Raw genomic sequence first — 144,179 nt, 5'->3', positions numbered from 1 at the left:
ATATTCCATTTGTGCATCAATGTTTTTAGTTAAGCAAAATGTACAAAAACATCAAGGCATGTCAGACAACTTAGAAAAGTCTAAAAGGCCTTGGACCTTAGAGTGTTAAGGTAACATAGCATGGCAGTTAGTGAGCACAATAGTCCCCTTGTTTCCTGTCACACTGTTCACTGTCATACATCATACAAACCAATCAATAAGGTCCTACCGGATAATAAACATTCAGTCGTCTTAAATACTTATACACTACAACATGCTGAGACTTTAGTAACTTTAGTGTTCATCCCTGTATGTTGAAACTTACAGCTTTTAATGACCAGTCTCCGTTCAGAGGTGTGATGGTGACGTTCCGATGGACCGCTTTTCATTCCACAGCTGTATTTCCCAGAATCCTCTGCTGTTAATTCCCGGATGGTGACAGTGAAGACACGCGCATTGGTGGCATCTTGGAGGGACACCCTCCCATTAACACCGCTTGTTTGGCCTTCTTCCGTTCTAATTAGGACACTTGTGGATACATCCTTTTTAAAAAAGTACTTGGCAACCGTCTGAAAACCCTGAGCGTACGTGCACCTGAACGCAACCTCTCCACCTTCATATCCAATATTCGACAATTCTTTAAAAAAAAAAAATAATAATAAATAGACTATGTACATAAAAGACAGGCAGGAATACAGAGAGATAAATAGAGGAGAGTGAGAGGTTTGTTCCCTACCTTTGAATAGTATTCATATTTACATTTGCAAAATGCAAAATACAAAAATGTTTAAACTTGTATACAAAATTTTAAATATCCCTTAAGTTTAAATATCCATGTTAGACTCACCCCAAAATTGTATTGTTTTGAAGGGGACTTGTTTTCCCTTCAGATGGCTTTCACATCTGTAAACTCCACTGTCTCCATCTGCTACATGTCTTATTGTCAGGGTAAGAAGCTTCTTATAATTGTCATATTCAATTCCAAATCGTTTACCAGGGCCCACATGGATGGCGTCACACATCTTACCACCGACGACTTTACAGAAGTGCTCGGTTCTCTTTGCATCAGGTGGGTATTGGCAGGAGATGTCTGTTCTCTCTCCAATGTAACCATATCTTACCATGTCCTGACAGGAGGAATCTATACACACACACACACACACACACACACACACACACACACACACACACACACACAATATGTACACATTAGCTATGTGTAACTAAAATAAAATATGACAAACTGCAAATGTTGTGAAATTCCATTACCATAATCAATCATACATACAGTACATGCATGCCATTATCTTTGAGGGGAAACAACCATAAAGCATTGTACAACCATTGGAAACATTCCGATTTTGCCACAAAAAAAATTGACATGTAGTTTAACAAATTTCAGTTTAAGTTGAAATACAGTTTAACACATTTAAGTTTAAGTTGAAATGCAGTTTAACATATTTAAGTTTAAGTTGAAATGCAGTTTAACACATTTAAGTTTTGTTGTTTTAGCTGGAAGCAGGTAGAGCAACACAGGCAGTAGATGCTTCATTCGAGAGAGAAGAAGGACAGAGAGAGAGGGAGAGAGAGGGGGAGAGAGAGAGAAGGAAGGAGAGGGAGAGAGAGATAAAGAAAGAGGGAGAGAGAGAGGGAGAGAGAGAAGGGAGAAGAGGGAGAAAGAGAGAGAGAGAGAGAGAAGCAGGGAGAGGGAGAAAAAGAGAGAGAGGGAGAGGGGTTTAACACATGTTTTCTGATAAGTAGTTTTTACCTGGGAGCAGGTGGAGCATAACAAGCAGTAGATGCTTCATTCGAAGCTGAAGATCACACTGCACGTGTGGCATGTGGCTGGAGAGTAGAAAGCAGCTCACTGAAAGAGGAGTGAGGACAGGAGAGTGAACTTGTTCTTCTGTTTGGAAAGACAGCATAGTCAGGCTTTTATTGACTTTAGCCCTCCTCTCCTCCTCAGCTCAAAACCAGATCAGACTTCTTACTCACACACACGCCCCCGTACACACACACACACACACACACACACACACACACACACACACACACACACACACACACACAGACACGTTAAAAATACATCCTCAAACCAACTTCTCCTCCAAAATCCCAAAAATGTGACCAGGACTTTTTGAACATTTGAAGCAGAACGGCACTTTTAGGAGGGGTTAAGGTTGTCAAGAGGTGAGTGTATGTGTGCGTTTATATAATAATAATAATAATAATAATAATAATAATAATAATAATACTTTGTTTATATAGCACCTTTCTGCTAGAATGCAGCTCAAAGTGCTTAAAATGACTGTTCTTGGAAACAAATAAATGTTGCAAAGTCAATTTATAGTTCAAGTTCATCCATTTGCTTTCCGTAAATGTTACTTTACTGCGATGTGTAACCAGGGATATGTATCCTCCCCCTCAATGTTTCGACCCGCTCTGCTATTTTGCTGACACCACAGAAGCTATGACCACATCTTGTCTGCTGTGTGTAACAAAGTAACCATGGCAACACAAGCACAAACTCTTTTCAGCAGAGGGTGACAGGTTTGACCTTTGACGTCTGGAGAGAAGAGGAGTTCAGGATGGTTAGGGCTATGTTTTGGAGGCACGTGCTAGAGCACCTGTTTGTTTCTATTGTTTGGCACTACACAACAGTGACATGTTTGTTTAATATACAGCCGCGGAAAAAATTAAGAGACCACTTCAAAATTATCAGTTTCTCTGGTTTTACTATTTATTGGTATGTGTTAAAGTAAAATGTACATTTTAGTTTTATTCTATAACCTACTGGCAACATTCCTACCAAATTTCAAATAAAAATATTGTCATTTAGATCATTTATTTGCAGAAAAATGACAATTGGTCAAAATAGCAAAAAAGATGCAGTGTCTTCAGATCTCGAATAATGCAAAGAAAACAAGCTCATATTCATTTTTAAACTACACAATACTAATGCTTTAACTTAGGAAGAGTTCAGAAATCAATATTTGGTGGAATAACCTTGATTTAAAATCACAACTTTCATGTGTCTTGGCATGCTCTCCACCAGTCTTTCACATTGCCGTTGGGTGACTTTATGCTACTCCTGGCGCAAGAATTCAAGCAGCTCGGCTTCTTTTCATGGCTTGTGACCATCCATCTTCCTCTTGATCACATTTCAGAGTTTTTTTATGGGATTCAGGTCTCGAAATTGGGCTGACCATGACAGGGCCCTGATCTGGTGATACTCCATCCACACCTTTACTGGCCTGGCTGTGTGGCATTGAGCATTGCCCTGCTGGAAAAAACACTTCTCAGAGTTGGGGAACATTGTCAGAGCAAAAGGAAGCAAGTTTTTCTTCCGGGACAACGTTGTACTTTGCCTGGCTGAGGTTTGTAAAAGACCATAAGGATTGAAAAAGCGGACTGGAGGGTCTTCTAAGTTCGTCTTCTCTGATGAGTCCAATTTCATAGTAGGTGCAAGACTCTGTGGCTTGTAGGCCTCTCCAGGTCTCCGTCTAACCATCAGACGACCATGTGTTGGGCAAAGCTGGAAATTGGACTCAGAGAAGATGAACTTAGAAGATGACCCTCCAGTCCGCTTTTTCAATCCTTATGGTCTTTTACAAACCTCAGCCAGGCAAAGTACAACGTTGTCCCGGAAGAAAAACTTGCTTCCTTTTGCTCTGACAATGTTCCCCAACTCTGAGAAGTGTTTTTTCCAGCAGGGCAATGCTCAATGCCACACAGCCAGGCCAGTAAAGGTGTGGATGGAGTATCACCAGATCAGGGCCCTGTCATGGTCAGCCCAATTTCGAGACCTGAATCCCATAAAAAAACTCTGAAATGTGATCAAGAGGAAGATGGATGGTCACAAGCCATGAAAAGAAGCCGAGCTGCTTGAATTCTTGCGCCAGGAGTAGCATAAAGTCACCCAACGGCAATGTGAAAGACTGGTGGAGAGCATGCCAAGACACATGAAAGTTGTGATTTTAAATCAAGGTTATTCCACCAAATATTGATTTCTGAACTCTTCCTAAGTTAAAGCATTAGTATTGTGTAGTTTAAAAATGAATATGAGCTTGTTTTCTTTGCATTATTCGAGATCTGAAGACACTGCATCTTTTTTGCTATTTTGACCAATTGTCATTTTTCTGCAAATAAATGATCTAAATGACAATATTTTTATTTGAAATTTGGTAGGAATGTTGCCAGTAGGTTATAGAATAAAACTAAAATGTACATTTTACTTTAACACATACCAATAAATAGTAAAACCAGAGAAACTGATAATTTTGAAGTGGTCTCTTAATTTTTTCCGCGGCTGTATATCAGGTCAAAGAAGGGATTCGGTGTGTGTGTTATGGAAAGCAGAACAACTTGTGTTTTTCCACCTCCCCAGTGGTTTCATATCCACCATTCTCTGTGCTCAGAAATAGAAGTAGACAGGGAGAGGGGGTAGAGAACCAGAGAGAGAGAGAGAGAGAGAGAGATAAGTGAGAGAGCCTCCACCCTTTCTCTACTCTCTTTGACTCTGGTTTGCATATCTGTGCTAGATGTAAACAATCTGACCAATGTTTGCTTTTCTTTCTTGCCATTTGACTGCATTGTTTAATTAAAAAACGAATTACAACACTAACAGTACGTTTTAGCCATTACAGTGACCATGTTTACCAGTCCATCACTCTGGCAATGGGGTCTTATGAGAGAGATCAGAAGAGAGATGCCGCTTCAGTTGGATGCTAAACTGAGGAGTGGTGCAGTGCTGGCTGAGAGCACCGGACACTGGTGTGTGGCGGGTCCTGTTTCTCAGACCACCTGGGCTGCATCATCTCTAGACTCTGGTTCCACCCCTGGGTCGTACCTGGTGTGCGGTGGGTCCTGATTCTCCCCTCAGACTACCCTGGCTGCATCGCCATTATTGAACACTAGCACTGAAAAGGCAGCGGGCGGAAGGGCTGCCACTGGACCTTGGTCTGTGCGTGTAGCAATGCATTTTGGGGAATGTAGGCTGGTAAGTATTTTACCTTTGTTACTTACACATGAAGTATTTTACCTTCGTTACTTACACATAAAGTACTCTACCTTCGGTCGATGACGATTTAAGAAGAAAAGAAAAAAAAGAAAAAAGATCCCCCCTCTTCAATGTCCTAGCTATCATTTACCCTGGATCTTCTCTGAATAGAACAAATCTGGTATGTCTAATGAGAGAGATGGTACATTGCTGAAATCTGCAGCAGCGGAGAACAAAGCACAAGTATGATCTTGTTGATAACCAGATCGGAGAACTTTTTCTGTCAGGCCTACACTTCCTATGTTTCTAAAGGAGTGACAAACCCCCGACTGACTGAAGTTATTCAGAGAGGATTAGACTGACTGTGATGCTGCTTTTGCACAGTGGTGAATGAACTTACCCAGATAAGATACTATCTCATCTCAATCTCTCATCTGTGCTCTCTCCCTCTCTCTCTCTCCCTCCCTCCCTCTCTTTCACTCTCTCTTCTCAATCTCTCATCTGTGCTGTCTCTCTTTCCCTCTCTCTCCCCTCCATCCCTCTCTCTCTCCCTATCTCCTCCCTCCTCTCTCTCCCTCTCTCCTCCCCAATCTCTCTCTCCCTCTCTCTCCCCCTCCCTCCCTCTCTCTATCTCCTTCTCTCTCTCCCTCCCTCCCCCTCTCTCTCCCTCCCTCTCTCTCTCCCTCCCTCTCTCTATCTCTCTCTCTCTCTCTCTCCCTCTCTCTCTCTCCTCTATCTCTCTGTCTCACAACTTCACCTTTTATCCTTTAGTTTACTTAGTGCATAAACTTATTTTTACTTTATTTTTAGCATTATCGTGACCGTAATTCTATATTGTGCAATTGTGCAAAGCCAGACTGCTAGTGGGTGGCCATCTGCGATTGCTAAAGTGAGTTGACGTATTATGCAAGGCCTCCTCAGTGGCGTAATCAGCTGGGCGGAGGATAGAGAGAATGTCATCATAATGACAGATCTGTACTTACACATAGGTCAACTGGCACAAACAGAGAAAAAGAGGTACATACATGGCACATGACTCAACTTAAGAAACCTTGGAGACAGTCTAAGAGCAGTGTGTCATATTTCTACATTTAAGAGAAAAATGTTAAAAATAACTTAAGCATGTATGCATCAGCATAGCCCCATTCCATAAAGATATTAATGGTGTGTCACATTTCTAAATTTAAGATAAAACTAAAATAGAAATAGAGCGTATGCATCATCATAACCATAACCCCATTCCAAAAAGATATTAGCAGCTTAGCAGCTTTATTTGCACAATTTTATAAACATTTTAACTTATTTTCAACATTCCTCACTTCACTCTTTAAACTGCTGCTAGCCCTTCTAATCTAATTGTTGAATGTTAATGTCATATTTTATATTTTATATGTTATATGTTATATTGTTAAAGTGTCATAGTGTTATAGTGTTACAGCGTTATATGTTATTTTCTAAACTGTTGTATGTTAATGTTACATGTTATATGTTTTATTGTCATAGTGTTATAGAGTTTTATGTTTTTTTGGTATATGTATGACGTCTACTGCGTAGATGATGATGGTTGCCAAGTCGCAAGAATTTTGCTGTGCTGAAGCAATTTGGTACATGCAATAATAAACAAACTTTGACTTTGACTTTGACTATTTATGGTGGGCCACACAGACAAAACCTTAAACATGTATGCATACTCATAACCATATCTCTAGACCACAAATATATGAATCTTGCACCACCTACCCAAAGATGATTCTTACACATTTAACTACAACAATTATTCAATGGGTGTCTGATTTCCTGTAAAATCGTGTTTTGGTATAGCTTTGATGCAATAGTAATGATAATTGTGAAAATTAGTCAATCCGACTGGTTGCTTTTGTGCTGAACTAGAGAAAAGTGCTGTACAAGTTGTATTACTCCTCTCATATTTCTCCCTCCCTCTCTTTCTCCCTCTCTCCTCGTATCTCCCTCTCACCTCTTATTTCTCTCTCCTTTTATCTCTCTTTCTTCCCTTGCCTCTCTTACTCCTCTTATCTCTCTCTATCTCTCTCCCCCACCCCCTCTCTCTCCCTTTATCTCTCTCCCTCCCTCTCTTTCTTCCCTCTTTCTCTCTCTTTCTCCCTCCCTCTCTTTCTCTCTCTTTCTTTCTCCCTCCCTCTCTTTCTCTCTCTTCTATTATCTCTCTTACTCCTAAGCAACACTTTCCCCATGGCACCTTCAGCAGGGAGGGAAAACCATTGAGCAGCTTAGTGCACCAAGGTCACGCGATCAATCAAAATGGCAGTTGAGAAGGAATATACCCTACAGTATGTGATTTTGTTTACACTGACGTGTTTTAGCATCAAACCTGACACATTTGCATTTACATAAGATTTACAAAGCAAAAATATGTACAACCCTGGAGTTGTATAGCCAGCCCATGTGATATCATCATATCATCAACCTTGGACACCATACAGATGCAGCCAGTCCATGTCATATCAGATCAGATGTAGCCAGTCCATGTCAAATCAGATCAGATGCAGCCAGTCCATGTCATATCAGATCAGATGCAGCCACTCCATGTCATATCAGATCAGATGCAGCCAGTCCATGTCAAATCAGATCAGATGCAGCCAGTCCATGTCATATCAGATCAGATGCAGCCAGTCCATGTCATATCAGATCAGATGCAGCCAGTCCATGTCATATCAGATCAGATGCAGCCAGTCCATGTCATATCAGATCAGAAGCAGCCAGTTCATATCATATCAGATCAGATGCAGCCAGTCCATGTCATATCAGATCAGATGCAGCCAGTCCATGTCATATCAGATCAGATGCAGCCAGTCCATGTCATATCAGATCAGATGCAGCCAGTCCATGTCATATCAGATCAGATGCAGCCAGTCCATGTCATATCAGATCAGAAGCAGCCAGTTCATATCATATCAGATCAGATGCAGCCAGTCCCTGTCATATCAGATCAGAAGCAGCCAGTTCATATCATATCAGATCAGATGCAGCCAGTCCATGTCATATCAGATCAGATGCAGCCAGTCCATGTCATATCAGATCAGATGCAGCCAGTCCATGTCATATCAGATCAGATGCAGCCACTCCATGTCATATCAGATCAGATGCAGCCAGTCCATGTCATATCAGATCAGATGCAGCCACTCCATGTCATATCAGATCAGATGCAGCCAGTCCATGTCATATCAGATCAGATGCAGCCAGTCCATGTCATATCAGATCAGATGCAGCCAGTCCATGTCATATCAGATCAGATGCAGCCAGTCCATGTCATATCAGATCAGATGCAGCCAGTCCATGTCATATCAGATCAGATGCAGCCAGTCCATGTCATATCAGATCAGAAGCAGCCAGTTCATATCATATCAGATCAGATGCAGCCAGTCCATGTCATATCAGATCAGAAGCAGCCAGTTCATATCATATCAGATCAGATGCAGCCAGTCCATGTCATATCAGATCAGATGCAGCCAGTCCATGTCATATCAGATCAGATGCAGCCAGTCCATGTCATATCAGATCAGATGCAGCCACTCCATGTCATATCAGATCAGATGCAGCCAGTCCATGTCATATCAGATCAGATGCAGCCACTCCATGTCATATCAGATCAGATGCAGCCAGTCCATGTCATATCAGATCAGATGCAGCCAGTCCATGTCATATCAGATCAGATGCAGCCAGTCCATGTCATATCAGATCAGATGCAGCCAGTCTATGTCATATCAGATCAGATGCAGCCAGTCCATGTCATATCAGATCAGATGCAGCCAGTTCATGTCATATCAGATCAGATGCAGCCAGTCCATGTCATATCAGATCAGAAGCAGCCAGTTCATGTCATATCAGATCAGATGCAGCCAGTCCATGTCATATCAGATCAGATGCAGCCAGTTCATGTCATATCAGATCAGATGCAGCCAGTCCATGTCATATCAGATCAGAAGCAGCCAGTTCATGTCATATCAGATCAGATGCAGCCAGTCCATGTCATATCAGATCAGATGCAGCCAGTCCATGTCATATCAGATCAGAAGCAGCCAGTCCATGTCATATCAGATCAGAAGCAGCCAGTTCATGTCATATCATCATATCATGAACAGCTGGCTTCTCCTTCATGATCACGCTGTCATACACCACCAAGGCCATTCCTATTCGACTGACTGGGTCCAGTGGAGCACCTTTAATTTACTTTGCTGATAGGCATTGTTTTAAGTTGCATTATTATATTTGGCCAGTAGAATAGGCCTCATGAGATCTGGGATCTATGAGTCGGAGTATCATCAGAGGGGATTATGGGTCAAGGAGTATTAGATTACATGGTGTCATCAGAGGGGGTTATGGGTCAAGGAGTATTAAAATACATGGTGTCATCAGAGGGGGTTATGGGTAATGGAGTATTAGAATACATGGTGTCATCAGAGGGGGTTATGGGTAATGGAGTATTAGAATACATGGTGTCATCAGAGGGGGTTATGGGAAATGGAGTATTAGAATATATGGTGTCACCAGATGGATTTATGGGTAATGGAGTATTACAATATACGGTGTCACCAGATGGATGTATGGGTATTGGAGTATTACAATACATGGTGTCACCAGATGGATTTATGGGTAATGGAGTATTAGAATATACGGTGTCATCAGAGGCGTTTGTTGGTAATGGAGTGTTGGAGTACTCTGGTAGATAGCTTTTGGGTAACTGAGCCATAGCATAAACAGTGTTCAGTGTGGGTTGGGGTGGCTGGCAGATGTCTGCAATGTCTTCATAGTTGGCATCGGGCATCTAAAACATTGAGTATAAATTCAAAGAGAATATTTTTACATATTTTTTTCATAGACAGAGAATATCCTTCTCATAGCATGGTAACTCATATATGCTTTAAAATTCAAATCCAATTTGGATGAAGCCAACATCCTGTCTGCTTTATCTCACCTGATTGTTGATTTCTGTGTCAGTGTTCCTCCAATCAGATCTGGAGTTGGGCCCTGTTCATCACAGATCAAAGACAGTTGGCTAATCAGAACAGGACAATTCATGTTAAACAATGGTTCTGTATGACTTAATCTAGCACTGCACCACACTGACTTAATGATTTAAGATTTAACGCAAAGCATGTTGTTTTGAAATGTTTTCTGACATCAACATGACATTAGAACCTCGGAGGCGAAAGCCATTTTGGAAGTCAGGCGCTGCAGCTGTTCTTAATCTGCTGCAAAAGCTAGAACAAGCTTTCATGACGTCAGAACATCACCCTCATTGGCTAGCACAAGCTCTCATTGCATCATAACCTCAAACTCATTGGCTAGCACAAGCTCTCATTATGTCAGAACATCACCCTCATTGCTAGCACAAGCTCTCATTACGTCAAAACCTCACCCTCATTGGCTAGCACAAGCTCTCATGATGTCAGAACATCATCCTCATTGGCTGGAACAAGCTTTCATGGTGCCAGAACTTCACCCTCATTGGTTAGAATCCCCCCCTGACAAACATGGCGTGTGGGTCTTATCCAAAAAGTTGTGAATAGTTTTGGAAATTAAGAAAAACATAGACCTCAAATGTGATTTCTGCAATGGTGGCACAGAAAACCTTTCATTATTTTATTTTAGGCTACAGTGTAGGCTGAAGATAAGGTGAAACAAACCGCACAAAAAATGTAAGTGATCTGCAATGCTGAACTGTCGGATCTCAGCAAAGAATTGTTAAATAAGTCGTCATATACATTTTAATTAAATGAAAAGGGGAATACATCCACTGCACACATGACTCCAGAATTGCAAAAAGAGCACAGTTTCACAATTTCAATAAGGAACACAATTCAGCGAGATCTCCCGTTAGACTACAACTCTCTTCCGAACAATTTCATACATTCATCCGAATATGTATTAAAATGCAGTACTACATAGTGTTATAAATGTTATATTAATCTTAACCACCGAAGCTGCTCGCTCGCATGTCATTGAGAGAGACACCCATATCAAATGGTATTATTGAACTATAGTAAACAAAAACAAAAACAATAACAAACTCTAAATGTTCTCTCTATCAATAATTGAACTCCATTTGGAGGCAAGAAGAAGGGACAACAGACCCACCTTGCCCTCTGTTGCCATGGCGTCTACGGAAGGTGAAGAACACCGTTCCAACCACAAACAGGGACGAGAGCAGAAACACAGACACAGGCATAATGACACCTATCAGTGACAAAAAACACATGCAATAAATATTAGCATTATATTGGCTCAAATACATGTATTACATGATCAAATAAGGTATTAGATTATCAAATAAGTTGTTTAATAATAACTAACCAGGTGAAGAGTGCTAAGCAGGTGGTGTAACTGATAGAGAGTGTATTCCCAAGGGCACACAGAATCTAAATCATGCTTGCATGCATGGGTGCAGACACACAAAAACACACACGCACACACAGAGAAACACACACCCAGAAACACAGGAGCACACACACACACAGAAATACACACACACACAGAAACACACACACACAGAAACACAGAATCACAGAAAACACACACACACACACACAGAAACACACACACACAGAATCACACACAGAATCACACACAGAAACACACACACACACAGAAACACACAGACAAACAGTGTCTTTTTCATGTAGTAACCCTAACAAATATTTGTCACTTCAAGGCTCATTTCTCAGAATCTTGCATTCTATTTTGAACTATGGAAATAACTGGATATATTCACCCATGTGAGGTGCAGATGTAGGAGGTGATGATGATAATGTTGCTGTTGATGTTGATGATGAAGGTGATGATGATGATGGCGTTGATGGTGTTGACGATGATGATGATGATGATGAGGATGATGATGATGTTGAAGTTAATTGGAAAGATGGTGGTGTTGATGATTCCTGTGTGGCCGCTGTTGATGGTGCCATTAGAGCTGGTTCTGATAATAATAAGAATGTTTTATATAGACGAGAATCTTTTCTTCTATTTTACAATTAAGAGGTGGGACTTCGGGTGGGTGATCAGCAAAGTTGACTGCAATATGACTTTGTTATTTTTTTTTGTTTTAACACATTTCTCTACGTTCGGCTTAGCTGAACACACACGCTTCACACACGCCCCTCATTGCTAAGCCATTTGTTTCACTTCACTATTCATTGCTTAAAGGTAGAGTCCATTAGAGTCCAAAAATTACTCCCCATCCATGTTTCTGATGACATGTTTTGATTAGCTACAATTTATTTTGTAATTATATCTTGGCCCGCCGAGCCAATATGTTTGTTATATAATTTCGAAAATAATTTGACAGAAAATGTAATGGATTAAAATTGTGCACTGCACAGTCAACAATGTACTTACAAAGTATTAAGGTGTACAGATTTGCTGTTTGTTTGTCACCAAAGCAGCACTTACTCACCATCGCGGATAAATAGTTTCACCGGCGAGGTGTAAATACTTCTCCAATGGCACATATCAACACACCAGTATATGCCAGAGTCCCCTTCGGACAGGCTGTTGATGGTGAGCGTGTAGGTTCCCTGTGCTAGGTCGTCAACTAGATTGAACCGGTCGCCTGCCCTCCCCTCTATTGTTGTTATGGTGGCACAGGTAGCGGGCTCCTGTCCCCTGCAGATGTACTTGAGTTGAGGGTAGTTACAGTAGTGGTTGTTGCAAGTGAGAGAGGAGGACTGGCCCAGAAATCCAGTTTTTGTGACCACTAGAAATGAGTAGAGCTTAAATAACAGAAATATTGGTGTGTGTGTGTGTGTGTGTGTGAGTGTGTGTGTGTGTGAGTGTGTGTGTGAGTGTGTGAGTGTGTGTGTGAGAGTGTGTGAGTGTGTGTGTGTGTGTGTGTGTGTGTGTGTGTGTGTGTGTGTGTGTGTGAGAGTGTGTGTGTGTGTGTGTGTGTGTGTGTGTGTGTGTGTGTGTGTGTGTGTGTGTGTGTGTGTGTGTGTATATGCAACAAAATATTTATTTTCAAATATTGCAATAATCAAAAAAGGTAGTAAAGACAGAAAAAAGTCATAACAGCTGCTAACAAATCCAAAATATTGTATTTATGTACAGAAAGGTTGCCAACTTACATCTACTGACAATAAGCCTCAGTGTGGTCTTCTCATCATACCAAAATCTCCTTTTTATAACGCACGTGTATTCCCCCGAGTCTTCAATGGTCAGTCTACTGATGGTCAGTGTGAGGACTCCTGAGGTGTTATCATCACGCAGGAACAACCTCCCCTTTCGTTCCATCCCGCCTCCCTCAACTTCGATTCTACCATCTTTTGTAGAGCACGCACTCAAGCAGACATATTTTGTGTTTGTTCTTAAGTCTCTTCCATATGGGCATCTTATTGTAGCTCGTTATCCTTCAACGCCATACACAACTTCTGTTGTAAAGACAAAATAAGTGGGGGGCGTTGTTGTGCAAAATACATGTTACACTATCCTACATTTCTTTCTTATATACTTTTTAAAGTAAGTGATCAAACAAAGAAACGTCATGATTACCAGCAGATGAAACATGTTCAGCTCCACACCAACACACCCCTGTAAATTACACACAAAGTGTATGGCATACATCACAATGGTTTCATGATTTTTAAGATTTCTGATTTCTGATTTCATGATTTTATGATTGTATGATTTCGGTTCCTCAGCACATATTTTTCTGCAAAATGAAGTAATCTGCTCTCCAAGGTATACATCATATCCAGTATACATTGCCTGCTGTTATGAATATGACTCACTATTCACTTACCTTCACTATTCACAATAACACTATTCACTTAACTTCATTATTCACAATAACTACAAAATTAAGAAATCTGCACTCCAAGTTATAAATTATATCCAGTATACATTACCTGTTATTATGAATATGATCAACTGACATGTCTCCATAATGGTGTTATGAATACGAGTACATTTGTAGATTCCCATATCCAGATACGTTGCGTTTGTAACGCTTCTGTATGTGCTCCATAATACAACTATTTCAGTTATGTGAACACACTTTTCTTGCCAACTACTACTTATAGAATGTTGACATCCTGTGCACCTGTCAGTTGCTTCTTTTTTGCATCAAAAAAGAGGAAATGTCAGAGAAAGAGAGAGGAAGAGAGAGAGAGAGAAAGAGAGCAATCATAACCTTGCTGTGGAAAAACAAAGTGTAAGAAGTGTAAGCCTTATTGCATAGATTTCCTCCAAAAAAACAGTAGTAGAACTGAGAGCAGTATCAGTATCAGTATCAGTATCAGTATCAGTATCAGTATCAGTATCAGTAGCAGTAGCAGTAGCAGTAGCAGTGGCAGCAGCAGCAGCAGTAGCAGTAGCAGTGGCAGCGGCAGTGGCAGTAGCAGTAGCAGTAGCAGTAGCAGTAGCAGTGGCAGTAGCAGTGGCAGCAGCAGTGGCAGTAGCAGTAGCAGTAGCAGTGGCAGCAGCAGTGGCAGTAGCAGTAGCAGTAGCAGTAGCGGTAGCCTGAGCCGTAGCAGAAGCAGTAGTAGTAATAGTACACTGTAAAAAAAAAAATCTGTAAAAAAACAGTAAATTACTGGCAGCTACGGCTGCCAAACAAAAACCGCAAAATTAAAGTAAAACATCCTAATTCAAATAAAGTGCAAAAACCCTATATTTACAGATATTTCCATTTAAGGATTTGCAGAGAAAAACTGTTTTTTTTATAGATTTTTCCTCAATTAATACAATCAAACACCATTAATAAAGTTACATCCCTAACAGTTTAGCAGAGAAAAACTGTTATTGTACAGATTCTTCCTAATTTATTACGAGCAAACACCTTTTATTAAGTTAGGGTACTAAAAGTATAGCAGAGAAACACTGTTATTTTACAATGTTTTCCTCGATATTTAAGATTAAAAACCTTCAATAAAGTGGCAGCCCTAACAGTTCAGCAGAGAAAAACTGTTATTTTACAGATTTTTGTATCTATTATTAATATCGAACACTTTCAATAAGGTGACAGTACTACAAGTTTAGCAAAAAATGCTGTTATTTTACAGATTCTTCCTAATTTATTACGAACAAACACCATTCATTAAGTCAGGCTTCTTTAATTAAGATTAAAAATCTTCAATAAAGTGGCAGCCCTAACAGTTCAGCAGAGAAAAACTGTTATTTTACAGATTTTTTTATTATTAATATCGAACACTTTCAATAAAGTGACAGTACAACAAGTTCAGCATAAAATACTGTTATTTTACAGATTCTTCCTAATTTATAACGAGCAAACACCATTCATTAAGTCAGGCTTCTTTAATTAAGATTAAACACCTTCAATAAAGTGGCAGCCCTAACAGTTTTGCAGAGAAACACTGGTATTTTACAGATTTTCCCTCATTTATTACAATGAAACACCTTCAATTAAGTGACGGCAATTCACATTTAGCAGAGAAACTGTAATTTTCCAGATTGCTCCTACATTTTTATGATCAAACACATTCAATAAAGTGCTGACACATGCTCAAGATTGTAAAATGATGGTTTTATTTTGGAAGACAATTATTTCAAACATTGACTTGCAGGGTTTGTGATTGAAGAGTTTCAGGTGATGCAGAGTTTATTGATGGAGTACAGACGGGGAACAGGACACAAACAGAGTATACAAATCAACGAAAGGGTTAACAGACAGAGTTCTAATACAAAGATCTAGGAACATGAACTAAAGATCGCACAGAGTCTCACTCTGGCTACTGTGCGCAAGGGCAAAGAACAGAGGTACACGGCTACAGGCCGGACAAGACAGTCACATTACTCCCGGTGCCGTATGCATGGCACTCTGGATAATGCAGTCCTAAAAGTCTGCCGGCACCGAAATGGCTGACTCGGAAGCCAGCAGACAGGGAGCTTGCGGGGCTGGACGCCCACGGACAGAGAGCTTGCTGGGCTGGAAGCCAGCTGACAATGGGGTTGTAGTTGCCGGTGGCCGGAAGGCGGAATCCCAGGGACGTAGAGTGGGCCACAGATTTAGAAGACTTGGGCAAAGGTTTCACCCTTGTAGTGACGAGACCAAACACGGAGTGAGGGGAGTGCAGGTTATATATAGGAGTGAATCAGGTGTGTGTGATCATGTGATTTGGGACCTGAATGCAGTGCAGCTGGGATGGTGAATGATACTAATGACATGCAGCTGAGAGCATGAGTGAGAGTGATCAGGTGTATGTGCTTGTGTGATTGAAGGGGGCGTGGCCGGAGCGGAGCTCAGCAGGAACATCACAATAGCCTCTACCCACAAAAGTTAAAACATTTGACTTCAGACTCATATTAAACTACATGGAGTGAGTCAGTCCATTGCAAAGTAATTTCCCCCTTGTCTCGTCTTTATTGTTCTGCATTGCTCTGGGCCAGCCAGATCCAAGGTTAGGTCAGGTCAAAAGTATTGGGACACCTGATCATCACACATATATGAGTTTCACGCACATCTCATTCCAAAACTACTCTATAACAGTTGCCTCTCTTATAGGAAGTCTTTCCACAAGATTTTGGAGTGGGTCTGTTGGATGTAGTGCCCATTCAGCATTAGGGAATTTGCACAATGCTCTTGTGTGACTAGACCAGGCTTGCCGATGCCGTTAGAATGGGTCCCAAATATGTATAGTGGTGTTTAGTTCAGGGGTGGCTTGATTTTAACCGAATGAACAAAGTGAGTCTGTGACGGGGCACCTGTGTGACCCACCACTGCAGCCTGTAGGCTGCTGCTTTTGTGGACTGGGTGAAGGTGTTTTGGTGTGTGTGTGTGTTACATGTTTGATGTTCATGTCTTTGTTCAGTTAAAATCAGCACACATTCAATGTCTTGTCTCTGAAATTTTCTGTTTATTTAGTTTAACAATAATCATATTGTCATATTTCATACCGTTTGTCAACCGGTGTTTAGTGTCTAAGTTTGTGTTGTGAAGATGGCGCGATATATGGAGTTTATGTTTAATGAGATTTGGCTGCTTTATTATGTGTCGGCTATGCCGGCACCAAGCCTAATTGCTACCATGTGTAGTCTGTGTTTCCTAGTTGATTGGGAGTTTGATTGTTTAGGTATGGCTGCTGTGAGCCACAGGTGTTGGTGCCTTGCTGATTGACACACCTGAAATCAATCAATGATTGGTATGAGCCAATTCAAGGTGCTTGTCAAGGCTACTTAAACTTACCTTTGTTCTTTGTTCAGGAAAGTTGCCAGTTTAATAGGACGTAAGTCCTTGGAGCTCTCACGATGGGCTAGTTACCTTGGTCCTTTTATTTGCTTTTGTTTTGTTTCGTAGTGAGAGTGATCGTGTTTAATAAGGACTCTCACTGACCAGTTAATGGTCCTTTTTATACATGTGGTCTTATGTGAATTGCTTATTTGTTGGTGGCTTCATGCATTTGTCCTTAGTGAAAACTGTATTTTTTATATTGATTTAGTATTGTCAGTGTTTTAACTGCCTTTGTGCCTTATTTGGGTTAATAAAAATACCCATCTTTCTAACATCTTCAACCTCCTGAGTCCTCTTATGAGTAACATCTTGCTCTAAGCGTGAAGGCTATCCCGACCTTTTACAGAGTCTTATCTTATCAGGATAACCCAATCAGCCAGCAAGATACGGGAACCTGTAACTAATATGATAGGTTGACTGACCTGTCAGTCTGACACAATGCGCGCACCCAAGACTATTTTGTTGCTATCATATGTCCATGGTTGCTATGGTAAACTCTGCTAAGTCTGTGCGTGAAAAACATAAACTAATACTTTCCTTGACTGGTCCACACATGTGTCAATCATGACTGTAGACCAATGAGATGCAAAGATATCCGAGTGCACAACAGAGAAGGTGGGATGTAATCAGTAATTCACGTGCATTTGTTTTGCCGTTTAGCCACGCAAGTTTTGACAGTTCTATAACGTAATGCAGGTGCACAACAAAACACATTTATTCTACATCATCATGGCTTCTAAAAATAAAACAGAGAGCCAGCCCCCAAAAAGATTGTTTTTATGGGGTAACAGTAGTATTGGAAGAGCTTCAACGGTTGGATGACGAGAAGATTGAAATAGAGTCTGGTATAATCAAAAAGCAGCAAAAGTCACGGAAGTGTATGGAGGGCTCACCGATTATTTATATTCTAACTTTTGATTGGGATGAGATATCAGTTCCAAATTTGTTCAAGTGATGGCATACCCTTGGGGGCACACAATTATATGACAAAACTGGGCATTTCTATTCATTTTCCTACTTACATCCACAGTAATCTAGATGTAAATGAAAAAAAATAGGGAGCGCCTACATTTTGGGAAGGTTATCGACATCTTTCTAAAATTTCAGATATCATATATGGTACTCATAGCTTGACGGGTACTCTGTAACATCAAATTGAAATTTTCCACCATACTGTGCCTAAAACTCAAAAGTAAGCCTTTACATTTGGGCATGGAATTTTTAGGTCATTTAGGAAAAAACATCAAGGTTCTAACAGGTTAAATGAAAATGGGTTTGCAAAAATGTTTATGCTGAATTAGTGAAGAATTCACTGTAAATTTACATAGAATCATGCTAAATTGTTAGTATGTACATAAACCATAATATAATGAGCTACATATTAAATTACAGATTATCAGTGTAATTTTATTTACATTTGCATGTATTTCAGAAAAATGGAAAATGTATGTATAAATAATACAGTTATTTTCTGTAAAAAAAATTGAAATCCATGTAATTTGTCATTATTGGCATTATCCTTAAAATAGGAGTCGTGTTTTTAATTTATAGTTAACCTCCATTATTATATGTAGTTTTGTATACAATTTCAAAAAACAGAAAACCACTGTAAAAATGTAGAGTTATTAACTGTAAAATTAGGTTGTTTTTTTACAGTGTACTAGTAGTAGTAAGATATAAAATATATTTGAGTCAAAAACATTCAAAGATTGAGTCAGGGAACACACAAATCAAAAAAAGTCAGAATATTAATCTATATAATAAATAATAACATATACTGTAGGTTTGATGAATTTTATTCCAAAGTCAAATGTTGAATTCCATGGGTAATGTCATTTATACTGTATATAATGTTAAAACCTTTTTTATACTCACATGCTAATGATAACTGTTAAACTGATAAATGATAACTGAACAGACGCATGGAAAGAAAAAGATGGACACTAAGCTCACAACATGTTTATCATCAATAAAAAGACGATATTGTTACAGAATCAAATATGTTTCAAAGAAATGAAAAGTATCTACACAAGCATCTATCTCAAAACAATCTGTTATTGCTTCCATACTAAAACATTCACCTATTGCTACATGTATAACAACATATTGTTACTATAGTATTATTAAAAGAACAATACACTTATTTATATAAATATCTATCTCTTTATTTAGCAGTAAAGCACTTCACATTAACAAAACAAGTTATATGAATAGATAAAATAAAATAAATCTCCATAAAATTTACAAAAATAAAATAGCAAAACAGAATAGAAATACTTAGGCAATGCATCAAACAGTGCCGTGACAGAGAGTAGATCTCAATCACATGACTCAGAGACAGGGGTAAGGAACAAGCAATAACTTTTACTGGCAGAGTTCGGTACACAGGTAGACAGTGCAAAGAACAGGCAAACAATTCTGACAGGAAGAGGGCGGAGACATGGTTCGGTCTGCGTTCGGTACACAGGTAATCCATCCATAGATCAGGCGAAGACGGGGTTCGGTACACAGGTAATCCATCCAGAGATCAGGCGAAGACGGGGTTCGGTACACAGGTAATCCATCCGTAGATCAGGCGAAGACGGGGTTCGGTACACAGGTAATCCATCCGTAGATCAGGCAAACACATCCGACAGGGAGAAGGCGGAGACGGGGTTCAGTACACAGGTAATCCATCCAGAGATCATGCGAAGACGGGGTTCGGTACACAGGTAATCCATCCAGAGATCAGGCGAAGACGGGGTTCGGTACACAGGTAATCCATCCGTAGATCAGGCGAAGACGGGGTTCGGTACACAGGTAATCCATCCGTAGATCAGGCAAACACATCCGACAGGGAGAAGGCGAAGACGGGGTTCAGTACACACAGGTAATCAGTCCATAGATCAGGCAAACACATCCAACAGGGAGTAGGTGAAGACGGGGTTCGGTACACAGGTCATCCATCCGTAGATCAGGCGAAGACGGGGTTCGGTACACAGGTAATCCATCTGTAGATCAGGCAAACACATCTGACAGGGAGTAGACAAAGACGGGGTTCGGTTACAGATAATCAGTCCGTAGATCAAGCAAATAATTCCAACAGGGAGTAGGTGAAGAAGGGGTTCGGTACACAGGTAATCAGTCCATAGATCAGGCAAACACATCCAACAGGGAGTAGGCAAGGACGGGGTTCGTTTACACATAATCAGTCCAGAGATCAAGCAAACAAATCCAACAGGTAGTAGGCGAAGTACAAGGTTTAGTTACACATAATCAGTCCAGAGATCAAGCAAACAATTCCAATAGGGAGGAGTCATAAGCAGGGGTCGTAAACAAAGCAGAGGTCAAAACAGTAATTGAGTAAATCACTAGGAAAATTGATGGAACTGGAGGAAACTAAGACGAACTGGCAACGAGACACAGGAACACACAAACTTAATACCCTAGGTGATGAGGAACAGGTGCATCCAATTAGGGCGGGGCAGTTAATCACTTAAGGCGGGGCACGCACAAGATTTAAGGATAAAATAAAGAAAACATAACTAGGATAATTAGAAAGTAGTCAATAGGAGCCAACACAAACACAGACACAGACACAGACACAGACACAGACACAGACACAGACACAGACACAGACACAGACACAGACACAGACACAGACACAGACACAGACACAGACACACACACACACACACACACACACACACACACACACGGACGGGACTTAACAGGCAAAGCAGTTACCTAATGCCCTTTACTGACTTTACTGCCAGGTTCTAGTGGTTCCTTAAGGAGCCTTTACAATGCTGTAGTCGGATATGTTGGCATCCTTTGTGACACCCTTGTTGCTCGCTGCTGGGTTCTGCTGGAACCTGATAGAGGAGTAGACGTGAGGGTGGGAAGGTTCCGTGGGGGAAATGTGGGGGGTGGAGAGCTCTGTGGGTAACTGCAGCATTGAGTACAACGGGGCAGCAGTGGTCACAGTGGGAAGTTGAGCAGTGGCATAAATGGTACTCAGACCAGTCCCTGCGGCACCAACATGAGTGTTCATAGCGACCTGAGCGAGATGAAAACAAAATGATTGCAGGAGATGAAAAAGGCTTATGTATGGTTGGTAAAATGTAGAGGTTCAGTTCACGATTTGGATGAAAGGTTGTTGATGCCTGAGCTTAACAGCCTATTAACTTACAGCCCTAACTCCCGTTGTCCTGAAGTAATGTGTTGATTGGCTGCCATTGTTTATGGCTAGGTCCAAGCCACTATGTTTGTTTACTATCTACGTCTTTAAATGGACTATAAAACAATGCAAGAGGACTGTGAGGAGGAGCAGTGTATTGGACAAGGATTGTGGACTGCTCCTTTAAATATGTTCAACGCTTCAGGTAGGCAATATCCTCGATGGACTCTGATTTAATCTGATTTAGTAATACAATGGAAACTGATTTTTAATATAGTTCTTACCTGGTCCTGGCCTGATGAAGAGGAAAGGGCTGTGAATTGAATAAAAAAAGAATCAACTCAAAGCAGCTTAACACTGACTAAGTACTTCCCCTTTTGCAACTTTCCCCTAAAACAATTAAATACGCTTCTTTGGCACTATATATTTTTGTTCACTATATTTAACACTTTGCTATTTCTCTGACTGATCTAACCAAGTTTCGTAAACAAAATCAAGTTCATTTCAGTGAAAATCAGTTTGCATGCAGGTCCAAATTAACACAATAGAGGGCATCAACAGACGACTTATTTATGCTCATTAGAATTTGCTTTAGATAGATAGAGAGCGAGACAGAGAGAGAGAGAACTGAGCGAAAGAGAGAGAGAGAGAAAAAAAAAAGAGAGAGAGAGAGCAGAAAATGAAACTCACCCATTTTCTTTCTGTATCTGCAGAAGAGGCAGAGCATGATTCCTCCCACCATCAGTACCAAGGCTAGACACACTACTATGATCCCTGTGGTTCCTGCATGAAGCAATGGGCCAAAATAATCACCCACCTCAGAGTTAATATGAAACCAACACAGTGAAATTCATCTAACCTTTCTCCCTAGTCAGAATTAGTGTGTTACGCATTCATCTAACCTTTCTCCTTAGACAGAATGAGTGTGTTACGCATTCATCTAACCTTTATCTCTCTCTCTGTCTCTCTCTCTATCTGTCTCTCTTTCTCTGTCTGTCTCTCTCATCCCCTCTCTCTCTCTTTCTATCTCTCTCTCCCCCCCCTCTCTCTCTCCCTCCCTCTCTCTCTATGGTTTATTACTTGTAGAAATCTTCTTACCCAAGGGCTGTTGTTGCAGGGCAGGGGTTGGTGATGTATGGGTCAAGGGTCCTTCTGATGCTGAGGATTTGGTGCTTTCAGTCTGTTGACCTAAAATGTTCAAATAGAGGTTGTTGTGAGGTGCTGTCACTTCATTGACTTTGAACAATTGGAAGGAAGCTGTACTTCCCTAACTCAATATCATCTGCAAATCATTAAATCATTTAACTGAAACAACAGGTTCCAACAGAGTTCCATGTTTTGTCTACACCCTCTAGTATTTCATGGGAAAGTTGGAATCTGTACATCTGGAAAATTTATCACATGGAAATACCCTTTGGTCATTGACAGACCTGAAGGAGATGTTGACCAAGATGTCAGTGGTGTTGTTGTCTTTCTACTGGTGGTTGTCCCTGTGAGAAAGTGCAAATGGCCATTATTGTGAGGTAGCCTCAGCTAGTTGACTGTGACCAATTCACATAAATCTTGAATCTATTCCTTAGGTATATTTTAGTTTTATGAATCTATTGTTTCCAGGTATGGTTTAGAGCAACAATCTAAAATTGATAAAACCCCATGAAACCATAAAAGCATAAATATGGATGATAGAAAAGAATACAACAGAACAAAAGAACAGCACATGACATGGAGTGAGAGCCTCGGCTATGTCTGCCTGGATGGGTCCTGAGCTCCATTAGGTGAACATTGGGGCTCAACGTTTTCTGCTGCATCTCACCAGATTACCAAATCAACATTTGAAAAGAGTGCCAACATTGTTTTACTGCTAGCTACATTCTTAATGCTATGCTAGAAAGCTGGTGGTGCATATATTTAGTTTGCTGCTCGTTCTGACTTTCAAAATATTTGTGTGCATGCTTTAACCAATGAGGTATGATACATGTTTTAAATAGTCACATTTTCTTTGTAATGATAGCTCCAGGCAGGGAGAATAGCAAGAGCGTATGCATGTTTCAATTTAATTTTTGACATTTTTCATACCTTTAAAAGTAATTGCTTGGTAAAGGCTGGCATAGGTAATGGATCTCTTAGTGAAATTCGATCCACACCAGTAGACTCCAGCATCTTTTTCTTTAGGGTTCTTGATGGTGACATCAAAGTTGTTTCCTTCTTTTCCTTGTTTTCCCTTTTCTTTGTTTTCTTTATTTCTATCAGTGAAAGAGTATTTATTATTTGGATACAGGTGATTGCAGGTCAAGCTGTTTTCTCCCTTGCAGAGAAACTTTCCACTTCCAGCAGGCTCCTTATGGAAGTCACAGGTGATTTTAACACTGTCCCCAACAACACCACTCAAGTCCTGGGTCTGGTTTTGACGAGAGGGGCCTAAGAGTCAAACACAAGGTAACACCAAACCATTGAAGAGCATTAAGGAGACCATGCATATAAGGGTGTGTATACATCAATGTATCTATTTATATATTAACATGGTATGTCACACAAATTCTGTTATAACCGTACATAACATATGGTTATGGCATAGTTGAAATGAAAAGGCTTTATACATATATGCTCTATTATATTTAATGTAAGGTGTAGGGACATTTCTGTTAAGCAGCCAGGTATGTAAACATCATGGCATGCTTGAAATGACACACTCTATAAACATTGTTTTCCAGCTACCATTGGTCTAATGAGTAACGTCACAGTAGGCAAGCATTTCATTTCAGAAAAAAAAAGAATAGACAATGAAATGAGAAAATTGACAATAACAAAAGAACACCAGGGGACAATTTGTATAAGAGCATTGCATGGGACCAGGTCGGATGTGTCAGAGTTGGAGTTGTGTTGATGTCTCGAAAAGTGCAGGAGTGCAAAGCAGAAGCAGCGCAGAAGAAGTGCAATGGAATGAGTGGAACAGTCTTAAGAACATGACTTAAGAAGAGCAGTAGTGTGATTGATGTCTCGAAAAGTGCAGAAGCACCACCATGCAGAAGCAGAGCAGAAGCAGAAGCGAGTGGAATAATCAAGATAAAGATAAGACTTAAGAAGAGCAGTTGTGTGATTGCTCACGCAGTCACACTAAATGCAAAGGTTGACTATCACTGACCTGGGAACAGTTTTAACTTCAGTTCTTGTTGTCCAAACGCGTATTTGCCCTTGTCCGCTTGCTTCAGTGAGTGTATCGACACAGTCGTGGAATCTCTGTTCTGTGATATTTTGAATCTCCCATCCAATCCTTTATCAGCGAATTCGTTGCACTCTTCAGATTCTTCAGATTGTACTTCACCCCTGCAGAAGCCCAACTTCCCACGCCCTTGTTCAATGATGACAGTTCCTCCTTCGTATGATAAGATTTGTAAGGTTTTATCAGCTTCCATTTCTCCTGTAAATGTTACAAGCCATATGATAATCTCCAACTCATTGAATTGACATTTTATTAAGGGTATTGCATTGTGCTCTGCATACTTCAAGTAACACAATTTTTTTGGTTTATATTTTTTGTCATTGTATGTATGATGAATGATTCTTGACACAAGTCTTTTTATGCTGAAATGCAATATGGTCAAAGGGTTTTGTGATTGCTTTATACAGTATGGTGCTTATTTGAAAGATCACATGATCTACACTTATACTTAACTGACAGACGGAGGTGCTTTACTGAAATCAAACTTCAATTTTGCAAGTAAAAAAACACTCCACCTGTGGCCGTGTTTCTAGTTCATTCATATAATTTTTTACCACAATAAAATTTAGTAGAATGTCTAATTCTGGTTTAACAATTATGTCCTCATGTTCACACGTTCTATTGATATTATGTAAAACTTTATAACGGCTTTCTCTTTTCAATGATAGATACTTTACATTGGGCCTCATTCTCAAACATTTTCTTCTGAAATGTTTCTTCTGAAATGTATCTTTAGGACTTCGGACCGACGTAAGAAAAACATATCTGACAGATTCATGAACGCCTGGAAATTTGTTCTTACGCAGCAGAAGTGTTTTGAGCTGTGCTCCCCTGAAAGAGGTTTCTAAACTTGAAAGTCTCGTGCACCTGGATTTGCATACATAAATGCCCCGGCAGCTCCTTGTAAGGGCACGTAACCGTAGTGACGCTGGCAGTCGGAATCGACCGAATCTACACGATGAAACTCGTAGGCGAGTCATGTCAAACACCGGTCAAGTAAACGCAGATCTAACTTCACCGCTGCAGAGGTGGAGGTGCTGTTGCAGGATGTAGATGTGACCATTCTATTCCACAATGGCTATATCAACGCAATTGAGTTAAGTGCTTATTTATTTATTCACTTGTTCGTGTAGTCCTTTTATTTATTTAAGGACATCACGATGCCTCGTAGAATCATGACTATAAATGTGAAACTTAATGATACAAATATTCTCATATTTATTATTATTATAATTATTTAAATCCGAGGATGTCTGTAGAATTGATGTGAACGCAATAACCAACAATTTCTCACAAATTCAGCCCTTAACCCTTCTAACACAGAGCGGCCCAGAGCGGCCCAGTGGGGCATCTTGTGTTTTTTTGGAGGAATCGCATTTGAGAAAACTCTGGCCAATTTACAACTGCTACGTTTTGAAAGTCTTCTGAAGTTCAGAACAAATCCCAGATGAGAAAACTTTCATGAATGCCATATTTGTTCCCAAATCTACCGGAGTTGGAGTTTAAAAAAAATCCTTCTTACATTCTTCTCAGCTGCTTTCGAGAATGAGACCAATTGTGTTTAAACACATTGTCAATGATATCAATATCTTCAGGGAAACATCTATCAATCATTCCTAATGTGTATGAATTTTGCTATATAAAAAAACTGCTTTGGATATATAAATAAACTGCCTAAGAGCTACAGTTCACAGTGTCAGGACTTCGGGCGGCGATTGCCATGATTACCTTTGGCGGCCTCTTTTTGCACACATGTGCATTTGTTGCCCATTGTGTGTCACTAACCTGTTTGTTATTACTCAGTGTTTGTTATTGCCACTTAGCCACAGTTAGCCAAGGTATAAATACCTGGCTAGTTTATCTGGCCCTCATCGGGTAGTTAGAGTTTTCATTCTTTATCCTGGCGAGTTTTGAGGTGTGTATTTCTTGCAGTTTTCAAACTGCTTTTGTGTTGCATGGCTGCTAAAGCTTTGCGTCTCGCTTCTAAGACTTAGTTCCTTCCAATAGCTACCCTTTTAGTAGCTCATTTAGTTTATGGACTTTTGCCTTGCATCTGATCTTCTGTGTGTTGGATTACTGCTGTTTGCCAATAAAGAAACTAAAGAACGCTACACTGCCATTGGGTTCCCCACATCCCGGATATCGGGTTCAATGCCCGAGAAAAGCCCTGACACAGTATGTATAAGACTTAATGTTGGATGTTTAACTTTTAGCACACTACAATTGCATTGTAACACAAGCATTGAAACAAAACAGGTTAAGACTAAAGGTCAAACCCTTTACATGTAAGAGATCCTTGCCTTGCGTAATACCTATATGAAACCAGATGGTCACTGTGACTCCTGTGACAATGTACCAAAGGAAAAGAGCAGTCAACCCACCTGGCCTTGAACCCGGGTCTACAGAGTACCAAACCTGCTTGCACCCTGTCCGGACCCTGACCGCAATGCCAAAGAGCCAAGCTCATTGCTATGGCAGCAAGAGCACAAACTCACCTTATTAAGACCAGGTTTTTAATGGCACACACGTGCATACAGTATATGGAGGGCACACACACATGCATATATGGAGGGCACGCAGAGGTGTCAAGTAACGAAGTACAAATACTTTGTTACAATACTTAAGTAGAAATTTTGGGTATCTATACTGGAGTATTTGTTTTTCAGAAGACTTTTTACTTTTACTGAATTTGATTGTGGTTGGATGAGAAGTATAAACATATACCATTCCGACCCCCTAATGGTTTTCTACGCGATGCACCTGCAGATGACACAAATCAACTGTGACAAATAACGTCACACACAGCAAGGACAGCACAAAAGCCTACTACTAAGATGCCCGTGGCAGAGAACTCGAGCGAAATGTCCCACTCCCATCCAAGTATCAGCGAGAGGGTTGATAGCCGGGAAGACTAACCCAGCTAACCCTTGTACATTCTAAGTGGAGGAAACCCCTTGTGAACAAGGGGAGAACATAGAAACTCCACACAGAAAGGCCCGGGAGATTGCCCACCTGAGCACTGAAGGTCTGGGGAGGGCCTGCCCCCCCGAGCCAACTATGGCCAATCCAGCGGTGCCAGCAACAGCTAGTGAGTCTAATGCTACTACACCCACTGGCAGTGATGCTAATGCCACTTCACCTCCACCCACATTCATTCGATCTGCATGTCTCCTTAACTGACTGACACAGAGGCTTAAGTGAAATCAAGGTTCAGTGTTTCAAAATATGTGCCGTGCATATTTTTTTTTAACAACTTATATATATCTTTGCTCTGATAAATAGATTTTAAACACAGTACGATATTTTCATCTTATCAACATCTTCAGGGGAACATATATCAGAAATGACCCATGTCTATGTAGTGTGTTATGTAAATAAACACTTACTTTCCTTGCCTAATTGCCCATACATAATATGACAATGATATGAATAATATGTATAACACCAAATGGCAAAATGTCCGATGTTTACAATTCATCATGCTAGCATCTTAACGACACAAGCTGAAGTTGAAGGTGTAATTCCTAACACTTAAGAGATAACAGTAACTGTAGGAACTTTACCTGAGAGTAGGAAGATGAGGAGAAGAGAAACAATCTTCATTCTTTCTATTCTGTCCGCTGTGTAAAGACACCGTTCTGTCAGACAGAGAGATGTCAAAGACTGTCATACACAACTGTGCTGCTGCTAATGATCTATTACTGGTGTACACAGCATCACGTCAGTCTCTGGCTTGGTGGTTTTGTCATTTCCTCTGTGTGCGAGTGAGCATGATGTAATTTCCTCTGCGTGTGAGTGAGGATGAAATCCCCAGACACGTAGGAGGCGTGTAGGCCTGTGCTTTGAAATATGAGTGAGGTCAACAGGCCTGGAACCAGTTGCAGAGGCTCTATTCGGACTTTGTTCCTCCTTTGCTCTGCCATTTGCTTTAACAAAAATACATATGAAAAAAAATCTCACCACAGCCCACAGCTTATATCTTCTCTCAAACGTCACAGATCGAAGGATAAGCAGAAAGGGGAAGTAGAAAGACAGAGCTTCGCAGGGCCAGTCGAAGCACCCACATACCACCAACCCCCCCCCCCCCCCCCCCCAAACACAGTTCCAAATCACAGATCAGCCATGCTGGCTCACCTAGCATTAAAGGGGGAGTCCACAATGCTAATGCTAATCACTTTCTGTCAAATTCAGCTAATTGCTCCACTAGCTGTTTACTCTCTGGCTCTGTGTGTGCCCAGTATTGGCTCTGTGTCTGCTCTGTGTGTGCACACTTGTGGCTCTGAGTCCGCTCTGTGTCCGCTCTGTGTGTGCCCAGTCCTGGCTAAGTGAATGGACCATAAAAAGTGTCTTGTACCGAGCAATAAGCAATTCCAGCCAATCAACACATTTGTTTTGTGTGAGAAGGATAAGAGAGGGGGGGTGAAACAGAGGGAAAGATAGAGAGGGTGGAAGAGGGGGAGTGAGGGAGAGGGAGCGGGAGAGAGCACAGATGAGAGAGCACAGATGAGATATTGAGATGGGAGAGAGAGGGAGAGAGATGGAGGGAGAGAGAGGGGAGAGGGAAAGAGAGGGGGAATGGAGAGAGAGGGGGGAGGAAGAGAGGGAGGGAAAGAGAGGGAGGAGGAAGATAAATGGAGTAGCCAATATGTCAACACATACATCTCAGGCTCTAAATAAAGGACTGATCACAGTGTCATCACAAGGAGTCAAAAGAGTCTCAAAGTTCCTTCCTCTGTCTTTCCACCCTCTCCCCCCCCTCTATCTCCCCCTATACCTGTTACTCATGATTCTAATAAACACACAGACACACATTTGTTGACTGCTCAGCTGTTAGCCACATCCTCTGTATGTTTGTCATCATCAGAGTTCCAGAGAAGTAAAGAGGAACCCATTGGTGAGAGATGTGAGAAAGCGATGAGAGGGAGGGAGAGAGAGAGGAAGAGAGACAGAAGGGGGGGGGGGGAAGGGGGGATAAAGAAAGAGAGAGGGGGAGGGAGGGAGAGAGCACAGATGAGAGATTGAAAATGAAAGAGTGACAGAGAGGGAGAGACAGAGTGAGGAGAGAGAGAGGGAGGGAGAGAGAGGGAGAGAGAGAGAGGGAGAGAGAAAGGGAGGGAGAGAGAGGGGGGAGGTAGAGAGAGGGAGGGAGGAAGAGAGAGATGGAGTAGCCGATACATCAACGCATCTCAGGCTCTAGACAAAGGTCTAGCCACAGTGTCATCGCAAAGATGAGTAAAAAAGTAAAGTAAAAAAATCCCACAATGATAATAGTGATAACAATAATAAAAACAATAGTAATAATAACTGTTTTCATCATACTTCATACATCATAATCACAACAACAATAATACAACAAATAAATAATAATAATGGTTACCGTGTTTATGTCCAGTGAAGAGGCAGTAGAGTTCTTTACCTCTCTCTAGACCGTCATGGAGTGTGATGTGTGAATGTAAGAGGGCAATGAAAGAGGAATGAGGTTAGCCAATCTTACGAAACATAACAATTACGTAAACCTTACGTATGTCTCAAATGTCTGCTGGAACCTAAAATGTCTAAAATGGCTGCTTAAAACTTACGTCTAAAATGGCTGCTTAAACTCGCCCTGCTCAAAGACTTGCGGCTTCAATTGCATCAACAGCCTCGTATTTGCCAACTCTGATGTATGCATGTTCAGGATGCTAGTCACTGGTAATGTGCAAGTGGATTTAACATTTATACATTTAGAATACTTCATTACACAGGTGTGTATAGTAGGCCTGTTGACTAGGGTGACCAGATTTGAGTTTGTGAAAAAGAGGACACTTCAGCCGGGACGGCCGGGGGGGGGGGGTTGTTGGAAGGATGGGTAGTGCATAACACAGTGGCGTAAGGTAGTTACGACAGGCCCTGGTGCATGCTATTATCAAGGACCCTAGTACACGCTAGTTACTAGTAAGAGGCATGCACACACACACACCATAAGGCGTATATGTATATTCCATTGTATATGTAAATATATATGTATGATAATTTTCTATGTTGTTATTATGTATAATCCATTGTATGCTTGTGTAAGAGACACAAATGTAATACTGAAAGGATGTGTTCTGTGAAACGCTCTTGCTGCAATAAACATATACTGATTGCATGCTTCTGCACGAGATATTCTGAGCTAAAGGCCAGTTGTGGTTGAAACCACTTCTGCAAATCGATATTGTTGAGAATCATGGTTGTAATACAGTGGTGTGGTGAACATGAAGCAGTTTTGCAACAACAAGTGTCATTAGGCCGGTGCGCAGAGACTAGTTTCTTGTTAGGTCAGTCAGAATGGCCCGTGTGCTGAGGTAAGTGTCTTGTAAGGTAAAGCAGAAATGCCGGTCCCAGGGATGTGAATTGTTATTGAAAAACAGGCCTACAGGTGCAGGCCGATGGAGACAGCCAAGCATTCATGGAGGGGTCTCGGGATAGGATATGCAGACAAGTCAAGGACAGGCGAACAACAACATCTTGCATGCACAGACATTTGCAGAAGGGACACCAATCTAAGCAGAATGTACGCGCTTATGTATGCGCTTATGTATGCGCTTATGTATGCGCTTATGTATGCGCTTATGTGAGCGCTTATGTATGCGCTTATGTGAGCACTTGTATCAAATGAGGCTGCGCCCAGCTACACTTTGGAGTCATGTGCATGATCTTGTTTGTGTCATCTCTCCTTTTGCAAAAGATAAAGCAACAACAAATTCTGATCGCTAGTCTCTGTCTCTTTAATATTATTGTCTTCATATTAATTTATATAACAATATATATTACCAACAATGTGTTGGATTTTTCGGTTGAATGAGTTACTTCGGCTATCATTCATCTTTGATCACGGGTGTGTCTCCATAGCGATACTTACTGGCAGTCACCTCTCAGAAACGCTAGTTTGTGAAAGACCCAGAGAAAAGCAACAAAAATATCCGACAAGGCAAAATCCCGGATGATTTTGGAATCCAACATTTAGGTCTCTAAAAGAAGCAAAAGAGGACGTCTGGTCACCCTACGGTTGACGATGTTAGTCACTGTTGCTCTGCAGGTGTCATGTATTTTTCAGTCGCTGTTAAGACTCAAAAGTGTTTGACTCATTCCCTATTTAAACTGATGTGATGTGTGTATTATCATATCTTTCTCAGACCACCGTTGAGATTGCTGTATCCTTAGCACTGGTGGTTGGAATTGTGATCTTCACATGCCACAGATGCAGAGGACAGTTGTCACTGTCATAAACATTAAAAACACACATTGTCCTTATTATAACACACACACACACACACACACACACACTCAAACACACACACACACACACACACACACACACACACACACACACACACACACACACACACACACACACACACACACACATACGCACACACACACACACACACACAAACACACACACACGCACACACACATACACACAGGAATACACACACACACACACACACACACACACACACACACACACACACACAAACACACACACACACACACACAAACACACACACGCACACACACACACAGGAATACACACACAGGAATACACACACACACACACACAAACACACACACACACACACACACACACACACACACACACACACACACAGTAACACACACACACACACACACACACACACACAGTAACACACACAGTAACACACACAGACAGGAGCACACACACACACACTTCCTCTCTGTTTTTATACTTCTTGAGTCACTCTCTGAATCACCAGGCTGGCATATAACTGAAAACATTTTTTGAAAGTTTATAGTCTGTGAGTTACGACAGGGCCCTGTGTACAAGGCCCTCATTCAGAATGCTCTTGTGGCATGTACTGAAGATAATCTAATTCAGTGTTCCATAGCAGGAACAGGAGAGTGTATTCTCATACTGCAGTCTGACTGTAAGGGTAGGGGATGGTGTGCCTAAACCTCAAGCCTAGAGAAGATATCCAATATCACCTCTATGCCCACTAGAATTTTCTGAACAGAAGTACTAAATGAGTGAAACATAATCTAGGAAACATGATGGGACTTAACAGGTCAAAACTCCACTTCTCTTGATGTGCTACGCAGAAGAGTGTAGAGGTTGAGGAAGGGTGGGCCTCAAACCTTTGAGTCAGCGGAACACAAGGCCAGATAACAAGATTGTGAACGGGATGAGACTTACTAGAAATCGTGTACAAGTGCACACACTCTATGCAGTGGAGACCAGACGCCAGACATCTACAGACCTCTAGACTGAAAGCAATCTAGAATGGAGATTCTAGCTCTTTTACTCTTACTCACTCTATCAGGTAACTCATATCTTCATCTCCTACTGCCTAATACAATGGTGCTGTAAGTGCTTTAGGAAATAGAACACTAACAGAGGTTTTGCTCACGACTAAGACTTAGCTATGCTAATTTTAGTGTAGCTGTATGACTTAGGGTTCATTAATCGCTGAATTTTACTTTCCTGTTCCTGTCTTAATTGAATTATGATTGCAAGTAGATTTGAATAAAGTTGTAAGTAATGTACACAACTGTATGTCCAAACTCTATGTGCAATCTATCATCTAAACATGTGTGTGTGTGTTGGGGACGGTGTGGGATCGGAGTGGGGTGAGGGTGTATGTCCATGCCTGCCTGCATGTGTGTGTGTGTGTGTGTGTGTGTGTGTGTTGGGGAGGGTGAGGGATCGGAGGGGGGTGAGGGTGTATGTCCATGCCTGCATGCATGTGTGTGTGTGTGTGTGTTGGGGAGGGTGTAGGATCGGAGAGGGGTGAGAGTGTATGCCCATGCCTGTATGCATGTGTGTGTTTATGTGTGTGTGTGTGTGAGAGTGTGTGTGTGAGTGTGTGTGTGTGTGGAGGGGGTGTATCTTGCATGCGTGTATGTGTTTGTTTGTGGGTGTGGGTGTGCTGGGGGTGGGCTATCTTGCCTGCGTGTGTGCATGTGTTTGTCTGTGTGCATGGTTGTGTGTGTGTGTGTGTGTGTGTGTGTGTGTGTGTGTGTGTGTGTGTGTGTGTGTGTGTGTGTGTGTGTGTGTGTGTGTGTGTGTGTGTGTGTGTATCATGCATGCAGAAACATGCCAGGCTCTAACAACCTTCCAGGCCTATCTGTGTTGTTCCTGTCATAGGTCTTAGTCTCAGGTTATCTTCACACAATCAGCTACATCCTCATTTACTCAGTGGCGTCATGATTACATAAAGGGATGGAAAAACACCATCAGATAAATATACCCCTCACACTGTTTAATCAACCACAGACATGCAGTTGCTGACAAACATACATTGCTGCAATGGAAACCCCACCACTTTAGATAACCTGATTTTGGCAAAGTGCCACATTTGACATGAGTACATTTGATAAGATTTACTATATGTACTTATGAGCCCGTGTGTTATTCGTGATTATAGTTATTTTGGGCATATAGGTATATATACTGTACACAACTGTATGTCCAAACTCAGTGCAAATCTATCATCTAAACATGTGTGTGTGTGACGGGGATGGATAGGAGTGGGGTGGGGGTGTATGTCCATGCCTGTTTGCATGTGTGTGTGTGTGTGTGTGTGTGTGTGTGTGTGTGTGTGTGGCGGTGGTGGTGGTGGTGGTGGTGGTGGCGGGGGGGGTCGGGGCTGTGCTGCTATCTCATGCATGAATGTGTGTATGGGATCTGGCCATGTTCTTCTGACCACAGCATCACATTAAACTCTTAAACTCTTAATCTCACATGGGTACACCTCCTCTTCATTAACAGGTGGAGTTAATACCTTTACTGTGACTGGACATGAAGGAGGTGCTGTCATCATTAAGTGTGAATATGATGCACCCTTTAAAAAACATAGAAAGTATCTCTGTAAAAAATCAGGGCATTCTTGTGCCAGTAACATAAAGGCAGATACTAATACTAGCCCTGAGCCTGGACACAAGTTCTCTCTCCATGACAACCCATCAGAGGGAAACTTCATGGTGTTAATCACTCAGTTGACTAAAGAGGACAGTGGAAAGTACAAGTGTGTGGTGGATACCATTCCTTATTCCTCTACTGACCTACAGTTGGAGGTTAAGCAAGGTTAGTACATTCAGCTCACTGTCTGATATTAAACAACTGAAGTTGTGGGCTTCACATTTTTGTTCTGTATAGAGAGAATGAGAGACAGATGACAATACAAGTGTAAGGCATACAAATCTTATTTGTATATCTTTATTGCGTTCAACTGAATTTAACATCCTTTCTGAAAGAAAGAGAGAGAGAGAGAGAGAGAGAGAGAGAGAGAGAGAGAATAATACTTTTCTTTTCTAACTTTGACAGGTGAAGGGAATCCTACCACAGTGATTGGGCTTCGTGGGGGAAGTACTAAGTTAAACTGCACTTTCCCTGAATCCTACAAACACAGAACCAAATTCCTCTGCCAGCATCAGAGAAAGTTAACCTGCATCAAACTCACCCCATCTGGAACACAGAAGAGAAAAATACAATCAGTCTCCTCTGGTGAAAAAAAAGACCAATTGCCTTCAGAAAAGAAAGAAGAGCAGTTCTCTGTGACCCTGTTCCAGCTGAATGAAACAGATGCTGGAGAGTACTGGTGTGGAGTAGGTGCAGCTGGAGGTGAATCCATCACCCTGATCAAGAACACTCAGATATTCATTGGTGAGTTATAACTTTACTAATTGCTACTATAGATGCTGTGGCCACATATTGCCCCTTGTATAACATTTCTGTGTCATGATTCCTACTGAATGTCACTTTAGTTCTACAAATGTGTTTTAGAATATATATGTTAACTAATATTATTACATACTCTTTAATTAGCCATATCTAATATCTGATACCAGACGTTTACCTGAATCACTATTTCCGTTCTCTTAAAGTGACTCAAGTGACAGGATATGAAGGAGGTGAAGTTCAGATCATCTGTCCATATCACCCTGAGGATTCTGGGAAAACTAAACTCCTTTGTAAGGATGAGTGCAAAAGAAACAAGAAACCTCTCATCATAACTCAGGAAGGTCAGACACAGGCCACAAGAGGAAGATTGTCTCTGCATGACAGCCCCACTGCTGGAGTCTTCACTGTGACCATCACTAGGCTGGAAGCAAAGGATTCTGTGAAGTACTGGTGTGGAACGCATGAAAATACTGTGTTCATATTTGATTACTACACAAAGCTGCAGGTGACACCTAGAGAAGGTAAATATGAGTGCATATGGGATAAGGCATCAGTGTGTCACAGTAACAGGTGAACCCCATAGAAGGTAAGCATGCACTTTATTGAGTGCACCTCTGTGTTGGAATGAAAGCTAGTCTAGTGACTGAGATGATGTGTTGGTACAAGGTACCTCATACTGAGGTCTCTTCCTAATGTTCTCTCTCTCACACTCTTCTACTGCTAATATTTCCTCCTCCTCTGCTTCAAAATCATCATCATCAGCATCATCTTCATCATGGTCACTGGCATCCTCCTCCTCCTCCTCCCCACAACTGCTGTCAGCATCGTCATCTTCCCCATCATCTTCATCAGCTCATGGTATGGACATGAGGTTATGCTGTGCATCAAAATGCATTCATTCATTATTCTGTATCTAATGGTTACTGAATTTCAAACTAAATGCATTAGTGTATGGTGATCTCACCCAAACTAGTTGGGAACACAACCAGTCTTCTCGGCACCTGGTTTCTGCTGCTAAGGTTTGTCATTGTGTGGTGAACTCTCCTATCAGGTGCTGCTGTTGTTGTCTGTGTGTCTTTGACTGCTGTTGCTCTGCTGTTGGGGATCCTAGTCATCATTATCTACATGTGCAGGAAGAAGAGGACAAGAGGTTAGCAACAATGCTAACACAAATATACACAGTTAGTTATACACACACACACACACACACACACACACACACACACACACACACACACACTAATTATGTGATGTGGTCTACAGAGCCTTTCCACCCATCCTTCAGCCCATCAAACATTACTGGCAGAGACACAACAGGAGACACACAGGTAACAAACCAAATTCAAAACAATGGAAGCTACCCTTCAATATTGGCTGCTACAACGGTGACAGCTAAATTGTACTAACTACTTACTAACTGAGAGTGAGGTCAATACGCGGCTGGCATGACTACCCATTAGCCAATCAGAATGCTTCTACTGTCGTTGCCATATAATATAAACACTTATTCACTCTCTCTTACCACCATCAGATTCCTCTCACAGATGGCGTGTATGAGGAGATTAAAGAGACCAGACAGCCCCGACCCTGTGTGCCTGTAGACCTCAACTCCACTGGTGTTTATGCCCTAGCTCAGTTACCCACAAGTCCCTCTGATGATGGTCCATATTCTCTTGCTCAATTACCCACAAACCCCTCTGATGATGGTCCATATTCTCTTGCTCAATTACCCACAAACCCCTCTGATGATGGTACATATTCTCTTGCTCAATTACCCACAAACCCCTCTGATGATGGTACATATTATCTTGCTTAATTACCAACAAGCCCTTGTGATGACCCCACATACTCCCTTGCTTAATTACCCACAAACCCCTCTGATGACCCTTCATACACCACTGCTCAATTACCCACAAACCCCTCCGATGACGGCAACTATTCTCATGTTCAGCTACCTACAAATGTAGCCAAACGGTTCAATTACATTTTTTTCTTTATTTTATGTTACCTTTCAATCTTTCATTCATCTGCTTATTTGTAAAGCACTTTGAATTGCCATTGTGTATGAATTGTGCTGTATCAATAAACTTGCCTTGTGTATGAATTGTGCTGTATCAATAAACTTGCCTTGTGTATGAATTGTGCTGTATCAATAAACTTGCCTTGTGTATGAATTGTGCTATATAAATAAACTTGCCTTATCTTGCCTCGAGAGAGTTCCTTCAGCTCTATCGCCAAATTGCCCCCAAACTCAACCAAACCAAATGCACGAGGGCGCAGTGTCCCCCACTTCATTCACCGTGCCCTGTGTGTGTGTTTGTGTGTCTATATTCCCTTTACTCCTCCTCCCAGGAGTTAACCATCATTTACAAATCAATCACAAATCAATTATCTAAACAGAAAATAAATTAACCTATTGCACATGTATGAAACATACACCAATTTACGTCTCACATCACCACAAGCACAAACATCTTGATTTAGCTTCTGGCAGCCAGCTATAATGATCTTATACTTTATAAACAAAAAAAACCCTGTCTAAAATGGAAGAGTCCATTGTTTGGCGCATATGCATAGAAGAAAGTATTTTCAGATGTGCTCTGCCTCGGTTGGGCGCTGGATATGTTGCAGGTGAGCTCCACGATTTAAATGTTCTTCCATTTTTTTGCCCACAAGTGATCCTTCCCACAGCCTCACAGCACGGCGCCATGCTGTTCCAGCCGCAATTGGGTATCACTCAACTCACAGTCCACCAAGCACTCACGCTTTACATTCCACTGCACACTTATTAAAGATAAACCATTACCCAACGTCTTCCTGCGCTATTTAAAGTGACGGCTGTGATTTAGCTCCGTCACAGTGTGTGATTGACAAGGCCAGTATCAGTGTGTGATTGACAAGGCCAGTATCAGTGTGTGATTGACAAGGCCAGTATAATTGTGTGATTGATGAGGCCAGAATCAGTGTGTGATTGATGAGGCCAGAATCAGTGTGTGATTGATAATCCAGAATCAGTGTGTGATTGATGAGGCCAGTATCAGTGTGTGATTGATGAGGCCAGAATCAGTGTGTGATTGATGAGGCCAGAATCAGTGTGTGATTGACAAGGACAGAATCTGTGTGTGATTGATGAGGCCAGTATGAGTTTGTGATTGATGAGGCCAGAATCAGTGTGTGATTGATAATCCAGAATCAGTGTGTGATTGATGAGGCCAGTATCAGTTTGTGATTGATGAGGCCAGTATCAGTGTGTGATTGACAAGGCCAGCATCAGTGTGTGATTGACAAGGCCAGTATCAGTTTGTGATTGATGAGGCCAGTATCAGTGTGTGATTGATGAGGCCAGTATCAGTGTGTGATTGATGAGGCCAGTATCAGTGTGTGATTGATGAGGCCAGTATCAGTGTGTGATTGATGAGGCCAGTATCAGTGTGTGATTGATGAGGCCAGTATCAGTGTGTGATTGATGAGGCCAGTATCAGTGTGTGATTGACAAGGCCAGCATCAGTGTGTGATTGACAAGGCCAGTATCAGTTTGTGATTGACAAGGCCAGTATCAGTGTGTGATTTATGAGGCCATTATCAGTGTGTGATTGATGAGGCCAGTATCAGTTTGTGATTGACAAGGCCAGTATCAGTGTGTGATTTACAAGGTCAGTATCAGTGTGTGATTGACAAGGCCAGTATCAGTTTGTGATTGATGAGGGCAGTATCAGTGTGTGATTGATGAGGCCAGTATCAGTGTGTGATTGACAAGGCCAGTATCAGTGTGTGATTGACAAGGCCAGTATCAGTGTGTGATTGATGAGGCCAGTATCAGTGTGTGATTGACAAGGCCAGTATCAGTGTGTGATTGACAAGGCCAGTATCAGTGTGTGATTGATGAGGCCAGTATCAGTGTGTGATTGACAAGGCCAGTATCAGTGTGTGATTGACAAGGCCAGTATCAGGGTGTGATTGACAAGGCCAGTATCAGTGTGTGATTGATGAGGCCAGTATCAGTTTGTGATTGATGAGGCCAGTATCAGTGTGTGATTGATGAGGCCAGTATCAGTGTGTGATTGACAAGGCCAGTATCAGTGTGTGATTGACAAGGCCAGTATCAGTGTGTGATTGATGAGGCCAGTATCAGTGTGTGATTGACAAGGCCAGTATCAGTGTGTGATTGACAAGGCCAGTATCAGTGTGTGATTGGCAGGTTTTCCACCCGCAATGGACACAGAGGTCAAAGGTCACACTGAAAGTGAATCCAGGTGAGAATAAGGCTCATCTTCCTTCTTCACAGATCAACATCAACATCACATTTCTGAATTTCTAATGAGGTAATTAATTCATAACATGCATGATTATCAAACAGCCCCATGTTGTGGAGAACTTGTGAGAAAGGCTTTTACCAAAGGAGGACATGTTTACATGGTCTGCACCAAGGCTTTGAACCGGTTCACGGAACGAAAACGAAAACCAGAAACTTTTGATGTTTTGCTAGGAACAGAAACGAAACCAGAAACTTAAAAAAAATATATGTTCCGGATCAGAATCGCTTACCTAAAATAATGGTAACCGGTTAATAACGTTATTTTTTCGCTCTTTCACAAGATTCCTAAATGCAATATGATTGGTGATGTTCTCTTCCGGTCGTTAACTTAGATACTAGAGAACCGTGCCGCGCGCCTAACCTTACCAGTCTCTCAAACTCAATCTTAAGAAGAGGTAAATATTGTACCAAGTATCTCACACATGTTTGTTTTAAATAGGAATTCTATAAGATAGGCTACGAATTTCCAATGCATTGTTGTAAAAATCTGCAGGGTCAAGTTAATGAAATTATAGCTAAGTTGGACAGTTAGCATTGGCAGTAGACTACCTTGCTATTGCCCAGCATAACCGACCCTAGTTTGTTTTAACTTAAAAGTCTTTATTTAAAACGTAGGCTAATACGGTAGTTCTCATTTTTTGAATTTTAACTTTTTTGTTCTGATGGGAAGACATTGCGAGAATCCTATGCGGCAGCATTATTCATTTGACCCCGCGACTAACAAATCCAAACAACATTGAGGGATGTATGTAGATACCATTGTAGTTTTGTAATATTTGTATTGTCTCTGTTGACAAAAATGCACTGATTGGGCCCTGACGAGGTTTGGCCAAATGCTGTTATGTTTTGTTTGCCCAATAAACAACATAGCATACATTTTCCTTGTCTTAACTCATGTAGAATACTTACAAAATGTCAGAATTACAGTTGCCGCTTACATAATGTAGCCTATAGTGCTTTTTTAATGTTTAATGACAGGATAGAGACATATAAGATTATTTTAAAGTCCTAATGATCAGTCTACTTATTTGTATGTCCCGCAGTTGACATGGAACGCTATTAACCGGTTCAGGAACTTTATTTTTTTGTTCTAACCGGTTCAGGAACGTCAATTTTAGGGTTGGAATGAAAACCGGAAACGTTAAAATACTGTTTCTGATCGGAACGAACCAATTGGGAAAAAATTCTGGTTCAAAGCCCTGGTCTGCACCTTCACGGAAGAGTACAAGCACATACCCAGGTACTTGTGCAAGTTGGATGCCAGCTCCAGCTTACCCAATCACTGGATACAAAGAGGCAACACAAAATGAAATGATTCAGAGTCAGGACAACTTGCTCAAGATGAACATATCTTTCCACAGCCTGGAGAAATCTGATGCTTGAGATTACTGGTGTGGAGTATCTGACACAAATTACGGTTTTTCTGTCCTGATGACAAACTTGAAGCTGGTTTATGGTGAGTAAAGAGACCCTCCCCTTTTCCCTACATGCTACACAAGACTCAGGGCCTGTAAACGGTATGTGATATGACTGAGAGTACACGGTAGCCATGGCAACAACATGTGGTTTGTGGTAGGTGTGGGCTCTGCTTGCTTTGCCAGTGTTGCAGTTTTGTTTTGCTGCTCACTACTTTGACCACAACAGGATGCAACTGAATGTGAACGCTGTGTGCTTGGGTGTGTGTGTGTGTGTGTGTGTGTGTGTGGGGGGGGGGGGTATATTTGAACTCAACAGCAAATCAAATTCTCATCTCTCTTCAATGCTCCTGAAGATTGTTTTTAGATTCGCTGCAATAGGGTATTGCCCAGTTCAAGCCACTTTTTACCATTTGTTGAGCCAGTACTGTGCACAATCAGAGGACGTTTTTTTTAGTGAAGTGAGCAGATGTCACTTAACCACTGTGTATGGTTGATAAGATATTCCACTACCATCACATTACATTTCCCATAATCTGTTTATTCCTATAAAATGTATTCTCTCTTGGTGTGCTGCTCAGAAGAGTGTAGAGGTAGAGGAAGGGGTAGATCTCAAACCTTTGAGACAGCGGAACACAAGACCAGATAACAAGATTGTGAACAGGATGAGACTGACTAGAAATCGTGTACAAGTGCACACTGTTTAGATCAGACGTCGGACATTACAGACCTCTGGACTAAAAGCAATCCAGAATGGGGATTCTGTCTCTTTCACTCTTACTCACTCTCTCAGGTAACTCATATCTTCATCTCCTCCTCTAGAAATCGTGTACAAGTGCACACACTCTATGCAGTTTAGAGCAGACGCCAGACATTGCTTACCTAGGGACTAAAAGCAATCCAGAATGGAGATACTTGCTCTATCACTCTTACTCATTCTCTCAGGTAACTCATATCTTCATCTCCTACTGTCTAATTGTTTAAATGTTTAAGGAGATAGAAAACTGACAGAGGCTTTGCTCACGACTACAACTTGGCTATGCTAAATTCAGGGTAGCTGTATGGCTAAGGGTTCAGTTACCGCTGAATTTTACTTTTCTGCTCATAACTTAATTTAATTGTGCTTGCATGTAGATTAGTATATAGGTGTATATGCTGTACACTACTGTCCAAACTCAGTGCAATCTATCATCTAAGCATCTGTGTATGTGTGTGGGAGGGTGTAGGATAGGAGTGGGGTGTATATCCATGCCTGCATGTATATTTTGTGTGTGTGTGTGTCTGTTTGTGTGTGGGCGGGGGTGTATCTTGCATATATGTGTGTGTGCATGTGTGTTTGTGTGCGTGTGTGTGTGTGTGTGTTTGAGTGTGTGTGTGTGTGTGCATGTGTGTGTGCATGTGTGTGTGTGTGTGTGTGTGTGTGTGTGTGTGTGTGTGTGTGTGTGTGTGTGTGTGTGTGTGTGTGTGTGTGTGTGTGTGTGTGTGTGTGTGTGTGTGTGTGTGTGTGTGTGTGTGCGCGCGTGTGCGTGTCTGTGTGTGTGTCTGTGTTGGGGTAGGGGGTGTATCAAACATGCCTGGCTCAACTTACATTTACAAGCATGTACATTTAAACATGAGGAAACATGAGGAAACCTTCACAAACATGCCAGGCTCTAACTACCTTCCAGGGCTATCTGTGTTGTTCCTGTCAAAGGTCTTTTTTTAGTGGTTGCACAAACTCATTTAGTTGTGTATCGAATGCACAATGACAAATAAAGTCTATTCTATTCTTAGTCTCAGGTTATCTTCGCACAATCAGCTACTTCCTCATTTACTCAGTGGCGTCATGATTACATGAAGGGATGGAAAAACACCAACAGATATTCATTTAAATATGCATATCACACTGTTTAATCAACCACAGACATGCTGTTGCTGACAAACATACATTGTCTGACCATGTACGTACTTCTGACCACAGCAGCACATTAAAGTCTTAATCTCACATGGGTACACCTCCTCTTCATTAACAGGTGGAGTTAATACCTTTAATGTGACTGGACATGAAGGAGGTGCTGTCATCATTAAGTGTGAATATGATGCGCTCTATAAAAATCATAGCAAGTATCTCTGCAAAGGACCAGAACCTTATTGTTCCAGAAACATAAAGGCATATAGTAATACTAGCCTTGAGTCTGGAACAAACTTCTATCCCTATGACAACCCATCAGAGGGAAACTTCATGGTGTTAATCACTCAGTTGACTGATAAGGACAGTGGAAAGTACAAGTGCGTGGTGGATACCGTTCCTTATTCTTCTACTGACCTACGGTTGGAGATTAAGCAAGGTTAGTACATTCAGCTCACTGTCTGATATTAAACAACTGAAGTTGTGAGCTTCACTTTTTTGTTCTGTATAGAGAAAATGACAATTTGACAGATAACAATACAAGTGTAAGTCATACAAATCGTATTCGTATATCTTTATTGCGTTCAACTGAATTAAACATCCTTTCTGAAAGAAAGAAAGAGAGATAATCATACTTTTCTCTTCTAGCTTTGGCAGGTGAAGTGAATCCTACCCCAGTGATTGGCCTTCATGGGGGAAGTACTGAGTTAAGCTGCACTTTCCCTGAATCCTACAAACACAGAACCAAGTTCCTCTGCCAGAGTCAGAGAAAGTTAACCTGCATCAAACTCACCCCATCTGGAACACAGAAGAGAAAAATACAAATGGTATCCTCCAGTAAAAAAGAGGAAGAGGAGTTCTCTGTGACACTGTTCCAGCTGAATGAAACAGATGCTGGAGAGTACTGGTGTGGAGTAGGAGCAGCTGGAGGTGAATCCATCACCCTGATCAAGAACACCCATATCTTCATTGGTGAGTTATAACTTATTGGGATTACTTACTGCTTCTACATGATGTGGCCACTTATTGCCAATTGTATACCCTGATTTCTTCTGAATGTCACTTTGGTACAAATGTGTGTTTTATATCTTATATATTTACTACTATTATTAAAACATGTTGAATTAGCCATGACCATAACCATAATCTGACAAGTGATTGCAGACTTAAAAACTTAATCACTATTTCTGTTCTCATAAAGTGACTCAAGTGACAGGATATGAAGGAGGTGAAGTTCAGATCATCTGTCCATATCACCCTGAGGATTCTGGGAAAACTAAACTCCTCTGTAAGGATGAGTGTAAAATAAACATCAAACCTCTCATCAAAACTGAGGCAGGTTACACACAGGCTGCAAGAGGAAGATTTTCTCTGCATGACAGCCACACTGCTGGAGTCTTCACTGTGAACATCACTGGACTAAAAGCAAAGGATTCTGGGAAGTACTGGTGTGGAACGCATGAAAATACTGTGTTCATATTTGATTACTACACAGAGCTGCATGTGACACATAGAGAAGGTAAATATGAGTGTGCATATGGGATAAAAGCATCAGTGTGTCACAGTTACAGGTTAAGGACATGTAACTCTGTGTTGGAATGAAAGTTAGTCTAGTGACAGAGAAGATGTGTTGGTACAAGGTAGCTGATAATGAGTTCTCTCTCTCTCTCTCTCTCTCTGTCTTTCTCTCTCTCTCTCTCTCTCTCTCTCTCTCTCTCTCTCTCTCTCTGTCTCTCTCTCTACTACAACGAATAATTCCTTCTTCTCAGCTTCCAAACCATCATCATCAGCACCATCTGCATCATGGTCACTGACATCCTCCTCCTCTCCACAACTGCTGTCGGCCTTAACATCTTCATCATGGTCACTGGCATCATCCACCTCCTCCTCCTCCTCCTCTCCACAACTGCTGTCAGCCTCGACATTTTCCCCATCATCTTCATCAGCTCATGGTATGGACATGAAGTTATGCTGTGCATCTAAATGCATTCATTGATTATTCTGTATTCAGTGCTCTTATGGTTACTGGATGTCAAACTGAATGCATTGGTGTATGGTGAGGTCACCCACACTGGTAACACAGTCAGTCTACTGGACACCTGGTTTGGTAAACTTTTTCATAAGGTGCTAGAAGTTAAATATACTTGTGCATATGGGTTAAAGCATCAATTTTTCACAGTTACAGGTGAATCCTTTCAAATATAAGTGTAAAACTGGTAAATGGGTGTTAAGGACTGTATAGGTTCTGGTTCTGAGATAGTGGTGACTGCTAGAACGCCTCTGGAGACGGAATGCAGTTTTAGGGGTTTACGTCGCTATTGTAAGCAGCACAGCAATACACAGGACTCATACAGGCATATCCAGTGAAACTCAAGGAGCTTTTAAGGTTTTGTTTGTGTTTTTCTCTTGATCAACTTACTTCCTACTCCAAGTAACCGACAGTGGCAACAGGAGTATCCATTTCACCACTTCTAAACTCTATGGTTGGATGGCTGTATATTTTCATGAGCTCCTTTGACCTCCAATGTCATGACTGTTGGAGGTCAGAGGTACTCTAAGCTTCTTTCACTATCTATTGGATATATTGGGAAATACTATTCAGCTCAGAAAAATCATCTAGTTGACAATAAATCCACCTGATTTCTATTCCTGGTATGGTTTGACTTTGTGTGGTCTAAGTATGGGTCCACTCTCCTCCCAGGTGCTGCTGTGGCTGGCTCTGTGGTTCTGATTGGAGTTGCTCTGCTGCTGGGGATCATCATCTACATACAGAGGAGAAACAGGACAAGAGGTTAGCAACAATGCTAACACACATATACAGACTTAGTTACACACACACACACCCACACACACACACACACACACACACACACACACACACAGGGCCGTGCAGAGACCTCTGGAGGGGCAGGTGCTCAAAGTTAAAAAGGGGGCACATGTAGCACGGATTTGTAAAAATGTAAATGTCCACTGGTGTGATGGTCATTTCCACCAGTGTGACGCTGAGTTCATTTCACACTATAGGACAGTGTTGTCACAAGGGGTTGGTTTATACCCCCAGACACATTACAGTGTCTCCACAGCTGCCAACACACACACACACACACAGACACACACACACACACACACACACACACACACACACACACACACACACACACACACACACACACACACACACACACACACAAATACATCCATTTCACAAACAGGTGCATATATAATAATACTCATTAGGTTTTAAATGAGCGGGGTAACTATATGGGAACAAGCAGGGGCGCTGACTGGCGGGGAAAGGTGGTACTGATTCTAACGGCCCAGCCCAACGCAGCACGGCCCACGGCCCGCGGATGGCAATTAATAATATAATATTAATATTCTTGCCTTTTTTTTAAAAATGTCTCATTACAAAGAAATGGTAATTGGAAATTAACGTATTAAACTCACAACTGTCGATTTCCATAACGTTTTCGTTAGTTATTTAACATATTTTCATTTGCCCTTCCCCCTGAGCGCTTGCGAAATGGTTCGGCCGCAACGCGCGATGCGTTGAATCGAACAGCATCCGAAATGCGAGATGCTGGCACTGGCAGCCATGTGGTCTTATTATAGCCTGATCATTATCTAAACCCATGTAGAAATACTAATAAAGTGTCCAGCGTATGATTGGACACTTTGTCAGTCAATCAAAGTGGTCTGCGTCTGTCTGCATAACGTGTGCAACCAGCGTTACAATGTATTTGTTTCTGCCTAACGTCTCTTCAAGACAGCCAGGATTATAGCCATGGAGTTTAGCTCAAAGTAAACGTTGCAAGGAGTGAAATTGTAAGTACAGGTAGTTACAGAATGTGGCTGTATCTGTTATCTGTAGTTGTTAACGATTGTTACCTGCTCAAATGTAGGTTTACTTGAGGTTAATGAAAGGGAATATTGTAATGTAGTGGGCTTGGTTAACACTAAGCTAGCAAGCTAGCTAGCTATTTTGTTAGTGTGAACGAGCAAATTCGAAATACAAGAAATAACTACCGATATCTCTCTATTCTTTGCATTAATATATCTCTCTAGTATTTCGAAACAATAATATCAGTCCCTACCTATAGAATGTTGGTTTTTATATTCAGTTATATATATATATATATATATATGCATTGGGTGCCTTCCATTTCAGCCCATTATACAATATATTTATCATTGATAATTAGGGATGGGCATCCGATTAAATTGTCTTAATCGATCGTCGGGAGAATTAACGATCGATCTTCGATTAATCATTAAAAAAAAAATATCAAAAATGCACTATTTATAGGCTATATTAAAATGCAGTGAAAAAAAGATAAAACACAGCGTGTTCCTCAATGAGATCTTTATTACAAGATTGACAACTCTTGTGGCAGTTAAACCGGATCCGTTTAATGGTTACACTTGAAAAATATGCGCTGCTGTACTCTTAAGCAGCGGCGCCGACAGCTAGAAGCCGGTGCTCATAAACACAACTTACTCGTTAGCCTACCTAACAATGAATTAGGCTAATTAACAAAGCTCCATTAAAACAACCAGTAACAGTATTATCGACAAGCCATTCAATTCACCGGTAAAGAGAATATTAATAGTTAAGCCCTAAACCTACAAGTCCAGGTGCTTAGAATAACAGCTGATAGTAAACGTCAACTTTTAAGATGATTCTTGAGCAGTGCCAATTTCAAGCTATGTCATTCCCCGGTTTTCTAACCAGAAACAATAACCCTGGAAGGTATTGAAAACTAGTAACTAACTGTTAAAGCACACGTTTTTAAAACAACCAGTTAGCTAGCTTGGCTACCTTTTGGAATCTACCTTTTGCAAGCCAAGTTCGCCAGCAATCCTAGGTTAGGTAGGGATGCTAACTTAGCCACGGTAAGCTAAGTGATGGAGGCTGGTAGGATGGTAAGCTATTTCCAACAGTGCTGATAAATATGGTGGGTTCCACTTCCAAATGTTTAAAACTTTACTTAGTTGTGTACTGTCACTAACCATGGTCGGATGTGCGTTGTTCAAGTGGTACATAATTTGAGTTGTGGCCGAGTTGTACTTCGCAGTGTTGTCAATGAACTAAGTCATTTTTTTTTATCAAAATGGTTCCACGCTACACGCCGTGACCTCTTCATGTTTACTTTTGAAAGACACGGAAACTTGCAGGTAACTGAGTAGGCCTGTGGCGTTTTTTCAAACATTGCCCTTGTTTGGTAAAATTTTAATTGCTGCCACATAGCGAAATCCATTGCATTCCTTCAAGACTCACACTACGCAACAGAACGTGCATTAGTTTTATCGATGAAAAAATAATGTCATCGACGAAATTCTTAATGATCAATTAATCGATCGTCGATTAATTATGCCCATCCCTATTGATAATGAAGATTTATTTCAAATGGGCACCCCAAAAAATTGCCGCGCGCTACGCGCGTAAACAGGCCTCTCCCCTAGAATCTTTCATAGGGCCCAAAATTCCTGGCAGCGCCCCTGGGAACAAGGCCTTTAAACTATAATTTTACAGGCAGCAAGTACTGTAGACAGCTGTGTTTCACTGTGAATATGAAAGTTGTCAAAAGGGTGCAATGTTTATAGTCAATGTGGGTCCATTTCAACATACAATTTTCAATGAGTGAGATGGATGGAGAGAGAGAGGGAGGGAGTGAGAGATGGAGAGAGTGAGAGGGGGAGTGAGACGGATGGAGAGAGAGGGGGGGAGAGATCCTGCTCAAAACGGATTGTCTGCACTCAAATACACTGTTGCTTGCAGAAATGCCGTGTTTCAGTTTAAGTTGTCGCACTCAAATACACTGTTGCTATCAGATATTCCCTGTGTTTCCCCTCAGAAATTCCCTCAGTTTAAGTTCTCGCACTCGTCCTCTTGTTTCTTCTGCTCAGAGACTTCTGCTCGCTCTTGCTATCTGGCGCGCGCTCTCTCTCTCTCTCTCTGATTGATATGAAATAACGTTACCAAAATTCACCAATCAATACAGATTCATGACGTGAAATTAACGAAAATGCTCTCAGATTTAAAGACCACGCTCGATATTAAACGATATAAACTTCATACATTGACAAGTTTATTTATGGGATTTCATCAACTATTTTTGGCTCATATTTGCATGCAGTCATTTAGTACGCTTTTGTTCAAAGTGACGTACAAGAGAGAGGCATATAAGCCCCTATAGCAAACTATTGTTCTTCATAAATTTTCTTTATTCCGCCCGTTTTTCTTGCATCGAATCAGGCCTCACTCGTTCGAGGTACAGACGCCATTCAAACACCGAAACGTCCGGCCCGATCCGGTGCAACCTGCTATATCTTTTCGTGGCGGTTCTGCTTGCCACTCCTTTTTTATTCCTCTTTTTCATCACCTTTTTCTCTCATAGACTAACATGGGGGAATCTTGAGCCATTGTGACATCACCCACTCTAGGACTAGACTTTATTTCTGTATCACGGCGGTGGCATCAAAATAAATAAATGACTAGCTGGGCTGAGAGTTTCAACCTCCTCTTACACAGACAGTAAGAGACAGGGTTAACACAACACACACAGCCATGGAAATGTAAAAAGCAAGTGGAAGTATACAAGACAACTCATTCGCGAACACCATTGCTACAATATGCGAAGCAACTAGCCTAGCCCCATAGTAAAACAATATAAGCAGCTAGCTAGCCTAAGCTAAGCTAATAGCATACATGCTAGCGGGAGCTAACATGCAACTGGCACACAGATTAAATGTCTGTGCGATTATTTCAACTGCCATACTGGAGATTTCGGTTCACTACCCCAAGTTTTCGCAAGGTACATTCCAGTACGTTTCACACAATAAAACCAACCGACACCAAAGAATTTTAAATTTTGTACACATTCTGTTCCAAAGACAACCATACTCATGAGCTGCCTGTATTCCAAAGGTTTGCCTTTGCAACAAGTAGGCAATCTATCTGGCCGACAATTTTAACAATCCCAACCATCATTGAGCCAAATACACCTCTAGGCTACATCAATTAAAAACAGCTGTGTAGACCACAGCGATTTTTCAATGTAATTCACGTCTGTCTGTAGCTAGATTTAGAACAGTGCATCGCGTTTACATACCTGTTTTCCGTATGAACAAGCCACCGCATTAATTCCCATATTGTTGCAGAGATGTTTCCTTTTACTAGGGTGACCAGACGTCCTCTTTTTCCCGGACATGTCCTCTTTTTGAGACCTAAAAATTGAGTCCGGCAGGGATTCCCAAATCTTCCGGGATTTTGCCTCGTTTCTGATTATATCAATTTCCGCGAATTGACCGTGTGTTGGGAACACACCAGCGATCAATGACTTATCACATAGCTGGTAGAGAGTACCATATGCTATATATACCCTCGGAATGGCCAACCTATCTCGGTCATGGTGTGTATAATTTTGTAGAAAGAAAATAGTCCGTAGCAATCTATAACACAACTATATGCTTATCCTACATAAACTATGGAAACTATTAAAAAAACTATTCAATTACATGTATCATTTCTTATTTTCATTGTTATTGTTGTCATATACAGCTATGCAATGATTTGTGGGTAATATTTTGTTGTCCAATGTCAAGTCTCTATTTTATCATGTGACGAGACAATCTAATTTAGACGCAAAATCTAAACGTCAAGACCTAGAGGCAAAGTACACAGGCAAGCACTTTTCAAACATAAAGGTGGTGATGCATGAAATTCTTTTTCAATGGAAAGGATAGCCAGCCAATTCAGCCTCTCCTGCTCCATGCGGCCCCTCAGGTAGGTCTTTTTGAGTTTCAATTTGGAAAAAGATCACTCGGCTGTTGCCACCATAGACATGTATACGTAGACGCCGCCTCCACTGCTTCTCGGCGAAACGCGTCGCCGCCATATTGTTACAGGAGCTCTCTGACGTCAGAGGTCTGTCAAACGTGTCAAACAACCGCAAGTTGCCAGGAGCTGCGGTTTGTCTGGATACAAATCACGATAACCTTTTACATTTCGCAACCAATTTCATGGAGTATTCAAGGGTTTATGCTCTACGTGAAGTGTGTGAAAAAGATTTGCCTCTACATTACTTTGAATCTCGCTAGTTAAATCGCCAGTCATTCATGTGCATGGGTCTATGATAAACGCGCACCTGTCTTGCACAGCTCGTGCACTTTGAAAATACTGAGAAGATCTATAAACTATCGAAATAGTGCTTCTTTAGTTACTAGGTATTGACCATCATTAAGAGAAAGAGCATACATCAAATAGTGAGAAACTGGCAGTCAGTGTGTTTTTCATAGTTTAATAGTTCCTTTTCAAGTATGTGCATTAAGAAACCTTGAACAGTGCAATTGGCAATACACAGTTATTTCACAAATCAACTTTACAAAAAAAGCTATATATTTCTATAGCAGTAAAAATATACACATCTCAATATATACATACACATCTCAATAGTTGAACTGTAATATAAATAACATAGCATATATATAATACAATATAATATAATGACTCAGTATAATGTGCAATGGAATAACATATGATATATATAATATGTGATACAATATAATATAATGTAATATATTTTAAGTATAGGTATATATTCATATTATATAATATATATATATATATATATATTTGTACATTTGTACAATTTGACATATACAATCATGCTCATAACATTTTCAGATCTATGCAGTGCAATTGACACAATATAGAATTTGTGTTGTTTTGTACCGAAGGGAATTATTTTTGTAGAATGACCGACGGACAATACATTATCCCGCTTATTATACGGGTACTTGCCAAAAACGATAGAAGACATTCCTCCAACATGATTTAGGTGCAGTTTCATGTGTCCCGTTTAGAAATAAATAGTTCTTCAAGCAAATAGAACTTTGAAGTTTCAGGTGTTGCATAGCAACCCATTACTTGCTGACTTCAAATTACTCTCTACTGTTGCGTTAAAATGACTGGACTTCTGGCGGAATGATATGAAAGATGTGAATTAGAAGTACAAAACCCGTTGCCAATGACAGCGGTGATTATCTTTCGCAGAGGTCTGTTAGCAGGAATTAATGTATGGGTATGACGTAGGGATGGCCCATTCAAATCAACGGTACTTTTTGGAACATTCTGAAGAGCTGTATAATAAAATATAATAATTTAATCTAGGCTAGAACCCTTTAAAAAGTATCGTATTTTTTCGACTGTTGCCAGTCTGTAATTGCAGCGTGCTCAGTTTTGCAATGTGGTGCAGCCTGATTTTGTGGAATATGAATATATACCTATACTTAAAATATATTATATTATATTGTATCACATATTATATATATCATATACTGTATATGTTATTCCATTGCACATTATACTGAGTCATTAATTTCTTAATGCACAGTGTGAGAAGGTGAATTCTCCCCCTCCTCACTGTGGCAAAAAGGGATGGTGCCCCTTTAAGACTGTTGGACTCCTCCCCCATAATGGTGGGTTCCTGGCTCACCTGATGCCAATGATGGCACTAATCAAGACACTGTGGCTGTGCCCTATGTAAAGGGTGCCTAATTTCATGTGAGGGAGATGGGCTGAGAGAGACAGGCATGAGAGGCCGTGAAAGGTTTGAACAAAGAAACCACTTGCTTGATGTTAGGTGAAGTTGGTTTTGTATCTAGATGTGTGGATACTGTTTTCGTACCTTGTCTTTGTGCCTTGTTTTCATGTCTAGTTTCTGTGCCTTGTTAAATGTGCCTAGTCAATGTGTTTAGTTCATGTGTTTATTTTGAGTGGCTAGCAATGTACCTAGCTTCGAGCTAAGTGCCTGGGCCTAGTTTGGGGCCTGGCTTTGGGCCTTGAGAAGGTGCCATCATTTGGGCCTAGTCGGCCAAGCAGGTGCCCAGGGTGCCACGCACTTGAGTTCCGAGGGGTACGGCCTGAATGTTTTTGTTTGTTTATTTTGTGGGCACTGTGTTGGGGTTTATAGCCCTGTGTAAATAAATATATATATATTTTTTTATAAGAGAGCCACAATCTCCTGTGTAGTGTTTTCCCCCTCAACTTCACCCCGTCCAGTCGCCACATCCCTAAAACAACGTGGGGTGACCGTCCGGTTCTTCACACACAGTCATTCATTTCTTAATGCACATACTTGAAAAGGAACTATTAAACTATGAAAAACACACTGACTGCCAGTATTTCACTATTTGATGTATGCTCTTTCTCTTAATGATGGTCAATACGTAGTAACTAAAGAAGCACTATTTCGATAGTTTATAGAGCTTCTCAGTATTTTCAAAGTGCACGAGCTGTGCAAGACAGGTGCGCGTTTATCATAGACCCATGCACATAAATGACTGGCGATTTAACTAGCGAGATTCAAAGTAATGTAGAGGCAAATCTTTTTCACACACTTCACGTAGAGCATAAACCCTTGAATACTCCATGAAATTGGTTGCGAAATGTAAAAGGTTATCGTGATTTGTATCCAGATAAACCGCAGCTCCTGGCAACTTGCGGTTGTTTAACACGTTTGACAGACCTCTGGCGTCAGAGCGCTCCTGTAACAATATGGCGGCGACGCGTTTCGCCGAGGCAACGGGCTGAAGCAGTGGAGGCGGCGTCTACGTATACATGACTATGGTTGCCACTGTCACAGATGTCAGAAACACCGAAGGTGGATTTTAGGGAATGATAATCCACAATTAGCATTTTGGCAAATTGGGAGACTACGGACTGCTAGGCAATCTGCTCCAAAACAGGCCCTGAATGATAGGTCGCCGCCGAGCGCCTGTTTCATTGTATATGTGTTTTTCAGATGTTGGTAAAGCTGCTGTCCCGCCGCAACAAATCATGCCTTTCATAAGTGTTTTTAAAGAACCTTTCAGCACTTTGACCGTTTGTTTACGTTAGTGTGTCAGAGTGCTATTGTTGATAGCTTTCTTTTTTACATGTGTACTTTCCCAATACAATAGCCGGAGTAACTAATTCGACTGTAGAATCCAACACATTTCTGGTAAAATACATTATTTTAGATTAGATACATTAATATTAAGACATTAATATTAATGAGAGGGAGGCCAGCTATCAGAGTTTGTTGTTGCTTTATCTTTTGCAAAAGGAGAGATAACACAATGGATTATACATAATTACAACATAGGAAAGTTTAACTATTATATATATATACGCCTAATGTGTGTGTGTGTGTGTGTGTGTGCGCGCGCCTCTTAACTAGTAAATAGCGTGCACTAGGGCCCTTGATAATAGCATGCACGAGGGCCTGTCGTAACTACTACCCTCCCCCCCCCCCCGACCGTCACCGCTGAAGTGTCCTCTTTTTCACCAACTCAAATCTGGTCACCCTATTTTACCTAGATCATAATTTTTTACGAAGTGTATCAACACTTAGCTCAGTAAGTCAGTATAACGAAACTCTGGAACTATTATCACCATGACAGCTGAAATGTTTGTGCATAGTAAATATGCAAGTTCCATGATACATCTGATTTCCACCATAGAGAGACAATAAATATTTACATTTGAAGCACAGACAAGATGCCACAACACACACAATTAAAACAAGCAGATTAAAACTCAGCAAATACCACACAATTCAAGTGCACTCATATATTAACACGACCTTTGGAGGTAAATTACACATACACAATAAGACAAATGTCACTTGGAGCCTATTTTAAGACTTCTCCAAGCTAAATGTAACACACTAGACCCTTTCACAATAAACAAGCAAAAAAAACAGAACAACAAATACACCGTCATATGTCTAGACGTCAGTGGAGCCAAAATATAATGGTTGAGCTTGGTTGCCATGTCTGATCTTTTGTGTGATGTTATGGCTGCAACGTCAAAGGTCATGGCCGCAACAGAGCAAGCACACTTTCGCAGTTCGTTCACGAAACGCATTCTAGTTTTATGTTACCTTTCAATCTTTCATTCATCTGCTTAATTGTAAAGCACTTTGAATTGCCATTGTGTATGAATTGTGCTGTATCAATAAACTTGCCTTGTGTATGAGTTGTGCTATATCAAAAAACTTGCCTTGTGTATGATTTGTGCTGTATCAATAAACTTGCCTTGTATATGATTGTGCTATATCAATAAACTTGCCTTGTGTATGATTTGTGCTGTATCAAAAAACTTGCCTTGTGTATGATTTGTGCTGTATCAATAAACTTGCCTTGTATATGATTGTGCTATATCAATAAACTTGCCTTGTATATGATTGTGCTATATCAATAAACTTGCCTTGTGTATGATTTGTGCTGTATCAATAAACTTGCCTTGTGTATGAATTGTGCTGTATCAATAAACTTGCCTTGTATATGATTGTGCTATATCAATAAACTTGCCTTGTATATGATTGTGCTATATCAATAAACTTGCCTTGTGTATGATTTGTGCTGTATCAATAAACTTGCCTTGTGTATGAATTGTGCTGTATCAATAAACTTGCCTTGTATATGATTGTGCTATATCAATAAACTTGCCTTGTATATGATTGTGCTATATCAATAAACTTGCCTTGTGTATGATTTGTGCTGTATCAATAAACTTGCCTTGTGTATGAATTGTGCTATATGAATAAACTTGCCTTATCTTTCCTCGAGAGTTCCTTCAGCTCTATCGCCAAATTGCCCCCAAACTCAACCAAACCAAATGCACGAGGGGGCAGTCCCCCCAACTTCATTCACCGTGCCCTGTGTGTGTGTGTATGTGTGTGTGTGTGTGTGTGTGTGTGTGTGTGTGTGTGTGTGTGTGTGTGTGTGAGTGCATATGTATGTGTATGTGAGTTTATTGTTTGGTGCATGCATATAAGCAAGGATTTTCAAATGTGCTCTGCTTCGGTTGGGCGATGGATGTGCTGCAGGTGAGCTCCACGATTTAAAACTTCCTCCATTTTGTATTCCACAAGTGATCCTTCCCACAGCCTCACAGCACGGCGCCATGCTGTTCCAACCGTGATTGGGTATCACTCAACTCACAGTCCAGCAAGCACTCACGCTATACATTCCACTGCACACTTATTAAAACTAAACCATTACCCAACGTCTTCCTGCGCTATTTAAAGTGACGGAGGAGATTTAGCTCCGTCACAGTGTTTGATTGACAAGGCCATTATCAGTGTGTGATTGACAAGGCCATTATCAGTGTGTGATTGATGAGGCCAGAATCAGTGTGTGATTGATGAGGCCAGTATCAGTGTGTGATTGATGAGGCCAGTATCAGTGTGTGATTGATGAGGCCAGAATCAGTGTGTGATTGATGAGGACAGAATCAGTGTGTGATTGATGAGGCCAGTATCAGTGTGTGATTGATTGAGGCCAGTATCAGTGTGTGATTGATGAGGCCAGTATCAGTGTGTGGTTGATGAGGCCAGTATCAGGGTGTGGTTGATGAGGTCAGTGGCAGTGTGTGATTGACAAGGCCAGAATCAGTGTGTGATTGACAAGGCCATTCCACCCGCAAAGGAAACTGAGGTCAGAGGTCACACTGGAAGTGAATCCAGGTGAGAATAAGGATTCTCTGCTAATATTCCTTCTGCACAGATCAAATCCACATCACATTCCTGAGTTTGTAATGAGGTCATTAATTAATTACATGCATGATTATCAAACAGCCCCATGTTGTGGAGAACCTGTGAGCTTTTTACCAAATTACCCTTTTTCTATCCTGATGACAAACTTGAAGCTGGTTAATGGTGAGTAAAGAGACCCCCCCCCCCCCCCCCTTCATTCCATGCCACACATTGAGAGCAGGGTAGCCATGGCAACGAAATGTGGTTTGTGGTAGGTGTGGGCTCTGCTTGCTTTGCGCACAGTTTTGTTTTGCTGCTTTCTACTTTGACCACAACAGGATGCAACTGAATGTGAAAGGTGTGTGTGTGGGCATGTTGGAGAGAGAGAGAGAGAAATAGAGAGAGAGAGAGAGAGGGTGGGGGGTAAAAGTGGTAAATATTTGAAGGGACAGTCCTTAATCCTGTTGAAAGATTTTTGACATTTGAACTTAACAGCCAATCAAATTCTCCCCACTCTTCAATGCTCCTGAAGATTGTTATTGATTTGCTGTATTAGGGTATTTCCCAGTTCAAGCCACCTTAACCATTTATAGAGCCAGTACTGTACACAATCACAGGAAGTTTTTGTTATTGCAGAAGGCAGATGACACTTAAACTCCCTGTATGGCTGAAAAAATATGCCACTATTTACCATCACATTACATTCCCCATAATCCGTTAATTCCTATATAATGTATTCTCTCTTGATGTGCTACACAGAAGAGTGTAGAGGTAGAGGAAGGGGTGGACCTCAAACCTTTGAGTGAGCGGAACACAAGACCAGATAACAAGATTGTGAACAGGATGAGACTAACTAGAAATCGTGTACAAGTGCACACACTCTAGGCAGTTTAGAGCAGACGACAGACATTACTTACTTCTGGACTAAAAGCCATGCAGAATGGAGATTATTGCACTATCACTCTTACTCATTCTCTCAGGTAACTCATATCTTCATCTCCTACTGCCTAATACAATGTTGGTGTAAGTGCTTTAGGAAATAGAACACTTACAGAGGTTTTGCTCATGACTACAACTTGGCTATGCTAATTTTAGTGTAGCTGTATGACTTAGGGTTCATTTATCGCTGAATTTTACTTTCCTGTTCCTGTCTTAATTTAATTATGATTGCAAGTAGATTTGAATAAAGTTGTAAGTAATGTACACAACTGTATGTCCAAACTCTATGTGCAATCTATCATCTAAACATGTGTGTGTGTGTTGGGGACGGTGTGGGATCGGAGTGGGGTGAGGGTGTATGTCCATGCCTGCCTGCATGTGTGTGTGTGTGTGTGTGTGTTGGGGAGGGTGTAGGATCGGAGAGGGGTGAGAGTGTATGCTCATGCCTGTATGCATGTGTGTGTTTATGTTTGTGTGTGTGTGTGTGAGAGTGTGTGTGTGAGTGTGTGTGTTTGTGGAGGGGGTGTATCTTGCATGCGTGTATGTGTTTGTCTGTGTGCATGGTTGTGCATGGTTGTGTGTGTGTGTGTGTGTGTGTGTGTGTGTGTGTGTGTGTGTGTGTGTGTGTGTGTGTGTGTATCATGCATGCAGAAACATGCCAGGCTCTAACTACCTTCCAGGCCTATCTGTGTTGCTCCTGTCATAGGTCTTAGTCTCAGGTTATCTTCATTCAATCAGCTACTTCCTTATTTACTCAGTGGCGTCATGATTACATAAAAGGATGGAAAAACACCATCAGATAGTCATTTAAATATACCCCTCACACTGTTTCATCAACCACAGACATGCAGTTGCTGACAAACATACATTGCTGCAATGGAAACTCCACCACTTTAGCCTGATTTTGGCCACATTTGACATGAGTACATTTGATAGGATTTATGAGCCCGTGTGTTATTCATGATTATAGTTATTTTGGGCATATAGGTATATATACTGTACACAACTGTATGTCCAAACTCAGTGCAAATCTAGCATCTAAACATGTGTGTGTGTGACGGGGATGGATAGGAGTGGGGTGGGGGTGTATGTCCATGCCTGTTTGCATGTGTGTGTGTGTGTGTGTGTGTGTGTGTGGATCTGGCCATGTCCTTCTGACCACAGCATCACATTAAACTCTTAAACTCTTAATCTCACATGGGTACACCTCCTCTTCCTAACAGGTGGAGTTAATACCTTTAATGTGACTGGACATGAAGGAGGTGCTGTCATCATTAAGTGTGAATATGATGCACCCTTTAAAAAACATAGAAAGTATCTCTGTAAAAAATCAGGGCATTCTTGTTCCAGTAACATAAAGGCAGATAGTAATACTAGCCCTGAGCCTGGACACAAGTTCTCTCTCTATGACAACCCATCAGAGGGAAACTTCATGGTGTTAATCACTCAGTTGACTGAAGAGGACAGTGGAAAGTACAAGTGTGTGGTGGATACCGTTCCTTATTCCTCTACTGACCTACAGCTGAAGGTTAAGCAAGGTTAGTACATTCAGCTCAGTGTCAATATTAAACAACTGGAGTTGTGAGCTTAACTTTTGTGTTCTGTATAGAGAGAATGAGAGACATATGACAATACAAGTGTAAGGCATACAAATCTTATTTGTATATCTTTATTGCGTTCAACTGAATTTAACATCCTTTCTGAAAGAAAGACAGAGATAGAGAGAGAGAGAGAGAGAGAGAGAGAGAGAGAGAGAGAGAGAGAGAGAGAGAGAGAGAGAGAGAGAGAGAGAGAGAGAGAGAGAAAGAATAATACTTTTCTTTTCTAGCTTTGACAGGTGATGGGAATTCTACCACAGTGTTTGGCCTTCATGGGGGGCGTGCTGAGTTAAACTGCACTTTCCCTGAATCCTACAAACACAGAACCAAATTCCTCTGCCAGCATCAGAGAAAGTTAACCTGCATCAAACTCACCCCAACTGGAACACAGAAGAGAAAAATACAATCAGTCTCCTCTGGTGAAAAAAAAGACCAATTGCCTTCAGAAAAGAAAGAAGAGCAGTTATCTGTGACCCTGTTCCAGCTGAATGAATCAGATGCTGGAGAGTACTGGTGTGGAGTAGGTGCAGCTGGAGGTGAATCAATCACCCTAATCAAGAAGACTCAGATCTTCATTGGTGAGTTGTAACTTATTGGGATTACTAACTGCTACTATAGATGCTGTGGCCACATATTGCCCCTTGTGTAGCATTTCTGTGTCATGATTCCTACTGAATGTCACTTTAGTTCTACAAATGTGTTTTAAAATATATATGTTAACTTATATTAATACACACTCTTTAATTAGCCATATCTAATATCTGATACCAGACGTTTACCTGAATCACTATTTCCGTTCTCATAAAGTGACTCAAGTGACAGGATATGAAGGAGGTGAAGTTCAGATCATCTGTCCATATCACCCTGAGGATTCTGGTAAAACTAAACTCCTCTGTAAGAATGAGTGCAAAAGAAACAAAAATCCTCTCATCATAACTCAGGAAGGTCAGACACAGGCCACAAGAGGAAGATTGTCTCTGCATGACAGCCCCACTGCTGGAGTCTTCACTGTGACCATCACTGGACTGAAAGCAGAGGATTCTGGGAAGTACTGGTGTGGAACGTATGAAACTACGGTGTTCGTATTTGATTACTACACAAAGCTGCAGGTGACACCTAGAGAAGGTAAATATGAGTGGGCATATGGGTAAAAGCATCAGTGTGTCACAGTTACTCTGTGCCCTGATTTCTACTGAAAGTCACTTTAGCACCACACATGTGTGTTTTGTATCTGATATGTTTACTTATATTATCACTCTGCCTAATTTTCACTATCTCTCTCTTTACTGCTGCTAATGTTTCCTCCTCAGCTTCACCACCATCATCATCAGCACCATCTTCATCATGGTCACTAGCATCCTCCTCGACCTCATCCTCCTCTTCCTCCCCACAACTGCTGTCAGCCTCGACTTCTTCCCCATCATCTTCATCAGCTCATGGTATGGACATGAAGTTATGCTGTGCATCTAAATGCATTCATTGCTTATTCTGTATTCAGTGTATCTAATGTTAAGTGAATGTCAAACTGAATGCATTGGTGTATGTTTGGCTCACCTACACTAGTTGGTAACACAGCCAGTGTCCTGGGCACCTGGTTTTTGCTGCTGGTAAGGTTTGTGTTTGTGTGTCTAAAGTAGTTTATCTTTCCTATCAGGTGCTGCTGTGATTATCTGTTTGTCTTTGACTGCTGTTGCTCTGCTGTTGGGGATCCTAGTCATCATTGTCTACACGTGCAGGAAGAAGAGGACAAGAGGTTAGAGACTCTATAAAACCCTGACCACACAGGAGATTCCTATACAGATATGGATACCTGCACACACACACACACACACACACACACACACACACACACACACACACACACACACACACACACACACACACACACACACACACAGACACACACACACAGACACACAGACACAGACACAGACACACACACAGACACACACACACACACACACACAGACACACACACATACACACACAAACATAGCCCTGGAGGGTAGTTAGAGCCTGGCATGTTTGTGCATGCATGATACACACACACATGCACACACTAACACACACACACACACACACACACACACGCACACACACACACACACAGACCCCAACCCGCACACACACACACGCACACGCACACTCACAGGCACAGGCACAGGCACAGGCACACTCACAGGCACAGGCACAGGCACAGGCACAGGCACAGGCACAGGCACAGGCACAGGCACAGGCACAGGCACAGGCACAGGCACAGGCACAGGCACAGGCACAGGCACAGGCACAGGCACAGGCACAGGCACAGGCACAGGCACACACACATGTTGTGATGCTATGCTATTTCTTTGTGTTTTTCAGCTGCTGCTGCTGTCCCTCTTGGCCAGATAACTACAGCTCCTTTTGCCACACCAGAGGTGAGGGGTCATATCTTCCTCTTCCTCATCAACAGTTCAAACACACACACACACTCGAAGAGAATCAAACATACACACACACACACACACACACACACACACACACACACACACACACACACATACACACACACACACACACACACACACACACACACACACACACAAACACACCAACATTTAACTCTTCACTCAACACTGGCGTGACTGTAATTTCACTGTAATTGTAATTTCAGGCTGAGGATGATTATGAAAATGATCCTGCAGCACCAGCAAAAAACGAAGCTTCCACCAACACCCCGACATCTGAGTCCGTTTACCAGAGCCTAAACGCAGACACCCTCCAGGAGGACCCAGTCTATCAGCACCTGAACCCCAACACTGGCCATGGGGATTCAGTCTATCAGACCCTGGACCCCAAGACAAACCAACAAGATTCAGTGTATCAAAGCCTCCATCAGCACAGGCCAGTTGAGTGACCATTGAATGAAAAACACAAAGAAGAGGAAACAGATGAAGAAGAAGAACATGAAAAGGAAGAAGAAGAAGAAGGTGGAGGAGGAGTAGAACATTAGGGAAGTTGTGTGCTTTAAATTACTGTATGTATTTTCTTTCTTTCAGCATTGCAATGATTGTTAATTCACTGTCTTGCTCAGCTTGTGTGTTGATATGTGTGTGTGTGTGTGTGACATTTAAAACATGTGCATGTGAAGTTCCTGTACATTTCTTTTTGACTTTTAATACATTTCATTATCTTTGTATAACCAAACAATTGTATGAAATCCTGATTATTTTTGATTAAAGTCTAACGCTTTAAATTAGTGGTGCATGTTAGAGATAGCTGCCACAACTGGTTAGTGACTGCAGACAGAATATGTGCTGGTCAGTTTACAGGGCTGCAACTACCAGTTAGATCTAGCAGATAACATGACAATGAGTTTCGCCATAATTTTGCAGTTGTACTGTATATAGTGTTGGTGTTGGTGCCACCTTTGGAGGTCTGGGGTACTGCAGGTCTGCAACATATGAATGTAGTTACCGTTACCAGACAGAATAGTTTTGCCTGTTTGAGATCCCAAGTACACCTACGAACTGTATTTCTGTTTCATTCAGGAAATAAAGAACAATTTATTGAAGAGTTCGTCAGTCCTCATTTGACCACCGTCACACTTACCATTTGAAACTACTACTCAGATTGAGAAAATGTCTTTTGGTTGAGTTTTGGTGCATATTGTAAACATTCAAATGCATACTGTTTCACTATAATGCCAGATATCAGCAACATTTCACATGTAGTAAGTAGCTGCCTAACATTGGCAACTACTACAGCAATCAGAATGAAAAAATATATTTTTGTTGATTTTTGGTGAATATTTTAAACATTTAAATGCATGCTGTTTCACTATGATGGCAGATATGAGGAAGATTTCACCTGTAGTATGTAGTTGCCTACCACTAGCAACTACTACAGTAATCAAAATGAGAATATACATGCAATCAGAATGCGAACACGTCTTTCGAAAACGAATATCTGTCGAATTTCGGAAAGGGCCAAGTGATAACTAGGTGTGACTTTTTCCACTACAATGTTTTTGGGATGCAAATATATCACTCTTTTGAACACATAATGTTTTGGGAAGAGAGACGTTTTATTTTGCTGGGTCTAGCAAACCTGCCGGACTACTTTCGGTTTGACCAAAACTGGCGAGAACTCTGCTCACAGGACGCTGTCGGGGGTAAGTGATGCATGATTGCATGACACTGCTGACGAGGAAGCCATACAGATTCATGTCTTAAAAACCGAACTATCCCTTTAAGGTGAACTTCTGAAAAATAGAGATGCTGGGGATTACTGGTGTGGAGTATCTAACACAAATTACGATTTTTCTGTCCTGATGACAATCTTGAAGCTGGTTTAGTAAAGAGACCCTCCCCCTTCCCTCCATGCTACACAAGTAAATGGTATGTGACCTTACTGAGAGCACAGTAGCCATGGCAACAACATGTGGTTTGTGGTAGGTGTGGGCTCTGCTTGCTTTGCCTGTGTTCCAGTTTTGATTTGCTGCTCACTACTTTGACCACAACAGGATGCAACTGAATGCGAGGGCCATGTGGGGGGGGGGGGGGGGGGGGGGGGGTGTTAGAGAGAAAGAGAGACACAGGGTGGGGTGGGGCGGAAGGGGTAAACATGGTAAATATTTGAAGGTGCAGTCCTTGATCCTGTTGAAAGATTGTTGATAGTTGAACTCAACACCCAATCAAATTCCCCATTATCCTATAATTCCTATATAATGTATTATCTCTTGTTATGCTGCTCAGAAGAGTTTAGAAGTAGAGGAAAGGGTGGGCCTCACACGTTTGAGTGGGCAGAACACAAGACGAGAGCACATGTTGAACAGGAAGAGACTAACTTTAAATCGTGTACAAGTGCACACTCTATGCAGTGGAGATCAGACGACGGACATTACTTACCTCTGGACTGAAAGCAATCCAGAATGGAGATTATTGCTCTTTCACTCGTACTCATTCTCTCAGGTAACTCATATCTTCATCTCCTACTGCCAAATACAATAGTGCTGTAAGTGCTTTAGGAAATATAACAGTGTCAGAGGCTTTGCTCACGACTACAACTTGGCTATGCTAACTTTAGGGTAGCTCTTAGGCTTAGGGTTCAGTTATCACTGAATTTTAACTTCATTTAATTTTGCTTGCATGTACAGAACCAGTCAAACGTTTGGACAGTGTTTTCTGTACTTTTATTATTTTCTACATTGTAGATTAATACTGAAGACATTTAACTACGAAAGAACACATATGAAAGTATGTTCTTAACCAAAAAAAGTGGTATCCACCATGAAGAAAATAATAAAAGTAAAGAAACAAATTCTCAAAAAATTAGAAGATGTGTCCAAACTTTTGACTGATACTGTAGATTTGTGTATACTGTATACAACTGTATGTCCAAATTACTCAGTGCAATCTTTCATCTAAGCATGTGTGTGTTGAGGAGGATGTGGAATAGGAGTGGGGTGAGGGTGTATGTCCATGCATGCCTGTATTTGTGTGTGTGTGTGTGTGTGTGTGGAGGAGGTGTGTGTGTGGGCGGGTTTATCTTGCATGCATGTGTGTGTGTGTGTGTGTGTGTGTGTGTGTGGACGGGTGTATCTTGCATGCATGTGTGTGTGTGCCTGTGTGTGTGCCTGTGCATCTGAAGGAATGTGATCGTACAACGGCGCCATCACAAACGAGATCTACATGCATAAACATTCCAGGCTCTTACTTCACTCCAGGGCTATCTGTGCTTTCTGTCATGTGTTTGAGTGTCATGTTATTTTCATACAATCAGCTACTATTTACTCAGTGGCCTCATGATTATATATAGGCAGGGTGCGATTTGCCGGGGGGGATGGGGGGGATTTACCCCCCCTCTGGTTTTTACATCCCCACCTCAGCTGAATGAATTTCATACATGGGGGGGATAACCCTCAATTATTAAAAAAACAAAGAAAAACAGACAGGTTGTGACAGCGTTTTCTTACACTTGCTTACATCGCTGACACTAACGTTCACCTTACCCGAACTGTCGGCATTCTCAGAACTCGCTGGCTTTCCTTACTGTACAATGAATATGAAAATAGCCTATTTGTTCACTGAATTAGCGAGTTCTGTCCAAAACAGTTGCGTTTCAGTTTCAATTTCGGTTTCAGTATTTCAACGTGAATGAGAGGGAGCACAAGAATTGAGCGTCTAGCAGCGATTATCATATCATAGACATATATGATGCATAAAGAGAATTAGGCCTATGTATTGCTTGTTTTTTTTTTTCATGATAAAAAAAAAAAAACATCCCCCCCTCTGGTTTTTGGACAAATCGCACCCTGTATATAGGGATGGAAAAACATCATCAGATATTCATTTAAATATGCATATCACACTGTTTAATCAACCACAGACATGCAGTTGCTGAGAAACAGATATTGTTCCAATGGACACCCCACCACTTTAGATAACCGAGGGATGTCAGTAGGATGCTGATTTTGGCAAAAGTGCCACATTTCCCATGAATACATATGATAGGACTTACTGTATGTTAAATCAGGGGTATCAAACTCAAATACACAGAGAAATAAAAAAATGGGTCTAAGTCGGGGGCCGGACAGTGGGGCAAGCACTCCCTAAATTGACTTATGCTACCAACACGGCATTTTGGGACTTGCCAGTATTTGTGGTGCGTTCGACATACCAGCGGCCGCAGCAGACGAGCCCTTATAGATAAATAGATAGGAAATATATGGATACTTCCTTAATCCTGAGGGAAAATTAGGCAAGCCAAATCAAATTTCACCGTTGCTCATTCAAATCAATGGAGCTGGCGGGCCAGATTAAATGGCTTGGCGGGCCTGATCAGGCCCCCGGGCCTTGAGTTTGACACGTCTGTTAAATAATGTTATATTATTATTACCCTGTGTGTGTAAGCATGACTGCACAAGCTGACTTTGGTCCTGTAGGGGTCCCTCAACCTCCCTGTAAGGCTGATAAGAAATTACACTGTTTACCATCACACTATAGTACCGCTTATTTTCATTCATGCATTTACACAACAGACAGACTGAAGTTCAGAGATTTGTATATAGGTGTATATTATGTACAAACCTGTATGTCAAAACTCAGTCCAATTTATCATCTAAATCATCTCATGTGAATGTTTGTTATGGAGGGTGTGGGATAGGAGTGGGTTGAGGGTGTATTTCCATGTCTGTGTGTGTGTGTGTGTGTGTGTGTGTGTGTGTGTGTGTGTGTGTGTGTGTGTGTGTGTGTGTGTGTGTGTGTGTGTGTGTGTGGTTGTGTGTGTCTGTGTGTGTGTGTGTGTGTGTGTGTGTGTGTGTGTGTGTGTGTGTGTGTGTGTGTGTGTGTGTGTGTGTGTGTGTGTGTGTGTGAGAGTATGCTTGAGTAAGGGGAAGGCGTGGGGTATGTCATGCATGTGTGTGTGTGTATGGGATGGTGTCTGGTTTCTGTAGCATTGTGTGGTGGTCCGGTAATGTACTTCTGACCACAGCATCACATAAATCTTTTCATCTCACATGGGTACACCTTCTCTTCCTAACAGGTGGAGTTAATACATTTAATGTGACTGGACATGAAGGAGGTGCTGTCATCATTAAGTGTGAATATGATGTGCTCTATGAAAGCCACAGAAAGTATTTTTGCAAAAAATCATGGCCTTTTGGGTTATTTAACCTAAAGGCAGATAGTAATACAAGCCCTGAGCCTGGACACAAGTTCTCTCTATATGACAACCCATCAGAGGGAAACTTCATGGTGTTGATCACTCAGTTGACTGAAGAGGACCATGGATTCTACATGTGTGTGGTGGATAACGCTCCTCCTACTAAAACATCTACTGACCTACAGCTGGAGGTTGACCAAGGTTAGTACATTCAGTACACTGTCCAATATTAAACCACTGGAGTTGTGAGCTAAACCTTTTTGTTCCTTATAGAGAGAATGAGAGACAGATGACAGGCACGTCAATCTTACACTAATATTTCTACTGACTTAGTAAACATCCATTCTGAGAGAAAGAAAACAAGAGAGATAATCATACTTTGCCCTTTAGCCATGACAGGTGAAGGAAAACCTAGTGCCACAGTGATTGGCCGTCATGGGGGAAGTACTGAGTTAAACTGCACTTTCCCTGAATCCTACAATCACAGAACCAAGTTCCTCTGCCAGCTTCAGAGAAAGTTAACCTGCATCAGTCTCACCCCACCTGGAACACAGAAGATAAAAATACAAATGGTGACCTCTAGTGAACAAGAAGACTTCGGTCAAAAGGAGGAAGAGGAGTTCTCTGTGACCCTGTTCCAGCTGAATGAATCAGATGCTGGAGAGTACTGGTGTGGAATAAATTCAACTGTAGGTGAATCCATCACCCTAATCCAGAACACCCATATCTTCATTGGTGAGTTATAACTTATTGGGGTTACTTACTGCTACTATAGTTGCTGTGGCCACATATTGCCCTTTGTGTTCCCCACTTGTGTCCTGACTTCTTCATAATGTCACTTTAGTTCTACATATGTGTGTTTTATGATATATATGTTTACCAGTGACGTGCGGAAGGGTTCGTGGCTGGTGAGGCACATAAAACGGAAGTGATTACGTCATTCAGGTCTCTAGTTGGTTAAAACATAGACATAATAATAATAAAAATAATAATAATAATAATTCATTTTATTTTTAACGCACTTTTCATTCAAAGGAATCTCAGAGTGCCTACATATTAGAAACCAACTACAATAATCTCCGCTGTTAGTCCGAAGCCAAATCTATTCTAAGTTTTCAAAGCTATTTGGTTTTAAATGAGGGTTCCTTACCTATGATGTTTGCCTAGGCTTCTTTGCAGATCTTTCAAGTCAAAACAATTCTGATTTAGTCCAGAGTTGAGATGATAAGAGAGAGGGAAAGCAGTAAAGGCTTTTTCTTGTAGCACAGCCACACAGCCAGTCTTTTTTCCGGAATACCACTCTGTTTGAAAAGAGAGAGTTACCTTGGTTACAGGAAATGCGCAAATTCAGCGATTTTGGGTATAAAATTGCTCAAAATGATTGGAATCATGCAGAAATTACACCTATACCACAGATAAGTAGAGCAATATGAATATTTATTTTATGTTATAAAGTATATACGGTATTTTTTTTCATATATTTTTTTGTTCTGCCACCCCGCCCTCCCCTGACCGCACATTCCTGATGTTTACTAATATAACTAGAATGCGTTTCGTGAACGAACTGCGAGAGTGTGCTTGCTCTGTTGCGGCCATGACCTTTGACATTGCAGCCATAACATCACACAAAGGATCAGACATGGGAAGAAAAGTATTAACTGTCTGAGGTGTAACTAGAAATAACCTTTATTGTTATAACATCAAGTATATAGCCATAACATCACACAAAGGATCAGATATGGGAAGAAAAGTATTAACAGTCTGAGGTGTAACTAGAAACAACCTTTATTGTTAAATCTAGGGGCAGATGTCAGTGATAATTGCTTAGATTTTCTTAATGATAATTTACAACACTTAGTAAACAAAACAAAAAAAGGTGTGGCATCCAACATGGGCCTGTAGTCTTGTAAATCACATAATGTATAGGCCTTCAATAACAGGGAGCATGAATCTATCTATCTATATACTTATAGATGTATTCATATCTATTCGTCCATCCACGCATCCAATATAATGTGCCCGTGGGATCACGTGACGTTAGCTTAAAAACGTCAGGTCCCTCCCTCACCCCTAATTAGTTCACTCGCAGTGATTCTGGAAGACGGATGTAGGATATCACGTAACCTGTTGATAATCTAGCCAAGGCCTGTATGACTGTCAGGTTTTTGACCAAAAATGTAAAGTTTATCTTTCTGTACCCATCGGTTGACCAATAAAAGTTTAAACAAATCCGAGTTATTGTCAGACCGTCGCATTTTTTTCTGAGCAAGTCGCCCCAACTGGAAACCCAGTACAACTGTGAAGTTGGCTTGAAATGTGTAAGCTGTGCTAGAAAGTTAGCACAAATAGCTAAACCTATCAACTTTCGTTGACAGCCACTGATGAGAACAGCGATGTATTTGTTCAGTGTGTATTAATTGAAAATGATTAGTTTACCAGGCACTTACATCTATGTCATCCAACATGGAAAATCCATGTTCTAACTCATGTGAGTTATCGTTGGTACGCATCTTTATAGTTTCTTCAAGGCTGAAAATTGGCGATCTTTTTTGTGCTGACATATTGACGAAATTACTTATTATGTGATGAAGTCTTGAGCTGAGGTAATTATATCAGAGGCAACAAAGTTAAATTCTTTGCAGCGGGAAAGTGAGTCATATGTAACAAATAATGTGTTTCAAAGAATTAGCTGGAAAAAAATACTTTTATTGGGTAGGTAGATATAAGATAGCCAGTGACTTCAGGCTCCCTCCGGCTCCCTCCGTGGTGGGCACCATAAGCAGTAAAGAGTTTGGAACATAATTTGTTGACTCGGAGCATTCTTTAATTTCTGTTGAATATGCCTGTGATATAAAGCTTGATGGTGGATACTAAACGAGGGGAAATCTACTGTACGGAATATGTATTTTCAGAACGAACGTCAAAGATCTTCAATGGTAAGACTTGTCGGTTGTGCCTCTGTTGGTGTCTCGTAAAACGTGAGTTTTATTAAAGCATAGCATGTGTATTGTGTAGCTATTTCATTCCGAGATGGCATGGGAGTAAAATGCTCCACTCTGCTGCTGGTATACAGACAGCCGGAAAGGTTAACAAACGGAATGAAATAGCTACACATTACACACGCTATGCCTTAATAAAACCCACGTTACTCACATACTGGTTAACACTGTTAGAGCGGGTGTATAAACTGTACCTGAAACTGTTGCCACTACATTCGTTTTAATATTTTGCACTCTCTATCTAACCACTCGTTCAGGTGTTTTCTTGAGTTGGTACAGCCAACTACTGCATACTAGTTCCCGAACCACTTTTCCTCGTTAAGTTTTCCATCCTTTTTCACACTGTGTCTCTGCGTCGATATCGGAGATACCTAGCAAAATAAACCTGAGCCTGGGTGAAGGCTAAATAGCTCGCTAGCTATCATCACTCTATTCACGACTGTATCAATAGTATATCTAGGTTTTCTTTGGTGACTGTTGTCGGGCCTTTTGAACTGTCTGTGGGTTGTGAACGTAAACAACTCGCTAGCTATTACTACTACTGTATCATGATATAAAGCTTAATGGTGGTTTTCGATTTACATGATTTTTATGGCATTTAAGAGAGCTTCTCCTATCTCAGGGTGGGTGACGTCACAATTGCTCAAGCTTCCACCATGTTAGTCAATGAGAGAAAAAGGTGATGAAAAAGAGGAATAAAAAAGGAGTGGCAAGGAGTACCGCCACGAAAAGTCATAGCAGGTTGCACCGGATCGAGCCGGACGTTTTGGTGTTTGAATGGCGTCTCTATCTCAATCGGGCGAGGAGTAGTTAGCTGCAAGAAAAACGGGCAGAATAAATAAAGAAAACTTGACGATAACAATACTGTGCTTCCCTTCGGGCAAGCACACTAAATACAAACTCTTGAATTAGCCAAATCTGATATCTGATACCAGACGTTTAACTGAATTACTATTTCTTTTCTCATAAAGTGACTCAAGTGACAGGATATGAAGGAGGTGAAGTTCAGATCATCTGTCCATATCACCCTGAGGATTCTGGGAAAACTAAACTCCTCTGTAAGGATGAGCGTAAAGGAAACAACGAAACACTCATCAAAACTGAGGGAGGTCAGACACAGGCTGCAAGAGGAAGGTTTTCTCTGCATGACAGCCCCACTGCTGGAGTCTTCACTGTGACCATCACTGGACTGAAAGCAGAGGATTATGGGAAATACTGGTGTGGAATGTATGGAACTAATATGTTCATATTTGATTACTACACAGAGCTGCAGGTGACACCTAGAGAAGGTAAATATGAGTGTGCAAATGGGTTATAGCATCAGTGTGTCACAGCATCACTAACCATTTCCTTTCTCACATGGCATTAAAACCACACACAATAACATATACATTGGACTTCACATAGCCACTCATGCGAAGGTTTTTTTTTAACTTTGTGCTGCACATAGGCTCGTCCTTGTCCACATTACATGTATGTTCACGAACGTGCACACACATGCATGCGGAACTGTGGTGATCAAACAAAGGAACACACACACACATTTACCCTGCGCCTGGTCACAGCGTTAGGTACCTACATAGTCTGGTACTCCCATGTGAGGCAGGTACCAATTTCACCAACACAGTGTTTCCCAAACTGGGGGTAAGCGTACATTCAAAGGGATGAAGGGGGTACACAGGGGGAAAATATGTGATTTTCAAAGTGACCTATAAAAAGACATTACATCTTAAATAGTCTGAAAAGGCCAGTTGCACTATTAAAATGCACTCATGTATACATTGTAGTGTTCAGCGAAAAAATGAACAGCCAAACATAGCTAAAGGTAGGTTAGACAAAACATAGGCAGAATGGTTTTCTCCCTCGTCAGAATCTCACCCGCTGATGCCCTGTGTAGAGAAGCAGGAGCTTATACAGGTAGCTGAACGAAAATGGATAAATGTTTAAAAAGAGTTAATCCCCGGTCCAGAGAGACACAAACCTCAACTTCTACAGTAGTAGAAGGCATACAATCGAGGATGCACCTGCTGGCAACAGTTACCAAGGTTGCCCTTTCAAGTCTACCTCGGATCAGGATGTTAGCAGCAGTACAGTTGTTGCTAGCCAAGCTACTAGCTTTTTTGTGTGCAAATCAACTCGGTGTGGCAAAGATTGTCAAACGTGACATAACAACGCACCTCGGTGAAAAGACTTTGATGCCCTTTGCCACAACATACTGAGCATGAAAACAAAATACAGGCACAGACTCCAGTGTGGAAAACGGTTTTAGACATTCTCAAATTCAGCCAGGCATTGTAGTTATGTGCATCCTCTCAAGCAAACCCTTCTCATTAACCTATGGTGAGTGTAAGAATGTCTGAAGGGGTACGGGACTGTACAAAGTTTGGGAAACACTGGGTTAAAGCATCAGTGTGTCACAGTTACAAGTGAAGGAAAGCATGAACTTTATTGACTGCAACTAATGGTATGGACATAATGTCATGCTCTGCATCTAAATGCATTACTTGTAAGTCTGTATTCAATCTAATGGTTCAATCTAATGGTTAATGAATGTCGAACTGAATGCATTGTGTATTGTGAGCTCACCCAAACTAGTTGGTAACACAGTCAGTCTCCACGGCACCTGGTTTCTGCTGCTGGTAAGGTTTGTCTTGGCCATCTCCACTCCGTGCAAGGGATCTATAACACTAGATGCCTGAGGAACCGGAGCATCCGAACACGGACTACCAGACTTACAAACAGCTTTTTCCCCCAGGCTGTAAAGCTTCTGAATCAGCAACACTTACCCACTGAACAGTCGCCCCCTCCACTTACTCCCTGCTCCCCCACTCATACAATACACTTCCTTGATATATTTGCACAATTTTTTAAAAAAAACATTTTAACTTAATTTTAACATTCCTCACTTCACACTTTAAACTGCTGCTTACCCTTTTACTCTTAATTGTTGAATGTTATATGTTATATGTTATATGTTTTATTGTTATAGTGTTACACAGCTATATGTTGTTCTTTAAATTGTTGTATGTTAATGTTACATGTTATATGTTTTATTGTTATAATGTTATAGAGTTCTATGTTATTTTTTGGTATATGTTATCTGTATGACGTCTACTGCGTAGATGATGATGCTGGCCAAGCCGTAAGAGTTTGCTGTGCTGAAGCAATTTGGTACATGCAACAATAAACACACTTTGACTTTGACTTCGACTTTTGTATTTGTGTGTCTAAAGTTAGTTATTTCTCCTATCAGGCGCTGCTGTGGTTGTCTGCGTGTCTTTGAGTGCTGTTACTCTGCTGTTGGGGATCCTAGTCATCATTATCTACACGTGCAGGAAGCAGAGGACAAGAGGTTAGAGACTCTATAAAACACTGAGCACACAGAAGATGCCCATACAGGATGGATACCTGCACACGAACGCACGCACGCACACACACACACACACACACACACACACACACACACACACACACACACTAATTCTGTGTTGTGTTCTACAGAGCTTTCCCACCCATCTGTCACTCCATCAAACATTACTGGCAGAGACACAACAGGAGACACACAGGTAACAAACCAAATTCAAAACAATGGAAGATACCCTCCACTATTGGCTGCTACCATGGTGTCAGCTAAATGTACAAACACTCATTCACCCTCTGTCTTTCGACCATCAGATTCCTCTCACAGAGGGCGTGTATGAGGAGATTAAAGAGGCCAGACACCCTCGACCCTTTGAGCCTGTAGACCTCACATCCAATGCTATTTATTCCTGGGCTCAATTACCCACAAGCCCCTCTGATGATGGTCCATATTCTCTTGCTCAGTTACCCACAAGCCCCTCTGATGATGGTCCATATTCTCTTGCTCAATTACCCACAAACCCCTCTGATGATGATACATATTCTTTTGCTCAATTACCCACGAACCCCTCTGATGATGGTCCATATTCTCTTGCTCAATTACCCACAAACCCCTCTGATGATGATACATATTCTTTTGCTCAATTACCCACGAACCCCTCTGATGATGGTACATATTCTCTTGCTCAATTTCCCACAAACCTCTCTGATGATGGTATATATTCTTTTGGTCAATTACCCACAAGCCCTTGTGATAACCCCACATCCTCTACTGCTGCATTACCCACAATCCCCTCTAGTGATGCCAGCTACACCACACTAAAATAGAGGCCAGCTATGAGTTCACAGTAATAAGAATTTAAAATAATAATCACCACAGAATCTTACTTAAGCTTAGTCTTCTTGGTTTTAGTATTGCAGTGTAGCCTACCACACATTCAGCCTCTAATACCTATTTTCCACAATGACCAAAACTAGCCCTCTGATCTCAAACAATATCACCCCCTCCCTTAATTTCTTTTGGAAGAGGGAGATTGTGCCCCTGAACCAGTCTGTCAGCACACCCAGGCTTTTTATGAGGGTGTTCATGTTCTCGTCTTACTAAATGGAATCTATGTTATGCTACCTGTTATGTCTAAGCTTTTGTTTTGCCAGACTGGTAGTCTACTCATCCCATCTACTACTATGAGTGGAAATAGACTCTCTTATTCTCTTCATTGTTGTGTCTTAATGTGTGTGCCGTTATTTTAATATTTATTGAAGAAAGCTTAGTTGCAATCAAATTAAAGTAACTGGTTTAATAATATTGCTGTGTATGTCCTGATTGTAACTCAGAACTGAATGCCTTCATCTCACTGCTGTAATGCATGATGATGTAATTGTAAAGTGATGTAATTGATCCAGGTGTTTAAATATATACTGTGTGTATATCCAGTGGATCAGTTTGATGGCTTCACATGGTTATATACCATCAAAATGAATTTGGACATGTAACCAAAACTGAGAGTCCTTTAAAAAACATCCTCCAAATGTGGTGGATTCCTGAACACTGCTGGAGGTGTTTTCCCATTTTCCTTTTGTTGTACTAACTGAACAATCTGATGTTTCTATGCATTCCTCATTGTATAAATTACAGCGTTTTTTGGGACGGTCGTTGTAAGCCGTTATGTTGAGGAGGTATGAGTGTGATTATTTTTTACTGGGTATGTTATTGTCAAGGTACTAAGTGCCATTGCATATAGTTTAGAGCAGACACCAGCAACTGTACACCTCTCGACTGAATTACAAGGGAACCAACCAAGAATGGAGATTCTTTCTCTTTGACTCTTGTTCATTCTCTAGGGTAAGTCATATTAAAATGTTTTAATGTGTAATAAAACTTTCTTGTAAATGTTTCAGGAAATAACACCATCAGTGGCATCGCTCACTTATAGAATGTGACTGTACTTATGTAGTGTGGCTGTAGGGCCTTATTTCATTCATCTGTGTATGTGAGTTTGAATATAAGTATATACATGCTACACAAATTATTGCCTAAGCTAAGTCACACTTATCAGCTAAATATGTAAATCAGTGTTTGTGTGTGTGTGTTTGTGTGTGTGTATGAGGGGGTTATATCATGCATACATGTGTGTGCATGTGTGTATAGGATTGCAAAGTGTACAGTACATGTCTTTAGTTTACTGGGCTGCAACTACCAGTTATATCCAGCAGAGGGGGCTATAGGTTACGATCAGATAATCTGCTCAGTGTCACTGTCCCAGAAACCTCTGCTGTATTGAATTATTGACTTCTTGAAGCCCATGAGCCTGTTGACAATGATGAAGGCACATGGATAGGAGTCGTTTTTATTTTGGAGATGATGTTAGTCTGCATCTCCATAGTCCTCAAAAAATGGGGACACAAATGCAGAATCCAGTGGAAATGGCAGGGGAGGGGGATGAGTCTTTTGTGTGAGACACACAGGGCTGGGTTGTAATGTCTACATTAGATTTATTAACAAAAGAAAACTGTTCAGTAAAATAAAATGGAGAATAAAAGGACCAGTTAGCTTCAACAGAGGGCAATTTTGCACAGTGTAATTTGCCCTTCATGAAAACAGATAGGGAGTACACTACCCTTCAAAAGTGTGGAGTCACTGACTTTGTCAATCACTATATTTTTGTATTCAAACACATTTCCTGTCATCACTACACATGAGTTCTCTGACTGCCATACCAGTTCTGGGTTGAAGGCCGAGTGGGGTGACTGCTCTCTCCCATCGCTACAAATGGTGTCAGAAGTCGGATGGCTTGCCGTGAGGTCATCGGAGGTGTGCCCGTAAACCGTACAAGGTACACCCAGGTAGGTTGAACCCTGTGTGAGGGACCCCATAGAGGGGAGAAGCACTAGCGTGTGGGGCGTACGGTTGGTGGATGCGTCAGGAATGTTTGTGTGCGTGTGATGGAGTGCCTTCAAGACATGGTCTGGCTGCCATACTATCAAGCTATCAAATACTTTGGTGTTGCTATCAGAGTCCAGGTTTTTGTAGACCTGGGTTCAAGGCCAGGTGGGGTAACTGCTCTCTCCCTTTGCTACTGTATGTTAATATACTATACTATAATTCTACACTAAAGTGACCCCAAACGTTTAAACGGTAGTGCAACTTAATGTACTGTAATACAATTCTACACTAAAGTGCTAACAATGTCCGTTAATATTCCTAAATGTAGTGGGAGACAGGAAGTCCATCCCACTCACCAACAATAGCTGGGAACCCTAGTTACTGCTTTGTTTGATATGAGTGACTCTTGTGTATTTCATAGCACTAGTGTAAGAAGGGGGTAACATGTGTTTGACAGGTGAATAGCAGTCCTACACAAGTTTTCATGCTTCTGTGGTGAATGTTGGGTTCATCTGCACTTTCCCTGAATCCCACAAGTACAGAAATAAATATTTGTGCCAGCGTCAGAAGAAGTTAACCTGCTTCAAACTCCACACACGAGGAACACAGAGGAGAAGAATATACTTCCTTCCCCCAGAAACTACACGTATCTGGTGGAAACTACAATCTTTTTGTTTGTGTGTGGGTGTGTGAGAGTCAATGTTTGTGGTTGTGCGTGTGTGTGTGTGTGTGTGTGTGTGTGTGTGTGTGTGTGTGTGTGTGTGTGTGTGTGTGTGTGTGTGTCTGTGTGTGTGTGTGTGTGTGTGTGTGTGTGTGTGTGTGTGTGTGTGTGTGTGTTTGTGTGTGCATGCCTGAATGCATGTCCATGTGGGTGCTTCCTGTGGGGATGCTGTTGATCTAACTTTTTGTAGTAAACCGCCGGTGAATGACGAAAAACAGGAAGGGATGATATCTCCATTCTGAAGCAGGTGCACACACACAGGAAGCCATCAAAGATCTATTATTGGATGCACTCCAGCAGACATGCCACACAGACTGTACCTTTAGTTCATAGCGACACTACCTGGGAAACAAAAGGCACCCTTCAAACATCACCACATAATGAGGAGCCTGTTCATTCTCATGGTCTACCTGACTTCAGGTAAGGATGCACTCAGCATTACTGTAAATAGCCCCATAGAAGGACTATTATTTTGTGTTGATTGCCTGTTTTAGATTTGCCTTATTGATCTTTAATATGTGCCTTAATGATAATGTAGTGTTTGAAGAATGAATCGATATTTTATGCCATTCTCTCTTAGATAATTAGGACTTTTATTATGACAAGGTCAAAGGGGTATCGCAGATTTGTTTTATATGTTGAATGTTAACTTGTCAGTATGGCTAGTGATTAAGTTACGGACGGATGCACAAAAGTTTAATGATTTAATGGACCCGTATGAGGCTATAGCTCTTACGGTGGTGATAGTCTGACAGTTTTATTGGATGTATAACGGAGAAAATAGAAAATAAAGGAACGATTTCACCAGCAGTAAGTTTCACGCCACTTCATATACGGGGATCCGTTACAGTAAGAGCTTCACCTCTCCAGCTAACCTGCTGCATTGACGGCTACATCGGACGAAAGTGACAACTTACACGGAAGGCAAGGGACACTTTTACGGACGATAAGGATACGAGCAGCGGTGAATTGAAGACGGTGTGGTGGTAAAGGTAGCAAGAAGACGGACAAAGGCTAACGAAAATGGAGGGATTCAGTGCTACTTTGTGCGGCAAGGATAAAGAGCAGCAGATTGAAATCCTTCAAAAGGTAATAAAGGAACAAACGGAAATGTTAGAAAAGGAAACAGAACAAGGTGCTATTAGACAAGAATTAAAAGAGGCTCTGCAAAACACACAGAAAATTCTTGCTGAACTGTTAAGCGAAGATGATGATATAGATGTAGCTAGACGTCCTGAAAGGGCGCGAGTTCACACTGAAAAGATGCTAGCATACCGTGAAGAAGAACAGAGTAAACGGGAAAAGAAACTTGTTAGCCTTTATGAACAGTGGAAAGCCCACGCTCGTCAAACACGTCAAGAACTTAAATCTGAGCTAGCAGAAAAGCGCCTGGCATCTCTTGCAGACAATTTAGAAATACGGAAAGCTGATATCATGAAATTGTATGATGAACTGAGAGGGCACGGCACGCCCGATACTGAGCTCAGACGCAAGGTTGATGCTTGTGCAGCAGTAACATGTGACATTGTGAAAATCTTGAACGAGAGACTGACTGGCGTAAATGGAGATTATGATGCAGAACATGAAGGACGTCGTTTGCGTGAGCTTCTTGAGCCTCACTATGCCCGGTCCATTTATGGCTCCTCTGCTTCAGTACAGACTGGCAGTCATCGTTCCACGCACTCAAGTGTTGCTGCCAAGCGAGCAGAAGCAGCGGCTGACTTAGCTGCTAAGGAGGCTGAATATAAGATGTTAGCGGAGGAAAAGAGACAGAAGGAAAAAATCCGAGCTTTAGAGGAAGCACACAGGAGGGAAGAGGAAGAACACAGGAGGGAATTAGAAAGACAGAAGGCTGAATTAGAACGATTGCAAGTTGAAAAGGACTTAAAGGCAGCCCAAGCCAGATTTGAAGCATACAATAAAGAAGTTAAAGAGGAATCTGATGCTCAGTCTTTTAAGTCATTTCATGACCCAATGCCACTCAGCTCCTTCCCCCCTGCCACAACGCACCCTCGCACGGCTGTCACTCCATCTCCTCCCATTGATGTATCCTGCCTAGCACAGGCTGTTCAGGACAGCATTTCCATTAACAGACTTCCAATGCCTGAGCCCCCGGTGTTTAATGGCAACCCAATTGACTTTGTTGAGTGGAAAGCTTCATTCGTATCACTGATAGACAGAAAGAACATTCCCACTACTGATAAGCTGCACTACCTCAAAAGATACGTAGGTGGCTCAGCTCACAAATGCCTAAAAGGGACCTTCTATCGTAGTGACAGCGAAGCTTACAGTGACGCCTGGAACAAGCTTGATCAGAGATATGGCCAGCCCTTTATCATTCAAAAGGCGTTTAGAGAAAAATTATCAAACTGGTCAAAAATACAGTCTAAAGATGCAGAAGGACTGAGAGATTTCTCAGATTTCTTGAATGCATGTCTGCAGGCCATGCCCCATGTTAAAGGTTTAAACATCCTAAATGACTGTGAGGAAAATCAGAAGTTGATGCGGAAGCTGCCAGAGTGGATAGCCTCAAGATGGAACCGGCAAGTGACATTGCGTCTCACGGAGGGAAAGGATTTCCCTAACTTCAAGGACTTTGCCAAGTTCATGTCAATGGAGGCCGAAACCGCCTGCAATCCAGTCACTTCTTTCCTCGCTCTCCATTCAGCTGAATCCTGTCAAGACAAAGGTAGCACAAGGGTAAGCAAAAGAAACCAAGCCAGTGCCTACAACACACAAACAGTGGTGGAAAGCAATAAGCATACAACAGCAAAGGAAAAGGTCAAGGCCCCTTGCATGTTATGTCAAGATATCAGTCACCATCTATGCAAATGTCCAGACTTCATGAAAAGAAAACTGGAATACAGGAGGACGTACGTCAAAAACAACAGACTGTGTTATGGATGTCTTAAACCCGGTCACAGTGCAAAGGAGTGCCGGCATCGCCACACATGTGACTCATGCAAAGGACGACATCCCACATGTCTCCACGATGATGGCTACGGAAAAGGTGAAAACAAAGAATGGGCAAGAAGGGAAAATTCTGCGCAACGCAATGAAACGGAACCAACACCTGCTCTGTCCCTCAATGTCAACAGCCAAGGTCAGTCAGAAAACACCTCCATGATAGTGCCAGTGTGGGTGTCAAACGAAAAGAATCCATCCAGAGAAAAACTTGTGTATGCCCTACTGGATACACAAAGTGACACGACTTTCATTGAGCAAGATGTTAGCAAAGAACTGCAGCTGACTACCTGCCCAGTTAAGCTGAAACTCACTACCATGATGGGTGAAAACATGGTCTTTAAAAGTGAACGGACATCTGGTCTGCGCGTGAGAGGTTTCAATTCTACTGTGTACATCAAACTTCCTCCTGCATACACCAAAGACTGCATACCGGTGAACAAACAACATATACCAACACATCAAAAAGATGGCACCATCTCACAGCAATTGCAGACCAAATACCGCCTCTCCTTAGTTGCGAAGTGGGGCTACTGATAGGCTACAATTGCCCAAGAAGTCTCGTACCCAGACGGGTCATAACAGGGAAGGATGACGAACCCTTTGCCATTCTCACAGACTTAGGGTGGAGTATTGTTGGCTGTTTAGCACCTCACTCTGATTCGCAATCGTCCAACAGTCACTGTCACAGAGTAACCGTGAAGGAGCTGCCTGCAGTGACTCCAATGGATGCAATCAGAATTCTTGAAACTGATTTCAAAGACACTCAAGGAAATGACAAAACAGTCTCTCAAGAAGATTTGACTTTCCTTGACAAGTTAAAGGAAAACATAAAGACAAACAAACATGGACATTATGAAATGCCCCTCCCCTTCAGAGAGAGACCATGCTTACCTGATAACAAGCAGCTCGCTGCTGTGAGGCTCAGTCACCTGAAAAGGAAGTTCATTGCAAATGAAAGTTACAAGAAAGACTACATTAACTACATGAAGGACATCATTGAAAGGGGTGACGCAGAGGAGGTACGTGCTGAGGGCACCTGTGGAGAAAAATGGTTCATACCTCACCATGGCGTTTATCACCCCAAAAAGCCTGAAAAGCTGAGAGTAGTTTTCGACTGCTCAGCAAAGTACAAGGGAAGCAGCCTCAATGAACATCTTCTCCCAGGTCCAGACATGATAAACAGCCTGACAGGTGTTCTCATTCGTTTCCGACAGCACCACACTGCTCTGATGTGTGACATAGAAAAGATGTTCCATCAGTTCCATGTCTCAGAGAATGACCGTGACTACCTACGCTTCTTATGGTGGAAGAACGGCGACCTAAGCACACCTCCCGATGAATTCAGGATGTCTGTCCATCTCTTTGGAGCCGTATCTTCACCAGGGTGTGCAAATTATGGATTAAAGCAGCTCGCCAAAGAACACAGTCACACACACCCATTAGGATCACAGTTCATTGCCAGAGACTTTTATGTAGATGATGGTATCATTAGTGTTGAGTCTGTTGAAAAGGCCATTCAAATAGCAAAAGAGGCACGTGAGCTGTGTGCAAAGAGAGGTTTACGCCTTCACAAATTTGTGTCTAACAACTGTGCTGTTCTCCAGAGCATCCCCTCAACAGAACACGCCACAGACATCAAAGCAAAGGATCTCAGATTCAATGACACAGCCTTAGAGAGAGCATTGGGAATATACTGGAACATCGAGAGTGACTGTTTCACCTTCAAAGTTGCACCAAAGAACCAGCCTGCTACACGGCGTGGCATCCTGTCATCTGTCGCCTCCATATACGACCCACTGGGCTTCGTAGCTCCATACCTCCTCAACGGAAAGAAGATTCTCCAGGACATGTGCCATCAAGGAACAGGATGGGATGACCCAATTCCAGAGCGATTGAAGTCACGGTGGGAGAAATGGCAAGATGACCTTGTTAAGATGGAAGGGATACACGTAGCTCGCTGCTACCAGCCAGCTGGCTTTGGAAAGGTGATCAAAGATTACATCACTTCTCAGATGCCAGCACCACAGGCTATGGCCAATGCACATACCTGAGACTGAAGAATGAAAGAGGAGACATTCACTGTGTTCTTCTCATGGGAAAAGCGCGCGTCTCGCCGCTGAAGGTCACAACTATACCCAGGTTAGAACTTACTGCAGCAGTCGTCTCAGTCGCAGTGAGCAATATGCTCAAAGAAGAATTAGGCTACTGTAATGTAGAAGAGTTCTTTTGGACAGATTCAAAGGTTGTCTTAGGCTACATTAATAATGATGCTCGCCGCTCTCACACTTTTGTAGCAAATAGGGTGCAGAAGATCCGTCATGCCTCAGACCCCAAGCAATGGTTTTATGTACCAACTGACGAAAACCCAGCAGACTATGCTTCAAGAGGGAAAACGGTGGATGAGTTGCTCTCTTCTGATTGGTTCACTGGGCCTAGCTTTCTATGGAAAAAAGAGTACCTCCACAACATCACAACCAGACAGTGCTGGCATTGCGCTAAAAGGAACCTCCAGATCGGTGACATAGTGATGGACGCTGACGACACTTTGCCACGAAGCAAGTGGAGACTTGGGACAGTCTCAGAAGTCATTCAAGGCAAAGATGGAATAGTGAGACGGGCCAAAATCCTGTTTGGAGAGAAGGAACTGAACCACAAAGGAGAGCGCACCAGCAGGCCTGCTTTGGAGCGCCCTGTCCAGAAATTGGTTTTACTGCTAGAAGCGGTTTAAGCACTATGCAGTTGTGATAAAATGATAAAGTTTTCTATGTTTGTGTATCCTATACATTTGAATGGTTATTCTTATAAGTGTAAATTGTGTGTTTTAAGGTTTATATTTAGTAAAAACACTATAATTTGGTGGGAGTGTAAATAGCCCCATAGAAGGACTATTATTTTGTGTTGATTGCCTGTTTTAGATTTGCCTTATTGATCTTTAATATGTGCCTTAATGATAATGTAGTGTTTGAAGAATGAATCGATATTTTATGCCATTCTCTCTTAGATAATTAGGACTTTTATTATGACAAGGTCAAAGGGGTATCGCAGATTTGTTTTATATGTTGAATGTTAACTTGTCAGTATGGCTAGTGATTAAGTTACGGACGGATGCACAAAAGTTTAATGATTTAATGGACCCGTATGAGGCTATAGCTCTTACGGTGGTGATAGTCTGACAGTTTTATTGGATGTATAACGGAGAAAATAGAAAATAAAGGAACGATTTCACCAGCAGTAAGTTTCACGCCACTTCATATACGGGGATCCGTTACAATTACTTATACATGAAACTGTTACTTTTCAACAAAGGCTACTGCGGTATGTCTGGATATCTGACTTGATTGAGTGATGCAGTTTTGGTGTTTTGAGTTTGGTGGACGGCCGTTCTGGGTGGCTGACGGTTCACATGTGCCTTTGGTGACAGGTGCTGTGAGTTCTCTTGCTGTAAGGGGATACAGGGAAGAGGCCGTGATCATCAAGTGTAACTACGACTCGCTACCCAAGAGCAGCAGATGGTGTTTCTACAAAGGCAGACAACGAGACGACGGAAAAACAAAGAAGTGGTGTGCTGAAGGCGGGGGGGGGGGGGGGGGGGGGGGGGGGGGGAGTCAGGAAATGGAAGTTTGCGTTTCACAATGACACCAATGGTGGTTTCTTCATGATTTTAATTACTTGGAATGACCAGAGAAGATGAGGCCAGTATCAGTTGTGTGATTGATGAGGCCAGTATCAGTGTGTGATTGATGAGGCCAGTATCAGTGTGTGATTGATGAGGCCAGTATCAGTGTGTGATTGATGAGGCCAGAATCAGTGTGTGATTGATTAGGCCAGTATCAGTGTGTGATTGATGAGGCCAGAATCAGTGTGTGATTGATTAGGACAGAATCAGTGTGTGATTGACAGGGCCATTCCACCTGCAGTGTACACAGAGGTCAAAGGGTCAAATGGTCAGGGGTCAGAGGTCATGGCCATTCCACCCGCAATGGAAACAGAGGTCAAAGGTCACACTGCAAGTGAATGCAGGTGAGAATTAGGAGCCTCTGCTCATCTTCCTTCTTCACAGATCAAATCCACATCACATTTCTGAATTTCTAATGAGGTCATTAATTCATAACATTATCAAACAGCCTCATGTTGTGGAGAACCTGAGAGAAAGGCTTTTACCAAAGGAGGACATGTTGACATGGTCTGCACCTTCACGGAAGAGTACAAGCACAGACCTAGGTACTTGTGCAAGTTGGATGCCAGCTTACCCTATCACTGGATTCAAGTAGGCAACGGAAATATGCAATGATTCAGAGTCAGGACAATTTCCTCCAGATTTACATTTATTTCCAAAACCTGGAGAAATCTGATGCTGGAGATTACTGGTGTGGAGTATCTGACACAAATTACCCTTTTTTTCTGGCCTGATGACAAACTTGAAGCTGGTTTATGGTGAGTAAAGAGACCCCCCCCCCTTCCTTCCATGCTACACACAACTCAGGGCCTGTAAATGGTCTGTGAAATGACTGAGAGACGGTAGCCATGGCAACAACATGTGGTCTGTGGTAGTTGTGGGCTATGCTTGCTTCGCCAGTGTTGCAGCTTTGTTTTGCTGCTCACTACTTTGACCACAACAGGATGCAACCTAATGTGAAGGCCGTGTGTGTGTGTGAGAGAGAAAGAAAGGGTGGGGGGGTGTGAGCAGTACTTGATCATGTTGAAAGATTGTTGATATTTGAACTCAACAGCCCAATGCCCCTGAAGATTGTTTTTGATTCGCTGATATAGTGTATTGCCCAGTTCAAGCCCCTTTTTACCATTTATAGACCCAGTACTGTGCACAATAACAAGATGTTTTGTGTTAGTGCAGAGAGCAGATGTTACTTAACCTGTATGGCTGATAAGACATTTGACAATTTACCATCACATTGCATTCCCCATTACCCTATAATTAATGTATAATGTATTCTATCGTTTTGTGCTGCTCAGAGGAAAGTAGAAATAGAGGAAGGGGTGGACCTCAAACCTTTGAGTGGGCGGAACACAAGACCAGATAACAAGTTGATCAGGAAGAGACTAGTAGTGCACACACTCTATGCAGTTTAAAGCAGACGCCGGACATTGCTTATCTCTGGACTGAAAGCAATCCAGAATGGAGATTATTGCTCTATCACTCTTACTCATTGTTTCAGGTAACTCATACCTTCATCTCCTCCTGTCTAATGGTGTAAATGTTAAAGGAAATAGAAAGCTGACAGAGGCTTTGCTCACGACTACAACTTGGCTATGCTAAATTCAGGGTAGCTGTATGGCTAAAGGTTCAGTGACCGCTGAATTTTACTTTTCTGCTCATAACTTTATTTAATTGTGCTTGCATGTAGATTTGTAAAAAGGTGTATATACTGTATGTCCAAATTCCTCAGTGCAATCTATCATCTAAGCATGTGTGTGTTTTTGGGGCAGGTGTGGGATAGGAGTGGGGTGAGGGTGTATGTCCATGTTTGAGTGTGTGTGGTGGTGGGGGGGGGTGGGGGGTGGTATCATGCATGCACAAACATGCCTGGCTCAACATACATTAACACGCATGTATATTTAAACATGATGATACCTTCAGTGCAGGTTTGCACAAACAAAACATGCCAGGCTCTAACTCCACTCATGGCAACCAGGTCGTGTGGGGGGGGCATCATATGTTGGTCTTTATGGCAGAGTGTACGTATATGTCTTTATGAGTGCATAAGGTTATGTTGGTGTGTGTTTTATGTCTGCGCCTGTTAGCGTGTAGTGTCTGCTATCTGCAAATCAGCTCCACCTGTTGTTGTGTTGTTGTTCCTGTTATAGGTCTTAGTGTCAGGTGATCTTCATACAATCAGCTACTTCCTCATTTACTCAGTGGCCTCATGATTAAAAATAGGGATGATAAACACCAACAGATATTCATATGTATATGCCCATCACACTGTTGAATCAACCACAGACACGCAGTTGTTGACAAACATACATTGTTTTAATTGACACCCCACGACTTTGGATAACCGAGGGATGCCAGTGACAATTTTGCCAAATTTGATAGGACTCACAAGATGTTAATTGATTAGATAATTTGTCAGACCAAAATAATTTCACAGTTTTGTTTTTAAGTGACTGCGATTCCAACTTTGATCCTGTAGGTCCCTCAACCTCCCTGTATGGCTGATGAGAATTTGTTTAACATCACATTACAGAACCCCTTATCACCATTCATGCATTTACACTGTTTATCATCACATTACAGTACTGCTTATTATCCTTCATGCATTAACACAGTTTACCATCACATTGCAGCACCGCTTATTATCTTTTATGCATTGACACAACAGGCAGACTGAAGTACTAATGTTTATGTATGAAGTGAAGAGAAGGGTTCAGTTATCACTGCATTTTACTTTCCTGCACCTAACTTAATTTAATTGTGCTTGCATTTAGATTTGTATATAGGTGTAAATACTGTTGACAACTGTGTCAAATCTCGGTGCGATCTATCATCTTAACATGTGTGTGTGTGTGTGTGTGTGTGTGTGAGGGGAGGGTGTGGAATATGAGTGGGGTGAGCCTGTTTGTCCATGCCTGCATGTGTGTACGTGTGCGTGAGTATGTTTGAGTGAGGGGGGATGTACGTATCATGCCTGCATGTGTGCGTATGTGTGTATAGGATGGTCTGGCCACGCACTTCTAACCACAGCATCACATTAAGCTCTTCATCTCAAATGGGTACACCTCCTCTTCATTAACAGGTGGAGTTAATACCTTTACTGTGACTGGACATGAAGGAGGTGCTGTCATCATTAAGTGTCAATATGATGTGCTCTATAAAAACTACAGAAAGTATCTTTGCAAAAGATCATGGCTTTCTTGTTCCAATAACATAAAGGCAGATACTAATACTAGCCCTGAGTCTGGATACAAGTTCTCTCTCCATGACAACCCATCAGAGGGAAACTTCATGGTGTTGATCACTCAGTTGACTAAAGAGGACAGTGGAAGCTATAAGTGTGTGGTGGATAAAGCTCCTCGTGAAACATCTACTGACCTTTACCTGCAGGTTGTCCAAGGTTAGTACATTCAGTTCACTGTCCAATATTAAACCACTGGAGTTGTGAGCTTCACATTTTTGTTTCCGTATAGAGAGCATGAGAGAACAGGACAGTTGAAGTGCGAGGCACATAAATCTTAGTTTAATATTTGTATTTTAAATGACAAAGTGCAGATGATGTGCTGAACAGTGATGAGGATCAATATAATAACCTCTACTGACTGGGTTCGGTACACGGGTAATCCAAAATACTCAGGCAAACAATGAGGGCAGAGGTAAAAAGGGTAATCCAGGCAAAGGGTGGCGACACTAGGAAATTAATTAACATGGATTCTGACACAAGGAGACATGAGTAAACAAACACAACACAAAACGGAAGAACAAATGACAAAACAAAGAAAACAAACTAAGATAAAGGACCGGGATTAACAGTATTGAGTTACACTGAATTGAACATCCATTCTGAAAGAAAAAAGAGAGAGAGAATCATACTTTTCTTTTCTAGCTTTGACAGGTGAAGGGAATCCTACCACAGTGACTGGCCTTCATGGGGGAAGTACTGAGTTAAACTGCACTTTCCCCGAATCCAAAAAACACAGAACCAAGTTCCTCTGCCAGCATCAGAGAAAGTTAACCTGCATCACACTCACCCCACCTGGAACACAGAAGATACAAATACAAATGGTATCCTCTGGTGAAAAAGAAGAGAAATGGCCTTCTAAAAAGAAAGATAAGTTATCTTTGACCCTGTCCCAGTTGAATGAATCAGATGCTGGAGAGTACTGGTGTGGAGTAGGTGCAGCTGTAGGTGAATCCATCACCCTGATCAAGAAGAGTCAGATCTCCATTGGTGAGTTAATTTACTGGGATTACTAACTGCTACTATAGATGCTGTGGCCACTTATTGCCCCCTTGTGTACCCACTTCTGAATGTCACTGTGCCACAAATGTATGTTATGATATGCTTACTACTATTATTATAAACATTTAATTAGCCACATCTGGCATGTTATCCAAAGATTTTAACAGAACCACTATTTGTGTTATCATGAAGTGACTCAAAAGACAGGATATGAAGGAGGTGATGTTCAAATCATCTGTCCATATCACCCTGAGGATTCTGGGAAAATAAAACTCCTCTGTATGGTTGAGTGTAACACCAAACCTCTCATCAAAACTGAGGGAGGTCAGACACAGGCTGCAAGAGGAAGATTTTCTCTGCATGACAGCCCCACTGCTGGAGTCTTCACTGTGACCATCACTAGGCTGAAAGCAAAGGATTCTGGGAACTACTGGTGTGGAGCGAATGAAACTACTGTGTCCATATTTGATTCCTACACAGAGCTGCAGGTGACACCTAGAGAAGGTAAATATGAGTGTGCATAGGGGTTAAAGCATCAGTGTGTCACAGTTACAGGTGAAACCCATAGAAAGTCAGCATGGACTTTATTGACTGCAACTCTATGTTGGAATGAAAGCTAGTCCAGTGACAGAGATGTTGTTTTGGTACACAGTACCTGATAATGAGCTCTCTTTCTATCTCTCTTTCTATTACTCTCGCTCTCTTTATTTCTCTCTTGCTCTCTTTATTTATCTCTCTGTACTACTGTTAATCCTTCCTCCTCCTCAGCTTCAACACCATTATCATCAGCACCATCTTCATCATGGTCACTTGCATCATACACCTCTTCCACCTCCTCCTCATCCTCCTCCTCCTCCCCACAACTGCTGTCAGCCTCAACATCTTCCCAACCATCTTCATCAGCTCACGGTATGGACATAATGCCGTGCATCTAAATGCATTCATTCATTATTCTGTATTCATTGTAACTAATGGTTGCTGGATGTCAAACTGTCTAGTTACAGAGATAATGTGTTGGTACAAGGCACCTGATAATGAGCTCTCTTTCTGTCACTCTTGCTCTCTTTCTCTCTGTCTCTCTAATTCTCACTCTCTCTATTTCCACTACAGCTAATCTTTCTTCCTTATTAGCTTTAACACCATCACCAGCACCATCTTCATCATGGTCACTGGCATCCTCCTCCACCTCCTCCCCACAACTGCTGTCAGCCTCAACATCTTCCCCATCATCTTCATCAGCTCATGGTATGGACATTAAGTTATGCTGTGCATCAAAATGCATTCATTCATTATTCTGTATCTAATGGTTACTGAATTTCAAACTGAATGCATTGGTGTATGGTGATCTCACCCAAACTAGTTGGGAACACAGCCAGTCTCCTCGGCACCTGGTTTCTGCTGATGGTAAGGTTTGTCATTGTGTGGTGAACTCTCCTATCAGGTGCTGCTGTGGTGGTCTGTGTGTCTTTGACTGCTGTTGCTCTGCTGTTGGGGGTCCTAGTCATCATCAAGAGGACAAGAGGTTAGCTAACACACATATACACAGTTAGCTATACACACACACACACACACACACACACACACACATACACTAATTCTGTGTTGTGGTCTACAGAGCGTTCCCACCCATCCTTCAGCCCATCAAACATTACTGGCAGAGACACAACAGGAGACACACAGGTAACAAACCAAATGGCTGCTACAACGGTGACAGCTAAATTTTACAAACACTTATTCACTCTCTCTTACCACCATCAGATTCCTCTCACAGATGGCGTGTATGAGGAGATTAAAGAGACCAGACAGCCCCGACCCTCTTGCCCTGTAGACCTCACCTCCACTGGTGTTTATGCCTTGGCTCAATTACCAACAAGTCCCTCTGATGATGGTACATATTCTCTTGCTCAGTTACCCACAAACCCCTCTGATGATGGTACATATTCTCTTGCTCAATTACCCACAAGCCCCTCTGATGATGGTCCATATTCTCTTGCTCAATTACCAACCAGCCCTTGTGATGACCCCACATACTCCACTGCTCAATTGCCCACAAACCTCTTTGATGACCCTACATACACCACTGCTCAATTACCCACAAACCCCTCTGATGACGGCAACTATTCTCTTGTTCAGCTACCTCCAAACCTAGCCTAACTGTTCAATTACATTTTTCAAATGCATGTTGCTTTTTCTTTATTTTATAATACCTTCCAATCTGTTTAATTGTAAAGCACTTTGAATTGCCATTGTGTATGAATTGTGCTGTATCAATAAACTTGCCTTGTGTATGAATTGTGCTATATCAATAAACTTGCCTTGTGTATGAATTGTGCTATATAAATAAACTTGCCTTGTGTTAGATTTGTGCTGTATCAATAAACTTGCCTTGTGTATGAATTGTGCTATATCAATAAACTTGCCTTGTGTATGAATTGTGCTATATAAATAAACTTGCCTTGTGTTAGATTTGTGCTGTATCAATAAACTTGCCTCGTGTATGAATTGTGCTATATGAATAAACTTGCCTTATCTTGCCTCGAGAGTTTCTTCAGCTCTATCGCCAAATTGCCCCCAAACTCAACCAAACCAAATGCACGAGGGGGCAGTGTCCCCAACTTCATTCACCGTGCCCTGTGTGTGTGTGTATGTGTGTATGTGTGTGTGTGTGTGTGTGTGAGTGCATATGTATGTGTATGTGAGTCCATTGTTTGGTGCATGCATATAAGCAAATCTTTTCAGATGTGCTCTGCTTCAGTTGGGCGCTGGATGTGCTGCAGGTGAGCTCCACGATTTAAAACTTCCTCCATTTTGTATTCCACAAGTGATCCTTCCCACAGCCTCACAGCACGGCGCCATGCTGTTCCAACCACGATTGGGTATCACTCAACTCACAGTCCACCAAGCACTCATGCTATACATTCCACTGCACACTTATTAAAACGAAACCATTGCCCAACGTCTTCCTGCGCTATTTAAAGTGACGGCGGAGATTTAGCTCCGCCAGAGTGTGTGATTGACAAGGCCAGTATCAGTGTGTGATTAATGAGGCCAGAATCAGTGTGTGATTGATGAGGCCAGAATCAGTGTGTGATTGACAAGGCCAGAATCAGTGTGTGATTGATGAGGCCAGTATCAGTGTGTGATTGACAAGGCCATTCCACCCGCAATGGAAACCGAGGTCAGAGGTCACACTGGAAGTGAATCCAGGTGAGAATAAGGACTCTCTGCTAATATTCCTTTTGCACAGATCAAATCCACATCACATTTCTGAGTTTCTAATGAGGTCATTAATTAATGACCCCCCCCCCCCCTTCATTCCATGCCACACATTGAGAGCAGGGTAGCCATGGCAACAAAATGTGGTTTGTGGTAGGTGTGGGCTCTGCTTGCTTTGCGCACAGTTTTGTTTTGCTGCTTTCTACTTTGACCACAACAGGATGCAACTGAATGTGAACGGTGTGTGTTTGGGCATGTTGGAGAGAGAGAGAGAGAGAGAGAGAGAGAGAGAGAGAGAGAGAGAGAGAGAGAGAGAGAGAGAGAGAGAGAGAGAGAGAGGGTGGGGGGTAAAAGTGGTAAATATTTGAAGGGACAGTCCTTCATCCTGTTGAAAGATTTTTGACATTTGAACTTAACAGCCAATCAAATTCTCCCCACTCTTCAATGCTCCTGAAGATTGTTATTGATTTGCTGTATTAGGGTATTTCCCAGTTCAAGCCACCTTAACCATTTGTAGAGCCAGTACTGTACACAATCACAGGAAGTTTTTGTTATTGCAGAAGGCAGATGTCACTTAAACTCCCTGTATGGCTGATAAGAAATGGCACTATTTACAATCATATTACATTCCCCATAATCCGTTAATTCCTATATTATGTATTCTCTCTTGATGTGCTACACAGAAGAGTGTAGAGGTAGAGGAAGGGGTGGGCCTCAAACCTTTGAGTGAGCGGAACACAAGACCAGATAACAAGATTGTGAACAGGATGAGACTAACTAGAAATCGTGTACAAGTGCAAACAATCTATGCAGTTTAGAGCAGACGCAAGACATTACTTACTTCTGGACTAAAAGCAATCCAGAATGGAGATTCTTGCTCTTTCACTCCTACTCATTCTATCAGGTAACTCATATCTTCATCTCCTACTGCCTAATACAATGTTGCTGCTAATGTTTTAGGAAATAGAACACTAACAGAGGTTTTGCTCACAACTAAATCTTGGCTATGCTAATTTTAGTGTAGCTGTATGACTTAGGGTTCAGTTATCGCTAAATTTTACTTTCCTTTTCCTGGCTTAATTTAATAATGCTTGCATGTAGATTTGTATATAGGTGTATATACTGTACACAACTGTATTTCCAAACTCAGTGCAATCTATCATCTAAACATGTGTGTGTGTGTGTGTGTTGGGTATGTTGTGGGATCCGAGTGGGGTGAGGGTGCATGACCATGCCTGCATGCATGTCTGTTTGTGTGCATGTATTTGTCTGTGTGTGTGTGTGTGTGTGTGTGTGTGTGTGTGTGTGTGTGTATTGGGGAGGTTGTGGGATCAGAGGGGGGTGTGAGTGTATTTCCATGCCTGAATGCATGTGTGTGTTCATGTGTTTGTGTGTGTGGAGGGGGTGTATCTTGCATGCATGTGTATGTGCGTGTTATGTGTGTGTTTGTGGGTGGGTGGGGGTTGGGGTGTGGGGTATCTTGCCTGCATGTTCGCATGTCTGTGTGTGTGTGTGTGTGTGTGTGTGTGTGTGTGTGTGTGTGTGTGTGTGTGTGTGTGTGTGTGTGTGTGTGTGTGTGTGCATGCGTGCGTGCGTGCTTGTGTGTGTGTGTGTGTGTGTGTGTGTATCATGCAGGCAGAAACATTCCAGGCTCTAACTACCTTCCAGGCCTATCTGTGTTTTTCCTGTCATAGGTCTTAGTGTCAGATTATCTTCATTCAATCAGCTTCTTCCTCATTTACTCAGTGGCCTCATGGTTATAAAGGGATGTAAAACACCATCAGATAGTCATTCAAATATGCCTATCACACTGTTTAATCCACCACATACATGCTGTTGCTGACAAACATACATTGCTGCAATGGAAACTCCACCACTTTAGGTAACCGAGGCCGGAGGGTCTTCAGTGAGAGTCTGATTCTGATTTTGGTAAAGTGCCACATTTGACATGAGGACATATATGTTAACTAATTAAGCAATACAGCACGAGTGGGAGTGGGGTAGGTAAGGGATAATCCCACGGGTGGCGTTCAGGATAATATATCGGGATAAAATATTGCTTTTATAAAACAATTCTACCGTCAACAAATTAACATTTCAACACAAAGTTATTGATTAAAAATGGTTTATTTCGCCATTGTTTCTCCGCAACAAAGAATAGTTCCATTGCCAACGCCTTGGTTTGGAATTTAAGAATTTTGAATTAACGGTTATCATCAACGCAAATTATTCATCGCGGAGTGATTTATTATTAGCTGTGAAAAGTCCCGTAACTGTTGGTATGTTGACGAATAACCTATAGCATGGAGCGTCTCTCGTCCAATCAGAAACAGCTAAAATACGCAATAGAACCCAATTGTTTTATAATGTTATATAATTATGAGCCGGTGTGTTATTTGTCATTTATTTTGGGTATATAGGTGTATATTCTGTACACAACTGTATGTCCACACTCAGTGCGAATCTATAATCTAAACATGTGTGTGTGAAGGGGAGGGATATGAGTGGGGTGAGGGTGTATGTCCATGCCTGTATCCATATGTGTGTGGGTGTGTATGGGAGGTTTCTGGTTTCTGCTGCATCATGTGTTGGTCTGGCCATGTCCTTTTGACCACAGCATCACATTAAACTCTTAAACTGTTAATCTCACATGTGTACACCTCCTCTTCCTAACAGGTGTAGTTAATACCTTTAATGTGACTGGATATGAAGGAGGTGCTGTCATCATTAAGTGTGAATATGATGCGCTCCTCTATGAAAGCCAAGGAAAGTATTTCTGCAAAGGACCAGGGCTAACTTGTTTCAGTAACACAAAGGCAGATACTTATACTAGCCCTGAGTCTGGACACAAGTTCTCTCTCCATGACAACCCTTCAGAGGGAAACTTCATGGTGTTGATCACTCAGTTGACCAATGAGGACAGTGGATATTACAAGTGTGTGGTGGATATGGTTCCTTATTCCTCTACTGACCTACAGTTGGAGGTTAAGCAAGGTTAGTACATTCAGCTCACTGTCCGATATTTAACAACTGGAGTTGTAATCTTCACTGTTTTGTTCTGTATAGAGAAAATGAGAGACAGATAACAATACAAGTGTAAAGCATATAAATTTGTATCTCTTTATTGCGTTCAACTGAATTAAACATCATTTCAGAGAGAGAGAGAGAGAGAGAGAGAGAGAGAGAGAGAGTGAGAATCATACTGTTCCCTTCTAGCTTTGAAAGGTGAAGTGAATCCTACCACAGTGGCTGTCCTTTATGGGGGAAGTGCTGAGTTAAGCTGCACTTTCCCTGAATCCTACAAACACAGAACCAAGTTCCTCTGCCAGCATCAGAGAAAGTTAACCTGCATTAAACTCACCCCACCTGGAACACAGAAGAGAAAAATACAAATGGTATCCTCCATTGAAAAAAAAGAAGAGGAGTTCTCTGTGACCCTCTTCCAGCTGAATGAATCAGATGCTGGAGAGTACTGGTGTGGAGTAGATGCAGCTGGAGGTGACTCCATCACCCTAATCAACAACACTCAGATCTTCATTGGTGAGTTATAACTTATTGGGATTACTTACTGCTACTACAGTTGCTGTGGCCACATATTGCTCCTTGTGTCCCGATTTCTTCAGAATGTCACTTTAGTACAAATGTGTGTTATGTATAATGTATGTGTTGTATTATAATATTATAATAATAATACATAATCTTTATCTAGACATCTGACATGTGGTTCCGGACTATTAACAGAATCACTATTTCTGTTCTCATAAAGTGACTCAAGTGACAGGATATGAAGGAGGTGAAGTTAAAATCATCTGTCCATATCACCCTGAGGATTCTGGGAAAACAAAAGTCCTCCGTAAGGATGAGAGTATTGGCGGGTATTTCAAAAGTGATGTGTACATTTATTCTACATTATACAAAAAATACCAATAGGCAGTGCAACAACGCTACAGAAATCTTACTCGTCGTTGCACCCATTAAGGAAGACAAACACGGCAACTTGTCAACAATTGAGGAATACTGATGAAAATCCAAGTGTTGTATTGTCATTTAAGCAAATGGATTGAATGTAATCTTGCTAGTCAGCAAACTAACCAGTGACTTGTTACGTTCCTTGCTTTTGCCATTCAGTCGAAACATCAGTTCAAGTTCAGCTGTAGGACTACCGCAATTTGCGGCATTTTCGATGTGTCATGAAATAATGATTTGAGTAACCATAACAACGTTAGTTTGGTGGAGCGAGCTAGCCAGGGCCTCGTTTCCCGAACGCGCACTTAGCCTAAAAAGCACTTGAAATCGCTCGTAAGAGGATTCCTACGTTGCAGACGGGTTTCCCAACGCCACACTTAGCTTAAGTGTATCTTTCATTGAGAGGAATTCTACGTGTGGTCAGGACCAGTAGTAACTTCACACTTAGCGATTTAATCCACCAGGGGCGTCGTTCGACCGTCGTTCGGAAGAAACGGGAATAAAAAAAAAAAAACATGGCTACTTGAAGCGAGGAATATTTTACATGAATAAAGCTATCTACACAACTTTTTATATGTTTATAATGACTCGGTTTGATCGGAAATGTGCTACGCGACCAATGCAGAGTATTTAGGTCTTGACTGAAGCTTTCAAACAGTAGTTTGATGGCACATTTAGCCCTTATGCCACCACTCCATTGGCTTATATGGTAGCTTCTAGCTAGATGGTTGTATATATATTTGCAATGTTCTTCATTGAAACTTTTTTTAAATCGCTAGTTTCATATCTCATACAGTCACGCATGACGTACGCTTCAAACCCCTCGACACCTTATCCAGGGGTGTCGTTCGGCCTATTGTAGAAGAAATCCAAACGATGTTTCTGTGTATAGCACATCATGAGAATGTCATTGTTTCACCTGCCTATTCCCATCAAAATAGAAATAAAGAATATTGAGTATTTGAAAATAAAGATTAGGCTATACAAAACTAGTGCAGTGCCCGTAGGAATTATGCATTCTGTAGTGTTAGCAGACGTAGGGCTGTTGGATAGTGTAATGGCAAGACATATTTGCACTCCACATAGGTACAGGTTACACTGAAGTATTATTGTGATGCATGTTTCCTTTTCATTAAGAAATGTGTTAATGGTAGCCTTTTTGGAGAGTTACCAACAAATAAAGTTTGAGATTATGTAGTGGATGCAGTTGAATATACTGTAGATGTCAACGTTGCTGTCTAAACTATAAACTAAATGTCATAAAGAAAGACATTATTTAAAATGAAGTTATGGTTGAAATAGGATCACTTCTTTATTGTAAGGGTAAGTGTAGGGCAAGAATGGTCATGCAGTTGGACTCAAATGTAGGTTAATTTTATTGAATGTATGTAGCCTACTGTACTGTATGACTTCGATGATGCTAGCTTTGACAGCCCACTCTCAGACAGATCGTAATAAATGTCCTTACAATGGGAACACAGTTTAAATAGGCTTCTCTGCTGGAGATGGCGTTACTATCCCCGCCCCGAATTTAGTGCACATTGCACGTTCGATGCACGCATAGGCTAGCTAATTTCACAGCAATTAACGTAAACAGGTTAACCTGACGTAAACAGCTCCTAAGAGCTACTTAAGAACTCGTGCACGTTGCGCTCGTGCACCTGACTTTAAGTTGATGGTTGGGAAACCCTCGTAAGTAGAAAGAGTTCGGCCGTCAACGATGTCGCGAAAATCCACGTAGAACGTTAAGATACATCGTTATCGGGAAACGAGGCCCAGTTTAATAAGACATGATTTTACTAATCAAGAGCTATGCATCTTAGCTAGAATGAAAAAAGAATGTCAGGCTTTGTTTGTTGAAAGTTTGTTTTGATTCTATAGTGTTTAGGCTTTAAATGAGTGGATACTATGTGCCACAAGTGACCCAGACCTTCTAAGATTTATATTTGCCAGCCATCAACAGAACAGAAGACTAAGAAAACATTATTTGCAGGCGACTGGAAAGATGACGTGTGTGTGTCCATAAACGTTGATACAGGGTTGAAGAGTATGAACAGGGGGGCATGGACGGAGCGTAGTACAGCACAGGCGAGACATTTTCTCAGTGATTTAGTTCTTGAATAAATGTTTGTTCATTGTTGCCTTGTTGTTGTGTTTATGTGAAAGAAATGCAGTCTCACAGGGCAAAATAGCGTTTGAAAGTTGCAATCCGTTTTCGTGGGGGGAAAAAAATATTGGGGGGGGGGCGCCAGGAGTGAGGCTCGCCTAGAGTGCCAAATGTGCTAGGGCCGCCCCTGGTCACAGCTATATGGTTAAGGACATGTAACTCTCTTTCTCTCTCTCTCTCTCTCTCTCTCTCTCTATATCTATATCTCTCCCTCTCTCTCTACTACAACTAATCCTTCATCCTTCTCAGCTTCAACACCAGTATCATCAACACCATATTCATCTTGGTCACTGGCATCCTCCTCCTCCTCCCCACAACTGCTGTCAGCCTTGACATCTTTCCCATCAGCTCATGGTATGGACATGAGGTTATCCTGTTCATCTAAATGTATTTGATGGTTATTCTGTATTCAGTGTATCTACTGAATGTCAAACGTGATGCATTGATGTATGGTGATCTCACCCCCACTAGTTGGTTACACAGCAAGTCTCTTGGGAACCTAGTTTCTGCTGCTGGTCAGGATTGTCTTTGTGTGGCCAACCGGCCTATCAGGTTTTTGTAAACAGACCTGCAGGTGAGATAAAAGCAAGGTGAATAGGGGTGTGCATATTAGTTATAGTGTTAGCACAGCAGAGTACCAAAGTTATTTAGAGACTGTAAGCATGGACCTATATGGTTCCAAGGGCTGAATAGCAAATCTGCTTTTGGACGCACAAAAAGTCCCCAAAAGTCCCGGCACTAACCCGGACAAGCCTATGCCGATTCCATAACCTGAATGGTCGCATGCTTGGGCTTTTTACTTATAGGTATTGCTGTTTAATTCCCTTTTTAGCACTTGCCAGAAACTTGCATTTGCATTTGGAGTAAGCAGTGTTTTGAAATATCTGCGTTTCTAATGCTTCACAGATTTTGAGACGTTTGTTTTTATGCTCTCTCTGTGTCTTTTCTCTCTCTCTATTTCTGGCTCTGTTGCCCGTTGTCTCTCTCACACCTCATATGATCCCCATGTGAATGACCCTCATCTTCAGTTTCATCACCAACACCATCATCTTCATCATTATCATCATCTTCATCAGCATCATCATATTTTTCCTATTTCTACTTCTCACCTTCAAAATCACTTTCATCTTCAACAGGACCACCACCATCCACATGCCTACAGCACCATCATCCACACCATCTTCATCACAGTCACTGACATCATCTTCCTCCTCCTCTACAAAAACTACTGTTAGACCCGAACTTTCTATTTCTATTCCTGATATGGTTTGTCTTTGTGTGGTCTAAGTATGGGTCCACTCTCCTACCAGGTGCTGCTGTGGCTGGCTGTGTGGTTTTGTTTGGTGTTGCTCTGCTGCTGGGGATCATCATCTACATGCAGAGGAGAAACAGGACAAGAGGTTAGCGACCATGCTAACACACATATACACACTTAGTTACACAAACACACACACACACACATACACACTAATTCTGTGTTGTGGTCTACAGAGCCTTCCCAGCCATCCATCAGTCCATCAAACATTACTGGCAGAGCCACAACAGGAGACACACAGGTAAAAAACCTAATTCAAAACAATGTAAGCTACCCTTCAATATTGGCTGCTACCATGGTGACAGCTAAATCTACAAACACGTATTCACTCTCTCTTACCACCATCAGATTCCTCTCACAGATGGCGTGTATGAGGAGATTAAAGAGACCAGACAGCCCCGACCCTCTTGCCCTGTAGACCTCACCTCCACTGGTGTTTATGCCTTGGCTCAATTACCAACAAGTCCCTCTGATGATGGTACATATTCTCTTGCTCAATTACCCACAAACCCCTCTGATGATGGTACATATTCTCTTGCTAAATTACCAACAAGCCCTTGTGATGACCCTTCATACACCACTGCTCAATTACCCACAAACCCCTCTGATGACGGCAACTATTCTCATGTTCAGCTACCTACAAACGTAGCCTAACTGTCCAATTACATTTTTCAAATGCACTTTGCCTTTTCTTTATTTTATGTTACCTTTCAATCTTTCATTCATCTGCTTATTTGTAAAGCACTTTGAATTGCCATTGCATATGAATTGTGCTGTATCAATAAACGTGCCTTGTGTATCAATTGTGCTGTATCAATAATCATTCTTTTTGTATGAATTGTGCTATAGAAATAAATCTGCCTTTTGTATAAATTGTCCTATACAAATAAACTTGCCTTGTGTATGAATTGTGCTGTATCAATAAACCTGCCTTGCCTTGCCTCGAGAGGTCCTTCAGCTCTATGTGTCCCCCCCTTCATTCACTGTGCGCTGTGTGTGTGTTTGTGTGTTTGTGTGTGTGTGTGTGTGTGTGTGTGTGTGTGTGTGTGTGTGTGTGTGTGTGTGTGTGTGTGTGTGTGTGTGTCTAGACACACCACTGCATAGACTTTGGAGATGTGCATGAACTCCTTCTGTCACTGTGTCCACAGTCATTACCAGCAATCACAACTGGCATTTATTATGACCGCCGCGCGACAGTTTAGTCTGAGTTTTTTTTTTCTATTTTTTTTCTGTTTGCCGATTTTCTGTCAACGATTTCCGGGACACTGAAACACCGGGGTGCACGAAATTTGGTGGGCATGTAGCCTTACTAGATTAGCGTGGAACCACTGATTTTCGTTTTGATCCGTTGCACCCCAATGGGACTGGACCTCTTTTAAAGAGGGTGGGAAGATTCAGTGCAATACATTGATTTATATGATTATACACCAACTGGCCTGTAGGTAGCACGACACAGTTTTCTTCGAATATCCCGAGCCTTGGAGGGCCAAATTGTTCTTGTATGTTTGTGTCAAGGGGCCATGTCAACCCATACCATAACCAGTCATTACATGTATAGCGCCACCTAGTTAAAAATTAAAAAGCAAGATTGAGGTGTTTTAATCGAATATTGTATGTCAAAGTGCTCGAAAAATTTCCAAATTTGCCAGGGACAACAAGCCTGTAACCGTCCATCTTCGGTAGAGTTTTTGTCCATGGATGGAGCAAAATGGCTCTGTAGCAGGTCCACAGGAATTCGGCCATTTTGAGTGGAAGATGCGTTTTTACGGCGTTTGCACACCTCGCATCGGATCGAACTCCTCCGACAGCTATAATGATAACGCCTTGAAATGTGGTCCGGCTACTTTTCAGCCATGGGCGACTAAAAGTTATATTGGATTTTCTCATTAGACGGAAGGTGTGGGCGTGGCAGACCCTCAAACTTTGCCAACTTGTTAGTGCTTGCCACAAAACACAAAGTGTCTTATAACTCAATCGCAAATATGTCAAAGTGCTCGAAAAATTACCAAATTTTCCAGGGCCATCAAGCCTGTAACCGTACATCTTCGGTAGAGTTTTTGTCCATGGATGGAGCAAAATGGCTCTGTAGCGCCCCCTAGAACATTGCAAAAAAACCTACCCATTGGGGTTATTTTAGCGTAGCTTGACGGAATTCGGTACACGTCTTCATCTTGCTTGGACGCACTAAAAAGTCTCTTGACGCCATGGTGGCAGGTCCACAGGAAGTCAGCCATTTTGAGTGGAAGATGCGTTTTGACTGTGTTTGCACACCTCGCATCTGATCAAACTCCTCCGACAAATTTAATGGTAACGCCTTGAAATGTGGTCAGGTTACTCTTCAGCCATGGGCGACTAAAAGTTATATAAGATTTTCTCATTAGTCGGAAGGTTTGGCCGTGGCAGACCCTCAAACTTTGCCAACTTGCCAGTGCTCGCCACAAAACACAAAGTCTCTTATAACTCTTGCGTACATTTTTTGACCCAGAGAAAATGTCTTATGGTCGACGTTGGATCCAGCCCGAACGAGTACATATGCCTGATTGATATCACCTATAGCGCCACCTGTTGGTGTTTGGAAACTTTGTTTCCACACCTCTTTATTTGACCTGTTTTAACAAACAACATTGCAAAAGAAAAATATACCAAAACAATCCACAAAAAAATAGTACACAAAACATTACATAACCAAATAAACAAAATCTATCACAAATAATTCCTTTAATACATCAAAATGAAACTCAAACCAATTAACACACACAAAACACATAAAAACACACAAACACACTGACAACCATGACTCATTCTGTGCCAAAACCTACTGAACAGTTCAGCGTTCATATTTTGTAACGCTTTGCGTTACGTCTAGTTACTTTTTAAATTGTCCTTATTTAAAATTCTCCTTTGGCAAAAAAACTCTGCTTTTCTTAAGTTGTGGACTTGACTGGAGTCAGTCATTTACAGTTTGCTGAGACCAAATGTGTGTGTGTGTGTGTGTGTGTGTGTGTGTGTGTGAGTGGTCCAGCTCTCATTCTATTATCATGTGAGGGAGGTGGGTGGAGTTAGTCAGGTCCAGTTATGTGTGTGTGTGTGTGTGTGTGTGTGTGTGTGTGTGTGTGTGTGTGTGTGTGTGTGTGTGTGTGTGTGTGTGTGTGTGTGTGTGTGTGTGTTTCCAATCTCTCATTCATTCTCTCATATTATCATGTGAGGGAGGTGGGTGGTGGGTCAACAGCAGAGTCTCAGTGGGAAACAGAGATTCCAGAACACCAATATGCAGTGAGCGGCCAGTACCAGTGGGGGTCAGTATACCCATGCACCTGTGCCTTTATTCATAGAATTTCTTCTTCTATTGTAACAAGTCAGTTGTGCCGAAGATTTAGTGTTTAGCAATAATAGAAATATTTAGTGGTAGTAATTAGTAATGACAAAATTATTGTTTTCAGGTGCATATCACAATGGAGTAGGCAAGGTATGATTATATTAGGTCTTAATTCATGGCATGTTCAAACATCCCTTTAGTCATGGATCAGCACACATATGCTTTTGTTTTTATTTATTTATTTTATTACAGACTCTACCCATGGGTGCATGGCTGGACTATAAATGGCCGCCTGTGTGCTTCTGTGGTCATAGTGTCCCTTCTTATAATGTCTTTGTGAGCGTCCACAATTCCCCTGTGTATAATATGCTTTTGTTTTTATTAATGTTTATGTTTTTATTTATTTATTTTCTACCCATGGGTGCATGGCTAGACTATACATGGCCGCCTGTGTGCTTCTGTGGTCATAGTGTCCCTTCGTATAGTTTCTTTGTGAGCGTCCACAATTCCCCTGTGGTTGTAGAATACGTGTGTGTTGTCACACGCCGGCTCTCACCACCATTACTCTCATTGCCCCTGTGGTTGAAGCAAGCTGGAATGTGGAGTATGTGGGGTGAATACGTGTGGACAATACGTGTGTAGTCACACGCTGGCTCTCACCACTGATAATCACACTCGCTGACAAGTAATGGCTGCTCCTCAAGGCCCAGATCTCATACTGTGGGTGAGCTCTTGTCAAATACACTGATACACTCTGAATGCTTACAATAGCACAGATGAGAAGGAGGCTTTGGAAAGAAAAGTAATGCTAAAAAAGACATGGAAGAGAAACTCCCGCTCTCTTTCCCCTTCTCTCTCTCTCTTTTTCTTCTCCTTCTTTCCCTCTCTCTTTTGCCCTCCCCTTCTCTCACTCTCTCTGTCTATTTCTCTTCCCCCTTCTCTCTCTCTCTGTTTGTCTTTCCCCTTCTCTCCCCTCTTCTCTCTCTCTCCCCCCTCTTCTCTCTTTTTCTCTCCCTCATTCTCTCTCTTTTCTCTCTCTGTAACTCTCTCTGTGTCAGAATGCAGGCAGAAAGAGGAAGAGGTTAGATATGTGCTAAATTAGAAGAAAAAAAATGTCTAACTAGCCGATCACGTGTTTGTTAGAGATTAAAAAAAGCATCTTTTACTGTAGCTAGTGAAGACTTTGACTGCCAGCCCCAGTGACCATGGACAGACTACTCAATCTCATGATTGTCCTTCTCTCAGGTAAATTAAACAAACACATTTACACACACAAACACACACCCACTCTCTCTCTCTCACACACACACACACACACACACACACACACACACACACACACACACACACACACACACACACACACACACACACACACACACACACACAAACACACACACACACACACACACACACACACCATGCCGACTTCACACTACCATCAGAACAGCTAGTACAAGTGTGCGGGTCGTGGCAATCTACAGTTTCAGTGTAACGGTGTGGTCAGGATGTGATCATGAGTGTGTAAACCCATTGGTAAAGTCTCATTCAAAAACACCGACTGTTAGATGAGACATTGATTTCCACATAACGATCTTGGGAAATTGTTTTGAACTAGGTCCCAAAATACCTGTACTGTGTCTGTTATAGCAATGCCTAGAAGGACTGTTTGCAGATACTTGTGTTTTGGTTTGATATACTTTGATATACTAATATATACCAGATGAACTGGGTTTAGCCAAGCTGTGCTGTGCTGTGCTGTGCTGTGCTGTGCTGTGCTGTGCTGTGCTGCGCTGTGCTGCGCTGCGCTGTGCTGTGCTCTGAGGGCTGACAAACAATGGCATGCACTAGGACCCTGTGGTGCAGAGAAGGCCTTCATGGGTGTTGTATGATGTCTATCAGTCTTTTTTCTGTCTTGGTGACAGCTGTTAAGATACGCTTCTCTTTTTTGCACTTCTATATTTACAGGAAATGCCAATGTTGAGAAAACTTTTTTACGGCTAAATATAGTTGTGTGGATTCCACTGGCAGTCTGTATTCTGGGAAAGTTTATAATAGAGTAAACCTTTGTTGCCTAGTAACCCTGGCATTCTAGTAGCTTGCATGTTGAGGTATGCTTGCATGCTGAATTTCTTTGATGAGTAACTTTGTGGTGATTTCATGAGAGCATAAAATATTGTCAGTAAATCCAAACTTGATTAAGCTACATTGTGGATAGTTTTCCCCAATGTTACTATTCATTTTTTTCAAAGATGCATATTTTGTTAGTCTTATTATCACTTGTAAGCTCACTTTTGCATTCTTGTTTTATGTGCTTTCAGTATTATCATCAGCAGCTGTAGCAGCACAGCTGTTAACAGTATCTTCATCAGCGCTACCAGGAACAGACTCATCATCATCACCATCATCATCATCATCATCATCATCATCATCATCATCACCATCATCGTCGTCGTCATCCTTAATACCATTATCAAAAACTTCAACATCTCTACCAGAAACATCTCAGATAAGAATAACATCATCCTCATCATCATCATCATCATCATCATCATCCTTTATACCTGTATTACCAACTTCAGCATTTCTGCCATCAACATCTCAACCGACTATAACATCATCATCATCATCATCATCATCATCGTCTTCAACATCGTCATCACTGTCGGTTCCATCTTTCGTCCCATTGTCACCATACGGTATTGGGGGAACAAAACACACACTAATAACACACTAACAGACTCACTGAAGGCTAAGAATCATAGAGCTGCATAACAGAGCCTTAAGATGGAGAATAGGAATACACCTCAGGGCTGGAATCAGCATAGTTCCCTCTTTGACCTGCCATAGTTCTGTCTCACATCGAGTCCAGATCTGTCGTAATTCCTTTATCACAATTTTAGCTCTTAGCTTTGGTGTTTATATTCTCACTTCCCTTAGCGATGACCCTGATTGTGTCTGCTACAAGTGACTGCTACCTACTTTGGTGTTTATGTTCTCACTCCTTTAATGATGACTGAGATTGTTTCTATGGTATCTGCTTCCAGCCTTTAGCTCTGATGTTTATGTTCACTCCTCCCTCACTGATGACTGATGCGTTTGCTATTAGCGCCTGCTAAGTACATCTTTAGCCGTTAGCTTTTATGTTTACGTTCAAGCTACCGTTAGTGATGACCATGATTGTGTCTATGGTGTCGGCAATAAGTGATGGCTAACTAAATCTTTAGCCTTTAACTGTGGTGGTTTTCCTCAACCTTCCCTTATTGATAACTGATGCATCTGCAATGAGTGCCCGCTAACTTCATCATTAGCCATTAGCATTGATTATTACATTCACGCTACCCTTAGTGATGACTGTGACTGTGTGTATGGCATCTGATATCTGTGACTGCTAACTAGATCATTAGCCTTTAGCTTTGATGTTTACATTTACGCTACCCTTAGTGATGACCTTAAGTATGTGAATGTCTTCTGCTAACTGTGACTGCTAACTACATCCTTAGCCTTTAGCCTTTAGCTTTGATGTGTACATTCACCCTACCCTTAGTGAGGACCGTGATAGTGTCTGTGGCATATGCTACCTGTGACTGCTAACTAGATCTTTAGCCTTTAGCCTTTAGCTTTGATGTGTACATTCACGCTACCCTTTGTGAGGTCTGTGGCATATGCTCCCTGTGACTGCTAACTACATCATTAGCCTTTAGCTTTTTTTTTCTCACTTCCCCAAGGCGTGACTGTGATTGTGTCAATGGTACTGGTTGCTGTTGGACTGATGGTGGGGCTTCCATTAATGTGCATCAGCATGTGCAGGAATGACAAGAGACAAGGTAGGTGTTTCTACATTTCACACATACAGCTGTGTTAAACACACACACACACACACACACACACACACACACACACACACAAGGAACACATCAGAGAGAATAACGTGTTGTTGATTATGGCCAGTGCATTTTGGAATGTCCAGTTTTGAGTGTTTTAACTTCTTGTGTCACACAGACCCATTCACCTCATCATTAAGCACAAAGAAGAACCACAGACGACACACAAAGGTACAAAAAACAAGCATGAAGACATGTCATTTGTTTAGTCAATGGCTTTGTCTTTGTTTCAGAAGTGAGGGACTCACAGAATATTTCACTATAGTTGAAGTTCTGACTCAAACCCTCTCTTGCTGTATCTCTCTCTCTCTCTCTCTCTCTCTCTCTCTCTCTCTCTCTCTCTCTCTCTCTCTCTCCTGTGTGCTTTTCTCTATCTGCCTGCCTTTGTTGAATGTTGTAATGCAAAATGCATTTTGAAGGTCCAGTAATGTAAAGGTGTTCAATAAACAAAGAGTGAAACGTCCCCCCCTCTCTCCCTTCCTTCCTCCCTCCCTCCCTCTCTTTCCCTCTCAGATCCCTCTCTCAGTCTGTGACTTTGAGGAGATTAAGAACTCCTGTGATCTTCCATCTTCAGAGATGGCAGAACCCACCCCTGACGACTGCAGATCAACTGCTCAAGTACCCACAATCCTCTGCGACGACTTCACGTACATCGCTGAGGCAACCACTGAAGAGCCCATATATACCTCCGCTGATATCCCACCAAGTCCTTGTGACGAGCCTTCTGTAGGTGACATCGCTGAGGCAACCACTGAAGAGCCCATATATACCTCCGCTGATATCCCACCAAGCCCTTGTGACGAGCCTTCCGTAGGTGACATCGCTGAGGCAACCACTGAAGAGCCGATATATACCTCCGCTGATATCCCACCAAGCCCTTGTGATGAGCCTTCTGTAGGTGACTCCCCCAAGGCTTCATCTTGCCCTCAGTTGGACGACGCAAGCTACCCTGATGATGCGGTGTACTCCACTGCCGAATTACCCACAATCCTCTGTGACAATGGCATATATTCTACCACTGAGGATCCCACCTACCACCTTGCTCAATCACCCCTGCGTCGATTTGATGAGCCGAGGTATCCCCAAACGAACCCAAACTGCTCTGAGGATATTGCCTATTCTCTGGCTGAGTTACCAATAAACCTTTGCGATGACTCCACATACTCCCTTGCGCAGTTACCCAGAACCCCCTCCTTTGACACTGCATACTCTTTGGCCTCCTATCCGACTGAAGAGCCGATATACTTGAATGCTCCTATCTGATGATCGAGCACACTTATATTCAGGGACGTGCATGGGAGGGGGCTAAGGTTGCTCGGACAACTGCCCGTTTGCCCTCCTCGACAGAAGTTGTCCCTCCGAAGGAAATATATATATTTTTAAATAGTATTACAGCTGCAGAACTTCATGTATGCCTAGATAAAATAATCGCGGAATACACATCCAGGGGACGGGGGCTTGGCAGCGGCAGTTAGTGAGAGTTTAAAATGATATTGGCAAAATATACGTTCAGGGGAGAGGGGCGTGGCAGCGGTGGAGAAAAAAAAATGTACGTGTTGCCCCTTTTTTCCAGGGCACAGCAACTGCCCTTCAAAATTCCAGTGCACGTTTCTGCTTATATAATATAGTATGAAACTATATACTTACATTATTTATGAATCTATATTCTTATATTATTTAATATAAAGCTGTCTTGCTCATTGGCCTACAGACAGCTCTGATGATTCCACTCCACCTGAAGCCCCTTACATGACACATAAATGGTGGGGTCACATCTCAGTGAAAACATATCGCAGTGTCTGAAGCATTTCCTGAAGTCGAAAATGTCTTTCTGTTTTTGCTCATCTGTAAAGCACTTTGATTGAATTGCTAATCATTTTTTGTCACTTTGAATTCAGTATTTTATTATTATTTGTATTTTCTATTTCATTATTTTGAATGTATTATTTAGTGATCGCTATATAAATACACTTGCCTTGCCTACTGACATAAACACTGTGCTTTGTTTGTACATGTTGAATTCTGACTGATCCCCCTCTCTCTTTTATTTGTCTATATTTATGTATTATTTTATGTATCTGTGCATCTGTGATTGGTGAGCAAAGGGAGGTGGAAGTGTAAATTATTGCTAATGAAACGTTATATACACACTGACACACTCACAGACTCCTGCACCATCACACACTCACACACTCGCAGACTCCTGCATCATCACACACTCACACACTCACAGACTCCTGCACCATCACACACTCACACACTCACACACTCCTGCACCGTCAAATTTGGAACTTTGCCAATATCAGCATCATACTGTCACCGACATCCCTCAGTGATCCAAGGTGGTGGAGAGTCCATTTCAACAATATCTGTTTCTCAGCAACTGCGTGTCTGTGGTTAATTATACAGTGTGATGGGCATATTTACGTAAATGACTATCTAATGGTGTTTTCCCGTCCCTAAATATAATCATGAGGCCACTGAGTAAAAGAGGAAGTAGCTGACACAGATAGCCCTAGATGAGCTGATTTGCAGATAGCAGACACCGCACACTAACAGCAGCTGGATTAAAACAAAAACCTACATTACCCTATGCACTCATAAAGATGTACACTCTGCCATAAAGACCAACAAACACACACACACACACCCAAACCTCATACATTGTCTGAATACTCCTCTAACACCAGACACACAACTACTTAAGCAGTCATCTTTGAGGTGATGGCTAGGCATATTCATCAGGTATTTGTGCCTGATAAAGAGCAGGCTTATATATTTTTGTAATCTGTATGGACCTAATATAGTTCAGGGAATTATTGTGTATTTAGCATACATGTATGCTGAAATTGACAGACAGGCAGACAGACAGACAGACAGACAGAGGGACCGTCAGGCTGACAGACAGGCAGAAGGACGGACAGACAGGCAGGAAGACAGACAAGCAGACAGACAGACAGACAGGCAGACAGACAGACAGACAGAAAGAGGGACCGTCAGGCAGACAGACAGGCAGACGGACGGACAGACAGACAGACAAGCAGACAGACAGGCAGACAGACAGACAGACAGACAGACAGACAGACAGACAGACAGACAGACAGACAGACAGACAGACAGGCAGACAGACAGACAGAGGGACCGTCAGGCAGAAACAGGCAGACAGACGGGCAGACAGACAGGCAGATAGACAAGCAGACAGACAGACAGGCAGACAGACAGACAGACAGACAGACAGACAGACAGACAGACAGACAGACAGACAGACAGACAGACAGACAGACAGAGGGACCGTCAGGCAGACAGACAGGCAGACGGACGGACAGACAGACAGGCAGACAGACAAGCAGACAGACAGACAGGCAGACAGACAGACAGACAGACAGACAGACAGACAGACAGGCAGACAGACAGACAGACAGACAGACAGACAGACAGACAGAAAGACAGACAGACAGACAGACAGACAGACAGACAGACAGACAGACAGAGGGACAGTTAGGCAGACAGGCAGACAGAGGGACCGTCAGGCAGACAGACAGACAGACAGACAGACAGACAGACAGACAGACAGACAGGCAGACAGACAGTCAGGCAGGCAGGCAGACAGACAGACAGAAAGACAGACAGACAGACAGACAGACAGACAGACAGACAGACAGACAGACAGACAGACAGACAGACAGACAGACAGAGGGACAGAGGGACAGTTAGGCAGACAGACAGGCAGACGGTTGTCAGCAGGGTATAAATAGCCATATCCCTCTCTCTCTCTCTCCTTCCCTCTCTCCCTCTCTATGTCCCTCTCTACCTCTCTCTCTCCCTCTCTCTCTCTCCCTCTCTCTCTCTCCATCTATCCCTCTCTCCCTCTCTCCCTCTCTCCCTCTCTCTCCCTCTGTCTTTCTATCTCTCTCTGCTTGTATGACATTTTTTGGCATTGTCAAAGGCAAAACATTTTAACACAATGTGTGTATATACAGAACAAGAAAGTTCTTGCTCTCTCTTTCTGTAAATGTTTGTCTCCCTCTCTCTCTCCCTATCTCCCTCTCTCTCCCTCTCTCTCTCTCTCTCTCTCTCTCTCTCTATCTCCCTCTCTCTCTTCCTCTCTCTCTTCCTCTCTTTTAGACACACAGCTATAGGAAATTGCTTAATTTGACCATTTCCCATTTAAGGGTGGGGGCAAGCCTGCTGCAAACCACACACCAACAAATATAGCAATGAAACAAACGACAGAGAGAAGAGAGCAGAGTAGCTGGCATGCAGGTTACAGTGACAGACAGACAAGCCAATCACTTAAGAGAGCTCTCAACCCCAAGTGGTCTCTGGAAGGCGTTGATCAAATATAGTTTCAGGATGAATATGACGGAGGCTCTTCTCTTCACCCTCCTCTTGACCTCAGGCGGGTTCACTTTATATTGGTGTGTTTTGGGTAATCAATACAATTATACAATTACACATCAAAGATCTAATGATTATACCCCTACCCACAATACGACCCACCCACCCCCAGCCAGCCTCTCCTAGTTGGGTAAACTTTAGTCAAGGCTCAGCTCATGGACTCAGAGGGCAACTGCTCTATGTTCTATTGCCCTACCTCCCATGGGCGATCTAGAACATAATAGTCAGCACTTACACTAGAGTGAATCTCTAGACACAGTTTGTGTAATACAATAGGAAGATTGTGATGGTCATCACTCTTCAGATTATTCAATAAACCACCACATTGACAGCCACCATATTTATACTTAACAATACCGAACATTTTAGGGAAACACTGAACTGAGCCCTCTCACCATGTTCATGTTTAATGAGTTTTTTACTGCAGTCATATTTATTTGTGATGGAAAAAGTCCATACCACGTGTGGAGAAGGCCTCACTTGCAGATTAAATGACTGTCTCTGTGGTCATGAAATGGGTGGGCGGCTTTAATTATTCCAAAAAGTATGTAATATATTTGAATATCTGCTGTATATGAAGCTATGTAGGTTTTTTATATATGTTTTGTTTTGTATAATAAAAATACTCAAATATATTAACACACACACATACACACACACATACACACACACACTTAAACACACACATACACACACACATAAACACATGCGCACAAACACACACACTGATGTTATCATGTAGAGATGCAGTTGTAAACAGAGTGTTGTGCATATCATTCTGCTTCACTTTAAAATGACTACCTTTGCACCCTTGCACACTTGACGGAAGGATACAAGTGGAAGAAAGAGGACGAGGCTCCCGCCGTGTGCAGCAACACACAAACACACACACACACACACACACACCAGCAACAAACAGGACGTCACGATGCCACAACAGAACCAGGGAGGAGCCTCAGGTCAGGATGAAGACCTTTTGTATTCTCCTTCTCTGTCTGATAACAGGTATGCTTGATGCATGGGCAGAAGGGACTGCAACCCTCTCTCTCTTTCTCTCGCACCATGACTCTCTCTTTCCCCCTCTCTCTCTCTCTCTCTCTCCCTCACCCTCTCTCTATCACTCGCCCTCACTCTCTCTCGTTCTCTCCCTTACTCTCTATATGTGTACATGCATGTATGTCTGTGTGTTTGCATGCAAAGTGTGCGCATATGCATGTATGTCCATGCGTGTACATGCATTGTATGTGTGCACGTGCATTTATGTCAGTGTGAGTTCATACATTGTCTGTGTCAACATGCATATATATATATATATATATATATATGTGTGTGTGCTTGCATTGTGTGTGCGTGTACATACCTGTCTTTGTGTGTGCATGCATCGTGTGGGTACATGCATGTATGTCTCTGTTTGTGCATGCATTGTGTGTGTGTGTGTGTGTGTGAGTGTGTACATGCATGTATGTCTGTGTGCATGCATCGTGTAAGTGTGGGTATATGCATGTATCTCTGTGTGTGTGCATATGTGCATTTCATGGGTGAGTACCAGCCATGTACCTTTCTCCGTCTCTCTCTCTCAACACACACACACACACACACACACACACACACACACACACACACACACACACACACACACACACACACACACACACACACACACACATACACACACACACACACACACACACACACACACACACACACACACACAAACACACACACACACACACATATTTATGTGGTGATGGAAAAAGTCCAGACCATGTGTGAAGAAGGCCTCACTTGCAGAGGTGTTTGTGTGAAATGGGTGGGCGTCAATTCTAAAACACACACGCACACGTACAACCACAAACACACACACACACATACGCACGTACACACACACACACACACACACACACATACACACACACACACCCAATGACCTGCTTGTCGGCAGAGACTCTTATCACTGTGTGTTTTGCCCTTGAGAGGCTGAGAGGAATCATTTTCTTCCTACTTGAATCTCAGAATGAGGACAGTCCTTCTGATCGCCCTCTGTCTGATCTCAGGTCTGTGACTTCCTACTTGAATACTTATTGTTTTTCATTTTTTCATGTGTTTTTGATGCTAAATGGACTGATACACACGTATCGGGCTGCCTGCCAAATGTTAGCAGTGCAGTACCAGCTATTAATATAAGACTGTAGCACAGTGTTACAACTAGAGCTTCCATCAGTTTTATTAGTTCAAATGTTAAATGTTGAACACCCAAAGTAATGGTTATTAATTCTATGAGACTGATTTTGTGAGACTGATTTTAATAAACTGATTTCATGAGACTGCTTTTGTTAGACCGATTTAGTGAGACTGATCTGATGACCCCTGTTGCACCCACCCACACGTATACTCCTAGAGCTGCTTACTCGTTATTCATCATCTTTGCTATTGCTGCAGTTAGCTTCTTGTGTGTTTTATTCAGGATAAACAGGTCTGCTGTAAGTGTAGTAATGTGTGAATACTATCAGGCCAAAATTACGACAGGCATGTGTTATTGCAGTGGGTCTGCACGGTTGTGGGATCTGTTGTGTCCATTGTATATGATCATGTAATGGCAGACATTGTGATGGCGTCACAGATCCGTATATGCTGCATACATGTTCCATAAACTCGTCGCATGATCATTCCGTTGCCTTAACAGGTGAGTGTCTTCAGGACTTCATCAGAGCGACAGGACAGTTAGGGACGTCTGTCATCATCACCTGTGAATATCCCAAGAACTACGCAGACCACGGCAAAGCCTTCTGCGTAAGCATAGGCTCACACTGCGAGACCCTGGTGTCAACGGATCACAATGCAACAGAGGCCAAACGAGGCCGATATTCACTGGTGTATAACAGAGAGGAAAGAGCTTTGAAGGTCACCATTGATGGACTGATGGAGAACGACACGGCACTGTACTGGTGTGCAGCCAGAGCCAGAGCCAGTCTCAACGGAGCCTACAGGACCACAAGAGTTGTATCAGTTGGTGAGTATATTTACAACTACGCAACTAAATACCTACCTACCTACCTACTGTCTAGTTCAGGGGTTTTCAACCAGGGGTCCGTGGCCCTCTGGTGGTCCACGACGGCATTGCAGGGGATCCACAACATGAGCCTATGTTGATCAGTTCACCATTGAATTTGTTTTTATTTCTATAAATTCGCTTTGATATTTCAACACATTTCCAGATTTCTCTTGAATATCGTGGAAAATATCGAATGCATATGTGCATGGGGAGGGGGCGTAGCGACGACGGTTAGTGATCTACCTAACCGCACATATTTAAGTGTAATAGGCAGAATATCTGTGCAGGGGGAGGGGGCCTGGTGGCAGCTAGCGACGTACCCTGATCATTTCAAATATTTAAGTGTTATAGGCATAATATCTGTGCGGGGAGAGGGGCGTGGCGGCGGCGGTTACAAACGCACATGTGCTTGTAGGCACATCAGTGGGCCGCAAATTACTTTCTAGTCATAATGGTGGTCCGTGGGACAAAACAAGTTGAAAACCCCTGGTCTAGTTCACTCACTCACTCACCAACTGTCTGTGTGGCATCCATCTGTGTCAGCCATGTTTATGTGTGTGTGTGTGTGTGTGTGTGTGTGTGTGTGTGTGTGTGTGTGTGTGTGTGTGTGTGTGTGTGTGTGTGTGTGTGTGTGTGTGTGTGTGTTTGTGTGTGTGTGTGTGTGTGTGTATGTGTGTGTGTGTGTGTGTGTGTGTGTGCAAATATGAACATATTTTCAAATGTCCTTTTGCTTTTATTCTTTAATAGTTCTGCATGTGAGTCCAGTGACTGGACAAATAGGTGGAAGTGCAGATTTCAGATGTCCATATGAACGTGGACTTGAACCAAACCCAAAACACATCTACAGGGGAGAACACTCCCATAATGCCCCTCCTCTCCAAAGAGCCGTCCTCATTCAGAACAACCAGAGCAACATCCTGGTCACTCAAGGGAGATTCTCTCTCTTTGACAACCCCACATCTAGAGTCTTCACCGTTACCATCTCAAACCTGACATCAGAGGATTCTGGGAAATACTGTTGTGTGGTGAAGGGAATAAACATGGCTGACATCCTGACGGACTATTTGCTCTTTGTTCAAGGAGGTGTTGATAATCTTCAAGGAGGTATTATTCTTCATCAATTATAGTCCTAGAGATTCCAGACAATGATCAGGATTCTAAAAACTAGCATGACAACGGAAACAGCAACTACAAGTACCTTTTATTTAACTACAAATGTCAGATTTGGGGGTGACAGTGGTAGAGGAGGTAGAGAGGTTGTTTAGTAATCAGAAGGTTGCTAGTCCGATTCCCTGTCGAAGCATCCTTGAGCAAGACACTGAACCCCTAATTGCTCCTGATGTGCAGAGTGCCAGCAGTATAAATGTAAAACATGTGTATACATCCTCGTAAGTCACTTTGGATAAAAGGGTCTGCTAAATGTAAATGTCAGATGAAACCATATTTTTGCCTGATGGACATGATTATGCTGGTCTAAGTGCAGTTTGGTGCTTAATGTCGTCTGTTGTCTGTGTGAACTGTAGCTATGTCTGTGACTGGGATGAAAGTCTTGTTATCACTCTCTGTCATCTTCGTCATCTTCATCACCATCATCACCGTCATCATCCTCATTTGGAGAAGGAAAACATCCAAAGGTACATGTCTCATGATCTCTGTTTGCAGCACACACACACACACACAAACATACACACACACACACCTACACACAAAGTATTACATTTAACCCCTCGCGCACACACACACAAACCCACACACACACATACACACACACATACACACACACATACACACACACACACACACACACACACACACACACACACACACACACACACACACACACACACACACACACACACACAAACAGTCACAGTTATAACCCCTCCCGCACAAACACACACACACACACACATACACATCTATAAATAGTCTAAAGGGGACCATTCACATAGAGTAGTGCAATCTATGTAGTGCTGATTAATGTTTTTTTCTCATTTCTGACATGACATATCTCTTCCTCAGGCCCCTCCCCCCTCCCAGGAAACAGGAAGTGTGCGGACCAATCAGAGGAGAAGGTGAGGTCTCTGCGATGCGCTCTGTGTTCTGAAACACACCACTTCCCACTTCCCACTTCCTTCCCACCCCTTACTCACTAGGAGACAGTGTGTCCTCATGTTCTCTTATAAAATATTAATATAGAAATATGCATGGAAATTTATATTTAAATAGTTAAATATGCGGTTGAAATGGTTAAATGGCTCACGGTTATAGACTTGGGCCAGAACCACTTGCTTCTCTTCTCGATTCTTCAGAGCGCTAATGACTAGAGTTTTGTGATTAGACGTCAACATCATGTTTCCTCACTTTCCTGTGAGACCATGAAGCCAGTGGCGTCGTAGGGGGGGGATAAAGGGGACTGAGTTACCAGGGCCCTCTGTGGGGGAGGGTCCTTGAGGAGTGTGGAATTTTATTTTTCCTTTAAATATTAATATCATTTAAAGGTCCAAATGTTCTTGCTAACTAATATAATTTTAATGTTTTGGGTAAATAAATTGGTTGAATGATGGATTGAATTGTGTGTCCTAGTCTACATATAATGTCTGGAGACCCTCACCCCCCCGGCTCACGCACAAAATGGTTTAGTCCACCTTCAGTGTGCTTTTTACCTATTTAATAGGCGCATTTGAAGAATGTTAACGTTCATTCGACTGAGGCAACGGTGCGCATTGAAGATGTCCAAGAACGTAAAATCCGGGTTTCAGAAAAGAAAAGAAAGGCAGGCAAGAGAGAGAAAAAGAGACGAGGGAAAGCAACTACTAACAGACTTCTTTCCTAAGAAAGGTGAGCCCGAATGTGAAAGCAAACACCCTACATTAAATGAACTCATGATGTGGTAATAAAACGAATCAATACCACCGCGATTGTCATTGCTAAAAACGGCATAACACACAATTAGAATTAACATGCCCTATCTGTAATCTGAGGTAAACTCTACAATACATGTTTGTTTGCATAGCCTTCCACAGTTGCAGAGTGTGTTGCACGCACATCCAATCCAGGTGCAGGGTAAAAAGAGATCCGTAAAAATGAAAGAATACCCACACTGTTGCTGCTGACACCTGACGAACACCTGACGAAGACCAACAATGGTCGAAACGTTGTGCCAATAAAATACACGGGAGCTGCAGCAACAGTGTGCGGGTATTCTTTCATTTTTATGCATAGCCTACCACACCATTGCAATAGTAGGTCTATACTAATTAGAACATTTGGCTAAATTAATATTTGTTAGGCCATAACATAATTAGGCTAATAGCCTTATTAAGTAGGGCTAGTCTAGGCTCAATAAGTTCATAAGGTTAGGCTGTCAAATTAGTTCGCTAGCAAAGTTAACTTGTGAAACATGGCACTCAGTTTCAGAAGCAGCTAGTGATGCAGACCCCTCATCCTCTGACACTGTGGTCTTGAGGCAAGGTGAGCAGTTTAAAATGAAAGTACATCATTTTAGCTATTTATACTGTAGGCTTAATGTGTTTAGCAAATAGCAACACAGGCTGTTCCATCCAAAGGTGACTTTTTTTGTTGCAATCAGGGTGTGAAGGGGATTTTAAGCAATTGTAGCCCAGCTAAATAATAGTCATGTGCACTGCGCATGCGCAGGGAATCCTTTTTCATTTAGGAGATCCGTTGAATCTAGCCACGCAAACGAGTAGGCACGAACTTGATAAAAGAAAAGTTAAACTAGAATTGAATTTAGTAAGATATTGATACATTTTCCTTTTTATTTGATAAGTAATTCTTTCTTCCCTGCTTTTTATGAGAAGAGAGTTAAGTTTGATTCGTTTTTGATGAAGGAAGAGCTTCGGTGAGTTTAAATATTTCATACTGCAGTTATTTCATACTGTACAGACAAGTTCAAACTCATTGAGCATATAAAAAACCAGTCGAAGCATTTATTTTACACTACAACCTTTTATTCCTCAAATGTATATAGTATTTTCATGTTTGGTATTTGTAAAGAGGTATAACTTGTTTGAAACCGTGCATTGAAATGGTATAGCTAACATGGTTATGGTTAAATGTTAGCTATTCATGACATTTCGTTAGGTAAGATAAAACATTCAACAGATATTCGACAGATATTCAACAGTATTGTGTATTGTATGTGTGGTTATGCAGTTTACATGATTGAAAATGGGTTTATTATCGAATTATATATATATACTGTCCATAGGGGTAAGGTTGGCCATGCAGGCTAATTGCACGTTTTTGGTTTAATTTAACGGCTGCGTGGCAGCAGAAAAGATAACCACCTTTTAGGGCAGTTCGGTTTTCTACCTGTAGATTTACATGATGTAAGAGTAAAGCTTTACGAAGATTTTGACATAGAATATTAACTTTGAATGTATTACACTGTTGTGTAGATTGGTTTTAAGTTTGGATTGAAGAAGACTCGGAAAAGATGGCGAGCTACCCAAGAGCTTCATATCACGCACATGCAGCATGTAACCTGTGGTAGCCTGGCCAGCTACCATATGGTTTCTTCAACGTCAGTTTGAACACGAACTTTGCAACATCGCGTGGACAGATAAGTTCAACCTTTCACACTGAAAAGGCGAATCCTTTTGCATACACACACAAGGACTGTTGATTGTGACTGATAATACAGTTTTTTCCATACTGAATTGATACTGTTTTTCCACACTGATTTGTTAAATTGTATTTGATTGAGCATACTGAAGGGTTACACTGTTTTTTAAAGTGTATAGTGAATTTTATATAGAGTGCATTTACTTTTATTGCTTTGTTTCAATTGAATGTACATTTTGGTGCATATTTACATGGTTTTGTTATTTTCTTTTCTTTAATATACATATACTACACATTTACACACACCCATTCATACACTGACTGCAACGTATTCACATCTTTTCAATTTTACATCAAGGAAACTGTACAAAATAAAGTGTTAACTATTTACAACTCTAGTTTTCTAGAATCTTCGTGAGTGTAGCTTCTTTTCACTAGTCCAGATAACACAGGTGCTACATAAAGTGGCGAGCTAGACAGGAGAGTTGTGGCTTTAGTTTTGTACAGTTTCCTCACCTTTTATTGCGAGAAATTATTTTGAACTTGTTGCCCTAACATTTAAGCATTTAAAAATGGATGTTATAAGATCTGAAAACATCAAAGTGCCTAATGCTGTGTTAGTCAGTGGATTGTCTCATTCTGAGGCTGATGATTATATTTTTGAGTTACTAAGTAGATATGGCACTGTAAGCAGAGTCTTGCAGATCGATAGCCCAGATCCAGCTTTTCTGAACACTGCTGTTGTAGAGTACGACAGTGGCGCAGCTATTGAGAAACTTAAGGATGATCTACCTTTTTCCAAAATATCCCCTTCTGATCCAAGTGTGATTCATCACATTAAGCTGCTGTCAACTCTATTTACCGCATCTCTAGGATCTAGCCTCACCAGTAGCTATATATCAGAACTTAAAAATGTTGCAAAATTAGGTGGCATGGACTTTGAAGCATTGCTTCTTGAAGAGTTAGCCAGAATCCGAGTGTCCACTAAAGGTGAATCTTCCACACAAGATGTAAGCTTAGGGAAATCCCCAAGCTGTCACTTAAACAGGGCTGATGTATCCATACGGATAGATGAGGATGAGGATGTAATTCAAGGAACTTGCTCTTGTCCAAAAGAAAACACCCAAAGCCCTTCGCCCAGAATCTTGACTTGTTCAGTGCCCACTTCTGCAACAGCCATACGCCTACCTGTTGATCAGCTAAGTACCCCTGAGGTCCAAAGATTAGTCGTCGAGCACATAGTGAAGGGTGATGATGTTTCTTCCAGGCATCGCTCTCTGAAATTAAGATCCTTCTCTGGGAAGCGTCCAGTTCCAGCAATGGAAGTCGATTATGAAACGTGGCGAAGCCACATTGATTTCTATCTCAAGGAGTCTTCTTTTCCTGATCTGCAGGTGGTCAGGAAAATTGTTGAAAGTCTTTTGTCTCCTGCAGCTACCATGGTGAAGCATTTAGGTCCTCAGGCGAGTTCTGCTTGTTACTTGAGTTTGTTGGATTCTGCTTATGCTGCTGTGGGCGATGGAGACGAACTCTTCGCAAAGTTCTTGAACACAAATCAGAATGCTGGCGAGAAACCTTCTGCTTATTTACATAGGCTACAGATCTCTCTCTGTGCAGTAGTGAAGAGAGGTGGACTACATGCCAGTCAAATTAACCTCCAGTTGCTGAAACAATTCTGCAGAGGCTGCTGGAACAACAGCTTGATCACAAATCTCCAGCTTGAGCGAAAATTAGATAACCCACCATCTCTATCTGAGTTCATGCTTCTGTTACGGACAGAGGAGGACAAACAAGCCGCAAAGTCAAGCCGCATGAAACAGCATCTTGGCTTTCCAAAAGCAAAAGCTCAGTCCAACTTGCATGCTGTGTGTGACCCTTTTGCCACTGAGGTTGACATGTTTTCTGTTACCTCTGACCTCCCCTCAGAAACAAAGAAAATGAAAATGCAAATAGCTGACCTTCAAGCTCAGTTAGCTACTCTAAAAGTTTCAAAAGAACAAAATGTAGGGGCTAGCAGCAAAACAGAAAAATATAGGAGAATCAAACCTAAAGACTTCAAACAAGAGACACCACAGCAGTCCACACAGCAGTTTGCAGGGAAAGCGAATAGAAAGCCCAGACCCTGGTATTGCTTCAATTGCGGGCAAGATGGTCATATCTCACCCTCCTGTAGCGATGAGCCTAATCCAGCACTGGTGGACGCCAAGAAAAAGGAACTGAGGGAGAAGCAAAGAGCTTGGGAGGAGTTTAATGTTCCTTTCAGCACTCCACCTTTAAACTAAAGTCTGCTTCTGTTGGGGGGAAAATGGGAGCAGAAATAGGTGTTAGTAGCCCCAAGCAAAACACTGTTTGTCAGCCTATCATACAGTCTCATTGTGTGAAAACCAGATCTAAACCACAGTCTAGATTAGTAGGTGAACGGTGCACTGCCATGGTTAACATTTCCGGTGTTGACTGTAGCTGCTTATTAGACACCGGATCCCAAGTTACCACAGTGTCTCTTTCTTTTTATAACAATCATCTGTCAGCACAGCCAATTAAGCCTTTAGATCACCTCATAGAGGTAAAGGGTGCCAATGGCCAGTCTGTGCCATATCTTGGCTACGTAGAGATTAGCGTGAAACTCCCAAAAGAATTCATCAACAATGAAGACCCAGTTTCCACTTTAGCCCTGGTTGTCCCTGATTCATGCTCTAATAGTGAAGTTACCATCCTTATTGGGACAAATCTGCTTGACACCGTCTACAGTGAATATCCTGGACACAGCGCTAAGGGTAGGCATTCTTCAGTGCATGGCTATGCACAGATCCTTAAAATTCTTGAGCTAAGGAAAAGTCAGAGCACCAGTGGACGAGTGGGACTGATGACACTCAAAGGGAGAACAAGACAAACCATACCGGCTGGTCAGAGAGTTGCATTGGATTGTTCCATGAGAATTAATGCCATTCCCTCTGAACCATATGCTTTAGTAGAACAACCCACACTGTCTTCCTTACCTGGTGGAATTGTTGTTGATCAATGTCTTATCACCTTACCTAAGAAGTCATCCAACAAGTTTGCTGTATGGGTTAGAAACCAAACTGATCATGACATAACACTTCATCTCAATTGTGTCGTTGCTCAGCTTAGCGTTGCTCATCAAGTCCTGGAAAATCCTCAAATGGCAGATAAGTCTGGCATGATGTGCTCAGGTTCTTACCAAAACTGTGCTCAGACAACTAGTTCCAGCTTGAGGTTCGACTTTGGAGATTCCCCTCTTCCAGAGGAGTGGAGAAAAAGAGTTGCTCAGAAGCTGAATACTTTTGCTGATGTTTTTGCGCGTCATGACCTGGACTTCGGCCATGCCACCAAAGTTAAGCATCGCATTAAGCTGAAAGATGACACCCCCTTCAAGCAAAGACCCAGGCCTATCCATCCTCGTGACTTTGAAGCAGTAAAAAAACACCTTAAGACGCTTTTTGATGCTGGTGTAATCCGTGAGTCGGAATCCCCCTTCTCATCTCCTATTGTAGTAGTGAGGAAGAAGAATGGCGATGTTCGACTTTGCGTAGATTATAGGAAGCTAAATTCGCAAACCATCAAGGACGCTTATGCGTTGCCCAACTTGGAGGAGGCGTTCTCTGCACTCGCTGGGTCCAAATGGTTCTCCGTTATGGACTTGAAGTCAGGGTACTACCAAATCGAAATGGAGGAAGAAGACAAACAGAAGACGGCTTTTGTGTGTCCTTTGGGTTTCTGGGAATTCAACAGGATGCCACAGGGGACCACAAATGCACCAAGCACTTTCCAACGTTTAATGGAAAAGTGCATGAAGGACATCAATTTAAAGGAGGTGCTAGTATTTCTGGACGACTTAATTGTCTTTTCTGCTACTTTAGAGGAACATGAAGCAAGGCTGCTGACTGTACTTCAGCGTCTGAGAGAAAATGGTCTTAAACTGTCTCCAGAGAAATGCAAATTCTTTCAGTCACGTGTCCGTTATCTTGGTCATATTGTGTCTCATAATGGGATTGAGACGGACCCAGAAAAGGTCCGTGCATTGAAGACTTGGCCCAAGCCTCAGACCTTGAAAGAACTGCGCTCGTTTTTAGGTTTCTCTGGATACTATCGCCGTTTTGTGCGAGACTACTCAAAGATAGTGAAGCCATTAACCAATCTGACTGTTGGGTATCCACCATCCAGTAAATGTCGCAAAAAGCCTTTGCAGAATGTAACCTACCTGAACCCCAAAGAACCCTTTTCTGACCGGTGGACGGCAGCATGCCAGCAAGCTTTCGAATGCATAATAGACAGACTAACATCAGCTCCTGTACTAGGGTTTGCTGACTCTAAGCTCCCCTACGAACTCCACACTGATGCCATCACCACTGGTCTCGGAGCTGTGCTTTATCAAGAACAAGACGGTCAACAGAGAGCTGTAGCTTATGCGAGTCGCGGTTTGTCTAAGAGTGAGGCCCGATATCCAGCCCATAAATTAGAATTTTTGGCAATGAAGTGGGCCATAGTTGAGAAGTTTCAGGATTATTTGTATGGGAACACTTTTACCGTAGTAACTGACAACAATCCGTTAACATATGTACTCACTTCCGCCAAGCTTGATGCAGCTGGTTACCGCTGGCTGGCGGCATTATCCACCTTCAGCTTCAATATCAAGTACAGGCCCGGAAGCAAAAATCAGGATGCGGATGCTCTTTCCAGAATGCCCCATGATGCACTAGACGACGATCCTGCTTCTACCGAAGAGAGTGCGAGGATCATGGATTTTGCAAAGCAGCATCTGGCTTCGCAGGATTGTACAAACTTACCTTGCAGTGTTGTTGCTGCCGCCTGTCTCCGTCATCTGTCAGATGGAGGTAGTTATGACCTGCCTGATGTGACCTTAGTTGAATCTCTTGCCATGAGCGCTGATGCAGTTCCAGATGTTTATGGCGATGAGAAAGCGTTTGGAAAATGTGTGTTAATTCCTACTTTCACTGATGAGGACTTGATCAAGCACCAAAGAGACGACCCCATAATTGGACGTGTTATCCAGGCTCTGGAAGCTGGGTGTTCAGTGTCTGACGATCCGGATACTCACTCACACGACCTCAAGTTGATGATCAAGGAGTGGAAGCGTTACGTTATGAGAGACGGCATCTTGTACAGGAAACGCCAGTGTGACGACCACCTTGTTTATCAGCTTGTACTTCCTGAAGCGTTGAGAACCTCCGTGCTCAAGTGTCTCCATGACGATATGGGCCACATGGGGATTGATAGGACGCTTGACTTAGTGCGTTCCCGCTTTTATTGGCCTAGAATGTCGTTCGATGTGGAGCGCAAGGTGAAAACCTGTGGACGATGTGTCAGGAGGAAAGCACAGCCTGAACGTGCTGCCCCCTTGGTAAACATCAAAACATCCAGGCCAATGGAGTTGGTTTGTATGGACTACTTGTCAATAGAGCCAGATAGTCGCAACATAAAAGATGTTTTAGTAATCACAGACCACTTTACCCGCTATGCTGTTGCTATTCCGACAAGAGACCAAAAAGCGCGAACGGTGGCAAAAAGTCTCTGGGAGCATTTCCTGGTGCACTATGGATTCCCGGAACGGCTTCATAGTGATCAGGGCAGGGACTTTGAATCTCATGTCATACATGAACTCTGTGCTGTAGCAGGTATCAGGAAAGTTCGAACAAGTCCTTACCACCCGAGAGGTAATCCTGTCGAGCGATTTAACCGCACGCTGCTGGATATGTTGGGTACGCTGAAAGACAAAGACAAAAGTCACTGGTGTGATTTTGTGAAGCCACTCGCTCATGCATACAACTGTACCAGAAATGAAGCAACTGGTTTCAGTCCGTATGAGTTGATGTTTGGTCGACACCCAAGGTTACCAGTGGACATTGCCTTTAACTTGCCAGTCAGAGAGGCCAAATCTCAGTCGCACTCCCAGTATGCCCAGAGCCTCAAGTCTCGTTTACAGGAGAGCTTCAAAACTGCTACTGCAAATGCTCAGAAGTTGGCTGATCGGAATAAGCAACAATTCGACAGGCGTGTGCGAGAATCCAAGCTTGAGGTGGGAGATCAAGTTCTGGTTAGAAACCTCCGCCTGCGAAATAAGCATAAATTAGCTGACAAGTGGGAGTCTGTTGCCTATCGTGTCCTGGAGAAGATGGGAAACTTACCTGTCTACAAGTTCCAGTCAGTAGGTGGAGACGGCCCAACTCGAACCCTCCATCGCGACCTCTTGCTGCCCTGTGGGTACTTGTTTGAGGAGAATGATGAACCAGCGGAACCGAAGCCTATTCGTCGTCCTCGAACCAGAGCAAATCCTTCTCGAGACCCTGACGAGGGACGTGATGAAGATTCTGACGATGATGATGACGAATCCTTCGGCCCCTCATTGTTCACTGAGAAGAGGTTCACAAGGACCTTTGACATCACCAGAGTTGCACCTGCTGCTCAACCTGTTGACAGTCAGTCATCCCCTTTGATGCTGCAAGAGCCCTGCCCAATGACTGAACCTCCGGCAGTAGAGACGACTGATGTGCCCTTGGAGAATTCATCTGAAGGACAGAACAGTGCTCTGATGCCGGTGGAAGATGTGTCTGAAGTCGATCCATTGGTAGAGGGTAATGCAGAAGAGCCAAGCACAACAGACCCCAGTGGTGAAAGCCATGAAGTTGCTGAAGAGTTGGCAGAAAATGATGATAACCACACTGAAAACCATACTGAAACCTCAGAGACTGACAGACAAGCAGCTGAAGGAAGCATGCATAGGTCTGAACGGATGCGACGACCCCCAGGTCGTTTCCATTATCCCCAACTTGGAAAACCTTTGATTTCTTTTGCACAAACTATTTTAGAAAGCTTTAACAGTGTTCTTCACTCAATTCATGATTGTGATAATTTGCCAGTGATAATCCATATCTAGTAGCTGGCGCATGCAGGGACGCATGCTCATTCAGGAGGGGAGTGTGTAGCCCAGCTAAATAATAGTCATGTGCACTGCGCATGCGCAGGGAATCCTTTTTCATTTAGGAGATCCGTTGAATCTAGCCACGCAAACGAGTAGGCACGAACTTGATAAAAGAAAAGTTAAACTAGAATTGAATTTAGTAAGATATTGATACATTTTCCTTTTTATTTGATAAGTAATTCTTTCTTCCCTGCTTTTTATGAGAAGAGAGTTAAGTTTGATTCGTTTTTGATGAAGGAAGAGCTTCGGTGAGTTTAAATATTTCATACTGCAGTTATTTCATACTGTACAGACAAGTTCAAACTCATTGAGCATATAAAAAACCAGTCGAAGCATTTATTTTACACTACAACCTTTTATTCCTCAAATGTATATAGTATTTTCATGTTTGGTATTTGTAAAGAGGTATAACTTGTTTGAAACCGTGCATTGAAATGGTATAGCTAACATGGTTATGGTTAAATGTTAGCTATTCATGACATTTCGTTAGGTAAGATAAAACATTCAACAGATATTCGACAGATATTCAACAGTATTGTGTATTGTATGTGTGGTTATGCAGTTTACATGATTGAAAATGGGTTTATTATCGAATTATATATATATACTGTCCATAGGGGTAAGGTTGGCCATGCAGGCTAATTGCACGTTTTTGGTTTAATTTAACGGCTGCGTGGCAGCAGAAAAGATAACCACCTTTTAGGGCAGTTCGGTTTTCTACCTGTAGATTTACATGATGTAAGAGTAAAGCTTTACGAAGATTTTGACATAGAATATTAACTTTGAATGTATTACACTGTTGTGTAGATTGGTTTTAAGTTTGGATTGAAGAAGACTCGGAAAAGATGGCGAGCTACCCAAGAGCTTCATATCACGCACATGCAGCATGTAACCTGTGGTAGCCTGGCCAGCTACCATATGGTTTCTTCAACGTCAGTTTGAACACGAACTTTGCAACATCGCGTGGACAGATAAGTTCAACCTTTCACACTGAAAAGGCGAATCCTTTTGCATACACACACAAGGACTGTTGATTGTGACTGATAATACAGTTTTTTCCATACTGAATTGATACTGTTTTTCCACACTGATTTGTTAAATTGTATTTGATTGAGCATACTGAAGGGTTACACTGTTTTTTAAAGTGTATAGTGAATTTTATATAGAGTGCATTTACTTTTATTGCTTTGTTTCAATTGAATGAACATTTTGGTGCATATTTACATGGTTTTGTTATGTTCTTTTCTTTAATATACATATACTACACATTTACACACACCCATTCATACACTGACTGCAACGTATTCACATCTTTTCAATTTTACATCAAGGAAACTGTACAAAATAAAGTGTTAACTATTTACAACTCTAGTTTTCTAGAATCTTCGTGAGTGTAGCTTCTTTTCACTAGTCCAGATAACACAGGTGCTACACAATATAGTAAAAAGTGTTCCAGGAAAACATCCCATATTCTACCTTTAAACATGTTCAGTCACACAAATTAGGCTACATTGGAATTGCCTGTTACAGTAATATCTATCAGATGCTTCATGCTTGTAGAGGGTTCTGTCCAGGAAGATGGAGAAAATGTGGTAGAGGATGACACAAGTGAAGGAAGTGATAGCAGAGAAGATTCTGAGAAAAGTGAAAGGGATGAGGAGAGGTCAGAAAGTAGTCAGAGCAGCGCCAGGGAGTGTATGCCAGAAGATCCAGCACTATGGACAGAGAAATGAACTAATGAAGAGAGAGACACAATTGTTCACAGACTGGCAAGCAACATAAAAACAAATAAAATTACAGCAAAAGACAAGGAAGGGAAGCCATTTCCTAACTACCTTCAATTTGCAAAGTTTCACCGTCAGGGGGGAGGGGGCGTGGCACTCTTTTTTTTGGGGGGGGGGGGGGGGGCCTATGAACCTACTGTGCATAGGGCCCAGAATGTGGTGCTACGCCCCTGCATGAAGCACTCACATGAAGTGAGAAAAGGAGGTTGTGTCTTGCTTAATTTAATGTAGCTGCTATATGGGATGTGCTGTGTGGTTGCACCTCAATCCATGGCAAAATGAAGGGGTACTGTTTTGACATTGCTGTTCCCCCCTCTCTCTTTTAGGCCTCTCAACCATATGAAAAAGACCTCAGATCCACTGCTGTGTACTGCCAAACCACATGTGAGGACCCCCCCTATTCCCTGTTTGAGGTGCTATGCACACGAAGTCTAGGGCCTCCGAATCGGATTTACTTTTCACACCAATCGAATCTTTTAATTTCGTAAATACGGAGGCTGGCAACGAGAGATTTGCGTAAACACGGAGGCAGCAGATTGCGGTGAACCGACTGTAGTACATACCTCACGCCCGTGGGTGGCGCTTTAGCGCTTTATTTACACAACTGAAAAAACGTGAAAAACCTAGAAGAAGAGACTCAAAAGCACAAGGTAAAGGAAGCAGCAAACGGATAAACAAATTACACAAGACATTCAAGCTCCAATTAACAACATTACATTATGATGGTTAATAAAATCAGTGGTCAGACTAAAGGATATGCGAAAATGAATTCTTTTTTCTATTGATAATAAAGAGTTTGGAACAGTAACATGACATGTCTGTCATCCCATCTCCCATGATGCATTGCTCCGAGCATTTTACATACATTTATGAATAAAAAAGCAAATTAAATCGCTGGCCAATTTATATTTGTGGTCATGAAAGTTATGTTACGTCTGAATAAGAAGAATTAGATCAAGATAGGGGGCTAATCAAAAATCAGAAGACTGGGTTAATGTTAGTGAATTCGAGGCCCACCATGAGTGAGATTTTGAGGGAGAACAAGTTATTTATATACTGGTTGGAGATGGCGGAAAAGATCACGTGGGGCAGTGACGTCATCAGGTTGCGTGAAACCGTGCAGACGAACACCAGCCCCCGTACCGATTCAAATCTACTCACTTTCTACCCCGGACTGCGATCGTTGCAGAAACGAGGTGCGGATAGAGAGTGTTCGTATGGATGATAGGGCTATCTGTATTAGCTATCCGTATCAGTTTGACAAACTAGGCTCCATGTAAACGACATTGAGTTACCCGGGTCGGACTCTGAAGTCATCATTTATTGTGTTTTACAGTCATAAAACCATAAAACACCTCCAGTAACCTCACTTGCTGAAGGGCTAAAGTACCAACAACCCCTTTTGGTACTTTATTTGACAGTTCTCAAACCCCCTCAGTTTGTATGTAATCTAAGTCACAAATGTTTGCTAGTTGAAAGAAAACTCCATTTTTATTTTGGCGAAACACTTTGTTAATCCTTCATAATCTGAAACATTAATGTACTGTATGTATTGTTTTTCAAAACCAAAAGTGTTGAAGGTTTTGCTGTCACATTTTTATATGCGTTATGTCCATGTGCTCCCATCACAATGGTTTCATTAACAATAGTATGTTTTTGAAGGCAGTATTCAATCTGAGTCCCTTTTTGGAATATTTGTCTTCAGCTATAAGGTCTAGTCTGTCTGATGATCTAATGTGACTGATGATCTAGTGCGTCTGATGATCTAGTGTGACTGCTGATCTATTGTGACTGATTATCTAGTCTGTCTGATGATCTAGTGTGACTGATGATAGTGTGACTGATGATCTAGGGTGACTGATGATAGTGTGACTGATGATCTAGGGTGATTGATGATCTAGTGTGACTGATGATAGTGTGATTGATGATCTAGTGTGATTGATGATCTAGTGTGACTGATGATCTAGTGTGACTGATGATCTAGTGTGACTGATGATCTAGTGTGACTGATGATCTAGTGTGACTGATGATCTAGTGTGATTGATGATCTAGTGTGATTGATGATCTAGTGTGACTGATGATCTAGTGTGACTGATGATCTAGTGTGAGCCAGTGTGACTGATGATCTAGTGTGACTGATGATCTAGTCTGTCTGATGATCTAGTGTGACTGATGATAGTGTGACTGATGATCTAGTGTGACTGATGATAGTGTGACTGATGATCTAGTGTGACTGATGATCTAGTGTGACTGATGATCTAGTGTGACTGATGATCTAGTGTGAGCCAGTGTGACTGATGATCTAGGGTGACTGATGATAGTGTGACTGATGATAGTGTGTCTGATGATCTAGTGTGACTGATGATAGTGTGACTGATGATCTAGTGTGATTGATGATCTAGTGTGACTGATGATCTAGTGTGACTGATGATCTAGTGTGACTGATGATCTAGTGTGATTGATGATCTAGTGTGACTGATGATCTAGTCTGTCTGATGATCTAGTGTGATTGATGATCTAGTGTGAGCCAGTGTGACTGATGATCTAGGGTGACTGATGATAGTGTGACTGATGATAGTGTGTCTGATGATCTAGTGTGACTGATGATAGTGTGACTGATGATCTAGTGTGATTGATGATCTAGTGTGACTGATGATCTAGTGTGACTGATGATCTAGTGTGACTGATGATCTAGTGTGATTGATGATCTAGTGTGACTGATGATCTAGTCTGTCTGATGATCTAGTGTGATTGATGATCTAGTGTGAGCCAGTGTGACTGATGATCTAGGGTGACTGATGATAGTGTGACTGATGATAGTGTGTCTGATGATCTAGTGTGACTGATGATAGTGTGACTGATGATCTAGTGTGATTGATGATCTAGTGTGACTGATGATCTAGTCTGTCTGATGATCTAGGGTGACTGATGATAGTGTGACTGATGATAGTGTGTCTGATGATCTAGTGTGACTGATGATCTAGTGTGACTGATGATCTAGTGTGACTGATGATCTAGTGTGACTGATGATCTAGTGTGACTGATGATCTATTGTGACTGATTACCTAGTGTGTCTGATGATCTAGTGTGACTGATGATCTAGTGTGACTGATGATCTAGTGTGATTGATGATCTAGTGTGACTGATGATCTAGTCTGTCTGATGATCTAGTGTGATTGATGATCTAGTGTGACTGATGATCTAGTGTGACTGATGATCTAGTGTGATTGATGATCTAGTGTGACTGATGATCTAGTGTGACTGATGATCTAGTGTGACTGATGATAGTGTGACTGATGATCTAGTGTGACTGATGATCTAGTGTGACTGATGATCTAGTCTGTCTGATGATCTAGTGTGACTGATGATAGTGTGTCTGATGATCTAGTGTGACTGATGATCTAGTGTGATTGATGATCTAGTGTGACTGATGATATAGTGTGACTGATGATCTAGTGTGATTGATGATCTAGTGTGAGCCAGTGTGACTGATGATCTAGTGTGACTGATGATCTAGTGTGACTGATGATCTAGTCTGTCTGATGATCTAGTGTGATTGATGATCTAGTGTGAGCCAGTGTGACTGATGATATAGTGTGACTGATGATCTAGTGTGATTGATGATCTAGTGTGACTGATGATCTAGTGTGACTGATGATCTAGTCTGTCTGATGATCTAGTGTGATTGATGATCTAGTGTGAGCCAGTGTGACTGATGATCTAGTGTGACTGATGATATAGTGTGACTGATGATCTAGTGTGATTGATGATCTAGTGTGAGCCAGTGTGACTGATGATCTAGTGTGTGACTGATGATCTATTGTGACTGATGATCTAGTGTGACTGATGATCTAGTGTGACTGATGATCTAGTGTGACTGATGATCTAGTGTGAGCCAGTGTGACTGATGATCTAGTGTGTGACTGATGATCTATTGTGACTGATGATATAGTGTGACTGATGATCTAGTGTGATTGATGATCTAGTGTGAGCCAGTGTGACTGATGATCTAGTGTGTGACTGATGATCTATTGTGACTGATGATCTAGTGTGACTGATGATCTAGTGTGACTGATGATCTAGTGTGACTGATGATCTAGTGTGATTGATGATCTAGTGTGACTGATGATCTAGTGTGACTGATGATCTAGTGTGACTGATGATCTAGTGTGAGCCAGTGTGACTGATGATCTAGGGTGACTTCAGTACCCTATTTATTTATCAATACCAGCTGTATATGTTTCAACCTTTTAGTATTCCAATAATTATGAAATATTTTTGCTTATTTGCTGTATATAAAGCTATGTAGGATATGTTCAGTTTTGTAAAATAAAAATACTCAAATAAAGCTACAGAGGTTAAAGTTGTCATGGAGTGTAGAGGATGAGAATACTTCTCAGGGTCCTGTCATAGCTAAGCTTAAGCACCCCCCCCCCCCCCCCCCCCCCCTCACACACACACACACAAACACACACACACACACACACACACACACACACACATACACACACACACTTATACACACACATACACACACACACCACACACATAAACACATGCACACAAACACACACACACACTGATGTTAGCAGTTGTAATCAGAGTGTTGTGCATACCTTTCTGCTTCACTTTAAAATTACTACCTTTGCACCCTTGCACACTTCTGGGCAATGACGCAAGGATACAAGGTCAGTGTTGCAGTGAGTGGGGGAAAACACACACCCACACAAACACACCCCAGCAACAAACAGGACGTTACTTTGCCACAACAGTACCAGGGAGGAGCCTCAGGTCAGGATGAAGACCTTTTGCATTCTCCTTCTCTGTCTGATAACAGGCATGCTTGATGCATGTGCAGAAGGGACTGCAACCCTCTCTCTCTCTTTCTCTCTCTCTCTCACCCTTACTCTCTCTCTCTCTCTCTCTCTCTCACCCTTACTCTCTCTCTTTCTCGCCCTCTCACTTTCTCTCTCGCTCTCACTATCTTGCTCTGTCTCTCTCTCTCTCACCCTTACTCTCTCTATCGCCTTTGTTCTCTCTCCCTCACTCTCTCTCTTTCTAGCCCTCACTCTCTCTTTCTCGCCCTCACTCTCTATATGTTTACATTCATGTATGTCTGTGTTTTTGCATACATTGTGAGTGTGTATGTGCATGTATGTTTGTATTTGTGCATGCATTGTGTGCATATATGCATGTACTGTGTGTGTACATGCAGTGTTTTTGTGCACGTATATGCATGTCTGTCTGTGTGCATGCATCTTATGTATCAACGTAAATGTATGTATGTGAATGCGCATGCATTGTGTGTGTATGTGTGCATGCATTGTGTGTGTTTGTACATGCATGTATGTCTGTGTGCATACATTGTGTGTGTGTACATGCATGTTGTGTGTGAGTTACAGCCATGTGCCAAAGTGTCCCTCTATTTCACACACATACACACACACACACACACACACACACACACACACACACACACACACACACACACACACACACATTTTTTTTTACAGCAGTCATGTTTATATGTGATGAGTTTCAACAGCAGTCATGGTTATTCTGTGATGGAAAAAGTCCAGACCACGTGTGAAGAAGGCCTCACTTGCAGAGGAAATTCATGTTTGTGAGAAATGGGTGGGCGTCAATTCTATAACACACACGCGTACGTACAACCACACACACACGCACACACACACACACACACACACACACACACACACACACACACACACACACACACACAAACACACACACACACACACCCAATGACCAGCTTGTCAGCAGAGACTCTTATCACTGTGTGTTTTGCCCTGGAGAGGCTGAGCGGAATAATTTTTCTACCTACTTGAATCTCAGAATGAGGAGAGTCCTGCTGATCGCCCTCTGTCTGATCTCAGGTCTGTGACTTCCTACTCGAATACTAATAGTTTTTCATGTGTTTTTGATGCTGAATGGACTGATGCACACGTGCGTGGCTGCCTGTAATATGTTAGCAGCGCAGTACCAGCTAAGACTGTAGCACAGTGTTACAACTAGAGCTTCCATCAGTTTTATTAGTTCAAATGTTAAATGTTGAACACCCAAAGTGATGGTTATTCATTCTATGAGACTGATTTTGTGAGAATGATTTTATATAACTGATTTCATGAGACTAATATTGTGAGACTGATTTCCTAAGACTGATGTTGCACCGGTTGCACCTACCCACACGTATACTCGTAGAGCTGCTTACTCGTACTTTATCATCTTTGCTTTTGCTGCAGTTAGCCTCTTGTGTGTTTTATTCAGGATAAACAGGTCTGCTGTTAGTGTAGTACTGTGTGAATAACATGAGGCCAAATTGACCACAGGCATGTGTTATTGCAGTGGGTGAGCACTGTTGGGAGATCTGTTATGTCAATTGTATATGATCATGTAATGACATACATACGCTGGTACACTGTAACGGCTTCACAGATATGCTGCATACGTGTACCATAAACTCGTCACGTGATCATTCTGTTGACTTGACAGGTGAGTGTCATCAGAACTTCACCAGAGTGACAGGACAGTTAGGGACGTCTGTCATCATCACCTGTGTGTATCCCAAAAACAACGCAGACCAAGGCAAAATCTTCTGTGTTAGCATGGGCTCCCAGTGCGGGACCCTGGTGTCGACGGATGGCAATACAACAGAGGCCAAACGAGGCAGATATTCACTGGTGTATAACAGAGAGGAAAGAGCTTTGAAGGTCACCATTGATGGACTGGTGGAGAACGACACAGCGCTGTACTGGTGTGCAGCCAGAACCGGTCTCAAAAGACCCTACATGACAACAAGAGTTACAATAGTTGGTGAGTATCTTTACAACTACGTAACTAAATACCTACCTGCCTAACTAACTCACTCACCAACTGTCTGTGTGCCATCCATCTGTGTGAGCCATATTTAGGGGTGTGTGTGTGTGTGTGTGTGTGTGTGTGTGTGTGTGTGAGTGTGTGTGTGTGTGTGTGTGTGAGTGTGTGTGTGTGTGTATGAACATATTTTCAAATAAATGTTCCTAATGTCCTTTTGCTTTTATTCTTTTGTAGTTCTGCATGTGAGTCCAGTGACTGGACAAATAGGTGGAAGTGCAAATTTGAGATGTCCGTATGAACGTGTGTCTGTGTGTGTGTGCACATATGAAGATGTTTTCAAATAAATGTACCGAATGTATTTGTGCTTTTATTCTTTTGTAGTTCTGCATGTGAGTCCAGTGACTGGACATGTAGGTGGAAGTGCAGACTTCAGATGTCCGTATGAACGTGGCCTTGAACCAAGCCCAAAACACTTCTACAGGGGAGAACACTCCCATAATACCCCTCCTCACCAAAGAGCCGTCCTCATCCAGACCAACCAGAGCAACATCCTGGACACTCAAGGAAGATTCTCTCTATATGACAACACCACATCTAGAGTCTTCACTGTGACCATCTCAAACCTGACATCAGAGGATTCTGGGAAATACTGTTGTGTGGTGAAGGGAATAAACATGGCTGACATCCTGACGGACTATTTGCTCTTTGTTCAAGGAGGTGTTGATAATCTTCAAGGAGGTATTGCTAATTTTATAGCTCCAGACATTTCCCACAATGATCATTGTTTTGTTTGTTATTCTAAAAACTAGCATGACAAAGAAGGCATTTTTAAGACTAACTGCGAGTATCTTTTATTTAGAGACTTGTTTAAGAGTAACTGCAAGTACACATACACACACACACACAGACACACACACACAGACACAGACACACACACACACAGACACACACACACACACACACACACACACACACACACAGACACACACACACACACACACATACACACACACACACACACACACACACACACACACACACACACACACACACACACACACACAGACACACACACACACACACATACACACACACACACACACACAGACACACACACCAGACAGCCAGAGAAAAGTAACATTTGTGCCAGATGAATTTTGATTCTGTTTGGGGTTTATGTATTAAATACATTAATGTGTGTGTGTGTGTGTGTGTGTGTGTGTGTGTGTGTGTGTGTGTGTGTGTGTGTGTGTGTGTGTGTGTGTGTGTGTGTGTGTGTGCGTATGTGTCTGTGTGTGTGTGTGTGTGTGTGTGTGCGTATGTGTCTGTGTGTGTGTGTGTGTGTGAACTGTAGCTATGTCTGTGACTGGGATGAAACTGTTGTTGTCACTCTCCGCCATCTTCATCATCATCATCATCATCATCACTGTCATCATCCTCTTGTGGAGAAGAAAAACATACAAAGGTACAAGTCTCATGCTTTCTGTTTGCACAGACACAAACACACACACAGTCATATAACCCCTCCCACGCACATTAAACACACACACACACACACATGCACACACACACACACACACACATGCACACACACACACACACACACACACACACACACACACACACACACACACACACACACACTCCCACACACCACTCACACACACACACACACACACACACACACACACACACACACACACACACAGACACACACACACACAGTCATAGATAGATATAACCCTTCCCACACACACACACACAAACAAACTCTCACACATACACACACACACACACACACACACAGAGTATGGCAATGGTGTAGGTGGTTCAGACTCCTTTCACAGAAAGTGTGTGAACATCATCAGACACATTCGTGTCAGAGGACTGCAACAGGCCTGAGACCAATACAGGGCAAGCAAGTTAGTAACTCATCTAAACAGAAACCTCACATAGACTAACACTTTAAACATTTCAAAAGTTAGTAACTCATCTAAACTTACACTTCACATAGATTTAAACTGTTTATAATCAGATTATCTGTATATAGTGTATGGGGGACCATCCAAATAAAGTGTGTTAATAAACTGATCATCTGTAGATAGTCTATAGGGGACCATCCAAATAAAGAGTGTTTATAATACGAACATCTGAAGATAGTCTATAGGGGATCATCCAAATAAAGTGTGTTTATAATACGAGCAACTGCAGATAGTCTATAGGGGACCATCCAAATAGAGTAGTGCCATGTATGTCATGCTGATTGGTGTTTTTTTGGCACAATCTCCTTTGTAACATGATAAATCTCTTCCTCAGGCCCCTCCCCCCTCCCAGAAAACAGGAAGTGTGCTGACCTATCAGAGGAGAAGGTGAGGTCCCCGCGATGCGCTCTATGTGTTCTCAAACACAGCAACTCCTTCCCAGTGTGTCCTTACGTCCTCTAATAGAATAAGAATCTAGAAATATGCATGGAAAGGTATATTTAAATAGATGAATATGCTGTTGAAATGGTTACATGGCTCACGATAATAGACTTGGGCCAGAGCCTCTTGCTTCTCTGGCAGAGCAGAGTGCTAATGACTAGAGTTCTGTGATTAGACTTCAATATGAAGTTTCCTCGCTACCCTGTGAGACCATTTTGCATACGTGTGACACCTTGTGTCTTGCCTTAATGTCTCATTTAATTTAGCTGGTTGTGTATAATTTCATTGAGAGCTATGTGGGATGTGCTGTGTGGTTACACCCCAGTCTGCAATTAATCACTGATGATTTATCATTTGGAAATAACTAATTAAAAGGGTTATGTTTTGACATTGTTGTCCCCCCTCCCCTCTCTTTTAGGCCTCTCACCCAGATGAAGTAGACCTCAGATCCACTGCTGTGCATCCCCAAACCACATGTGAGGAGCACCCCTATTCTCTGGTTCAGTTACCAATCCCAGACTAGGACGTCCCCATTTATTCCCTTTTATAGTCACCTTTAACACCTACAGCTAAGCACCCACAATCCCCTCTGGTAATGTAAATGCCAGTGTATTACCCACAATCCCCTCTGGTAATGTAAATGCCAGTTCTCAACCTTCCCCATTTTCTGGAATCTAGTGTGGTCCAGTGTGACTGATGATGAAGTGTGGTCCAGTGGGACTATGACTGATGATGTAGTGTGGTCCAGTGGGACTGATGATCTAGGCCCTAGGGTATTATTAGATTCTAGGGTAACTTGAAGTCCCTTTTCATGAAAGTATCATTGCCAGGTGTGTATGTTTCACCCTTCTATTATTCCATTTGTACTCTATATAAAGCTATGTAGGATATGTTCTGTTTTGTCAAATAAAATACTTAAGTAAATACAGCTATAAAGGTTTACACACTCACACACGTACACGTACACGTACACGTACACGTACACGTACACGTACACGTACACGTACACGTACACGTACACGTACACACACACACGTACAAGTACACGTACACGTACACGTACACGTACACGTACACGTACACGTACACGTACACGTACACACACACACACACAAACACACACACACACACACACACACACACACACGTACACGTACACACACACACACACACACACACACAACCATACACACATAAACTCACACACACTGATGTCCACATGTAGAGATGCAGTTGTTAACAGAGCTGCCTCACTTTAAAAAATACACTTCTGGACAAGGACACAAGTACACATGGACACAAAGTGGATAAGAAAGTGAAAGAAAGAAGACGAGGCCACCACAGTGTGCAGCAACACTCTTTTACATTGTCAATCACTGACTGGAAACAGGTATGCTTGATGCTTGGCCAGAAGAGACTGACATCTTCCCACTCTCACAAAGACTATTATTGTTGTTGTACAGCATGAAACACATGCATTGGGCTGCGACCCACACACAGACACACACACACACACAGACACACACACACAGACACACACACACACACACACACACACACACACACACACACACACACACACACACACACACACACACACACACACACACACACACACACCGAACAGGTCGCCGGTGAAATTTGTTCCTCGGCCTTAACCATCATGAGCTGTCCTTCCTCAAGGTTAGCCAGGAGCAGTGGGCAGCCATTTGTATGGCGCCTGGGGACCAAGCCACCCTCTATCTCTCCCTCGCTCACTCTCACTCTCTCTCTCGCTCTTTATCTCTCCCTCGCTGGCTCTCACTCTCTCTCGCTCTCTCTCTCTCTTTCTCTCACTATCTTGCTCTCACTATCTTGCTCTCTCTCTCGCCCCCTCTCTGTGTCTCTTTCTCGCTCTCTCTCTCACTCTCGGTATCTTACTCTCTCTCGCTCTATCTATCACTCTCTCTCTCACTATCTCTTTTCCCCAAGTGGGCCATCTGAACATCCGATACACATGACAGATGGAAACTCGAAATCAACAGACCCAAAGGCAACCCACAATTCTTTTTCTTCTTTTTTGTGGTTTCCTCTTCCTGTCAGCTTCACTCGGGCCTCCTAAACTCCCCACTCCACCAAGCTAAATAACCTAATTTACATTCTGGTGAAATTACATGCAATGCAAGATAAAAAAAGATTATCTATGTAGTTACCAATCGGTGCTTGCTAAATAAGCATAATTATACTTACATTTTTAACATTCTCAGTGTACATGCATGTATGCGTGTGTGTGTGCATGTGTATGAGAGAGTAACAGTTTGATCTCTCTCCGTCTCTTTCTCTCTCTCTTACATACACACACACACACACACACAGAAACACAGAGCATTGTGTGTGCGTGCATGCATGCATGACTATTTTTTTTTAGGGGGGGGGGGGGGGGGGTTGGGGGTTGTTGTGCACTCATCTCATCATCATTGCTTGCATTACATCAATGTGTTTTTGCTGTACTCTATGTCTTGGGGGGGGGGGGGGGGGGGGGTATTACATCAATGTAAAAAAAACAATGTAAAGCATGATTCTTTTGTTTTAACATATTCTGACACAGAGAAGGCATAGTGCACATTGTTTCTTTTACATGGGGGGGGGAGGCATAGTGCAAGTCTCGCAAGGCTCGCACACACTCCCACAGGCATACAGGCACGTACACACTCACACACACACACACTCTCTCACATACATGCACTTACGCACGCACGCACTCTCACAGGCATTCACGCATACACGCACACGCACCCATACACACACACCCCCCCACACACACACCCTCTGCTTCTCGACCCTATTGGTTCATCAGTGTGCATAAGTTGACAGAACAGTTATCATTGGTTAAGTGAAAAGGAAGTAGTCAAACCACCCAACGCCAAAGTGTGAAAAAAATATTTTTAAAACAATAAAACAAATGAGTAAACAAACACACAAATGATTAAACAAACAAACACATGACTCAATAAACAAACATATGAGTAAATAAACAAACATATGAGTTAAAAAATCATACAAATGAGTAAACAAACAGAAAATGCTGGACCGTGTGGATTCTATACTTGGGCTCGGCATGACAAGTAAGCTCCTCAACCTGCCTCTCTATCAGATCTCAGGTAAGCCTGTTCTTGGTCTTTACAAACCCAGGCATTGACCAGTGGTCTGTTTGGAACTCTAGTAAGCATTTAAGCTTGACAGAGATGGACAGTAAATATCTGGTCGATGTTTGGGAAAGTAATGTGTGATAGCCCAGTGAGCGTCTCCATTCCCCTGAGCAAACTAAATGCTGTGTGTGTTTTGTGCCACTTAAAATATTTCTAAATTATGCCAGGGGGGTAAGATATTTCATACAATTTTTGGGATATTGAGATTTCGGAATATCGGGTTTTCGGAACACTGGGCAGTCCCCCAATTTTGATAGCGCCAATCCTACACATCATGTATTTCAAGACATTTGTTACCAGTATTATATCGTTCATAGTTTGATCAACATATTCTTTGTGTTATAGTAAGTTATGACTTGAATTGGACAACGAAAGTGACAATATTTTATTACTGTAAACACCTAAATATCATGGTGCGGAGTGATTAGACACACCTTTACTGTGAGAATAATCGGCGTACCAGTTTTAGCACCGGGTTGATAAAGAAGTGGCACAGTGGCTCAGGTGCTTACACTGCCACCTCACAGCAAGAAGGTCATGGGTTCGATTCCTGCATGGGGCGCTGTTGGCTCTGGGGGGCAGGTCCTCCCTAGACCTTCAGTGCTCAGGTGGGCTATCTCCCAGGCCTTTCTGTGTGGAGTTTACTTTATTCCCTGTTTTCACAAGGGGTTTCCTCCAAGAAGAATCTCAACAGAAAAATAAGCAACATAACACTTTCCTGTCCATCCCAAGATGGACGGTTTACTTCACTTGGTCCTCGGGCGCTTAAAAGCTGCCCACTGCTCCAGGGGGATCCTGGAGGAAGTACGTTCCAGGATTGGAAAACACAGAGAGCAAATTCACAGCGACCTCAGGCCTGTCTGTGTGTCCTGTGTCACCTCCATATATGCACGTGTGTTGCAGTGTGTGGTGGGTGCCAATACAATCTGACAATCATAACATGAAATCTACAAGTTTGGCTTTACCTTTAAGAATAAACACTTTGTGTTACTGTTATCTAGGTCTACAGGAGCATACACACACACACACACACACACACACACACACACACACACACACACACACACACTCTATGTCAGTGTAGTTCTTTTTCATTTCAGGATGTTGTCACAGATGGAAACTTGGAGTAAGACATAGGGTTAGACTTAAGGTTACTATTCACAAATAACACGTAATATATTTTGATACAATAATACAAATAACAGTGTTTGTCAAAACGTTTTATTTAACCCAAGGCACATGCAGTGCAGGTAGATATGAAAGAGATCTTGTGGTCTGGCAGGGATCGGTAACACATAGTCACCACTAGATGTCCCCCTCACACTATGCTTTGACTTTATTTGAATTTTTTTTATGTACTTTACTAGAACAGTAAATATACTCTCTTCCTCTTCCTCTCTCTCCCTCTCTCTCTCTCTCTCTCTCTCTCTCTCTCTCTCTCTCTCTCTCTCTCTCTCTCTCTCTCTCTCTCTCTCTATCTTTTTCATATCCATATATTTCTGTCTCTGTCTGTGTTGATGTCCACAGGAAATAACCAACAATAATGAAGCAGTTCTCATTTTGACTGACAAGTTTCCTGTCTGCACCCTGGCTTGCACTGCACTGTTGTTGTAATGTATTAACTCATTTCCTTTTCATCACAGAATGATCTTTCAAAGTGTCCTCATCAACATACAGCATGTTTACAGTCACTAACGTTGTGCTGTGAGACACGTTCAGCAGTAAGACACACACGTACACACACATACCCACTCACATGAATGCACGCACACATAGTAACACACAGGCAGACATGCATGCGTGAACACACACATCAAAAAGCCCACATACCAACACACTCACACAGGCACGCACACACACCCCCTCTCACGTGCATACATGCACAAACACACACACACACACTCTCTCACATACATGCACTTACGCACGCACAGACTCTCACAGACATGCACGCACACACGCACCCATACACACACACACACCCCCACACACACCCTCTGTTTTTCGACCCTATTGGTTCATCAGTGTGCATAAGTGGACAGAACAATTATCATTGGTTAAGTGAACAGGAAGTAGTCAAACCTCCCAACGCCAAAGACGAAAAGTGTGAACATTTCAGTCACGAACACACTAATTTACTCATGTTGTCTCAATGATCTACGGCAAGGAACAGAGTTCAATCTGCCTCCTCCTGCTTTTCAGCATGAAGAAACTGATCTTCCTCCTCCTTCTCCTTCTCTACCTGAGCACAGGTAAGTTCTTTACTGTAGAGTGAGGTTAAGAGTGTCTGCTGTAGCTTTGATCTCTCATAGCCCTACAGCTCAGACAGATCCGGCACTGGGTGTCACATCACAGGCCATGACAGTGTTGTACTAGTGAATAGAATGCATAGGTTGTGTTGCACTCATGTACGCATATTTGATGGTCATAAGGAAGTGATCTGTAAATGATATCTTCCTTATGTTGCTGATTAAGTTTCATGTGAACCAATGCAGACACAAACACTGCAGAATATTGTCTCCAAATATCAAACATTATGTTGAATTCACCTGAAGTCATAATGAGCAATGACACATGGAGAGGATGTGTGATTACATGGGAGTTTGATGTGTTTTTGTAAATCTTCATTGAGCATAAGAGATATTTTGTTTGATTGACAGGTGTGCTCACCTTTGAAGTGAAAGGCTACACTGGGGGAGTTGTTATTATTAAGTGTGAATATGAAAACAAGTATCGAGGCAACAATAAATACTTCTGTGAAGGCACAGCAGCAGATCCAAAATCATGCAAGGACCGGATAAAGACTCATATTAAAGATCAGTGGGTGAATAAAGGGAGAATCTCTCTCTATGACAACACCACTGGAGCATTCTTTATGGTGATGTTCAGAGACCTGACCCCAAAAGACACTGGGAAATACTACTGTGCTGTGGATATATTTTTGTCCATAGACTCATACAGAGAACTGGACTTGAACATAAAGGAAGGTGAGACTAAATAATTCGAAACATTTAAAAGTATGTTTTTTAGCCATTCTGTCTAATGTAGTTACCTAAAGAAGTCGACATACTGTACAAGGGTGTCCTCATATAACTTGCTATATAATGATTATATGTTTCTATATACATATAGAGTTTCTATCTACAGTATATGTGTATATTTAATGTATATGAAATATGTATCAAGTTTGCACTCCCATATCATTCACCTGTACTCTTTGTGTGTAATTGTCAGGTGATTGTTGTATAAAGTCCCTTGAACAGTCTGCCTATGAGGGAGGAACAGTGAATATAAGTTGCAAGTTCCCACAAGAGTACAAAAAGGTACCCAAGTATTTCTGTATGGAGTCTGGGCGTCAAGGATGCAAGTACAATTCATCAACTCAAAGGAACCAAATGTGGGTTAGTGATGAGAAGCTCTCACTCCATGATGACAGAGAAGAAGGAGTCCTGACCGTGTCCATCAGCAGCTTCAGCACCAGTGATGCTGGGTCATACTGGTGTGGAGTGGAGATGGATAAATACCACGCCTTGATCACAAATGTGAAGTTGAATTTAGGTACGTTCAGTGTTTGTATATTAACACTCATCATAATCCCTGAAATGCCTTTGCATCACCCTTCAGAATGTTGCACACGTTCTTCCAATCAACTCAGCATGCTACTGTTAATGTTACAGTACATTTGATATTGTTGAAAGATAAAAGACAATAACTGCTTATTTTAAGGAACTCTTAGTACTATTTATATTACAATGTCAGTTCCAATGTGATTCTGAATTGTGGTATATACATAATTCCATTTTTCAGGTAGCATAACTGTGGTTACCACAGGGGCCAGTCAATCTACTTCAGTCATTACGCCATCATCATCATCTTCATCATTATCCAGTAATGACCTCATCCTTTAATCAAATAATATATCAAACAAAACATCATAAAATACAGTAAATGTTGTTTACATTAAATCTATTTTTAGGCAATCCTTATGTAATGTAACTTATATTGAATTAGTTATCATTTCTAATACATCATTCATTCATTCATTCATGCATACATTATTCCATTCTTCCATTCATTCATTCTTTCATTCATGCATACATTATTCCATTCTTCCATTCATCCATTCATCCATTCATGCATACATTATTCCATTCTTCCATTCATGCATTCATTCATGCTTACATTGTTCCATTCTTCCATTCATTCATTCATTCATTCATTCATTCTTTCATTCATGCATACATTATTCCATTCTTCCATTCATTCATTCTTTCACTTAATCATCTGCAGCAGTTGCCTCATGTGGTCTGCTTGTTCTCAGGTTCAGGTCATGTGATCCAAATAGCAGGGTTGGTTATTGGCTGCATCGTCTTCATCATCATCATCGTCATCATCATCTGCAGATGGAGGAGCCACATAACACAGGGTAGGATATCCGTTTCAGTCACACACACACACACACACACACACACACACACACACACACACACACACACACACACACACACACACACACACCTGATGTGTTCTACCCTGGGTAATGACTGCCGTGATACCAACAAAAAGTGTCATTATGCCCCTTGACTTGCAGATGTTGATGAGTGTTGACTTGTTTTCTCAGGTCCTGGTCCTTCCCATAATATTGTCTTAGCAAATGTAGGAGATGGTGCACAGGTACAGTATTCATTCAGCCAGGGTAACCAATGTGCTAATTTATTAAAACAAAATTGTTTTTTTTTTTTCTCTGAAATATCTCAATGCTTTTACCCATCACTTCTCTCTACACTACTGTGGACTGTGTTTCCTGGCAGTTAAAGTATAAATCACTTCCTCAGTTACACCCTCTCGGGGTATTTCAGATGCAGTGGCGATTTTAGCCCGAAATTTCTGGTAGGACACTTTTTTTTTAACGTCATGTCATTGTCACAACAATAGAGCTAGCTGATTATTATATTACTATACAAGCAATGTGCCTATATGCCCAGGTAGGCATAGGCTATGGGCGGCATTTTGAGTGCCGACAGGGAGCAGAAATAATTGTTCAGTTACATTTCACATGCTTCAGTTCTCAGCACGACAGATGTTGCTTATAATACAGCAACAAAGTAGATAAAATAGATTGCAATAAAATTAAAAGATGAGATAGACACATAGTTCAAATAACTAGCATGCTTTATCAAGCTTGTGGCACACACATACAACAAGAAGCAAAAGGCACAACTGAAACAAACCGCTGCTGCCACGCCCGCTGTCCCCTGATCACACATTTGCCAATATTATTTTAAACTCAGGCAGCAATTTAAATCACGGAGGCTGGTTCCAAAACAGTAGAAAACTAGCCATAGCTAACGAGTAGTAGCCTAACGTTAGTGGCGTAGATCTGTCTGAGTACGATCTGTACGATTTTTTTTCTTTGGTCAAGGGTTGCTAGGCAGACCTTGTGGGGCCCTTCTGAAACTGCCCCATCTCGCAATGTAAACTTTGGCCTGTGTCACTCACGCTCATTGGTGTTTCCATAGCAACAGTCTTATGTTTTCAGAGCTGACCCACAAGGGGAGGGATTTCAGAGAGCAAGCACAAACACAGAAACAAACATGAATCAATTTACTCCAAAATAGCACTATAATGCTTGTGAGTCTAGTTTATTCACACACACAT

The sequence above is a fragment of the Sprattus sprattus genome, assembly GCF_963457725.1.
Source record: "Sprattus sprattus genome assembly, chromosome: 1".
Classification (NCBI taxonomy): Eukaryota; Metazoa; Chordata; class Actinopteri; order Clupeiformes; family Clupeidae; genus Sprattus; species Sprattus sprattus.
Note: the sequence above shows the minus strand (reverse complement) of the source record.